General features: G+C 44.6%; 6 protein-coding genes and 1 non-coding gene across 9 annotated transcripts; 3 read left to right on the top strand and 4 right to left on the bottom strand.

Moving 5' to 3' along the window:
* The first annotated feature begins 4,677 nt into the window (after positions 1–4,677).
* On the top strand, positions 4,678–7,640 carry dbx1b (developing brain homeobox 1b). The gene is made up of 4 exons (XM_067233980.1): positions 4,678–5,014; positions 5,249–5,350; positions 6,611–6,813; positions 7,024–7,640. The coding sequence occupies exons 1-4, from the start codon at positions 4,678–4,680 to the stop codon at positions 7,339–7,341; spliced, it is 960 nt and encodes a 319-aa protein (XP_067090081.1). The 3' UTR covers positions 7,342–7,640.
* A 454-nt stretch (positions 7,641–8,094) lies between these two features.
* On the bottom strand, positions 8,095–70,497 carry LOC136941483 (neuron navigator 2-like). The gene is made up of 37 exons (XM_067233979.1): positions 70,228–70,497; positions 67,211–67,328; positions 66,894–66,946; positions 59,407–59,479; positions 58,907–59,189; positions 57,729–57,889; positions 52,839–53,979; positions 52,479–52,591; positions 49,612–49,720; positions 48,011–48,403; positions 43,699–43,794; positions 34,296–34,437; positions 32,768–33,068; positions 30,961–31,639; positions 28,978–29,457; positions 28,366–28,431; positions 27,877–28,031; positions 26,930–27,112; positions 25,072–25,124; positions 24,762–24,785; positions 24,548–24,622; positions 22,140–22,223; positions 21,759–21,888; positions 21,402–21,556; positions 17,232–17,404; positions 16,253–16,406; positions 15,504–15,648; positions 14,316–14,413; positions 14,112–14,207; positions 13,661–13,829; positions 13,220–13,455; positions 12,943–13,097; positions 12,752–12,823; positions 10,502–10,698; positions 10,266–10,384; positions 9,837–10,040; positions 8,095–9,632 (listed from the first exon to the last, which is right to left on the bottom strand). The coding sequence occupies exons 1-37, from the start codon at positions 70,495–70,497 to the stop codon at positions 9,507–9,509; spliced, it is 7,281 nt and encodes a 2,426-aa protein (XP_067090080.1). The 3' UTR covers positions 8,095–9,506.
* trnat-ugu (transfer RNA threonine (anticodon UGU)) lies at positions 27,507–27,579 on the top strand. Its single transcript has one exon. It is a non-coding gene; the product is annotated as a tRNA-Thr (tRNA).
* A 14,081-nt stretch (positions 70,498–84,578) lies between the features above and the next one.
* Positions 84,579–95,724, bottom strand: LOC136942555 (metallophosphoesterase MPPED2). 2 transcript variants are annotated; one of them, XR_010876608.1, is made up of 8 exons: positions 95,498–95,724; positions 94,238–94,544; positions 92,336–92,517; positions 91,744–91,969; positions 86,335–86,450; positions 86,101–86,214; positions 85,616–85,783; positions 84,579–85,187 (listed from the first exon to the last, which is right to left on the bottom strand). XR_010876608.1 is itself a non-coding variant. In XM_067235510.1 (7 exons), exons 2-7 carry the CDS (start codon positions 94,369–94,371, stop codon positions 85,674–85,676), a joined length of 882 nt encoding a protein of 293 aa, XP_067091611.1. In that variant the 5' UTR covers positions 94,372–94,544; positions 95,498–95,724; the 3' UTR covers positions 84,579–85,673. The 2 variants fall into 2 exon arrangements, 1 of the variants encoding a protein (XP_067091611.1); XM_067235510.1 differs by having other exon boundaries at positions 84,579–85,783.
* Positions 95,725–102,907: 7,183 nt separating this feature from the next.
* selenoo1 (selenoprotein O1) lies at positions 102,908–106,967 on the bottom strand. Of its 2 annotated transcripts, none has more exons than XM_067234810.1 (9): positions 106,324–106,967; positions 105,957–106,160; positions 105,688–105,865; positions 105,151–105,281; positions 104,592–104,869; positions 104,304–104,469; positions 103,879–104,064; positions 103,406–103,562; positions 102,908–103,254 (listed from the first exon to the last, which is right to left on the bottom strand). In XM_067234810.1, the coding sequence occupies exons 1-9, from the start codon at positions 106,872–106,874 to the stop codon at positions 103,006–103,008; spliced, it is 2,100 nt and encodes a 699-aa protein (XP_067090911.1). In that variant the 5' UTR covers positions 106,875–106,967; the 3' UTR covers positions 102,908–103,005. The 2 variants fall into 2 exon arrangements, with proteins under 2 accessions (XP_067090911.1, XP_067090912.1); XM_067234811.1 differs by having other exon boundaries at positions 103,015–103,254.
* Positions 106,968–109,650: 2,683 nt separating this feature from the next.
* Positions 109,651–119,249, bottom strand: trabd (TraB domain containing). Its single transcript, XM_067235460.1, has 10 exons — positions 119,188–119,249; positions 118,407–118,502; positions 117,835–117,901; positions 117,379–117,545; positions 117,095–117,235; positions 111,017–111,127; positions 110,711–110,850; positions 110,436–110,608; positions 110,093–110,189; positions 109,651–109,947 (listed from the first exon to the last, which is right to left on the bottom strand). Exons 2-10 carry the CDS (start codon positions 118,428–118,430, stop codon positions 109,776–109,778), a joined length of 1,092 nt encoding a protein of 363 aa, XP_067091561.1. The 5' UTR covers positions 118,431–118,502; positions 119,188–119,249; the 3' UTR covers positions 109,651–109,775.
* A 685-nt stretch (positions 119,250–119,934) lies between these two features.
* LOC136942117 (secretory carrier-associated membrane protein 2-like) lies at positions 119,935–125,924 on the top strand. Its single transcript, XM_067234902.1, has 9 exons — positions 119,935–120,084; positions 122,290–122,367; positions 122,866–122,952; positions 123,170–123,281; positions 123,477–123,605; positions 123,771–123,930; positions 124,233–124,334; positions 125,295–125,412; positions 125,644–125,924. The coding sequence occupies exons 1-9, from the start codon at positions 120,028–120,030 to the stop codon at positions 125,779–125,781; spliced, it is 981 nt and encodes a 326-aa protein (XP_067091003.1). The 5' UTR covers positions 119,935–120,027; the 3' UTR covers positions 125,782–125,924.
* The last annotated feature ends 18,255 nt before the right edge of the window (positions 125,925–144,179 follow it).

Consider the following 144,179-nt stretch of genomic DNA (forward strand, 5'->3'; position numbering starts at 1 on the left):
CGAAGGCCCGTTTCTACTAGCATTGATAGCTTGTTAGCAACCAACCCTTTATTCAAACTGGTCTTGACAACCACAAAGTTTCCCCCCTTTTCTTCACAGGTTTTGTGGCGACGCTTGGGTTTATTTCTCTCCTGGTCGAACCTACAATTTAACCAGAAAGGTTTACAAGACTTTGCTAAACAACCTGCCAGGTGCATCAGAGATCTCTAAAGACCTGCTGAAGCCATGGAACTTTATGAGGCTAAATAAGATTAGAATAAGAATGGAATAGCTACGTTATAGAACACTAATGTGTCCTGAGCAGCCGTGACCAATCTAGAACTAATGAGTGTTCTATGAGGGCTTTCTAAATGCTCAATGTTCTTTTCCCTGATAATTAGCCATCCTTCTCAATGGGAGAATAAAATAGGGGTTTGAATTGAATAGGTTGTTTGAGGTAAGGGGAGGGTACAAAGACAATATTGGGGCAAACGTTTCCCATACTTGTTAGCCTCACGGGGTTGCCTGGTGAAATTGCTTCAGTCAAGCACTGTGGCACTCTTGTGTATGAATATCAATCTCCACATGATTCTACAAGGTAGAGGCGGCATTACATATTTATAGGGATCTACATCTAACTCTCTGAAACATTTAGTATAACCACTACAGAATGTAGTAGTAGTATGGGGCAGGTTTTATAGGGGTGCTTTGTATACTTCTCTCTCCTGCTTTTGTTTTACAGTTATAATAACAGTTAACCGGACATCCTGTTGGTCCGAGAGACATCATGGGTTCCAAACCAACTCAACTGAACATAAAAACGAAAACTGTACACATCTTGGTCCTCACAACAATGTGTGCATAGGGAGATGGAACAAGAATGCTCTAAAAGGTCACAAAATACAGTATTTCAGGCAGCACACTGCATTTTCTGTAGGCCCTATGAACAATGTTTTGGCTGAACGATTACATGTGTCAAATTTGGTTGTTCAAAATAAAATAAAAATTAGTTAACTGAGCAAAACACCATTATGAATTCATGAGCAGACCTCAGTGTTTTTGTGGACACCGCTGTTGGTTTAAAAGAACAGCCGTCATAAACTAAGACTGTCTGCCAAGTAAATTGGGGTAACAGGTGCAAAAAGGGCAACACATACTGAAACGCTTTGTCCATGGACTTGTGCCGTTCTCCGTATGAAAACAGGGGGTTATGTTTAATGCAAAGTTAATATCGATTTAATGCTTGTCAGAGCTCCTCTGAATCTTGGGCCCTTTGCTAATCCCCTCAGTGTTCCGCCGTCCTCTGCGCCCAGCCCAAAGCAGATGCCGTGGCCCTGCGCAGTGCAGAGCAGAGAGGGAGGCAAGGGGTATGTCTGCTCCGAGGTGGCTTAGCGGTTGTGTTAAAAAACATCTGCACAACAACGTGTAAAACAAATGCCCTTGATTGAAAATATCCCAGATTAAATCGATGATTATAATCCTTATATAGGAAATGTAGATTTCCAATTGCTATCCAAAATAGTAGGCTATTTATTTTTTCGACGAGCTTAAAATGTGGTATAGCCTATAGCTATACTCAGGTGCTGTAGCCTAATCAAATCCCCGAATGCTAGCCTATTGCATTCACATCCTGATCAGAAATTCGCCTGATTTCGTTGGATAGGCCTACGTGTGTGCTATGATGTAGGCTACGTTCTTATCATAATTAGGTTTAATTGGTTTCAAATGGTGATGTTTTCATTTTTCTTGGATGTTGCGTAGGCCTATCAGCCGCAAATGGGATGTGGAGGGTTCATGTTCCACATGGATGTCACATCTTAAAATTTTGATTTAATACACCGGCCAGCTGTTTTTGGTCTGTTTGGTTAAGAGAAAACAATCGAACCAGACTTGAAGAGCTAGTAGAAATTAGTTTCGGTCACTGAGGCTAAGCTATATTTCCTGCAAACCATCTGCTTCGTTTTTACAATTGGGGGATTTTCTGAAATCGTAAAACCTGTAAGCTTAATTCTTTGAACTCAAAAAAAGAAAATCTCGGCAAGGTGCTGTGTAGGCCTAAGGTGTTTTAATACGGCGCTGCGTTTCGGCACATTAGCTCTAATGCAAATTTAATGAACAAGAATTTGTGTTCAATGTTGAATAATTTCACGGTTGTGCTCAAAATTAGATTTCATTTGAGCACAACCTGTTTAAGTATGTTCAACTTTAGTCAATCTTAACATAGTTCAATAAGCATAGTAGGCTATTGGTCTAGGCCTTATTTCATGTCTGAAAGAGTGCATGGCCAGAAGGGTGGAGGAAGATAGTGAAGTAGTTATTACAGTCAGGTGCACGTGAGCGTTTATGCTTACAAACATCAACACTCGAATGAAAAGGCTTCTCCTTTCCGTCAAGCGTGCAGTTTAACTAAATAGTAGGTTTACTCGTGAAGCTGCAAGGTAAATAATAATCCGAGAAAATACATCAGGCCTGGCTTTCATTTATTTTTTACATTAGCATAGGTACCAATGTATTGGGAAAAATAATTGTATAGGTGTTATATTTTCATATTTTCGCCCAACTCTGGTGAATGATTAACATTTAACAAAAGAAGGGTAGCCTTAAAAAAGCCGCATTGCTTTACCACCAGTAAAAAAGAGAATCGTTTTATGGGAGGCTGACCCATGCAGTGCCACACGCAGGTTCTACTTTATTGTTAAGTGTCAAAGCAAAAAAAAAAAAGTTTTTAGGATGGCTTGCAAACCACAGGAGGAAAATGATAAACGCCCATTGATGAAATAGATTATAGAACTGGGAGAAAACGAACAAAAGGGTCTCTTTGAGGAAGATTCTATTTAGAAGCTCCTTTCTGTCCGTTCGGCTCAGAGAGGTGAATCCTGAGGCCAGTTTGCTAAGACCTGTGACTAATGGCGTCTGACCGCTGCTCTTTTGGTTTTGTTCTCCTAAACCATTCATTTTAAAGTGGGTTACCTTGGCATTTTTCTCTCTGGAGAGTCAACTCTGATGATTTAAAAGTGAGGGAGAAGAGAGTCCGCGTGTGTCCTGTGATGGCACAGAAGGTAAAGCTCCATGAAATTACGCGCCTGCGCGCTTCCCAGGAGGACATAGGCATGTCGAACGACAAAATGAGTTGGAAATAATTATTACTTATATCTTTTACAAATTATTTCTCTCCAGTAGGCTACCTTAAGTCACGTCTGCTTCAACAGACTTACATGATGACCGTGAAAACTCGGGGATGATCCCATTCTGTACATCCTACATCAAATGCTCTTAGCCTACAATTAAGAAAAAAATATTATTTATTGTTATAGCCAATACAATATCTCTCAAATATTACAATTCATGTGAATTGTAATGTAAATTCATTAATTTATGAGAAGCCTAAACGACTGATTTTGACAAATATTATACCATGTTAACATGTGCGTTGCTGTCCCAGCATCAACCTATCGCTAGATACAGCAGCAGCATAAAGGGCAGGCTCTCCATTCAACTAATTCGCTCATAAAATTCAGCACCATTTCTTCTAAACAGGCTTGGAGATTAGATACTTTCACTGCAGAATGAGGCCAATAACGCCTATTGAAATTAATCTGAATAATACAAAAACTTTTTTAAAGATTTGTGTCAGGGTCAGAAAGAAGGAACCAGCCGAGTCTGACAGTTGCTTCATGGATAAGAGGATAAGAAGGCTAGCGCCGTGACCAGATTTTGAGCGGGACCAGAGAGATGAAACACAAGCTTTAAGATCCACAACTTCAAACCGTTAAAACTCGCTCTTTATGTCATGTTTCGTTTGTTTAAAACTTCGACAGATACGCATTTGTCGTTTCACTTCAACAAACAACAAAACATAATAATAGTAGGCCTAATGACACTATGAATGTTTGACTATTGAATATCAAACATTATGATGATTAATAATGGCAATAATAGCAGTGCAATGATAACCATGCTCTAGGCTTCTTCCAAATGAAAAAGAATGATTGAATTATGAATTTAATACAAATTGTAATTTAATATTTTGATGTGGCGCAGGGACTTCCTATTTGTCTACTGAAAGCCTACTGAAATTTTTCGATAGAGTTGTGTTAAAGATAAAGAAAAAAAAACGTTCCTTAAATGTGGCTAAAATGTACGGATTTAAAACGAGGCTGTGGCGAAGCTCTTCATTCTCAGCGGTCAACCATTCAAACTCTAATCTAACGACATTATCCTGTAAGGTGCTCAAATGAATTTAATAGATTCTTTTTACAGAAGTCCTCTATTCAGAGCAAACGTTGTTTGAATCTTTTAGAAATAGCCTTTTAATTAGCTCGAGTGTGTTGCCATCACTATCACTGTGAAAGCTACACCAAGGAGTGGTCAGTATGCAAAATTGATGACTACACTCTCTCTTTGTCGAGAGGACATTGTCCATCGCTTGCTTATGAAGTCTAATCCAATCATAAATTACTCCCCTAAACCAATCAGAGGGCTCAGAATTCCCCCTGAAAGAAACTCACGTCGAGAACTTTGTTGAACTTCATTGTTTGGCTGTCAGTTTCGAAAGGGCTTTGCTAACGGCCCCGCTATAAAAACCCTTATTCTAAAGTCGAGCACCAGTGAGTACTTTCCCCTTGGATCATAGGAGAAGAAAACTTTAGTGAGAGATAGAACTTTCATACTTTTCCCTCACCCACCCAAACCTGAGCAATGATGTTCCCCAGCGCACTCGCGCCACCTGCAATGTACCCAGGGACTCTGTCTCTACCCCAGTCACTGCAGTCAGCATTTGCCGCTCATTCGAGCTTTCTAATGGAAGACCTGCTGCGGATCAGCCGGCCTGTGAGCTACATGCACCGGACAGTTCCCTCTCACAGCGTGTCGCCTTCAGTGACAGGAATCACCACGCTCACGAGCGGCCGCACTGACATGGCTGTCATTTCTTCGCAGACAAGGGCGAGTTCTCCTCAGACCTCAGTTTCCATGCACAGCGACCCTAACTATCTAAAGTTTGGAGTTAACGCCATCCTAGCACCATCCAGACACGGTAAGAACATTCAAATGCCGAGTCATTTCTATTATTCACCATCTCTTAACTGAAAAACCGACTGAGTCACTGTCTGAAGCCTGTGTTAACGTATCACATTGACTGTGCGTAATTACGCAAACGATTTTCCATAACGTTGACATTTTACTAATAATTCTGAGAACACATGCATGTATGGACGGACATACGTCATAATACATATAATTTATGTTTACTTAAAACATTTATTCACAGCATCCTCCTCCCCATCCTTGCACGGCCTTCACTCCAAAGCTTTCCCTCTACCGTATTTTGACGGGTCGTTTCATCCATTCGTCAGAGCATCGTATTTTCCAGGTAAATGCACAAAACTGAAATCACCCTCGTGCATTTATGTAAAAGATCCGTGGTTAATGTCAGTCTTGAGGACGGTTTGAGTTTACTTCTGTGAATCCCAAAGGGTGGAACACAAGCATTGGTTCAGAGGTTGGAAGTGGTAGAACATCGTGGAATCAGTCTCGCCAATTTGATGCCCTATTTAGCAGAGCCAGTGACTGCTGACATTTTGCACCGGTTCCCCTAATCTACAAATTAGCCGGAATTGTCATGGTCCAAATTTGAGGCGGATCCCTTCTCACAAGGAAGCTGCTGGCGCCTCTTCATCGCCTCTTTTTCCCACCGAGCCAGTGCACTTAGCTACTGATAGCTAACAAAGCTTTCAGCACCGTGACCAATCGGTCGGCTCCCTTCGGGCAGCCACACACAGACCCAGCGTTGACTTAACCATGCTGCTGATAGGCATTTACTAGTCATGGACTAATTCCCCATTAGGGCCCTATTCACTATTTTGAATATTCTCACAAGACCTCATAGAGTGGTATGCATGTTTATGGATAGTTCTGTTGTGTGGAATCTATATGCGTACAATGGATAAAGTAGCCTGTAGTCAGGGGTTCAAATTATTCTAGACCCAATATGTATATTTACCAATAGGCCTACGCAATGCAAACCCAAAGTAAACTATTTGGTAATGAAAATAGACAACGTTGTAAGCTATGTAGGCCCTTTCACGTCCCCGGGACAGATAGGCCTGAAACTACCTCTTAAACATGTGAAAGCATCACAACAACTTTTAGGTCATCGAATAAAACTGGTGTGAGAGCGAGAAATGTCTTTACATCAGCATTCTCCGAATGATCTTGGCATGCAGTTGTGTTTAGTTTGAAATGGTATTTGTCCTTTGTTGCAGTAATATATGGTTTTAGCGGCCTGTCCTCAGCCTTTTCCAGTTAGTTCATTACTACACAATTACCGTTCACGCCGCATTAGCTCTTCTATCTTCCACCGGAGCTTTCGAAAGGAACACTATGCCTTCTTACCATACCAATGCTCGATGGGACCAAGAAATGTGCTAATTAGTTAACTCTTGCCAATTCACTTGAACGGACTGCTTTTAAGAACTTCAGAACAACAAAACAACTGTCAATATTGATACACTTCCTGATACTTTGCTTTCTACAACCTAGGAATGTTACAGTGCCTTTTTGTATGTTGGTTTCCACTTATGCGACTTGTATTTGCTATCGTGGAATGACGATGTATTTTATTTATTCACAGCATCATCTTCTGTTGTACCTATTCCTGGAACGTTCTCATGGCCGCTGGCTGCCAGGGGCAAGCCTAGAAGAGGAATGCTTCGACGAGCAGTGTTCTCTGACGTGCAGCGGAAAGCATTGGAGAAAATGTTTCAAAAACAGAAATATATCAGCAAACCTGACAGAAAGAAACTGGCCTCTAAATTAGGTCTCAAAGATTCACAGGTGAGAATACAATATGAGTTCACACGCTGGTCAATTTTGTAGGTTAGCTGAAGCGAAACTAGTCAGTAGAAATAGGTAGGCCCTAGGCTAAGTTAGCCTATATTTCATTATAAATTCGATAGCCACTTCAGAGTTTGTTCAATGTGCACAAGATTGATCAATGATTACATGAAATAAACCCGTTTGTTTTTTATCTTTATTTTTTTAAAGGTAAAAATATGGTTCCAAAACCGAAGAATGAAGTGGCGCAATTCCAAAGAGAGAGAATTGCTGTCAACCGGAGGGAGTCGGGAACAAACGCTGCCCACCAAACTGAACCCCCACCCGGACCTTAGTGACGTCGCCAAGAAGTCGTGTGAGGAAGAGGTGGAAGCTTACAGACGGGACAGTCTGCGCGCTTCTTTCTGCCACTCTCCGTCCGACCGCGACCACTTGAACAGCATAGAGTCGCATCTTTCCTCGCCTTCCATTTCTAGCAAGCACTCGGACTTTTCAGAATCGGAGGACGAAGAAATTACCGTGTCTTAGTTGTGAATAGATGACTTATGATACATTTTTTAAATAACAATGTGAACATAAATTACGCGATACACAAGTGTCACTTCTTATCCTTGTAACTTTAAGCACCATTTCAGTTTCATCTGTCTTGCAGATATACCCCGGTGGTTGTTTTAAGGGATTCACTCCTTGAAGTAAATTAGCTGTATTTTCTCAGCCCTTTGTAACTTGCTAAAATATTTTAAAGGAAATCTTTATACCAAGAGTATTATTATCACTGACTATACAAGTAGATTGAACACTTAAAAAAGACTATATAGATGCTAGATGTATATAAAAACACATATTTTATTCGTATGTCTTGTATGAATATTTGTACTCCCGAGTATATTTTTCTAAATAAACGTATCCAAATGTATAATAAATGTCAAGCTGATTATAAGTGAATAAATGAATGAAATAATATTTAAACGTTATTGACTCGCATTGAAGTGAGAAAGATCAATGACGACTGTTATTCATTATAAGGTCAGATTCATTCACAAAGTTTCTTCATTTAGGAAACCTATAAATTGACAAGGAATAACAACTTAAAAGAGATGGAAACTGTACATTGGTAACAAATACTAGTTCTGCTAGAAAATTTTATTGAAACATGGAAAATATCTAATCTTTACAAAATTAAAATGTACATGAGCAAAATTCACATATTAAAGACTAATCAAAAGATTATTAACAACTGGATGATGGAAATATCTCACCTTTCCCCTACACATTTCAATATACAAACTCTGTGGTAAAAACAAACAAAACATCAACACCCACACACAAACACACATTTCTATTTGTTCTTGCATCAACCACATACTCAAGCAATGAAAACACACCCACCTAATTATCCACAGATCAGTTCACAGGCTGACTGACAGGAAAACACATCTTGGCATCAATAACTGGAAAAAGTACCATAAACACTCCAGTCTTTTTTGGCATCAGTCTAAAGTTCTAGAATGCATGTTGCATAGAATTCTGTTCTAAGAACACTGAGTCTGGGTAGCAGGAACATAAGGATTGGGGGGCAAGCCCATGGGGGGTGGGGGGGGGTACCTCACATCTGCCTAAGCGTCTGAGAGAACCCTCCATGCTATGAGGAAAGAAAGCCTTGGTCACTCGACCTACAGCAACACACCAGATCTCTTTAGCACTTGATGCTAATGAATACAGCTGCTAACTCCCCTGAGTGACTCCCTGGACATGCAAGCTATCATCTGGGGTAGTTTAGGCCCAGGGTGGACCTCTCTCTCTGGCCCAGCGTGAAGTTCTCTATGGCCCGGAGGTGGACCTCTCTGATGGGCCTTATGGATTATCCTCAGCACCCTTGATCTGAAATTACACTGGAGCTGTGATATAGATGTCAGTTGCTGGAATACCAGCAAAACCAGAAAGAGAGATACTACGCACAACAATTCTGCGATCTCGGGGAAGACCATGAGGTACTATTGTAAACTCAGTTCTCTATTAGGTATGTGTTGCCAGCACAGTGCAGCAGGATTCTTCTCTCTCAGTCCTTGTGCTACACACAGTCAGAAGACATCTTCTCCCCTGCCCTGCTGGACAGTTGAAACACAAACTAATCAAACACAAACACTGAGAGGCAGAGATGTCGATGAGTCACTGACATTGGTCCGCCTAGACCCTTCCTCTTCTCTCACTCCCCGGGAGCACCATTGAAGCAACAAGGAACATCTCTGAGCTAGCCTGGGAACCTAATAACAACCAAAACTCACAGCTTCTGAAACTCTGCAGCTATCCCCTGGTGTTTGTGCAGGCAACCTCTGGTATATGAGCAAGGCCTCGTTGAGATGGACCCAGAGAGGGGTGTTTCTCCTGGGATGATCAGCACCTACTGGCGATCCCCCATGCAGATTTGATTGAATCCTCAGTATAGATTGCTACATTTACATAATATGTTATTGTTATGAGACAATATGTGCACCATTATCCAGTATTTCATGTCTCGGATTTAAATCTCAGTTTGATTTTTGTCTTTTAGACTTCTCATAAGGTGCACTCGATTAAGTTTATTCAGTTCAGGGATAGCAGTGGAAGTGTACAGATTGAGCCTAAACAAGAACACCTCTGTATTTAACCCTAAAATGCTGCTACTATGTCAGCAAGAGGGATTAATCCACCAATCACAACGAAGACTCCAGCGAAGGGTCCAGCTGGTCATCATGGTGATCGTTGCTATTGGAGTCGGAGTCATAGCTCTGTGGCCCAGAGCTGTGTGCCGCCTCCTTCAGCCTCATCAGCATGCTCATCTGGAGGGAGGAGTCAGGGGTCAGGGCATCCACAGTCACCTTCAACTTTATAGGACCTCTTGGTAGGATACCTGGGTTTACTGATCTGGACTGACTAGATCTTGACACAGGTTTACTGATCTGAACTGATTAGATCTAGATCTGGGTGTACTGATCTGGACAGACTAGATCTAGACCTGGGTGTACTGATCGGGACAGACTAACCAGGGGGTCTGTGTCCTTCTCTCCCTGGGGGTTCTGCATGCTGGGGCATCCGTCGCTAGAGAGGGCATATCCATCGAAGCCCACGTCCTGTGGCCGCAGCTGGAGCAGGGGGGGGCAGGCCTGCTGCTGGGGGCTGGAGCTCCAGGGGAATGTCTCCATCACCCACTGGGAAGGGTCCTCCCACCCCGCCCTTCGGCCAAACAGCTGGGGGAAGGTCAGACACACCTGCTTGGTTAGGAACCATTTACTCTAGACTGTATACATCTGGAAGTGAGACAGGTTGGGTTAGAAAACACCTACCCTAGACTGGATACATCTGGAGGTAAGACAGACCAACTAGTCAAATATGTACATTTTACAGAAGAGTTTTTAGCTTGGTTAGCATAGTTAGCATCTACATGCCCTTTGGAATGTGGAGTGTCTGGGTACCTGCAGTCCCTCCCTGACTGCCTCCAGCATGTAGGGGATGATGGAGTAGTTCCACAGGTCTGTGAACCACACTCTAGACCCTCCCACATCCATGGGACAGGACAGAAAGAGGCGGGGCCCTGGTGATGAAGACAAACCACATTGTATTATACTGTATAGAGAGGAGAGAAAGAGGAGGAGAGTGAAGGGGAGGTGAAGAGAAGAAAGGCGACGGAAGGAAGGAAAATGGTCCTCACCAATGGTGACATCAGAGGAACTGTGTGTCTCTAGGAAGTGGTTGAGGTGAAGCCACACTCTGGGGATCCACTCCATGATCTTCACCAGCTCGCCATTCCGCACACGATTGTTTATCTCCGTCTCCAGCAGCTTCCTGCGCAGGAATCGCCCCAGGAAACCCTTCACCGGTTCTGTGTGATTGGCACACAGCACCCACCTGACAGGAACAAACAAAAGAAGAGATTTTAATTTCCTGTCAAAGCACACCTGTTTAGGGTGTAAGTAGCTATTGCACTCTTGTGGAGGACATTTATGTAAGGGAATGTAAGGGAAATAGATAACTACCGTAATTTTCGGACTATAAGGCGCACCTGAATATAAGCCGCAGCAGCTAAATTGAATGATGTGTACATATATAAGCCGCACTGGACTATAAGCCGCAGGTGTTTTAATGTTTAATTACCATATGTAAGGGTTCGTGCACAGAGGGGATTGTCGGGAAAGAGATGGCTGCTTGAGGAAGCTCCCATTTATTAACATTTCAACAAACAAGTTGCATATTTGCATAACGTATTCAAGTGTTACCAGTGTGCGAAATACGGGGGGGTCCGGGGGGGCTCGACCACCCCGATTAACCCATGAGCCCCCCTGAAAGCCTCAAATGCAAAATTTGAAGGCGGTCTAAATTTTTTTCTAAATAAATAAATATTGTCACTAATGGTCACCAATTTTTTTTTAAGCTCACCATGTTCAGTATTCAGAAATAAAAACATTTATTCACCATTTTTTTGGCCAAGCGGAGCCAGCCAGTCCTGTGCGCCTAACAGAAACGTTGAGAGGTCAATGGCTAGCAAGCGAAAGCTAACCAGAGTGTATCATTCACACACTTTGGGTTGACATCCAAAAAGGTGGCACTCAGAGATGAAGAGGCACCGAATGACAATGCTGTTGCAGCTAGCACAGTGGGCCCACTCACTACCAGAACAGAGGATCATCTCCCACTCAGTGATTCCCCAGAAGAAACGATGCCGAGTGCTCCGAAGACGCAGCAGGTGCTGAGGTAACGTTAGCTGCTACTGCTGCTAGCACAAGTGACTTGCCGGCTGGTTGGTCAACGAAGCAGGTGGGCGCATGGAAAGACCGCAACTGTCTCCGATAGGCTATACCTGGCATTTATTCAGTTAATTGCTCTTGTAAATGCGCCAGATTGGTGCCAATCATTGTCACGTCTGCATTGTAATGCACAACTTTGCCTCCTTGTTATAAAACAACGTGCATCCAAACAACTTTAGCCAATGCAACCTCTTATGTCAGTGTTGCTTTACGAATACTAGCCTACCATATAGAATAATTGTAGAATACTAGAATAATACCATATCGGATTATCAAAAATGGTTAAGTGTGTGCGTGTGTGTGTTGTCATGTAGGCTATAGACTGATTGTCTTGGCTTGCATCCATAATTTAGTTACTGTAATGTTATACCTACTGCCAGTAGCGGACTGACCATCAGTAGCGCCATGTTTATTTTACATAAAGCTCCCCAAATTTTTTTTCGCTCAAATCAGCCAAAAAAATTGTGCTTGCACGCTCGCATTAACAGTAGAACTCCCTACTAGCATCACATCAAACCTAGAATGTGCATGCATTAGCAGGGCACTTTGGTGGCGTATACGGGGATGGTTCTGGTGGGCCGGTCTGGATCAAAGTCCAAGGCCTATTTTTACTATCAGTCCGTCCCTGCCTACTAAATATTGAGCAAATTTAGATCGGTATTGCGCAACAATCGAGAGATGGGGACCCCCCCCGAATATTGATGGGTATTACGCACACTGAGTTTTACCATTTAGTGCAATAGTAGCTACAGAACATATACTGTGCTGTGTAAACTGTACACTGTACTGGCAGTGATCTACAGCAGTGGTTTTCAACCAGTGGTCCTTGAGGGAGTGCTAGGGGTTCCCCAGCAAAATTAGTTAATAGCGTCACAATCATTTAACTACTTAACTTTGGCTATTTTTGAAAAACCTTGAAAAAGTGTGCACATCTTTGAATATTTATATTTTTTAAAGGCGAAAATTTACTGATATCTTAGTGGCCATTAGCTGTAAAAATCCATAGATTAGCCGCACCGTTATATAAGCCGCAGGGTCGAAAAATTGGAAAAAAGGCGCGGCTTATAGTCCGAAAATTACGGTATATAGTTGATATGTATCCATACCCAGTCAGGTACCCATACATATATCCATTAAACATTTAACCAGCTCTCTACCTGAAGTTGTGATGAAGCTGCAGGTTAGGAGTGGCAGAAGAAGTCTGGTTCATCGTTCCAATTATGAAAGGACTGTGAAAAAAGTTGGAATACTTTTTATTAATGTGTGTGATGGTGTTTGTGTGTATGTGAGTGATGTGTGTGTGTGTGTATATACGTGTATGTGAGACGGTGTGTGTCTTCATACTGACCAGGGCTGGTGTTTGCTGTTGAGGAGCCCTTTGAATAGCTCCCCCAGAGATGGGATGTGGTGAAGGTTGTCCAGGATGACCACCAGGGGCCTGTCCAGCTGCTGGCTCCTGCTGTTACAATGCTCTGCCAGGTTACACAGGTACTGGCGCAGGTCCTGCAAACACACAGGGATGACAAACACAAATACATACAAGGATGCACAAACACACAAATGGTCAGTCAGAATCCATATAATACAGGAGGTAATATAGGCTAGACATAGAACTGTTGCCAGACCTTGCTGGACTTGTGATCAACGTTGAACGTGGCGATGAGCCCATCCTTGACCTCTTGCCCCTCCCTCTGGATCATGTGCTCAGCCAATCGGATGGCCAGGAAGCTCTTGCCGGTACCGCTGGGCCCTGATAGGATGATCCTGCGGTGCTCCTGCAGCTGGGACACGTAGCGTTGCATGATGGGACGCGGGATCAGAGTCTCAAACACCAGGCTGTCCTCGCTGTGCACACACACACCTACAGGGGGCAGCACAGCACATACTGCCTCACATACACATCTCAAATCCAGAGAGAGAACGAGATAGGGAGAAAAGAGAACGAGAGAAAGAAAAGAGATATACATAGAGAAAGAATGAAAGAAAAAAAGAGAGAGAGAGGGATCAAGAAAGCGTGATAGGGATACAGAGAGTCTGAGAGATGGAGACCAGTTCCGCCTGTGTACCTTTGAGAGACACGGTGATGGTGTCACTCTCCCCCACCAGGTACCCACAAGGCAGCAGTTCTGGGGTGTCTGTGCCGCTGGTCCTCTGGACCTCTCCGATGTTGTAGCCCAGAACACTGTCTGAGCCCAGACCCAGCTGGCCCGCCGGGTCAACATTGATGATGTACTCCTGGGTTGACCAATATGGGGGAAATATGGGGGGAAAGGGAGGGTTTTAGAGACTGGTAGTTTGTCATGAGATAATCTGGACCAAATCAGAACTACTATCAGTTGCAGATTGAAACAATGATGTTTGGATTGTATTTGTGTACAGAGCTAAATTAGTTGGGCCAGTTGGTGTTGGTTAGGGTCAGTACCAATATAGAGTGAGTTGGACTAGCTGGTTTGTGTTTGGTTCAGTACCAGTATAGAGTGAGTTGGACTTGTTGGACTAGCTGGTTTGAAACAGTACCTTGAAGAGGCGTCGAACCACTCCATCTAGAACGTCCCATTTGGTCTTCCCACTGACGCCAATGCAACCAATCAGGAACTGGCGATGCCTGCCCTCCTGCCAATCAAATTGCAAGATTGACTGATTAGGGTGTCCCGTACTACACACCATATTACACATTAAAGGAAGTCAGAGAGGGGCAGGGCTGCTGTGTGGTCTGTATACCTCTCTCCACGTGGCATCCTGGTCCAAACTGACCACCACCTTGACGTGTCTCCCCTCCTTCCTGGAAGAGCCCTCCCCATTGTCCTCCAACAGCATGTCTTGGAGGGGGGACCAGGGGTGTGAATACACACACACTGATACACACACTTAGAAACACTAGGGCTGTCCCCGACTAAGATTTTCTTTGGTCGACCAAGACTCGACTAAAACGTCTGAAAATCGACACAAAAAATTCTGTACAAACATTTTCCCGATCTGACTCAATGGCTGCTGGACATTGCAGATTCAGCCGCTAATAGCCTACTAATAATACGACTCGTATCACCAGTCCTGTTGCAACCGAATGCCGATGGTATTTAGTATCTCTTACAATATACTACAAATTAAAAATATTGTTTGTTTAACATGCAAATCATCAGAGCGCGCTTCTCACTGCCTGAACTTGCAGCACGCGAACTTACGTAGAAGTTGAGTGGGGAACGGTGCAACAGAGAAATATGTTGTTGTCTTGGCCGGAGAAGATAATGTCATTCGATTTGGATGTGATTCTTATAATAGGCATATTCATTTTTCAACCCAGCGCGTTAGCATGAGCGAAGTAGGGCTAGGCCAACTTACGTTTTTCAGGTGGTAGGCTACATCATATTCGACGTCGAACTATGAAAAATAAACCGTTGTTCGCAGAGTTTGCATTCAACGTTTTTCGAGTCACCAGGTACTTTGTAAATGTACTTTGAATGAAATGCTGCCATACCACAGATTTATTTGCCATTTTGACTAATAACACCGACAAAGTAGGCTATGGCAGAGTTTGTAGTTCGGCAGCCAATTGTGCTCGTGCCGTGTGCAAAATACCAAACCAAAACAAAGCGCAGATTAACGAAAGGGACCTTAACACCTTTTCTTTTAAATTATATATTTTTTGAGTTGCTTTATTTGTCTTAAATAATATAATCTAAAATTTCTGTAGAACATTTCGTTAATTCAGCAATGATGACACAAGCGGGAATCAGATCTCACACTGCCATAAACCAGCTCGACTAAAAAAATCTTAAGTCGACCAAGAGCATATCGACCAGAAAATCGACTAGTCGACTGAGTGGGGACAGCCCTAAGAAACACACACAGTCACATTTACCTACAGGCATGCACACACCCACACACATCCTAACACACAGACATCCTCACCCAGGCTGGTGGACTCTGTGAGGCTGAGGCTGTGCTGTGATTGGTTGTTTAAGGGCGAGACTATGGCGGCCTGAGGGGGACCTGAGGAGCCCTGACTGTCTGTCTTCAAACGCTCATTCTCCTGCTGCAGCCTCTCCATCTCCAACTGGACACACACACGTGCATGTGTACACACATACACACAGACACCCACGCAGGAACAACACACACACATTACATTTAGCAGACATTTAGTCATTTAGCAGACGCTCTTATCCAGAGCGACTTACAGTAAGTACAGGGACATTCTCCCCGAGGCCAGTAGGGTGAAGTGCCTTGCCCAAGGACACACGTCATTTTGCACGGCCGGGAATCGAACTGGCAACCTTCTGATTATTAGCCCGATACCCTAACCGCTCAGCCACCTGACTCCCACAAGTACATAAGCAAGCACGCACACACAGACAATATCAGTCTCTCAAGATAACTTTTTAAGCGTCTTATCTACTACTTTATGTACGGTAGTCAAAGTGATTTCATTAAGGTCACTTTAATCTACAATTTATAGATGACACTGAGACACAGTGGTACTTTTTACTTTACATTGCTAATGCAAAGAAATGACATGCATCAAACCGATTCTGCATGGTTGGTGTGGTTATGTTGAGAACATGTTGTGGTCAGGGTGTGGTCATGGTGGTCATGTTATGGTTATGTCATGTACGGTCTGGTTATACAGGTGGTTGTGGTCATTCTCAGGCATGTGTTACCTGCATGCGGTTCATGGACTCCCGGAGCTGGTCCAGCTGGTGGGCAGAGCTGAGAGCTTCCAGACGGATGTCTGTTAGCTTCATCTCTTTCTCCCTCAGCTCACTACGCAGTTGCATTACCATCTCTGCCTCACTGTCCACACTCTCTGAGATCCTACACACACATTAACACACAAACACAGACACACACAGCCCCCCCCCACACACATACACAAACTCTTAATGTCTTGAATCAGCTGTATGTATGTCTGTATCAACACATTATTAGTGTGAATCAGAGAGGCACCAGGCTCAGCACCATGGTAGCCTGCAAAGTGAGTAAGGTGGATATAAGATCTCAGGTACTGGATCAGGGAGTGGAAAGGCTCAGTCAGTTATGGGTGATTAAACTGCAGTCACTGGGAGCTAAAAAAACATTTGTCATGCAATCATTAACATTTTCAAATTTCAAACATTGAGTTGTGGGTTAGTGGTATTTCCACATTAAGCAATTGCATAGTTTTTTTTGCATTGGGAATCCAGTGATTTTATATGTTGTTACTTTGACACATCATTGATCCAGTTAATCAGACGTCTAAGCTCTCCATTACCCTGCCAGAGAGCTCATCCTCAACAGGCCTGTGTTGCTGCCCCAGCCTCGCCCACTAGTGGGCAGCAAAAACAGATAGGGGCTGCACAGCACACGCATAGATTGACAAGAGAGGAAATATTTAGCAAAAACTGTCAGAACACTGTCTTTAAAGGGCATTTATTGAGTCTTTAACCACATAGTAAACTGGGCTTATGGTGTTGTGTTGCAATGTGGTGTGGCGTTTTGTGGTGTAGGATGCATAATGAGGCAGAGTGTTGTTGCTTGTGGTTGTGTGGTGTATTGTGAGGTGTTGCAATGTATTGTGAGGTAGTGTTTGCGGAGTAGTGTTTATGTGGTAGTGTGGTGTATTGGAAGGTAAAGCATTGCGTGATATGGAGTGATTCTTACAGAGAGTTGGAGAGTGAGGTCCTGAGGGCAGGGGTGGAGGAGGTGGAGGCATGGTAGGGCAACTTGGGGGAGGAGGGCAGGGAGGAGTCTAGCATCTCCTCCATGTCTGAGTGAGATGAGGCAGACTTAGGAGACTTCTTCTTCCCAAAAGCCTGCTTGAAGGAGCTACGGAGCTGCAGACACGGAGAGAGAGAGACAGAGAGAGAAAAATGAAGAAAAAAAGACCTAGAAAATCCTTACAAGACCTAATATGTCACTAAGAAACACAACAATTAAAATTGATCTAAAAACGCCAGCTGTCTAGAAGCACACAATGGCAAGGACGGGACCACACAGACATCAGGGTCCACAGACACCCGTCTGGGGATAGGTGCAGCCTTACCTTATAAACCTGCAAGAGCACAGGGAGAGGGAAACACGCTACACTGGTCACACAGAATATTTACTTCACACTCCTGAATAACCTGTTTCTGTAGACCTTAAGCACACTACCAGCTACATACTAGGACTAACACCACAATACCACAGATAGATGTATACAACTTCACAGAATTTGACCAACAAAGAAGTTGAACAACTATTCAACATACAAAAATTCTCTTTTGTTTGGGAAACCAACGATTAACCTACGCTGTCCTCTAGTGGACACACAGGGAGGTACTCTAGCAACAACAGGATTGAGAGATGAACTGGACAGTCTGCTGCTTACATAGTCATCTTTCACCTTTCCTCCTGCGCACGTAACAGCCTTATCAAAAGAAAAGATTGACAATTGACTTGATTTTACTTTAAATCCTACACAGGCAGAAAGACAACAAGGTAGACAGAAGGGAAGGTAGGTAGACAGGCAAGCAGGCAATATAAAGGAACAAAGTATGCCATTAGGAACGACAGAATTATTGATGGATGCTGGAAAGTTGGAAGGCATCCTGACAAATGGACAGAAATGCAGCAAGACAGGCAGCATATTGAGGGATTGATAGATGGATGGAGTTACAAACAGATGGAAGTCTGGTTAAATGGAGTGATAGAGGGATATCTGGATGGATGGAGTGATAAAAGGATGGAGTAATTGAGGGATATCTGGATGGAGTGATAGAAGGATGGATGGATGGAGTGATAAAAGGTGACACAGTCCAGTCAAAGGGGCTCTTGTCGGGTTTCCATATTGTCCACTATAAGCTCTTTTTTTTTTTTTTACAGTTTTCATTTTCTTCTATATTACAAAAGTTAAAGTGTTGAAGAAGACACAATACAATAAACAACAAGTTTATGATCACAACATGTTCATAATTTGTTCTTGTTTACCTAAGCTGCGCGTCATGCGTGATGTCTTTGATTTGCATCATGGTGTCTATCCCTAGGCTACTCATGGTACTAACTGTAATGTTTCACATGTAGGCTGTTTGTTTGAACAGTGTACGATCCCCCTCCTAATCAAGTAGTGAATCGGCAGATTTGATTTCGAGTCAAGTATAATGTTTCATAAGTAGGCTAGCTCTAGTTGTGTCAACTTTCAAGTAGGCCTATGCGTTCTCTGTGTTCGGCATACATTTTTGTCCACGGACTAAATAGAATAGGCTTATCTCGGGCATTGCATTGTGCACAGTCTTAGTATACATTTTTATTTGTTTGACCTGGTAAACCGTGATTACATTTTTCAGCCTGTTTTCGGAAGATGCAATTAGCGCCAACAATTTAACACATAACCATAATCGGGCCAGGTACAGCGCAATGTAGTCAGTACAAAAACTGCGTGTTAAAACATATCTAGGAGTCAATAAAGCAGGATCTGGAATTTGATTGAGTGCGAATATTGTTTTCTTTTTCTTTTCTTCACTGCGGTGAAATAACCGGCGCTCGACTTTCTAATGATTAACACAAAACAATCACACCTCTCTTAAAGATACTGTAAAGCAAATTCCATGATTTGATTCTCAGTATATAGGCCTACGTGTGAAATTAGTTGTTGAAAGCATGTGCAAAGCGCGAAAACTTTGTTGCACTGACATGTGGAGTTAGACCGTAGAACAGTTTCTCTTCCGTTTTCAGATCAGGTTTTAATGGGCGGAGCCAAAAGATTACCTATCTACGTCACTTTGACCTATCTACGTCAGAACACTGCATGGCTCCTCCTCTCACTTGGTGAAACGGTATAAAAAACTACTGCTGTATTGTTATTGTAACCTACATCAGCTAGCTAGCTAGCTTCAGGATATCTCCCTCCACCCGCAACTGCATCTTACCTGGATGCAAGAACTTCAGCTGCGCTGCAACACTATTTAATTTCCCTAGTGATGAGGAAAGGAAAAATAGGTGGATTGATTTTGTGAAGAGCCCCGCTGATGGAAAGCTTTGCATCATCCAACATCCGCCTCTGCAGTGACCATTTCACGGCGGATAGTTTTAACATGGACCAGAGACGGAAGGGATTCACAGACACACGGCTTCTCTTGCAGCGCGGAGCCATACCGAGCATCGCCCACCCGGCCGTTCCTCCTCCGGTCGCACCTGGACCTTCCACCGCAGTTCATCACTCAGTTCTGTGTGCTTGTTATAATTATACTAGTGTTGTCAGTTAAACGCGTTATTAAAGGCGTTAACGCAAACCCATTTTAACTGCTTTTTTTCACATGCTGTTGCAACAACTACTGACGTTAGAAAAACTACAACACCACACCGGATCTAGATATATCGGAAACAAAACAACAGGCACGCCGCATACACTTGTTTGGGCTTGCGAGCCGGCTAAAGAGTAGTAGCAGAGCCTGTTTAATCCCCCATATTATACATTCTCTGGTAGTAGGCTAACGTTACGTTTTGATTGGATGGCGAGTGCGAGATGGATGCCAATAAGATTCTGAATGGAAAGTTTACTTTTAAAAAGTTGCCAACCAAATGGTTCCATTGACAAGACCAAAGTGATCTGTGTGTTTTGTCGTTGTGAACTGAGCTATCATCGAGCACGTCCAGTCTGAAATACAACTTGATGGCCAAGCACACAGCTGATGCGAATTCTCTGCCCCCTCGTCAAAGCCAGGCAATTGCAATGTTGTTTTCAAATAAAAAAAAACCATTTGCACTAAGACTAAGCAATCCGATCCACTTTTCCATGTTGATAAGAGCATTAAAATGAGAAAAAAATAATGGGACAACAATAAATCAAGGGACATTTAGAATAAATAAAAATGTGCGATTAATTGCGATTAATCGCGAGTTAACTATGACATTAACGCGATTAATCACGATTAATTATTTTAATCGTTTGACAGCACTAAATTATACTAGATAACTTTTTCAGAGGTATCTCTGCTATGAGTTAGTGCAAACCGCTAACTTGATATTAGGCTACTCAGTGTAGAATGATGGTATTTTGGTGAAATGGTAGCTAATGTGCTAGAAGTAGTTGGAGAGCTCACTGTCTGCTGTCTCTGGTGTCCATTTTTACTCCTGTGTTACAGCTCAGGGAACAAGATTCATTTATATGCATCTGTATGTTTCAGTCATTGAACAAATAAATTCTAATTCTATACTGTTTTGTTCGGCTTGACGTAGCGTCCATTATCTGGGACGTAGGTACTTGAGAGAGGCGGCGCCTTCCAGCGAGGGGCCGAGCTTCAGTTCCTTCCGGCGACAGGCCCCCCCAGTCTCAAGCAGAGAAGACTGCTGATTTTCTCAAGATTTCAAAGCTAATTTAACATACTTGTCTGTGTTTTGTTTCATTCGAATTTGGATAGGTAGTTAATAACACATTCTTCTTTGGTGTGGTGAACTTAAAACTCGTTTTCAATTCCACTTTACAGGATTTTTAAAACTCATTTTCAGTTCTGCTTTACACCATCTTTAAGGCGTGAAAGTTATAAAATATTTGAAGCCGAATATCTGTACTAGAGCTATCCAGGTTTATCAACATTCAGATACGCGTATCTTCTTCAACTATTCGGATTTCAATGTATGACACAACATTTGAAAGCTAACAATCTGCACTTTCGCGATCTGCAAAAAAACGAGAATTGACGTTGGCCGACAACCACCCCTTTTCACCAGACCAGGCCATGGATGGAGGAGGGATATCTGGATGGATGGAGTGATATAAAGATGGATGGAGGAATATAAAGATGGATGGAGGGATATCAGGGCAGACTGAGGGCTCCTGGCTGGTGCTCTTACCCAGTTATTCTTCTTCTTCTTGTTCTTGGCATCCAGGTCCAGGCTGCTGCCCAGGCTAGACTGGCTGGTGGCGCTGGTGATGCTGGACACACTGTCTGAGGAGTGCTGTCTGTGGATACGCAGCTCAGACTGGGGGGACTGTGGGCTCATACCACCTGGGGGGGGGGGGGGGGGGGGGTGATAGGAGTTGGGTCAAGAACAAGGAGAAGGGGAAGAGAGGAGCAGACAAAAAAGGAGAGGTCAGGTGAAGAGATGATTTGAGAGGGGGCAGAGGAGAAGAGAGGCGAGGTTGAGCCTTGCCTACTGAACCATCAGCAAGTTGAGTAGAGTGGTCCAGCAGAGCAGTGTGAGTCTCACCTGGCGTGGGGGCGTTAGTGGTGCAGGTGAGCTCCGGGCTGTTGATGACTCCGTTAATGGCGGCCTGGGCCGCTGAGTTTTGCTTCTTCAGGTACTCAATGGTCTTCCTCAGCTCACCCAGCTCAGAGTCCTATTAGCCGTGAAGCACACAGGAAGTACAGGGCAATTAACCAATCAGAACACATCACTGTCATCACGACTACAGGAGCAGTCCTAGTGGGTTGTAAAACCAAAAGCTTGAACTTGTAGGTTTTAAGAACTTGGTTCCAAACGACTCGACAGACGATTATTATTATTATCAATGTAGGTACTAATAGCTGCTAGTGTAGTGAAAGAGGTGGATTCAGCAGTGGGTTTGAAAGATGTGTACGTGCTGTTGACCTTCTGCTCTGAGGAGGTGGTGAGACTCTGGAGCCTGATGGTCATGTTCCCCAGACTCTGCTCAAACGCTGCAACCAGATGGGCCTGGAGACGAGACAGCATCATCATCCTCATTAGCTCATTACCTCATCATGATCATCCTCATCATTAACAAGAACAGCCACATTCATCCTCATCAACATCAACAACATCAGCATGATTATGAGGAGTTCCATCATACATCTGAAACCAAAGACCTGGCACATGTTCAGATAAGAAATGTAGGTGAGCCCTTTTTTATTTGTTTTGTAATATGAAATACATCTATTTTCAGTTAGATACAAACCATGCAGAGCAGACATCTGTCTGTTTGTGACAGTTTTGTTATGTCTGTATCTGGCTGCCCTCTTCAATGCTCCAATCCTGCCTTAAAGGAGACATGACATGCTGTTTTTGGATGCTTTTATATAGGCCTTAGTGGTCCCCTAATACTGTATCAGAAGTCTCCTTTCCCGAAATTCAGCCTTGGTGCAGAATTACAGCCACTACTAGCAGTCCCACAAGGAGCTTTCCTCAGAACGCGCTGTTTTGGTGTCTGTAGCTTTAAATGCTAATGAGGAGCAGAGGGGTTACCCCGTTGCTGTAAGATGCCTCGAATTTTCCCATTCTCATCTGATAACCCTGGTTTGCAGAGGTACACACTCAGTCATTTCAATGAGGGGAAGGCGGATATCGCGCGCGCCATATACCAACAGCAGAACGGTTCTCCAAATAACAAAGAAGTGTACAACACTCACGTTACAGCATGTGTATTCACACACATACTTGATGCTATCTACCTTTCCATTAGCGACAGTAACTCAGCTGTTAGCTGCAGAGCTAATGTTACAGCCACATTCTAAGGGTAGCAAGCTAGGTAACCATATACAGTAAAGCTACAAAATGATATAGCGTTAGTTAACTTACTTGTCCGAGGTTAGTAGCTGGACGAAGAAGAGTTAGTACTGATCCAGAATTTAATTTCAGCAAGGCCAGTTTTGTATTAGCTCAAGTTGAGGAAACAGTCGTGGCTGAAGTGTTTGGCGCAGACATACAAAACAAATGCGCCTACAACAGAAGTTGTGTAGGCGCATTTCCAGAGAAAATAAAATTAAGATACTGGGTCTTCAGAGATTCCGCCAGATTCTCTGGGCGGGAAAAGCAGAGAGAGGGGAGGTAACCTTCCTCCTTGTGATGTCACAAAGAGGAGATTTTCAAACAGAGCAATTGAGCTTTCATTTTCTGAAAGGCGGAGAAGAACACCCAGGGCTTGGTTAACACCGATCGAAAATTCTAGCCACTGGGGGACCAAAGGCAGGGTAGGGGAACTCATATTAATGTTAAATAACTTCCTAAAGTGAAGTTTTCATGTCATGTCACACTCAAGACATCCTCTCTCAACCAGACAACAGCACACCTTTTTCCAACCTGACCCAGAATATCTAGATATACTATCAGGTATTCTGTAGAAATGGTAAAATGTCAAAAAAGGTTTTATATTCAATAGCAAGCCTGTCTTCCTGGTAAAAGATATGAGCCTTTCAGGCACAGCTGATGTGGAACATGCAGATAGCTATCAGACACTTGTCTCCTGATAAACCACTCCAACAGACGACAGTCTCATCCTTCCATCCAACAAAAGAAACCAGAACAGAACCAACCTCAGTCTAAAAGCACCCTTACCTATGCTCAGCCTGAAGCCCTACTACCCATCTCCACACTAGCCTCCTTTCCAACTTCACAGCCCACCTCCACACACCACTCTCTGGGGTCTTGTGTAAAACTATCCTTCAGGTGACCCATACTGGGGGCCTGGTCTTGGTTCTGGGTGTATTCCAGGGCCCATTCTTCAGTCCTCCCCCTGCTCCTCCTACTCCTCCCCAGGGATGGGTAGTGGTTCAGAGGGAACCAAGACAATGCACTGCCTGTCCTGGGGTGGACACGAGAGATCCTAGCTGACGAGTCCCTGCTCCAGTCCAATGCCAGCAGAGACAGACACAACCAGGTTGTAGAACACAGTCCACTCTGCAGGCTTGGTGTTTTTCTTTGTATGAACTCAGCTTTCTGGTTTTGTTTTGCGATATCCCTTAGCAGAAGGTGTGAGGCTTGTAGCTATAGAGACAATGATCCTCACTACAGGGCTACGAGCAAACACTCCCGATGCCTATAACTGCCCAACACTTAACGTGATGCGCTAACTTGGCAAGAGAGAGAAAGATGGAGTGTGAGAAATAGAGAGTGACAGAGAGAGAGAGGGGTGGGGGAATAGCTCAGTTGCAGATGAAAAGGTAACAGGTTTGAATCCCCCTGTACATCTCTATGGCTAAATGAATGCATAGAGAAAGAGAGAGTAAGATAGTGAGCAATAAAGAAAAGTATGTCCTACTCACATTAGCGCTGAGCTGTGTCGTCAGAGTCGATACCTTCTCCTGAGAAGCCTCCAGCTCCCTCCTCAGTTTACGAATCTGACAAGCACATAGCATACACACATTATAGATTTACAGTGAACCTTGGGGACACATGTTTATGTTGTTCTGACATGATTTATCGCAAAGATTGATTTTTAATAAACATGGTCTTAGGTGTCATGCGGTGTACTCTCACCTCTGACTGAGACTTCTCTTCAGGCTAGGGGAGGAGGGGAGGGAGGAGAGGAAGATGGAGAGGACAGAGGAAAGAATGAGGGAGGAGAGGTAAGAGCATTTTTAACTGTGCAGCGGTGGAGACAGCATGACAGATTATCTGATCTGACACACTTTCTACCTACAGCCTACAGAAACGTGAATAACCAAATTAACTATTGGAATGAGCCCCCCCACACACACACACACATGCACACACACACATTCTCATGTGCTATAGATGCTTTTATTGCAGCTAGAATGTGTGTGTGAGGAATAGAAGGTTGTCTCACCGTGGAGTAGACAGAAGAGGTGCTGGACACCAGGGACAGAGAGGATCCATGGACTGGAAAGACAAAACACACACACCCAATCTGGATATTAGTCATCTGGCTATGATTCACCTGATTTGATTCGATCTGTACTCTCTATAAATTCTGTGTATGTTGTTCATTTAGGCTAGGTGATTCATGTGACATTTGTAGTTGAAGGTCATGATTCATGAAGGTAGTGATTCATCTTCAGCTAAGCGCTCCGCAGGCAGGAGACATGAATGAACTAGCCCCTGCAGTCAAAGTTTGAACTTTTAAGTGAGTGTGTGTGGTGCCTGTACACGTGAGTGTGAGTGTGTGTGTGAGTGTGCATGCCTGTATGTGCGAGTTTTATGTTTTTCTTTCATTGGTTTACTTGGTTCTTGTTATAAATGTTAACCCTGTCTTGGATGAGCTTTTGCACACTAACACTGGCTCGGCTCTCTCCAGGCTATTCATCATCATTAGCTCTTACTGCGCCATGACAGCAATATCAACCTGCCTCTGTCTCTGCTAATCATCCTTCCTCATCCATCATCCTGTTACCATGATAACATCGCAGGCCAGGCTGGGATGAAGGTAGGGGAGAGGTGCCAAACTTAACAAATTGCTTTGCACAAACAGGCCCCTGTCAGCCCTCCTGCTGAGTGAATAAACTTTCTCCAGTCACAGAGCAGTGATTCATACTACATGTCACTGCCATCTCAGTCTACATTTCCAAACACATTTCCGCAGTTGCGCAAACTATCCCAGTGTGAGACACAATCTAAAGCTCTAGTGGCTCAGGTTGCTATGGTGAGAACACCGAACACCAAGAGGAGGGCATTCTAGCAACGCTAGGCTTGTATTTCCAGAGCTGGTGATCCTGTCGATGTTTGTCTGCTGCAGCCAGACTGGATGTCTGGGGAGCTACCACACACATCAGGCAGGCTGTGAAGCTTCAGAGATCAGAGATCCGACAGATGGTGGTGGAGGTCTGGATGTCGGAACTAGAGCCTGGGAGTTCCCCCTCACTCTTCAATCTTTAATCTGGTGCCTAATCTGTAATCTAATGTAGACACTGAGGTGCCATCAGACATCATGGACTAAGGCTGCTGGGTTGGGGGGGGGGGGGGGTGAGTGAGAGGGAGAGAGAGAAGTGGAGAAGTTCTTAGAAATAGTTAAACTTTTGTACTTTTACTTAATTCAAGATCTGTATATGTTTAGTGTTTTGCACCTCCCTGCCACAGTAAATTCCGTGTTTGTATAACATACATGGCGAATAAACCGAATTCTGATTCTGATTCTGAGAAGAAAAGAAGGCTTCTGAAGTTCACATTGAGACAAGGGGAGAGAGACAAAGAGAGAGACACACCTCTAACACCTGTACCTGAACACCTCTACCAGAATGACACACCTGTCACAACTCACACCTGTTCTGAACACCTCTACCAGAGTATGTCAGAGCACCTCATCCTACTTCCTCAATCTACTGAGGCACCTGGAAAATCACCACAGTCTCTGACAGACTGAGACAGACTGAGGCAGCTAATGAGTAATAGATTGTTGTTAAAACAAGTCTCGGCGATTGAGTAAACATGGCTTGCATAAGAACATTTTGTCCTACTTGAATGGCTCCCTGTTACTTTGGTTTGCTAGCAGTTTGGAAGAGGCCAAACTCTACCATACTGCAAGCAGTGCTGCACTACTGTGGGGCACCTCTATGACATCACCAAGACATTCACCATGTTCCCCAAAAACATCTTCAATGTGCGTCAAAGTGTTTTGAAAGTCAATGAATTTCCTTCTGGGTTAATACAGTCAAAAATAAATTGAATTTGATCAAAACAATGGCTCTCACCCTCCTCCAGCCCGTCTCGGAAGGAAGTGGAGCTGCTCATGGTCCTGCTCCTCTCCTCCAGGGACATGCAGGAGCTCCTGAGACCAGTATCGCTGGACGGCTCGTTGGCTCCCTCCTGATTGGCCAGCCCGTTGGTGCTGCGGAGGTTTCCCAGGGTCATGTGGGCCGCAGCGATAGGACTTCCTGCCGGGTCACAATGTACAGCACAGGGGGTCAAAGGTGAACACACAGACACATGAACACACACAAATTGATGTAAGATTATCTGCGTTCTGGGTTAACACAGTCCTTCCTGTCTGTCTGGTGACTTTTTCTGCAGCCGAGTTTTCTTCCTCAACCTTGAAAACTCAGTGTGAACTCTACTGTTTCTCTTTTCTGACAGTCAATATGGGAACGTCCCATTTAAAGCATGCCTCTATGTTGACCACAGAGCTTTAAGTTATCCCAACATAATCCTGACTATTGTCTTTGGTTCAACAAGGTAAGTCTGACACGTCATCAAACAAGGTGTGCCAACCTGTCTTTGAGCAAGGTGCGGTATTCATAACTTGCTGGGACTTCCATTAGTGCTAGGTGAGGCTCTATAGCTCAGTGGTTAGAGCACTGGTCTTGTAAACCAGGGGTCGCGAGTTCAATTCTCGCTGGAGCCTTGACCTCTCATGTTTTTCTCAGATTTGTGAACTATCACACATCGAGTAACAGTCAACATCACTGCTTATTCCAGTTTCTCTCCAGACGTAACCCTAACCACCACACAGCTGTTACTTCATCCACCCATTGAGAGTACTGGATTCTGAAACTACAAGCAGTAAACCTGGCCCTAGCACTTCTGAGAATTTTGAGTCTCCTGTCAGGAGTTTGATGAGCTTTTAACATTCAGGACTTTTTCTCTGTGGTGTTTTGTAGTGTTTCGTGATGTGTTCTGTGCTGAGCTGAGCTTAACCCACCGAGCTGAGCAAAGTTGAAGCGAGAGCCAGAGGGTGAGGAGAGGCTGGAGCCCTGGGAGAAGGAGGAGCTAGAGTCCTGGAGACCTCCTGCTGAGTGGGAGCGCAGCCAATCACGAGGCTCTTCATGGCCCCTCAGTGCCGGCAGGTGGGCATACCTGTACACATATAGGTGTAGAACATACGTACATAGGGGCACACACAAACACACAGACAGACAGTAGGACAGGCAGATAGTTAGCTCCACACATACAACAGCACTATGGTACATGAAATCACATCAAATTAATACTTTTATTATACTGAAGTACAGCTATCAAGGGACACAAACAATCATTTGAACGTCTGAACTTTATGAGACGAATAGCAGGTGACAGTTCACATGCAGGGGAAGGGATGAAGGAGAGATAATGGGGTCAGAAAAACACAGGACACAGACACAAGAGGGGGATGCTACCCCGCACACTGCTCTCAACACAATCAACTCCATACCTGTCCTGTTTCCTAGGTAACGTGTTGCGACTGAATTTGGGACTAGATGAAGGGGAGGACAGGGGGCTGGGGGGGGGGGGGGGGGGGTAGGGGTTAGGAAAAAGATGGTAGCAAGAGGAAGGAGGGTAGGGGTAGACAAAACAGTGAGGAGACAAGAAGACAGGAAAAGAGAGAAAGAGAGAGATGATCAGTCCAGATAGAAGTCAGGCTGTCATTGGAGCAACACATCCGGGAGTTTGGGCTCTACTTAACAGCAACAACACTACACACATACACGCCATTGCACACTATTAGACTCCACGCACACACACACCATTACACACCATTATACATTACACACCCACAAATCCCACAGTTCAAAAAGACTACACCTACACACTATTAGAAAGAACACCTACACACACACACAGTTAGAAGAGAGAGCCATCTGAAACAACACAAAACGATGGCTAAAATCACCACAGCAGGAACCAATCAAGGGACTGTCATCATTTGTAGTACCATTATGAAACTGCAAATACACACATTCAACATTCTGATTGTCTGGCAAAGCCTGCTAACCAGTCTACAGTCTCCTCCCAGCCCTCTCCCAGGCCTGTCTCCAGCCCCTACCTGTCTGAGTAGCCAGTCCTGATGCCATTGTTCCTCACACAGCCAGCTGTCCCCTCATCCCTGGCCCCTCCATGGTGCCCCCCCACCATGCCTCCTCCTGCACTGCCCAGGGACACGTCCATAGACTCAGTGCTGGTGGCCAGGCTGCCCAGGGAGGGGTATCCGCTTGGGTACCCAAGGCTGGGGCTGAGGGTGGCTGGACTCCAGGCCAGGCTGTGGGACTGGGAGGGCGTAGAGAGGGCCGACCCAGGGCTGGAGGCCAGGGGGGACAGAGTGGGCTCCAAACCACCCCGGCTTCCTGGCCCACCACCGACCCCGTAAAGAGGGCTGCTGCTGCTTGGCGAGGCAGAGGGGGACTCCAGAGCGCCGCCCTGCTGGACAGAGCTGGTGTGAGGGTTGGAGATGACTGTGGAGTTCTTCATGTTCTCAATGGTGGTGACTGGGGCTTGTTTCCCAGGCTTCACACCTCCACCAAACAGCCTGCCAGGGAAGAGAGGAGAGGAGTGAGAGGAGAGAGAGCAGAAAGAGCAGAAAAGAGAGGAGAGGGATAAGGTGGAAGCAGGGAGGGAGGAGAGATTATTAAACTGGGGCTGACGTTGGAGAATTAATCATGTAATGCAACATCAGATTCAAAAACTCCTAAAAAACAACCAGAAGTGAATATGACAGAAATCACAAAGTATAATGCATGAGAATTCTGAAACTAGTGTGCTCCACCCATGCTGTAATCACAAAACAAACAAACCCCTTTCGCATTCATAGCTCATGCTAGCTTGGCTGTGAGAGCTATCATACATCTTCCATGTCTGTTTCAATTCCTTTTTTTCAAATAAAAATGGCAGTTAAGTCCAGACAGGATGTTAGGACTGTACCACACAGATGCTAAGACAGTTTCCCGAGGACTCTGTCTCTGCTGGCCAATGAGCTGTGACAAGGTGAGATGAATGACAGAGAGCCTGAGGAGAACCAGCTGGCTCGTGTTCTCATTACCTCACCTCCAGATCAGCCTGATAAGTGGAAGCAGCAGCAGCAGTTAAAGGAACAATCCGTACTTTCACCAGATATTTCTGACACTGTGTTCGGGGAAACTGAGTGATGGGTTTGGTTAGATCTCGACTCTGAAACACCTGTAAGAACTAACCTGGCAATAAAAACACCATGTAAGTTTTTTGTTTCTTGTTTTCCTCTCTGATTCATTACAGTAACTTTAATGACGACAACAAAGTCGAAAAATAAAGTAAGTGGAATTCCTGTAAGCCAATGAGGCATTAATAGGGAACATCTAAAATGAAAAAATGAATTGCTTATACAAAGGCCTATAAGCGGAAGGCCTTAACTACACTGACTGTCTGTGGAACCAGATCAGAGCAGTGGTGTGGCCTGAGCTAGAGATAACACCGCTCTGGTCTTCTGCAGGCTCTGGCCTCTGTCTCTGCGTTCCAAACCAACACTGGAGCCTATCACAGGCCACAGGGGACGATTGGGCCTCTAATCTGCCTAGCGACAAGCCAGTCCTTTCAAAAGTACATAATTCCTTAGGCAGCAGACTTCACATAATATCATGGAGGGCTGATAAGAGAGGCCGGCTTTCTCTGAACTGTTCCTACAGTATGCTGATTAAACCATGAGGGGTGATTAAGCTGGTTTCAGCCCTGTGTAAACCGTCTGAATTCCAGGCCGTGCAGACAGGAAACAGGGAGGGCTTGGGAGCCTAGGACTGGAGTCTGAACTCCAGCAGGGTGGAGCAGCCACAAACCTCAGGAAGAGCAGCCTACCGTAGATCTTACATGCTGGTATCACCTGCTCATCTTACCTGCTGTCCATGATTAAAGGCCAAACACATCAAAGCATGTGCGATATAATGGTGGTTTGGGTTGGTCTAAACTCTAAATACATATTTTATCCAGATAATAAGTAAAAGCAGTTAGATGGATGAGTAAAAGATGGATCCGTTCTTAGTGTGGTTTTGGTAGAGGAGCTCACCTGCGCAGGGTGGGGGACGACACGTCTGCATACTTTCCCCCCATCTGCCTTCCTCCCTGGGGGGTCAGTACCCCCATGCCCTGGGGGGTCAACCCACCCTCCACAGACACGCCCTTCTCCCTGTCTGTCTGATTGGCCAACGTGCTGGTCTTGGCCATGCCTCCACGACCCCTCGACCCCTGAAGTGTGGCAGAGCGGCTGGGGTCCATGGAGCCGCTGGGGGAGCGGAGGGTGGCACTGCCGTGGCTCCCGTTAACGGCCCCAGTGCCGGAGGACCGGCTGGGCCTGGGCAGGCTTCGGTACTGGAGGGTGGAGTGCCGGCCGCTGGCAGAGAGGTAGCCGTCGTCCACGCTAGTTTGACGGCCCAGGGTCCGAACCCCATGACCCCCCTGCGGGAGGGAGGATTTGGGAGTCTTACCCAGGGTGGCCGAACCACTTGTTATGGTCACCCCGCTGGCCGTAACCATGGTGACTCCGCCGGCCGTAATCATGGTGAGCGCTCCCCCGTTCTTCTTGAAGCCAAAGGTGTTGGTGGCAGTGGGGGTGCGGGAGGAGGAGGGGGGCTTCTTGGCATCGTTGGCAAGGGCACCTCCGGGCGTGTCAGAGGGCGAACGCTGGAGGACGTTGGGACGTGGAGAAAGACAGCTTCGCTCCGACACCTTGGCATCGTCCGTCTTACCTGGAGGATAGAGAAACATCTCAATATGAACTTCATTTAATACACCAGCAAACACATTTGCTGTTTTGCTCCTTTTTTGGTACCTGCAATCATTACAGTTGACATTTTATTAATTTAGCAGATATTTATTTAGCAGACACACTTATCCAAAGTGACGTACAAATATAATAATATATATATATTCATATATATATAATATAATAATATATATATAATATATAATATAATATTTACTAGCCACATCATAAAGTCTTAGCTACCAAGCACAGTGAACAAACTTAATAGTATCTTAACAGTGAAACAACAACATCTCAATTGCAGTAGTGTATGGTGCAGTGCAGCCAAATCCATCATGAGATCATAAGACCTAATCACATCACCTTAACACAACATTGTCCCACATTCACTGGGCTCAACAGAACAATAGGACCATTACTGATTGATGCAAATTTGCCATGTTGATATGAGTGAATGCATGTGGATAACATGCTGCCAGCCTGTCCTTGTTTGACTGATAACAGAGGGGATTACCTGAGCGTCTGACTCTAGGATACAAGGCTGATAGAGGATAGATAAATACAGTAAAGGAAATAAATGAAGCCACTGAGCACAGTAACAACCCTGAACACAAGCTCTGGTCTGCCTCAACACGCATGAACCCAACAAGCTGAGGATGATTTGAGGTACTACAGAGATAAGTGATAAAGAGAGGGGAAGGGACGGAGAGAGAGAGAGGAGAAGGAAAGAAGGAAAGAGTGAAGTGAAGAGTGAGAGAGGAAGAGTGAGAGAGCAAAAGAGAGGAAGAGAAAGAGTAAAGGAGAGAGGGAGAGAGAGCCCCACTAGGCAGGTAACCTGAGCTCTGATCTTACCAGATAAAACTGTCTCTGAGGTTGACTGTTAGAAGACTCATCAACGCTACACGAACACGCTACATAAACACGCGACATGAACATGCTATCTAAAAGTTTCACCAGCGCTTTCTAGGGTGTGTTCTTCCATAATTGTGTGATTCAAAATGTTTAGGTCATTGGAATTCCCTTTCAGAAATGGACAGTGACCAATCTACTGTATTCTAATGGTTTCTATCCTACTTTACTTTACCCCGCTCAGTTCTACTCTACTACGTACCTGTCCCATGGCTCTTCAATGAGCCGTTGTTTGCCGTGACGATGGGCGCCGTGGCCCTGGCTGAGGTCACTCCCACCTGGGCGCTCATGCCCCGCCTCCAGGATGCGGTGTGGGATGGCGTCCGGCGGCCCGTCGAGCTGCGATCTGATTCGTCAGACAAGTCGGAAGGATGGCGGCCCCATCTGGAGCCTGGCTCCATCCTCACCCCGCTGTCTGACCCCCCGTCTGACCTCTTGACCTCTGGTACGGGCCACGCGGCGTTGCGGTCCACAGTGCTGTGCTTCTGAACGTCTGTTTGGAGCTGTGGGGGACAACGCAACTGTCAATCATCTTGAGGTTACTGAGAAACTATGTAAAACAATGTGTGTTATTCAGGCCTGTTGGTTACCTACTGTATGAATACTCTGCCCTTCAGTGTGTGTGTATGTGTGTGTGTGTGTGTGCGTGTGTGTGTATGAACGTGTGTGTGTCTCATGAACATAGCACACTTTCAACAGTGACTGATCTGAGACTGGACCAATGAAAGTAATACAAATCCATAACAAATCACCCAGTCAAAGATCAGATGATGTGTGGTTCAAGCAGAACTGAGCTTGTGTATTGGCTGTTTGTCACCATGAGGAGGGTTCAGAGTGTTTTCCCAAGCCCAGCCAAGCTTACATCAGCTCTCACCGGTCATTGTTCAACAGCTACTGAAAATACCCACAAAAATGCTTGGCCTGGGAGGAATCTGACGGGCTTCTGAAACACGGTTATCTCCACTAACCTGGCCGAATAAATCTACACCATATTCTGCTATGCAGAAGGGGGGGAAATGCCACACGAAGCAACTCTATAAAAGGAAACAGTCTGAGGGAGTCACTTTCTGGCAGGGTAGGATGCAGTGAAACATTTAACTGTAGAAAACATGAAGACTGTGCCAAAGCTGCAGACACTCCTCTCTCACCAGCCCGTCTTTACGACTGGAAACTATCCTGCCATAGAAACGCAGCACTCTGCCAGCGGACAACTTTAACACACATACAAACAGACACACTCACTATCCCTAGTCAATACATTCATGTACATATTCATATATGGAGCAGATGATGTGTATCTACAGAGGACTGTTTTCATATCTTGTTGACTAGTCCAATGGAAGACCTCATGACCTCTAACAGGCTGGGCTGGCAGCATAGAAAGACCTCTGAACTCTGGGCTCTGAACCTTGACTTCATTCCACATCAACTTGAAGCACACGTCAGCATACTGTAAGCCACAAGCAGGTGTGTGAGTCCTGGAGCGCTGCGCTAGGAGAGATACAGAGTCTCACATAGTTATGCTCAGGTAACAAACTATAACAGTCTACAGCTTGGACTGTAGGCCTGCTGTGTAAAAGGGATAAGGACACGGACATTGAAATCAGGATGGCCATGCGTCTGTAAATCAGGATACAAACACAGCAAATGCTCTTAGGTGGGATAATGAACGCAAGATTAATATTGGATGAAGAATGGACTCTTTATTTGAATCTGGGGACCTGGCCTACCTGCGTGTGTACTGGTGACACCTGGATGTCTTTGGAGATAACACACGGAGTGGTCACGTAGGAACTGACGGACGAGCTGGTGATGTCATCAGTGTCGAAGGTGTCACTGATTCCGCTGCTGACTGAACTGCTGTCGTCCCAACTAGTGGGGGAAAGAGAGAGATACAGTTGGTCATAAGAAACATAACAGATGATGTAGAGTAGGTGTGGACAGAAACCCCCTGGTCTACACACACACATATTGTAATCTACTGGCCAGAGACAGCATTCCCATCATGCCTGACACATTAGACATGTCATTGAAATTTCCTTCTCTCCCCACCTCCTTTCTTTTCTTTCTTTCTCTCTCCATCTCTCTCCTTCATTCCTTCTCTTTCTCTCCATCATTCTCTTTCTTCTTTATGTTGTATCTCCTCCTCCTTCTGTCCTTTTCCTTCTCATTCTCTTTCTTTCTCTTTCTTCTTCTTCTACTTATTTTCTTCTCATCTCTCTTTCACAACAGTATGTGTGTTCCAGTGGCGGCTGCTGGTCTTTCAAACAGGGGAAGCTCATTTTCGGCCTACATCATATACATTTTCAGTTCACTGGCTAGTTCACCCCTACGAGACTAGCCTAGCCTACTGTATGAATGAATGAACAAACGATCTAACCAAAAAATATTTAAACCCGAAGGAAATATGGGAATTAGGTTCAACTGAAACAAGGAATGTGATGCATAATTGTATGAAATGTATGATGAAAATTGGCTAGCAATTTCGCCAAGCAAATACCAAGAAATAGGTTGCAGCCGTTTGTCTTTCAACTACAGTTGCAAAATCCGTGATGGGACTGAGCTTGAATAGCTTCGGCGACTTTTTATAGTACAAAATCGCTGTCAATCAAAAGGAGGTGCAGTCTTTCGACAGACCCTCCAATCATCACGCGGAAGCCCAGGGTCCAGGCCAGCCTACTCCTCCATTCACCCCCAGAGACGCTGAGCGTCCAGGGCGGGACATAATCGCAGCATTTATCCAATGACCGTATAGTTTCGAAGCACTGAAAAAAACTGTTCAACGCAGCCCCATTGAAGTCCATGGAAGCTGAGCTTCAACAGGGAAATGCACTGTGACGCTACGGGAATGTATGAGAAGGAAATCAGTCAGTCGACCTGCTAATATATGTAGCTGATTCTGAACAAACTCGTCTTCGATATGAACGTGTTCTAACGCATTTAAAATGTTAACACAATAGTAAATATTTGACCATGAATTGTTTTAAATGTTAGGGCAAGCTGAGCTTCCCTTGCAGTCTTAAAGAAATCGCCACTGGTGTGTTCTACTGAGCAGGGGCCTTGGGGAACTGACTTTGACCTGTCCAACTCCTGTCTGTCGTGGAGCCTCACACACACATACACACACACACACACACACACACACAGACTGCTGCTTTTTTGGTGTGCAGTTGAGGCCTTGAGAGCAGACTGTTGAGGAGGAGTGTCTCTCATGCTAGCTGTGTTCTGGTGACAGAGGCAGCTCCCACTCTGGCCAGTCTCAAGACATGAAAGACACCTTTCATCACTTTTCATTACTTTTATCAGGGCCAAGGGCCTATCTGTATGAGAACAGAAATGCTTCACACTTCACAGTTTTTGTGTGTGTGAGAGGACATCACTCAGTATCGATGCTATCCAGGGTCCTGGGGTGTTTTGTGGGGACAGAAACTAGGATGGGAGAGAGAGGGAAAGAGAGGGTGCAAGAGAGAGACTCTCTCAAAAGAGAATCTCTCTTTTGTCTGGTTGTCTCTCTCTCTCTCTTTCTCTTTCTGTCCTTTCTATTTACCCCAAGCCCATGCATACTCATCAGACAGTCTTAGTCTGGGCCTAAACAAGGCCATTTGGCCACAGTCATGCAGCAGTAAAATAAATCTTAAACCAGGACTCCCTTGGTCACATCAAGGTTAGAGTACAGGTTAAATTAAAGTGACTGAAACACTGAGTGAGTCCGAGGCCAGAGAGGGTTACTGAGCTCACCCCAAGCATCACACATACACACAGATACAAGCAAACACACAGAAACACAAACACACACACACACTGACCATCCATCCAGTGTGTTTGGTCAGGGTGAAATCCATTCGTTCTACTAGACTTATCAACGCTTCAGCACCATTCAGAACTGTTGCCAGGCAATGAATGGAGGTAGCTTGCTCACTCCAAACTGCTCTCCAGTTAAACGAACGCAGAGCTGAGCTCACAAAAACAGAGATCTCTATGAATACATGAAAACAACATCCTAACAACAACATATTTATCACAGCACAACTAGGTTGGTCATTGTTATTGTTAACGTACACAAAGGCTGCTGTTAAAGTTGAGAGTGCTGAGGAGAAGGGGAGAGCTGGTGTGTGTTAGTGGTGTTCCCCTGGCCTAGTACTGGTCTGAGAGTCTGAGATAGTGACCATGCTCTCTATACAGTGTAAGCACTCAACACAAAGGCCCTTCCAAAAATCCATGATATGTCTAAAATATGGGCTTGGCTTAAGGATATTTAAAGATATCCAGTACACAAGCCCCGACAGGAAGAGACATTCGAGACTGAATGACATTCAGCATGACCTTTAAGACCATTTCAGTAAATGTTATGGTAAGAGTAAATAGACAGTTTGAATTCTCACGTGAAGAAAACCTACAGAAACACACCACACACACACAGTCAGAAGCCCTCCCCCCAACACACACACACAACCAGCCATGTGTAAAAGGAGGAGAATGAAGCCCAACAGACACATGGCTGTTCTCTGTCACACCACGCAGACCTCAGCCCTTAGAATACTACAGTACAAAGACACACACACACTCACACACAAACACACACAGAAGGACAGGATGTGGTTTCCTCTACCTGTGGGGGAGGGAGGCTCCAGACCAGGGGGGGCCGGGAGAAGGGGCCACAGCACTGGAGAAAGACTGGCTGACTGACAGCTTCATGTGGACGCCCCTACTCTGTAAGTCCCTCTGAGATCGGCCCTGCTCCACTCAGCTCTGGTGTATGCTCCTCTCTACTCCGCTCCACTCCGCACTGCCCCGCTTCTCCACTCAGCTCTGCACTCCCCATACGGCTCCAGCCGCAGCTCGCTAGCTAGCTCACACACGCTCTCTCTGAGCCTGAACTGGTGAATCTCCCCCCAGCCAGCCAGCCAGCCACACACACACACGGAGGGGAGTGGCTAAGCACACCAACTCTCTCTGCAGACACACACATACTGTACACACACATACACACTCACAGAGCATACACGCAATCAAACAAGCATGAACTCACTCACTCTCTCACACACACGTGCATACGCACACACACAGAAACACAGTATTAGTGTAATCAGAAGCCAGTGCTGAGTTATGCTGGGAGGAACTTCAAACAGTTACTCAGTCACTATTTTGTAGCAGACACAGTGGCATTCTACACATCAAGCCTTCCTCTGATCTCAGATCAGCCGTAGCTTTGAGGCTCCTCGGAACAGACACACCTTAGACTTGCTCCAAGAACAGCTTGTCTGAGAGTATCCAAAGCCCCCCATTTCCTACAAATAAACAGCTTAGTCTTATTTAGCCAGGTGGCTTGTGTGTGTATGTGTCTGAGGGTGTCTGCTAAGTCAACAATCCCAGGATGCTGTTGGTTGGTTGGCTGGCGGGGTCTCCTCCGGAGCCAATCTTATTTGTACATTCCAGACGGGCTCATTCTCTCTTCCTGGTTCCTCTGGTGAGGGCTGCTACGGGTCAACTCCTCCGGGGTCAAAGGTCAAACTTTAAAGCGTTGAGTCACAGGAGCTTTGCCAACAATCAACATCAACAGCAATAAATGAAACCATTCCTCTTTAGGAATGACCTCAGTGGTCCTGAGAGTGACAAGAATTTCTGGTGGAACACAGAACTGATCTGGATCCTTCCACAACTTGACAGGGACCGTCTCTAGGGAACACTTCAGACACTAACACTGACCCCATTCTGAAATCGCCTCATAAGCGAAACCAGAGAAACCGGTCACACATATAGCACCGCCATAGTAAGCGTCTGGCCACCAAAGCTGTTAAACGCAAACAGGCATAGAATATAAAAGCAGCTGGTGTATTTAGAAAGTTAGTGGTGTTTCTGACATCATAAAGAGAGGCAGCTACAGGCAGCAGAGGAGACCAGCATCAGTTAGATGTAGATTAATTGTTTGAATTTAAAAAATGTTGATGAATATAGTTAGGTCTTGCCTAAAAAAATTTCTTTTATTTTGTATGATGACCAAATCTGATTAAATCCGAATAATATACTTTGACAAGTTGTGTCAACTAGCCCCAGCCTCCCCTATTTAAAGTGTGAGAGGCAGCTATACATTTAGCTACACAGACAGTATGGAGGCAGTTTGATAGCCACATTCCTGAGCAGCACACCAAGCTTCCGCAGCCAACTGTGTGTGTGTGTGTGTGTTTGTGTGTGTACTGACATGACTTCTGCCTCAAAGCCAGAAGAGGGTCAGGAATTCAGAGCAACAAATCTCTCTACAGACAAACACACACACTTTCCACCTCTGTCTGTCTCGCACAACAGTCTCTGCTCACTGATGGAGGGGGATTTAAAGAGGTGACACCGTTTCCACTGCCTGCGTGTGTACTCAGCTGCTTGGATGAGGACATTCCACTACTCAATCAATTAGTTACGAATGAAAATCACATTAAGACAAATCAAAACCTAGTTGCAAAGTTGTCCCAAGTGATGTAGCTCAGAGGCTGTGCTAGCCAGGGGGACCATGACCTGGTGTAGCCTGGTAATTACTTAGTTATCTAGTTAATTATATACCAGACCTGTAGTAGCCTGGTAGTTATATATTTATCTCTCCAGACCTGTAGTTGTTAGTTATTTAGTTGGTTATATATATCTCCAGAGCTGTAGTAGTTAGTTGCCTAGTTAGTTATCTATCAATCCAGAAGCTTCCCCAGGCCCAGGTCAACCATATGTTGGGATCTGATGTCCCTGATGTGATCTCAGAGTGTGTGTGTGTGTGTGTGGGGGGGGGGGGGGATTAGCTGGCCACACACACACATACAATCGCATGCAAACACACACAAACAGGCTTGAACGCACATGCACACACAGTACAGTCCATCCACGTTGTCACACATTCCGCCAATTCAAAAGGCACTCATTCCCATGCCCATGTGAAGGCACTTACACACAACACACACAAGCACACACACACAACACACGATCCAATTTCAAAGGCGTCTCACAAACTCACACCCATGACAGGATATGCCTTTGTTGTCACAGATGTTGATCATTTCAAAATTTGCATTTAGTGCTTGCTCTATTGTCATCTCTCTCCCTAAGAGAGACAGGAAGAAAGAGTGAGAGAGGGAGAGAGAGAGCAGAGTGACAGAGCCATGAGGAATAATTAGATAATAGAACACTCATCCTTCCTTCCATTCATTCTAATCCCCTTCTCTCCAGCTCCTGTGGTTCAGTTAGGGTTTCAGTTTTAGAGGCTAGCGAGGTGACATGAATTCATTCTTCCTCCCTGCTTCCCTCCGTCACCTCCTTCCTCACACCCCCTCATTATCATACCAATGGCCAGAGGTTTGGGGTGTTAGTCCTCTTTGGGGGTAATTAAGGACTATTGTCTAAAGCTCTCAATTACCTTAGAGGAGGGTGAGAGGCAGCTGTGCTCAGACCAGCCTGAGGAGCTGGGAGACAAAGCTGCTTCTCACAAGCATGCTGGGAGGCCTGAAGAGGAGGTTGCTCTTCTTCTGAGCACGAGGTCCACGGGTCGAGAGCTGTTTTGTAGAGGCCTTCACATTTCCCTCAGTTTCTCTCCACAACACAGAACATATCTGACTGTAGCTTCTCACCCTGGGTGGACAACCATGCTTGAATAACATTCCTAATGAAGCTACAGTGTTTGTAAAATCTAGTCTCTTCAGTATATGTTTATAGTGTCTCTTTATAAGCTAATCTGAGTTTGTCTGGCCGAGGGTCATGCTACTTAGAGTTTCCCAGAGGATTCTGGGAGTTGTAGTGTTCCTAATAAGAATACACTTTTTTCTCTAGAGTAGTTTCTCTCCTTACTCTAGAGTAGAGCAGAAGAGAGTAGAGCTGAGCCAACAGTAGGCCTGGGGGCAGGCAAGCAGAGAGGAGGCTGACAGCACCACAGCACTAATTCACTTTATAAACACTCTCCCTGTTCTGGCTCTCTGAGTCCTCCTGCACAAAGGAACACTATTCTGCATGTTTTCTTTGACTGTAGTGTCTGTCTGACCAGACTGTTGTTCACTCCTGAGAAAACATTGACCTCTCTAGAGTTCATGAGATAGACTTTATACCACTGTTATATCCACCACACAGTCACAATCATGCCTGCCTGCCTGTCTGTCTAACAGACTGCCTCTAGTAGGAGGAGTTAGGGTCTGTGCTAGACACAATATCAACACACACATGCACCACTTGTGTTCAGAAACACTTTCTCACACAATGTATCCAGTACTGAAACACAAAACACTTACTTGACAGACTATAATAAAAGCTCCAGTTCTCAGTGGATGCCAGTCCTCATCTGGTTCTTCACCCGTGTGTGGTGTGTGTGTGTGTCCCTTGTCCTCCCTGAGGTAAACTCCTCCTCCCTGCCAGTCAGTCCCAGACTTGAGCTGCAGTCAACAGGTACCAGACAGTCTGGACACTGAACACCTCTATCAGCATCCTCATCTCTCCTCTCATATCTCCTATCCTCTTAAGTCTTTGTCTTAATCTCTTTTTCCTCTCTCTCTTTGTTTTCTCTCTCCCTCTCTCTCTGCCTCTGATTCTCTTTCCTTTTCTATATATATATCTCTTCATCTGTCTCTCCTCTATCTGTGTTCCACCTCTCCTGAGCCAGACTCAGACACAACAGGAGGACCGAAATCTACCAGCACACTGCCGCCCAAATTGAAGCCTCTCCTTATACACCTCAGACTGGGTGTGCTGTAGGGCTGTGTGTCTGTCTCTCTCTCTTTCTCTCTCAACATGTGCTCTGCATCCTCTGTCTCTTGCTCCTCTATAAATGCCTCTCACTGATCATCATCATCTGAATACTAATGTGTATTTGGCCAAGGGCCCACTCTCCTGGTCCTAATCACACCACCCCCCCAACCACCACCCACACAGACACACACACAAATATTGCTCCATACACTACAATAGGTACCAGTGTGTGAAGTGTAGGAGGATGTGTTACATGTGCTAAATACAGAAACAAAAGAACAGAGAGAGTGAAAGAGAGTGAAAGAGAATGATGGAAAAAGAGATACAAAGGGATACAGTAGAGAGATACAGTAGAGGGCAGTAATAAATAATAATGTCAGGACTATGTCCAGCCTAGACTCTATGACAGTGTATGTCTCTACCTCAGCACAGTCAGACAGAGATGACAGGACGGGGTCTTAAGACAACGTTAGCATGTGAAAGACTGGCTGGCTGTGTGACTGTAGTGTCTCCTGTGACTGGGAGATGGGAGCATAGCCTGTCTGTAGTGGCGAAGGGGATCAGGTTACCTGATTACCACATCCCTGTCCCTGTCTGGATCACTGCCCCAAGGCTGGGACCGGTCTGCATTCATACACACCACCACACATAATCTACACACTCTGATTACTCTGAACCAAGCCTGAAAGAGCCCCGTCATACACACTCACACACACATATTTAAACACACGCACACAAACACACATTCCCTTCCATTCTTCTTACCCTGGAAATTACCTCACTGTGTGTGTGTGTGAGCGTGTGAGTGTGTGTGTGTGTGCATATATTTGTAATGGTATTCTACATGCCTGAGGGTAGAGAGAGGCAGACTATGTCCAGACAGGTCGGACAGCATAGAGCTGCAGGGCAAAGCTGATGTCCTGAGAGGCAGAGCACCTACACACACACACACACACACACACACACACACACACACACACACACACACAGGAACCCCCCACCACACACACACATACAGATTTCTACACTCACACAGGCATCCACACATACACGTACACACCTGCTGAAAGATAAAGAGCAGTCTGTACCCAGGCTAATGTAAGTAGCACTCGAGGTAGCCTGAGGAAGCAGTTCCAGGTGGACCATATCTCCCACAGGTGAGCACATGCCACACACCACAGGTATGCTGTCCTGCTTATTCATGTCCATTTGACTAGTATCCTGCATGGAGGAGAAGGCAGGATTGTGCTTTCTGAAAATATGTTTTCGCTATATTTAGCAGTTTAATCCCCAAAAACACAGAATGACAATATCTCCCACCTCAGCGCCTGGAGCCTCCTTTTGATCTCTCTGCAGCACACACAGTCCAGCATGGTGCTTTCTGTGGGAGGCCACACCCTGTCAGGCTCTATCTGTCTGCAGTCTGTATCCTCCCCCATGACGCTAACAGAAGCAGACAGCCGCATTAATAAGTCAGGGCAGCCCCGTTGTTTTGTCAGTAAGCAGGAGACTGTCTGCCTTTTGTTTGGTGGAGCTTTGGCCTGTCCTCTCCATCAGACAGAAAAGCCCCACAGAGCGCTGGGAGGTAGAGCAACTCTGGAGTACCTCAGACAAGAGTCCCTCAGACTGCAGTACCTCAGAATGCTGTATCTCAAACTACAATACCTCAGACTGCAGTCCCTCAGACTGCACTTCACCTGAAACCCCACTAGGGGGATTCACTGCACTTCCCATCAAGGGAGATTAAAGTTTAAGTGGAGCAATGCTAGGAAATGTGTGTGTGTGACAAGATCTAACGCCTGTAGCACTGTATGCAGAGAAAAACAATCACTCTGTTTTCACTCAGTCACCCAACAATGACTGCTCTGTTTGCTGCCTGTCCCTGCTGTGATCCTATTGGTGGAATCAACATTCTCCTGGAGCACTTGGCAGGCCAGGGTTCTAATCCACAACAACACAAGGTCAGACTCACTGGTAATCTTTGTAATCTCTCAAAGGTCCAGAGCACTGGTGTGGACAGGCTAGACTGAATTCACTGTTGATCTGTCCAGTCTGAGATTTAGTATGAGTAGTTATGACAGGACCTTCAGCTGCCTTAAAGGGTGTGTGCTTGTGTGTAGCCTTGTTTAACTATTCTTGCGGGGACCGGAAGTCTCCTGAATGATAGTAAACAAGGATAATTCATTTTTTTGGGGACATCTTCTTTGTCCAAGAACTTGGACAAGTTCCAGTGTTATTTCTCTGAGGATTTAAAGGGTTCAAGGTTAGGGTTAGAATTAGTGCTATGATTAGAACCATAGTATGGGCTGGGGTTAGGAGTTAGGGATAGTTTTAGGGTTATGAGCTAGGGTTAGGTTTGGGGTTCAGGTTAGGTTAGGTTTTTGGGTTATGGTCATGGTTAGGGTTGAGTCAGGTCATGTGACCTACCTGTCTGTGTCTGCGTGGCTCGTAGTGGTGTGCTGGAGCACCTCTTTGTTGGCCGGACGCTGTGTGTATATACCCCCCCCGCCGTCCGTCATGTAGCTGAGAACACACGCACACATACAGACACGCACTCATACATACACATACAAAGCATACATCCCATGCACACACATGAATATGCAAACACGCACACACACACACACACACATACACTGCTGTCAGTCTATCGAACAACCTACACAACAACCCAAACAAGCCTCTAGGTTTGTCCCACTTCACAAAGGGTCACCCTCTGTTTCCCCAACAGAGCAGCAGTTAGAACCTGCATGAACCTGAATAAACCTGCGTGAACCCAACCAGAGCCTTCAGTTGAGCAGAATGAACCAGTTGAATGTTCCGGAAACTTCCCTGTTCTGAATACAGAAGGTGTAGGTGATCTCTTTCAAACCTCTCCAGTTACGTATCTGTCAACATGGACTCACCCACCACTGTTTACCCTCCTCAGTCACCTGCTTTGGTGTCCTGTTACCATGCCCCCAGATCAGGGATTACCAGGTTGGGATTAGAGTAAGATTAGGGCAGAGCCATTCATGTCTTGATTGGTGTAATCTGAAGCACGCTATACCAGGGTGACCCAGCTGGCATTGTCATGGAGTTGCACAGTGGTTCTAACCTGTGAAAACTCATTAAGATAGTCTGGTTCAGAGGTACTACCTGTATCTAACACACAACTGGACAGGAAACCAAAACTAAACATCCAAAGATGGACTATCTCCTCCAAACAGATAAATATAGAACCAGTCACAGTCAAATCATCATGCACATTATTGTATAATCTCATGTTACTAATCAGTCTGGTCATATTTCAATTCCATTGACCATATGACCATTTCTAAATACCTCTGTGTCTGTCTGAAGATCCTGAAACATGCAGACCAGGACAGGCTGTGGTGAAGCACTGACCACAAAACAAGATGGTCATCCAACTAGTTCTTTCTTTCCATCATTCTTTCTTTCTCTGCTTACTCTTTCTTCTCTTTTGCTGTCTATCTTTTTTTTCTCTGTCTTTGAATCTTTTCTCTGGCTCTCTCTCTATTAGTGTTTCTCTCTCTGTTTCTCACTCTGTCTCTCTGATGAGAGAGACAGAGTGAGAAGCCCTCCCCCACCTCCCCCCTCAGCCCTCCCCTTCATATCCCCCGTTATGGTGAAGGGGAGGGCTGATGGGAACTCCCCTGGGGTGTGTGTGTGGAGGGGGGGGGAAGCGGGGGTCAGTGTGTATGTGTTTGTGTGTGTGTGTTGGGGGGGGGGGGGGGGGGGGGGGGTAGAGGTTAGAATAGGCAGCACTAGCATGAAGTCAAGCCAGCTCTACTTCCTGTGATAAGAACAAGCCATCCCCCTTCCCTCCCTCCCTCCCCACTCCCCCCTCCATTGCTCCCCCGCCTCTCTATCTGCCTCTTTCCCCCTTCCTCCCTCCAACTTTCCCTTCCTCCCTCCCTACCTTCTTGCATGCTACCTCTTTCTTTCCCAACCTGCCTTCCTCACCCCCTCCCTCCCTCCTCCCTGCCAGCCTATATTTCTGTGTGCCTGTATATCTACCTCCCTCCCTGTTTGCTGAATCCTCCCCCAGTGCTGACTAACCTGCCCGGCAGGTAACAAACCATGATCTTTTAAGGGTGTGCTTGGCTCAGTGTGTGTGTGTGTGTGCTAGGTTTTCCCTGTAAACAAACCACAACCCTCCTGTGGGAAACACTAGTTAAGTATGATAATATGAGATCAACCTTCTTTCCCAATAGACACACCAGAGGTGACTCACAGCAGAGCTCATTTAGTTGAATGGCAAACTGTTGAATGTAGCTCAGTTGTAGAGTGTTTTACTTAGAGCAAGACGTAGTATAATGGAATTTCCCACTGTGTGTTGCATTGAATAAAAGTGTCTGCTAAATTAAAGATTTTTTTTTATGATAGTGGTAATAACCACATTCTCTTGCAGACATGTAGGTGACCAAACTGGACTTCATGTACGTTTCGGTGTGTATGTGTTCATGAGCGTTTCTGTGTTTGTGTTTGTTCAAGGCGTTTTGGTGTCTGTGTGTGTGTGTGTGTCTGTGGTCTGTGTGCGGGTGAGTTAGTGTGTTCAGGTTTACCCATTAACCCTAGTCACTAAACAGCAGGTTGGTTCGTGCAGCTTCAGCAGGCTGTTTACATTACAACCACAGACCCCTATGGGCCCTGACCTCTGAGGGCCATGGCTGAGCACACACGACCTGGCTCAGGTTAAAGGTTGCAGCTTGGCATCCTCTGTGGCGTCTATACTGTATCTGTCCTGTACTAATGAGTAGCTATGCTGGCAATTGACCCCTGGGTTGTGTCATACAAAATGTAGACCTATGGTATGTAGCTAGATACTGTAAGCAAACACAGGTATAAAAGCCTTGTCAACCACTAAAACATGACGTTGTTAGTCGCATGATCTTCACAGTTACACAGAACCTGGAGGGTTGTTGTCGAGCTAATAATGTGTTTATTTAGCAGACGCTTTTATCTGAAGCGTTATACAGGAGGGGATTCAAATCTGAACCCACTTGATCTACAGTCAAATGCTCTACCACTGAACTATACCCAGTGCAAGCAGGCAGGCAGGCAGAAAGGAAGGACAGTTACACAATTACACAAATGCTGGGGGGTTGTTATTGGGGTAAGCAGATACAGTCACACAAATGAGCTGCCTGTTTGAACATGACCACAGATGTGCAAGCAAATTATACCACTTATTGTGTCCCATCAGCATAGTGTGTGTCTTACTGCAGGTAAAATGTGTGTGTGTGTGATGACTATCTACAGACACATCCTAACCTGCTTTTAAATCTCCATTACATGATTCACCTCACTGTGGGGATTCATATGAACCTTTTAGACACCTGGGGATATGTAGACCTCTGTCTATCTTTCTCTTTCTCCCTATACTTCTATCCCTCTGTGCATGTCTATATCTTTCTCTTTCTCTCGTTGTCAGTCTCATATATACAGTATATACATAGTAGTTAAACAAAGAATGTATGTAAGTGTGTGCGTGTGTACAGCCTCCAGCTCCACTTCTGCTGGTGGCACAAAGGCAGAGGAAAGCAGGAACTTCTCTCTGTGTGTGAGTGTTGAGCCCTGGTTAACAAGGGGACTCAATACAGTATGTAAGTATCCCAGTACCCTGAGAGCTCGGACAGTCTCACACTCATCTCAGGCCACAGAACATATTTCCCATGACCCCCTTCTCTCCGCAGCACAAAGGCCAGATTATTTATAAATTCAATACCCTGTCTACTCTCCTTAGTGCACACATACACTTTTCTACCATATCTACACCCTCTATCTATACACTCTATCTACACCCTCTATCTACACACTCTATCTACAAACTGTTTCCCCAGAACTCCTCTCGTGACAAAGACAAAAATAGGTTGATAATCCATTTTGTATTGAGCACGCTCCACACCAGTGTAAACATGGCTTAACATGCCTACAGCGTCCTGAGAAACATTGACACGCCACAGAGAGAAGCTCCAGTTTGCCTTCGTGTCACCAGCAGAAGTGGAGCTGGAGGCTGTACACACATGTACACACACGCACATGCACACTCACATGCACACACTCCTGGGTCAGCCCCGGGCTCGTAGGTCACACAGAACCTGTACTTAACTAGCAGTCTGACATTGGTCTCAAACCTGTTCCAGTAAGGTCCACCATTAGACCAAGAAGACTTGTTAAGTAACATGTAAGTAAGCAAGTAAATTACTTTGATAGGAGGTTTTTGAGCTGAAGAACTAGGGGTTTGTGCAGCGGAAGAGGCACTTGGACATAGTGGACCGACGTGAACCTGTTTGTGCCAGTTCAAGCCACCGTTACTTGATGTCCCAGTTATATGTATACTGCATGCATCAGGGCATATTTGCAAGGGCAGTTACAGTTCTTACTATAAGTACAAAATATGCATGACCCAGCCATTGGGTATTGTACTATCAGGATGAACTGTGAATAACAGGGGAGAAACAAGTGAAAAGGAATCTGCAAGATGCATTAGGATGGAATATGTATAAACACTGCCACCTAGTGTACTGCTTATTACCAGAAAAGGACAACGCACTTGCCAGAGTATTTAATCAGTGGAGCTGAAGATACACTTAGTTATTTGTGCATATCACTGCTCCACTAACTAATAGAAACACAGATGATGGAATGCCTACTGATCCAACATTTATCACAATAGTGACAAAATGCATCGCCATAGTGACCAGGTGTGAGACCACAGCAGTGTCAGACTCACCCGCTAGTCATGTGATCCATCCTGGCGTTCTTCCCCAGAAGTTCCCCGTCGCTAACGTACCCCGTTGTCTGCACGGTGATACCTTCCAGCTCCTCCATCTTATCTGCCAAGAGGAGGGCGTGGCCGGGGGTGAGGTCATCTATGTCCCGCCCCGCTGGCCAGTGTCTCCGCAGGTACCCCCCCTTAGGGGTCAGAGCGCGACTAACTCCACCCCTCGCCGCCACCCCGTAGCCGCCTCCTGTTGAAGGGGCGTCGCCCGCCTGGAGACGGGGGCTGGACCCACCAAGTCGCCACGGTAACGTGGAGGCTGGGCGAGGGGGCATGTTGAGGATAGCCTTTCCCCCTCTGCTGATCTCCGTGGTTACGCTGTCGTCAAAAGTGGTCTCCAGAGTGCTGGGGGGACACAGGAGAGAAAGAGATGGGAGAGAGAGAAGTAGAGGGGGAAGGAGGAGAGGGAGAAATGTTAGAGGGAAAGAAGAAGAGGAAGAGATGAGATGAAGGGAGTGTGAGTTTCAAAGTCTTGCAACCATCTGACAGCTTTGGCAGTGAACCCAGCCAGCCAGCCAGCCTGCCAGACACACACCACCCCCTGCTGCTAGTCCTCCCAGCCCACAGAGAGGAGACATTTCTGTCACTGTAAAGAGAAGGCAGTTCTTTTCATAGCATCCCACCATAACAGCTTTCTATTCTTTATTTTTTATCATTTCTTTATTAAACCTTTTTTTCATCCTTCCATCATCGACATGGGGTGGGGACTCCTCCTGTAGCCCAGTGTCAGGTGACTCCAGGGGGCCGGCTCACGCAGGACCGTGAAAAGAGGTCCAGGATGTGGGCGTCCCAGAGACACTTCAGGGTCAGAAACAAAGCAGGACACCCGGCCCTTTCGTTCCTGCCTCCCTCCACCCCTTTAGACACACACACATACATGCACATCTGATCCCCCGGTCTAGCTGTCAATCACCCAGGAGACTTGTGGAGTCCCCCCCCCCCCCCCCCACCTGACTGGCTCATGTTAACTGTTCTAGAGCCAAAGGCTGACACCAACAACAAAACAAACGCGTTTTAAAATGCTCCCTTCCCACATCAGTCTGAATTAATGTAATGTTGAAACTTCCCCCTTCTGCTCCGCCACTGTCCTTATTGACTGGTGGGTCACTAGGTGAATTTGGGGCTGCGCTGGCTTTGTGTGACCTAAAGGGGGTGACATTCATTCTAAAAATAAAGAATGGGCAGAAGTAAAAACACTTCAGTGCGCTGAGAAGTCTCTCTTCAGGGTTAGATCATTTTAGATCCTTAAGTTGGACCTTTCCCACCATTAAAATCACTGTTATTCTAAAAGTGCAGGACACATACACACACAAAACTCATGGGTGCTGTGACAACCAGAGATTCAGATGGCTGAGCCCTCTCTCTGAGCCCTCTCCAATCTGACAGTAGAGACGGAAACTATTCGTTACAAATTGCCGCCCACGCCTGGGCTGTCAGGCAGCTTGGACTGCTGATCCTGGTCTGACCCTCTGAGGATGTCACAATGCACAGATGCACACACACACACACAAGCTAACACAGGCATACACAGACACACACACACAGGGGCCTACCTGTGGCTGATCTGCGTTCCTCTCAGACAGGACATGGTCTCCTCCAAGTTCTGTCTCAGGTCAGCGATGTTCTTCACAGTCCGCAAGCGACGGGCCTCCGGATCCTCACCTAGCAGTAGCAGGTAGAACCGCTTTTAGAACATACTAGAACACACGCCAAATCCATGGCTCTGTTCTGATGTTACAGCATCCTCCCAGCTCCTGTAGAAACTACAACTGCAGCACCATCACACACAGGACCGCTGTGAGAATGTGGAACAGCAGCGGCCGATGGATCAAACACCTGACAGGCTTGTCCAGACATTTAGTATGTGAGCTTCCTCTGAAAAGAAAACTATTAACACTCAAAGTAAAACACAAGCCTGTCCATGGCTTGGATAGAGCATAAACTACACAGTACTCCTTCAGGGCAACAAAATCAAAACTTCTTTACGACGCTGCAAAATTGCCACATTGCATATCTCTTCTGAAGAGCAACGCTGTTTATATAGGTCCATAAAATACCTTTGCAAACAAGTTCTTGTTCCCCGTGCTGTAGAATTAAGCCCTCAGGCTGAAAAAACGGTAGGGCTGCTAATCACCAGAGCTCCTAACACACATGAGGTGTAGGTGAGAGGAGGGCTTGGCTGGGGAGATTAATATGTACTTTCCTACAATGAGAGGGGAGGAGGGAGCTTCCAACTACATAAACACACACACACACACCACATACATTCATGGACCCCCCACACACAAATATTAAGCTGTACTGGCTTGGCTCCCATAGTGGCGTGGAAAAACTGTGTAGAGTGGTGTCCTGAGTGTGTGTGCTTAGTGTCGAGTGTCTGTGTGTGTACGTGTACATGTTTGCGTTTGTGTGAGTGTGTGTGTGTGCACTCCCTGTGCAGGCATTCCAGGAGGCTTGCGGAGCACAAACAGCTCCTTTCACAAGGCTTAACCTGCCTTTTGCAACACAACTAAACCCTGCTACCAGACAGGCAGCAGGCTGGGGGAAAACTGAGATGGAGAACCTCTCGCTCCTCTCTCTCTCTCTCCTGTCTCTCTCTTATCCCTCTGTTGCCTGTTTCTCTCACTCGGATCTTTCTCTGGATGGTGTCACTGTGGGAGTGGACAGATATAGAGAGATTCTTACTGTCGTGTTTCTCGTAAATATCCAGGACAGTGAGGAGGATGTCCTGGTTGATCCGAGCGATGCCGTCCCAAGCACACATGTGCTGTAACACACGCGTGTGCTGCAGGTGCACCTGGAACACACAGCTATGACTGGACCAGTCTTCCAGCTCCTCCTCCAAGGCCACCTGATTGGTCCTGGCCCTGACCCCTGACCTGGCAGTCTCTGACAGGGTCTCAAGGTCACCATGAATCCCTTCACCATGATTCCTCTCCACACCCCTCCTTCCCTGCCCCCCCAACAACTTCCTCCAGTCTCTCCCCAGACCAAGCTCAGGTGGTTCAATCCCAGTTGCTTCAGTATCCTGGGGAACACACTCCTCATAACCCTCCCCCCTCCCCACACACCCTCTTACTGAAGTCTTTTCAGACCAGCCTAGTCCTCTGACTCTGCTTCCTCCTACCCCTCCTCTTGCTTCATTTCCTCCTCTTCCTCCTTCTCTTCCTCCTCCAGGCTGGCTGGCCCATCCACTGGCACTGGCCCCTCTCCCCATCACCCCTCTTTCCGTCTCTCCCACACAGCAACTTTCAAAATCCAGATCCGATTCCCAAACTGGCCCACAGCACAGGTCTTGGCACTGGTCCTGGTTCTGGTCTTGGTCCTGATACAGACTGGACTGAGCCCAACTAACAGTTCCCAGAGCTAGGCTGCTTGTAGCACTAGTTTTGGTTATGTTGTGCCCTACCTCTTCTTCCCTGATTTGGCCATCTGAAGGGATCATCTTCCTTTCAGAAAGCATCTCTGGATGTAGGTCCCGGTTCTCCAAAGGACTAATATTTCCCAAACCCTGTCCTGGTGATAGATCCTGTAGAACTTGACCTGGGAACATTATGAGCATTGGTCTTCCTGGGAACCTGTCAGTCCTGTGTCTTATTGAGGAAGAGGAGGAGGCTGGTACAGCTTCCTCTGCTGCAGCTATGTTCTGCCTTCACAGCTATCTTACAGAGAAGAGAAAAACTTCCAGTCCAGTCACCCTCGAAATGAAATACATGAACACACACACAGTGACACACACACATACTCAAACACAGTCACACTAGGAGCCTTGGCAACTTGGTGACATCCATAGCCTTTAACATGTAGATGAGCTTTCTCGTTCCATTCAGTCAGACCCAGCCCCCATGCCCTCTCTCTTTTTCTCTTTCCTTCTTGCTCTGTCCATCTTGCTCACTCCCTTTCCCCAATAGTTCCTCTTTCCTCTTCACCCCTCTCTCTTGCTCTCTTTCTCTCTTTCTTGGTTTGAGGCACCTTGGCACAATGTTACCAGCTAACCGTCAACAGTCACTTCCACAGTCAAAACAAACCTCTCACCAAAGGCTGACCCTTCTCAGCACAGCCTGATTTCAACACTTATGGTTTGCTTCAACTAGTTTGCCATGCGCTACAGAACTAATGGGGTACTGCCAAGAGTGGCAACTGGTGTGTCTTTGTTCAATCAAACACACTTTCAGTCTGACGCACACAGTACACCACTCCATCGGAAAACAGGATTTCACATTTTTCTAAGAGCTCTTTTTCTCTGTCAATGCATGGCAGCCATCTTCAGTGTGCAGTGTTCAAAGCAAGGATACCTGCAGCACCATTCCACTGCTGCAGAGTCTTACTGGTTAGAGTCCCCTGAAGCTGGCCTGAGGTTTTTGAGTTGTTGTGTGAAAGGCTTGTGACATTTAAATACTAACAGGTGACTCTGCCTTACCTGTGAGGTCCTCTAGAGAGTTGTGTGCTGATTGGCTGAAAGCTACAGGCCTTCCATTCCCCTCCTGTGATCCTGCCTCCAAGAGTATCGCCTCGGTAACGTCTGGCTGAGACCTTAACACCAGAGACAAGAAGGAAGATTACTCATGCTGCTTAAAACATCTCTCTTTCTCTCTCTCTCATTCCTTTTGTCTCTGCCTCTCTCAATATCACTTTTTCTCTATGCCCTCTGAGTCTCACTTTCTCTCTGTCTCTTTTTCTCTGTATGCAAACTACAATGAGATAAATTGTGTCAATACTCCAGAATATACAACATAGAGTACATATATTGTTTACAGACACATCCCCTCAGCAGGTGTACCTGTACATGAAGGGAGCCACCGTGGCGGTGTTGGGGTGACTGTGGAGCTGCTGAGGACGAGGCAGCTGGATGCTGGAGGTCATCAGCGTAGCACCCTCACTGGCCACCAGGGGCACTGCAGCCCCACTGAGGTGGTGGGGACACCGGCTTTCTGAGGAGCCCAGGCTAGAACAAGGGCTGGAGCTCCTGCTCTCTACATGAGCCCTGTGGACAGACAGACCGCTGCTGGCTCTCACTCTCCCCCGCAGTTCCCCGTCTCTGCCACCAGAGGGAGCGCCGCAGCCAGAGGCCTTCCCTGCCTTGCCTCCAGGTTTGGGGATGCCAGTCCCGGCCATGGCTGAGCTGGGATTGGAGCTCTCTTTCGTAGTGCTGCCCATCTTACCACCCTTAGGGATGAGACTGGAGATCTTGGTGTTCTTCTTCTCTGCCTCAGAGCCCACCCCCTCCAGCCTGGCCCCCTCCCCAGGTCCCTCTTCCTCAGGCCCAGCCCCGGCCCTGGAGCTGCCCCCTCCGGCCCTGGAGCTCCCCCCTGCCTTGTCCCTCTCCTTGGGCCTGGCCTTGTCCTTCTCCCCAGGCTTCAGGGAGCTCCTTCTGGGGGTGAGGGCTCGGCTGAAGGTCCTCTGAGCAATGCCTTTCAGGGCCAGCTTGGGGCTGGAGGCGGTGGAGGAGGTAGAGGTGGGGGTGGTGGACCTCGCTATGGCGCTGGGGGTCCTTGAGTTGCCCTCCACCTCCAAGTGTAGCTCTAGGCCGGGGCAGCTTTGGCCCCTCTGCCCCCTCTCTGGGTCCAGGCCTGGTGGGGTTTCTGGCCTGGCACCCACACTGCTGCCTCCTCCCTTAGAGCCTGACTTACTGTTAAACAGCTTCAGTTTCTCCAGCATGGACTTCTGAGCAATGACCTTGGAGGGCACCTCCAGGGGGGCCTGATGGGGCGAGGCCTGTGGGGGCGGGGCTTGGCAGGGCGAAAGGTCCTGTTTGACGGAGAGCAGGACGGATGTGGAGCTGTGCTTGGCGCTGAGGGACTTGCTTCTCCAGGCCTTGCTGCTGATGCTTGCATTGGCCTGGGAGGAAGAGGAGGAGGAGGAAGAGGGAGCTGGAGATGGAGCCAGCTCTGTCATGATAGGAGAGGCGGTGGTGCTTCTCTCTGTGGAGATACACACACAAGTACGTGCACACACACACTTTAACATATCTACATACTACATACTGTACATATACATGCATGTCTGCATTTCTGTAACATGTCAGAAATAGTCAGACAAAAAAATTATAAAAATCTGCATCCGTTAAACATTTACATTTACATTTAATCATTTAGCAGACGCTCTTATCCAGAGCAACTGACAGTAAGTACAGGGACATTCCCCCTGAGGCAAGTAGGGTGAAGTGCCTTGCCCAAGGACACAACGTCAATTGACACGGCCGGGAATCGAACTGGCAACCTTCAGATTACTAGCCCGATTCCCTAACCGCTCAGCCACCTGACTCCCTGTAAACATCCATGGTTATTCAACTCAAAAACACATGCTAATGCCTCACAAGGTAACTTACAAATTATAATATACAGAATTTAAACTCCATTAGTATACAAATGTTTTAGTGTGTATAACCTCCATAACACCAAGCACAGTAAGTACGACAGACATAGTATTCCTCACTAAGCAGACCTCAGTGAAATGATCTCTCCCAGTCAGAGACCTGCCCTCCAGAGAGATGATCTCTCCCAGTCACAGACCTGCCCTCCAGAGAGATGATCTCTCCCAGTCACAGACCTGCCCTCCAGAGAAATGATCTCTCCCAGTCACAGACCTGCCCTCCAGAGAGATGATCTCTCCCAGTCACAGACCTGCCCTCCAGAGAGATGATCTCTCACAGTCACAGACCTGCCCTCCAGAGAGATGATCTCTCCCAGTCACAGACCTGCCCTCCAGAGAGATGATCTCTCCCAGTCACAGACCTGCCCTCCAGAGAGATGATCTTTCCCAGTCACAGACCTGCCCTCCAGAGAGATGGTCTCTCCACAACAAACCTGCCCTCTAGAAATATGGTCTCTCAAGAGACCTCCAAAAAAATCTCAAAAGATACAGACCTCACGGATGTAACACAAAAACTCAAGTGAGAAAACATGATCTGCTGCTGACAGCTGCACACCAGACAGATTCAGATCCTAACTGCCATCTGAGGGCCGGGAGTGTTTACAGTTGGAGTGCAGATAGATAGAGCCTTGCCTGTCACTCATACAAGATGGTCTTTTCAAACTACTGTAGTTAATCATCACTTACTACCCCCCCCCCCCCCCCCCACACACACACACACACACACAGACACACACAGAAGCACACGTATACAATTGTATACATGCACACACACACACACACACACACACAATATACACATGGAACACACTCACTCCCTCACACACATACACACCCACACACATACATAGACACACACACAAACCCACACCAACAGACACATACTCATATATACCTGCACAATACACACACACCCTGAACTAAGTATGTAGACGTTTGTGCAGACCAGTGTCAGCATTCCTATGATAAGTGACCATCTAGATTTTAAAATATTTAATAATTTATACCTTACCTTCCCAACACCCTAAGGCTAGGAAAGGAACTCAACCACCTCTCCTAAACAAACCTACACATTAACAGTAAGAGGTAAATCAACAACCACAACAAATAAACATAAGCGTTCACCTACCAGTTAGAGGTTTGTTTCTAATGACTCAGCAGTGCAGCTGTCTTGAAGAGTCTGAACCAGAGACTGTTAACACAGTCATCTACTTCATCTACAGCACTCTGGTAGTCATGAGACGTTCATCTGAGACTCACTCCCCTACAGCCTACTCCTCTCTCATTCCTTGTATCTCCTCTCTCCATTACCTTTTCTCTCTCTCTCACTCCCCCCTCTGTTTCTCTCTCTCTTTCTCTCTCTCTCTCCCTTACTCTCTCTCTCTTTCTATCTTACTCTTTGCTTCTCTTCCGGCATCTTGCTCTTCTTCTCTTTTTCTCACTCTTCCAACCTCAAATATCCCTCTCTTTCTCTCCCACTTCTATCTCTCTCTCCCTCTTCCTTACTCTCCTCTCCTCTCACTCTTTCCCTCTTTTAGAACAAGAGGGTTCTGTTTCTTCTAACACACTCAAAAGACATAAACAGTCATCATAACAGCATGTCAACAGAAGCACCCTGGGTGCTGAAGTCTCTCCTCTCCCTACTCAGAGGACTGTGGTCTCTCCTCTCCCTACCCAGGGGCTGTAGTCTTTCCCTGCCTGGGTGGATGATGGTGTGTGTGTGTATCCAGTTCTCTGAGACAGGCCGAGGGCACCAACACACTGCAGAACTTCTGTAAATATGGCAGACACCAGACGTTATGTTCTCAGACAGAGAAGTATTTTCCCCTCTTTATTATGGATCTGTATCAACATGAAATGATCCTGCTGACAGCATCCTCGTGATTTCTAGTGTTCCCTGGGTCTATACTGCTATGACATTATTGCCAGATAAGATAGCTGGTAATTACACACCTGTAAGACATTACTAACATATAAGAACCATTCTGTGTACTCACCTTCCAGACTGTCCGGTGATTGCAAGATTAAGAAATTCTCAGTAGTTCCAAAGGAAGTTACACAACCATTTAATGTGTGTGTTTGTGGCCAGAACCGGTGTAACCTGTCCTGAGACTGACTGGCTGGTTCTTCAGATCCACAGAAGTAAAAACCTTAATTCTTCTCTCCTTCCTTCCTTCATTTCTTCATACAATTGACCTAATTCCCTCTTCACCACATTATTCTCTCTGCTCCTTCCATCTCCCTCCCTGCCTCCCTGATCTCACTCCTTTTCTCTCTCTCTCTCTCTCTCTCTCTCTCTCTCTCTCTCTCTCTCTCTCTCTCTCTCTCTCTCTCTCTCTCTCTCACTCCCTCTCTCTCCATTCCTGTCTTTCTCTTTCTCTACCTATTTTTCTCCCCATCTCTCTCTCGCCCCTTTCTCACTCACCTCTCCTCTCACACCCCTCTCTACCCCCTTTCTCTCCTTCCCTCTACCACAAGCACACTAATTAGCGCTCTGTCAATGATCAGCTAGTTTAACCATAGCAGCCTCCACTGACAAACAACCTTTATGCTTCCAGGTTTCAGAATAAAGTGTCTGTATATGAGCAGCAATTTGTAAAGCAACATGTCCATAGAAGGGCCATCTGTCCACAAAGCTTTCCCTCACAGTATACAGTAACTGTGAAGCCATGCTGTCCACATCCCTGTAATGACCTAGCCTTTCTGCACCAAAACTGGTCTCAGAGAAGAAGTGATAAATTTGTTTGTGGGTCAAATGGAAGCAGCACTTTGTCAAAACAGATGTTATGAAAATTATAGGTGTTCAAAATGTGGAAACTCAAAAAGCACACGTACTTTGTGCTTAGTGTGTGAATGTATGGGGGGGGCAGTGTACTGTGAGTGTATGTGTGTTTCTGTTAGTGTGTGTACTTTGTCACTATGGTGTGTGTGTGTGTTTTTGTGTATGCATTGGTGTGTATTTCTGTGTGTGTGTGTGTGTGTGTGTTTGTGTGAGTGTCTACACTAAAGGCCCAGCTCATGTTGAGGTGAAGCAACTGTAATGGTGTAGCTGGTGACAGTAGAGTCATCAGGCTATAAACAAGTCGTTAGCAGTTAACAGCTGGTTCCCACCTTCCTCCCGAACCCCCCAAAACACACAGCTACACCACCACTATTTTTAACCTGACAAGTTTACAGTTACATAACCTAATACTGGTTACATAAATAATATAATGTTTAAGATCACCCTAAAAAGCAAGCCATGTTTTTTATTGATGTTTGAGGTACAGTAGATAGTAGACCAAGCGCTCTAACTGACCTCTGTCACAGCTGCTGCTGGCTGTGTGTGTGCCGGGTCGGGGCTTGTCGTAGATGTGGAAGCTTTGACTGCGACGGTTACTGGAGGCTGAGGAAGAGGGGGAACCCCTGGGTTGACCCTCACTGCCCGGGGCACACACACGCATGGTGGGGGCTGGCAGTCTGACACCACAAAATAAAAGTTATAGTTAGAGTAGAGACCACAGAAGAAGAGGCACAGTCAGAGTAGAAACCACAAAAGAAAAGAAAGAGTTCAGTACAGGCCCTCTTAACAGATCAGTCTTTAACATACAGGCAGTTGGTGACTACGGGAGGTGAAAGGTGGTGGGTATCATTATAATATTGTAGTAAAACAAAGCCTTTAAGGAACAAGTTATACATTCAGTACACTAGATGGTGCTATTGTTTTAATCCAGACTATAGTCAGAGGAATAAGAGCACTATGGAGAAACACCCAAAGCAGGTGTGAGAACAGGGGGGAGATAAGGTGGAGCTGGAGTCTGCAGGTCAGGATATGTGGAATGCATGCAGTCACTTTGATTGAGAGGGTGAAGGAGTGAGGAGGAGGAGAAGGATAGGGAGAAGGGAGGGTGACAGGATGAGGGTGACAGGGTCAGGGGTGAGGGTGAGGGGGGGTGAGGGAGAGGGGTAACATTTATAAGGTTGAGAGGGAAAGACATTGAAGCTGACCTAGACGTCTTTCTCTGAACCACAGAAAGCTTTAACCCTTTACTCTGGGATGACGTCTTGGATGAAGGACTGAAAGAGTAGAAGAGAGAAAGAGAGAGAGAGAGATGAGAAATATAAGGATAAATGGAAAGACGAAAGATATTGGGGGAAAAGAGAATGTTTGGAGCATATTAAATGAAGAGATGAGAAGTAGCTTGGATGTCCAGAACTAAAGACCAGCAGCTTCTAATCAGTGCTCCTGTATTTCAACCAGATTTGAACAAGCAACCTAACAATCTTTGTTAATGCAGTCTAACTCAAAGCCTAACCTCTGTTTCTCTATGTTACCCTAACCTCTGTAACTGTAAGTGACTCTAACTCTAACCTCTGCTACTCTAAATAACTCTAACCCCTGTTACTCTAGGTTACCCTAACCTCTGTTACTCTAGGTAACTCTAACCCTAACCTGTAACTCTTGAAAACTGTACCTGATAGAAGTAGGTGTCTTACCTGGACAGCATGTCTGCTGCTACACCCTGAGCTGGGACAGTGCAGCTGTTCAGATGGCCCTGGACCTGAGCTTGGGTCCGGATCTGGGTGCAGGCTGCTGTCCCATGGGGCCCAGTCTGGGTAGGGGTGGTGGTGCGGCGCACAGGGCTGGGACTGGGGCTGAGGTGATCCCGGGCTGTGGCTGGGTGAGAGTTCTGCTTCAGAACCTTCTGCTGCTGTTGCTTGTACCTCGACAGACTGAAGAACAATCCAAGAATGCTCGTCAGGTTCCCACAGCAGATCTCTGGAAGGGATGGGAAAGGAGAAGAGAGGAGTGGAGAAGAGAGGAGAATAGAAGAGAAGAGAAGAGGAGAGGAGGATGGGGAGATGTACAGAGAAGATTATTGATTTCAGTAAAGTTCTTAACTTGCTATATTATGAATTGTATCATCATTTGGAGAGTGTGATCGTGTTTTAGCATTCTGTGAGAGAGCAGCTCTATCCAGTCAAACATAACCCACCTTCAGCACTCAGACCCTGGATGTTAACCCCTCTACTGGCCAGGAAACACAGACACGTGTCCACATTCTCGATCTGGGGAGGAGGAGGGAGGGAGGAGGAATGGAGAAGAGAAGAGAGGGGGATGGAAATATAGATTAGACTTGACTTATGCTCTCATGCAGAACATTTTAAGTTTCAATTGGACCCTTCCTGAAAATAAAAAGCCAAGTCAAAAGAGGATTCAGTCCATTACATAATTCACCCCTGTATTGTTTCTGCCTGTGTTCTTTCTTTACCTTGATCTCATACTAGTTTCAAACTCAAAAACTAAAGTATTTCATGCAGTTTAACACGTTTGGCTTAGGTTAACAACCTTGGACCACCATCATGTCAACATGCTTCAGAAGAAATCTAGCCAGTTTCCCACCAATAACTGCAAATGTTACAGAGTTCATGTTGAGGCAACATGACTCTCAAAGAGCTCATTCATAAAGAAACTTATTATTTTAATAATGACCATATTTTCTTGATTTCAGGCCCACCACAAGACCAAGGCATGTACAAACACATGCTCTGTCATTAAAACTGTGGGTGGGAGTGGGAGGGAGAGAGGGAGGAAGAAAGAAAGATAGAGGATGAGTCAAGGGGAGAAAGCGGAAAGGAAAAAGAGGGAGGGAGGTTTTAACACACTTGTATTGGTCTCTTAAGGTTGACTTGGTATTACACAAGCCCACACCCCTCGCCCCTCGGCTTGAAGCAACGGCCCCGGTGGATGTAGGTGGTATTGCATTTCGTGTTTGACTTCCGACTCTTCCGGTCGTTTTTATTCTATTAACTCCAGTCAACATTTACAAAACTATCTCCCCCAATAATTTTTGTTCGATTCTCTAACCTGGCTCATACTACTAGCTTTCTCATAGAAGATTTTTTCCTGATTTTTGCTAAGTTTGAAACCAATTCGAAATGGGTAAACTAGCACCCCATTTATTTGCTTACGTCAATAAAAGTTGCCTGCAAATGTGCTCGCGGATACTAACAGGGCACGAGCACAAAAGTTCACATTGGCCGATAGCCGATTTACCTGGAGCTGAAAGAAATGGCTTGAGTTGCCTGCCCTGTTGTAGCAAGTTTAGGAAATGGTTGTCACACATACATGAAATGTTGTTAATATAGTTTATTCCCGTTATTTTAAAATAGATTTGATTTTTCGTAAAAACGTTCATGACATGATGGCAAATATTATATTATGTTAAGCGTGGGCATAGATTGTTGACATGTCTGGAGCAAAGACGAAGATTAATAGTACTTTAAGTGATAACCACAATAGGAAATGATATATATATCTTAAAATATATCATTATATATAAGTCGCTATGGATAAGAGCGTCTGCTAAATGACTAAATGTAAATATATATTTAAATAATATCAGTCTTGCCTTCAGAAGCTTTTGTTAAACACACTCATTATTCTTTTTTTGATCGTGTCAAAGCCAGACTGCTTTTGTGGGACCATGAAGGTCCTCAGTGACTATGTTTCACCCCCACTTATATCTGATGAAAACGTCTTGTATATAGTTCTGTTAATATGCCCCTTTCAAAGGCACGTTCAATAAAGTAGATTATATTTTAGACACACTTCTCAATTTATTACATTATTACCAAGTCTTGTTAGATCACGTTATATCCATTAATAGGCGTTTGGGTTGAACATATAAAACACAAGCCACATTTCTACACTGATGTTAAATTGAAGGCAGTGTGATTTTCGTGGCATTTCGTTTGAATATAAAGTTGACAGTAAGCTATGGTAAGTCTGCATTATGGAAGATTTCTGTTACAAAAATGACTAGAGAGGGTACCATTTCTGGGGAAATTGTAAGGTGTGCTTGCTTGCGTCGGTTGCACAGGGGTTTTTGAATGACATTTTTTTTGCTGCTCATTTACAACTGAAAATACGAGTGAAGTGTAGAATGAAATAGATGTCTTCTCATTTCCCCTGCAAGAGGCAGCCTCATCGTTGAATCAAAACGAATAAATTTGGCAGACCGGTGTAAAAATTGACCTAATCTCTATGACTTAAACGTCATTTTAAGTTTTTCCCTTCTCATGATATTTTCAGGCATTTAGCCTACTCATTGCATTCATTCATTAATAAAGAACCCCCTTTGAAGATTATTCTACGACGTTACCCGGCAGTAGACGATGGAATCGCGATTCAAACAGTACCATCTGCTTACTGAAAATATGCCCCCCAAAACGTAAATAAGCTTGACATTTATTTAGTGGAAAATCGCTCATTCATAAAAAGCTCACTGGTAGCGATCATTGTCAGTAACAACGCAAAATGCGATATAGCATGTGTGGAGAAGCTGCCCCGGTAAATTGTACTACTACGGTACAGTACTAGACTACTGCTGTGTTCGTCTTGGTAGCGATTGCGTTGGTTGAATTGGATTTAACGTTCCGTTGTACGGTTTAAACTGAAATTAATTATTTTCATGAACAGATTGACAACGTTTAGGCTGTGGCAATGAAGTTCAGGTTAGTAGTTACATAGACTTTTGATTTAAGTAAGGGGAGTGCCGAACATGTTCTGTGCCGTTTGACTTCCTAAACAGCTGTGTAGTGTAGATGTTTTTGTAGTGTGTCTCGCGTAAGCTACAGCGTTGCAGTGAGCTACACTGGTTTGAAACCACAGGTAATGGTAATTTCACCAACAAATCGTTTACTAATGTCATAATAAATCCTACAACGAAAATGTATATGTGAGGAATGTTTATTTTAACGATTGAAAATAGATAACGCTACATCATAGACTACTGTAGTATGTGTTGCCCGGGCAACACAGGCTAATGTCATGATGCTAATACTTCAGTGAAATAGTAGACTACTGTTTCCGAAAGTAGATGTACTTCCTTAATAATATCAGCTTATACTTTACATTACACATCACAATTGTGTGTCATATCACAAAGTAAAATGAGTAAATAGTTATCACCCTGGCCTCTTTGCTTGTGGCGTTTCTGCAGCTGCCTTGCAGTAAAGCTATAGTTAGCCAGCTATCCCCCAAGTTAACAGATGCGAAACGAATGTTCTGCCAAAGGTAGTCACGCGTGTTTTCGTGACGTTAGTGACGTAGTGACGTTAGTAACGTCAGTGACTGTGGCTAGCAAATTAGCCACCGTTAGCTTCACTTTTCGCCACAAAAACTTAACTTGAGCCTAAACCATGCAACGGAACATAAATTCCAATAGAAGCAACTCAATCGCTACCAAGACGAAACTTTTGACACCTACGTTGTCTTGTAGGCCAAATATTGACTGAGTTTTAGGGGGGCAAAAAAATAATAATAACTAGAGAGGGTACAATTTCTGGGGAAATTGTAGGGTGTGCTTGCTTGCGTCGGTTGCACAGGGGTCCGTTTTTTAATGACATTTTTACAACTGATTTCTGTATATTTTATATGAAAATGCATACTTATTATTTATAAAGATTAAATAGATTTAAAAGCATTTTTTTTGCTGCTCATTTACAACTGAAAATACGAGTGAAGTGTAGAATGAAATAGATGTCTTCTCATTTCCCCTGCAAGAGGCAGCCTCATCGTTGAATCAAAACGAATAAATTTGGCAGACCGGTGTAAAAATGGACCTAATCTCTATGACTTAAACGTCATTTTAAGTTTTTCCCTTCTCGTGATATTTTCAGGCATGTAGCCTACTCATTGCATTCATTCATTAATAAAGAACCCCCTTTGAAGATTATTCTACGACGTTACCCGGCAGTAGACGATGGAATCGCGATTCAAACAGTACCATCTGCTTACTGAAAATATGCCCCCCAAAACGTAAATAAGCTTGACATTTATTTAGTGGAAAATCGCTCATTCATAAAAAGCTCACTGGTAGCGATCATTGTCAGTAACAACGCAAAATGCGATATAGCATGTGTGGAGAAGCTGCCCCGGTAAATTGTACTACTACGGTACAGTACTAGACTACTGCTGTGTTCGTCTTGGTAGCGATTGCGTTGGTTGAATTGGATTTAACGTTCCGTTGTACGGTTTAAACTGAAATTAATTATTTTCATGAACAGATTGACAACGTTTAGGCTGTGGCAATGAAGTTCAGGTTAGTAGTTACATAGACTTTTGATTTAAGTAAGGGGAGTGCCGAACATGTTCTGTGCCGTTTGACTTCCTAAACAGCTGTGTAGTGTAGATGTTTTTGTAGTGTGTCTCGCGTAAGCTACAGCGTTGCAGTGAGCTACACTGGTTTGAAACCACAGGTAATGGTAATTTCACCAACAAATCGTTTACTAATGTCATAATAAATCCTACAACGAAAATGTATATGTGAGGAATGTTTATTTTAACGATTGAAAATAGATAACGCTACATCATAGACTACTGTAGTATGTGTTGCCCGGGCAACACAGGCTAATGTCATGATGCTAATACTTCAGTGAAATAGTAGACTACTGTTTCCGAAAGTAGATGTACTTCCTTAATAATATCAGCTTATACTTTACATTACACATCACAATTGTGTGTCATATCACAAAGTAAAATGAGTAAATAGTTATCACCCTGGCCTCTTTGCTTGTGGCGTTTCTGCAGCTGCCTTGCAGTAAAGCTATAGTTAGCCAGCTATCCCCCAAGTTAACAGATGCGAAACGAATGTTCTGCCAAAGGTAGTCACGCGTGTTTTCGTGACGTTAGTGACGTAGTGACGTTAGTAACGTCAGTGACTGTGGCTAGCAAATTAGCCACCGTTAGCTTCACTTTTCGCCACAAAAACTTAACTTGAGCCTAAACCATGCAACGGAACATAAATTCCAATAGAAGCAACTCAATCGCTACCAAGACGAAACTTTTGACACCTACGTTGTCTATGTAGGCCAAATATTGACTGAGTTTTAGGGGGGCAAAAAAATAATAATAACTAGAGAGGGTACAATTTCTGGGGAAATTGTAGGGTGTGCTTGCTTGCGTCGGTTGCACAGGGGTCCGTTTTTTAATGACATTTTTACAACTGATTTCTGTATATTTTATATGAAAATGCATACTTATTATTTATAAAGATTAAATAGATTTAAAAGCATTTTTTTTGCTGCTCATTTACAACTGAAAATACGAGTGAAGTGTAGAATGAAATAGATGTCTTCTCATTTCCCCTGCAAGAGGCAGCCTCATCGTTGAATCAAAACGAATAAATTTGGCAGACCGGTGTAAAAATGGACCTAATCTCTATGACTTAAACGTCATTTTAAGTTTTTCCCTTCTCGTGATATTTTCAGGCATGTAGCCTACTCATTGCATTCATTCATTAATAAAGAACCCCCTTTGAAGATTATTCTACGACGTTACCCGGCAGTAGAAGATGGAATCGCGATTCAGACAGTCCCATCTGCTAACTGAAAATATGCCCCCCAAAACGTAAATAAGCTTGACATTTATTTAGTGGAAAATCGCTCATTCATAAAAAGCTCACTGGTAGCGATCATTGTCAGTAACAACGCAAAATGCGATTTAGCCCTGTGTGGAGAAGCTGCCCCGGTACATTGTACTACTACGGTACAGTACTACTAGACTACTGCTGTGTTCGTCTTGGTAGCGATTGCGTTGGTTGAATTGGATTTAACGTTCGGTTGTACGGTTTAGGCTGAAATTAATTATTTTCATGAACAGATTGACAACGTTTAGGCTGTGGCAATGAAGTTCAGGTTAGTAGTTAGATAGACTTTTGATTTAAGTAAGGGGAGTGCCGAACATGTTCTGTCGCCGTTTGACTTCCTACAGCTGTGTAGATGTTTTTGTAGTGTCTCGTGTAGGCTACAGCATTGCAGTGAGCAACACTGGTTTGAAACCACAGGTAATGATAATTTCACCCACAAATCGTTTACTTGTAATGTAATGTCATAATAAATCCTACAACGAAAATGTATTTGTGAGGAATGTTTATTTTAAAGATTGAAAACAAATGCATCATAGACCACTGTAGTATGTGTTGCCCGGGCAACAGAGGCTAATGTCATGATGCTAATGCTTCAGTGAAATAGTAGACTACCGTTTCCAAAAGTAGATGTGGGCCTACTTCCTTAATAATATCAGCTAATATTGTACATTACATTTCATAATTGTGTTTCACATCACAAAGTAAAATGAGTAAATAGTTATCACCCTGGCCTCTTTGCTTGTGGCGTTCCTGCAGCTGCCTTGCAGTAAAGCTATAGTTAGCCTAGCTATCCCCCAAGTTAACAGATGTGAAACGAATGTTCTGCTACAGGTAGTCACACGTGTTTTTGTGACGTTAGTGACGTAGTGACGTTAGTAACGTCAGTGACTGTGGCTAGCAAATTAGCCACCGTTAGCTTCACTTTTCACCACAAAAACGCAATTTCTACTTAAACCATGCAACGGAAAGTAAATAAAAATACAACCAACGCAATCGCTACCAAGACAAACCTTTTGACACCGCCGTTGTGTATGTAGTCCAAATATTGACTGATCCTTAGGGGGGCGAAAATAAATAATAATAATAAATAAATATATATGTGAGAGAACAAAGGTTGTGCTCTCGCCGAAGGCTTGAGCACACCCAATAAAAATATATATGTGAGAGAACAAAGGTTGTGCCCTTTCCGAAGGCAAAGCACACCCAACTATTAAGATTTCTTTGCCTGGCGAGAACAACGACGGAGCTAAGTGTTCATGTTAACAGTTTATTTAATCCGATACAATGCGTTGGAAATCATACTCAAATCACAAAGAAAAAAAACAACATATTTGATGAGTTCCATCTAGAATAGCCCTATATTTAGCCCTATAGCCTATTTCTAAAAAACAAGTGAAGGGAATACTATACAGTGACAGCATACATTTCAGTAAAGTTTGCATCATGTCTCTGATTCTTATCAGCTAGTTGCAAGCGTGCACGAGGTCTCGGAGCTAGGGGAAAAAAATAGCCACTGTTTAAAGCTAGACCGGAAGAGTAGGAAGTGGAAAGATGGCGCGGTCCAGTTTCGTACTCTCGCTTGCCTCACTGCGCCACTGAGCACTTTTCATAGAAATGAATGGGGACGCCATCTTGGAAGACAAGTTGCTTACTCTAGTTATATTAACTCTATGGTATTACACTATGCTCCAAAAAATGGGGGGGGGGGGGGGAGGGGGGGGGGGCTGGAGGGCAGGTGGGACTCAGTGGGGGGACAGCCTCTCTAATGCCTCCTCTCCATCCTGCTGATGTAGCAAGGAATCCCAACAGAGGCCAGGGGATTGTCTTCAGCCAGGGCAGCATCTCAATAGCCTTCACTTTCTCCTCAACCTCCAGTATTGTCACCTCCTATCTCCTCAACCTCCAGTCAAAGAGAAGGACCTCAGGTCCCCTGAGGTTTGGAGAAGAGGAAAAGAGAGAGGAGTTGTGTAGAAAGGGGCCGAGGAGAGGATGTTGACACACAGGGCTGGAGAAGAGAGCAGGCGATAACTTGTTGCTTCACACACACTCACCATCTGAGTTTGGCTCTTGGGGAATCCATTAATGGCAGCTATCTTCTCATTGGCTGGAGTGGACAAGAAGGAAGTGCATGTCAGTTCAATCCAACACACATCATATTGTCATCACCCATGTCATCACACAACAAATGGCTGTAGTCATACTTTAGTTTGAGAACATTGTACATATGAATATATAATTTACTTGGCAACAGTAGCCTAGACATCAAGCCAGAAATTATTAAAAACCAACACCCTGTAGTTGCCCAAAAGTAAACACGAAAAGCAAAAATATTGCCAACGGTCTCTAGAAATCAGGGGCTTGTCCTTACCGACCACCTGTATGATCTCAGCCAACAGTACTCCATCAGTGACATCATGTTGCAGGTCCCTCACCAAGCGCTTATGACCAGACCTGGACAGGTAGTGATTGGCCCAATCTGTGTAGATCTGCCCGGCAACAGAACACACAAGTTCAGGATCTGTCCTATGATAACACAGCTAGCAGAGAGTGTACATCAAAAGTCAGAGACGTTTTAGTCTAGTCACTCCTTGACTCCCTGAGAGAAAGAGACAGAGGGACAACAAGTAAACATTTTAAAGACATGAAAGTCATCACAGATTAAGAATCTCAACAGAATGCTTAAAATAATTTAAGTGTGTGTAATCTATGTTTGTTGTCAAATGAATGTTTAGGCCTCCAACATCAAGTGCTTCAATGTAGCCTCCCCTTCTGTGCATGAGCCTGTCTGATCAGACAGCATGGTAGGGGTGGTTCGGGTCACCGGGGGTCAACCCCAGACCCCCCACCAACAACTCCAAGAGGACAATCTTTCTATTTCCATTTGTTTCTCTCTTACACACAATCTCTCTTTCCCTCTCTCTCTTTCTCTCCCCCCCCCCGCCCCCTCTTTCGGTTTCTGGTCCTGACAACCCAATCTGTCTGGTCTCTCTCCATCCTCCACTCTTGTTCTATAGCAGAATAAATCTTAACTGAAGAATCCAGTTGAATGTTGAAAAATGACGTTTTTAACATCTCACAAATCAAGCAAAGGGAAGAGTAGTGATCTTCTGTATGAGGAGTGGCAGTGCCACCACTAGGGGGCAGTGGAGTAAAGTGATACAACAGGCAGTGTCCCACCAGTGTGTCAGTGGGCCACAGGTCAGGTGACACAGCATCTCACTACATTCCTCCTAGGACACATCTTCATCTATACCCACCACCGCTCATTTACTATTTTTCCTATTCCCGTTTCCTTGCTATCCTTCTCATCTCTCTTCCTACCATCCTCCTCTCTCTTACCAGTCTCCTTCCTATCCCTTCCTCATCACCCCTGGACCCAGTCCCAGCACTGGCCCTAGACCCAGCTCTAGCCTTAGCCCTAGCCCTAGCCCAGCCTTAGCCCAGCCTCAGCCCAGCCTCAGCCTCAGCCTTAGCCTTAGCCCAGCCCAGCCCCAGTCCCAGCCTTAGCTCAGCCTTAGCCCTAGCCCAGCCCAGCCCAGTTAAGCTTTGAATGGTTCTGCCATTCCAAACAGAGTTGGAGAAAGTAAGCTCCAGACCACTGCTCTCTCTAATGCGGTAATGAAAGAGCCTCACTGGCCTGCCTTTTATACTCTTCACCACATCAAGCTACCCTGCCCTGCTCTGCTCTGCTCTACTTCACACATCATAGCACACACTTACAGTATACACACACACACAACCAGGACAGAAATACATATGGTTATGTTATGTTTACCATCTAATACTTTTTTCCATGCAGAAAAATATACATTCAAACATGAACCTTCTACAAGCCCATTTTCTCAAGACCTGTCAGCCCGCATACACGCATGCACACACACACACATACACACACACACACACACACATACATGTATTCACACAACCATGTTACATTTACATATGTGGCAGCTGGTGTGTCCATCCTTATCACACCTCACAGAGATCAGCCACCAGTTATAGACCAGAGCAGGTGAGAAGATCTCTTAAGCTCATCTGTATACCTGTCTATCTCTGTCTCTGCCTCTCTCTGGCTTGCTGTCTAACAATTCAGAATAGTTTATTTACTGTCCCTCAAGTTGTGACAATATAAGACATATCTGGCCGCAATACTCGCTGTATGTCCCTCACCCAGAAATGTCCTTAGCTTCTCACTTTCATAAACCTTTGTGTAGTTTGTAAATAATTGGTAAAATTCGAAATACTACTTTATTATATTTTTATATTTGCAACATTTAAGGATAAAGGGTATCTCTGTTTCAACTTCACCTGACAAAGTGACCACATATTCTGTATTCTTTTGATAACTATGATTTTTCTGTCTGTCTATCTCTACTTCTCTCTGCCTCTTTCTGTCTGTCCACTGTATCTCTGTCCAACTCTTTCTCTCTAAATGATTTTCTCTGTCTATCTCAACCCCCCCCCCCCCCCCCCCCCCCTGCCCCGTCTCTCTCTCACACACACCCAATCAGACTTTCTCTCTTCCCCCTACTGAGTCAGGTGAATGAGCGGTTGGGGAATCGGGCTAGTCATCAGAAGGTTGCTGGTTCGATTCCCGGCCGTGCAAAATGACGTTGTGTCCTTGGGCAAGGCACTTCACCCTACTTGCCTCGGGGGAATGTCCCTGTACTTACTGTAAGTCGCTCTGGATAAGAGTGTCTGCTAAATTACTAAATGTAAATGTAAATGTACTGAGCTCTGAACCACTGAGCTACCCACTTCATCAACTACCATATGGTCCCAACTGCTGTGGACAGCTATTTTCGCTGGCATTTTCACTGCCAGCCATCTCTCATCACACACACACTTAAGAGGTAAGTATTAGTTGTATAAGGTATAACAGACTCCAGAAAGTCCTATTTTGTATTGTTTACCAATGGTTTGCCAGTGACTGGTCATGTTTCCTGTAAGTGTCACAGATCACACTTCTGATGAACTGAACTCCTGTGCTCTCTGAGCCTGAGGTGACATCTGACTAAAGACTTTAACCTGCACCATATGTTTGTAACTCTGCCTGACACACACATTCACATCATTCATCCTTCAGGCTAACTCTCTGTCTTAAACACACACTCCTCCTTTTGGAACACCTGTTCTCCCTTCACTCATCACCAATAGTGGTAACACTTCTCACACGCCATCCCTGGTTACCGTCACGGCAAACACACACTTGAAATCACCAGCTCCAGTCACAGAAAACACACACACACACTCGCCTTTGCTAACTCACGTTAAACAAACACCATTCTGCTAGACCACTCATAAACAACTGAAACTCTAAAAGTTGCTAATATCTTCACAGAAGCCTCTAGAACAAAATGTCTGCCCAACGTCAGTCAAACCAACCTGAGGGTCTTCTCCGTTCCTGGTTGTCTTTTTAGACTGTGGCCCCTCGCCCTGCCCCTGCCTATGCCCATGCCCAGGTCTGAGGGGGGCTTTAAGGGGGGGTTTAGTAATAGGGGCTTTGAGGGGGATGAGGCTGGGCTGGCTGGGTCTGTGGGACCTGTCTGTGCAGGTAACAGCAGCGTTCTTCTGAGGGGTGGGCAGGGTGCTGTGGACGGGTCTGGGCTTGGGAAGTCCCGACTTCATCTTGGAGACCCCCAGAATGGCTGGCATCTTCTGCTCTCAGTCTCCCGCCCCGTTTAAGAAACGACTCCACACAAGCTCACATACACTGTCACACACAGGCAGTGTTGTTCTCTCTCTCCCTCTATTCCCCCGTTTCTTTAAGGTTGGCAAAAAACTAGGGAACACCCATACACAGACGTTCCACAGCTGGCGTACACACACACACACACATGTGAATACACAGAGCAAGAAAAACACTTTTCTCTCTCTCTCCCTCACATACTCACACACACACACACAGGATCCAGGAAGTCCCCAAGTAGTTCCAGGGATGAAAGCGGTGTTGTGTGTCTGGCTGCCAGTTCACCCCCCTAAGCATTCTAACAAGACTGCCAGTTCCCCTGGAATCCTCCTGCCAGGTGTTCCTGCTTCAGACAGGTAGAACGGTGGAACCAGAGTAGTTTAGAAGAATGTAGGGATGTTCCCTTAGCGGTAAGCTTCAGAGATCCTCTGCACACAGTGGAAGTCCAGGTAGAACGAGCGTATGAAATGATTGGATGGATGAAGAAAATATCAGGAAAGGAAAAAACCTGCTCTCCATGCTCCTGAGAAGCTGTGCATGTCTGCTCTGCTCTGCCACTCACTCAGCTCTGCTCCGTCCCCCCCAAAAGATTAGCAGAGTGACAAGCAGACAGGAAGGCGGAAAGGCAGGCAGGCAGGAAGGCAGACAGACAGACAGGTAGGCTGACATACAGGTAATAGCTGTGTCTCTCTTTGACTTCTGGTGAACTCCAATTCCAGTGCTGTGGCATCACCTCCTCTCTCTGACAGAGGACTGCTCATTGTGGCCAGCAGCCTGCTTAAACTGTGCAGTCAGCACAGCGCACATTTTCACACAAAGACACACATACACACAAACCACACTGCACACTACACACAAAACACCCATAGTGGTGCAGTGGGACCGGTCAGTGGCACAGAGTGAATCTATTTCAAATACTGTAAGGTCTTAGTTAAAACATGTTAACAAGTTAAATGTAGAATGTATTTAGTGAATGGAGAGTGTATGTGTATGTGGGATTTTAATGAAAGGTGACGTCAAAGAAAATGTAAATTCTGACAATAAAGTTTAATATTCTTTATTTTATTTCTCTCTTTCCCTGCCTTTTTCCCTATCTACCCTTTCCTCTCTTTCCCCGTCTCTCTCCAAACCTCTCTTTCTCTCTCCCCCTCCCTCTCTCTGACCCCTGCCTGTATAAGGAGAGAGTAGCAGGGAGATAACACTAAGAGGCAGAACAGCCCTGTCTCTATTAGACAGTAGAGAGGATATGTTCTAGTTGGCACTGTGCCATGTCTGTCCTGTCTGGGGTTACTGAGTGGATTTTGCTGACCTTTGCAGTGTAAGTGTGTGCAAGTGTGTATGCGTATGCCTGTGTGTGTGTGTGTGTGTGTGTGTGTGTGTGTGTGTGTGTGTGTGTATGTGTGTGTGCGTGTGCACGTGTGTGGGTTGTGTGTGTATGTGTATAACAGAGACAGACAGAAAGAGACAGAATGCATGTGTGTGTGTGTGTGTTACAAAGCCTTGACCTTGCTGATCCCAGTTGACTCAGTGACCTGCTGTGTGTTCAACTTTACAGCAGGGCTCTAGGGTTGCAGACAGGTCATTGAGGGGGTGGGTATGTGTCTGTGCCCCCCCCATACACACACGAGTGTACTCACACACACACACAGAGCAGGGAGCCATCAGATCAGCATCAAGATCTCAGCTCCGATAATGTCAGCCCATTTGTGAAAATCGGATGCAATCTAATAGTGTGTGTGTGCACGCGTGTGTGCGTGCATGTGGGTGTGTTTCTGTGTGTCCTCCCTCTGCAATGTAAGCTCTGTTGACCCCTGTGTGTTACAAGCCCTGCAGTGATAGCACTATCTCCCTTGCTATATCCTGTTCTTCAGGACTTCAAGTACTTCAGAGCTTTCTCCCTCTCTCACATACATACACAGTTCTGAAATAGTCTGTGGAATTCTTTATCTCTCTCTAACACACACACACACATACACATACCCAACCCTAACGCCTAGTGTATGCTAGGTACTGTAGTTTTAAAGAAGCTGTAACGGAAGGCAGAAGGCTGTCTGATCCAGCAGCAGTGTTTACCTCTCTCTCTGGGTAAATCCCATCACTAGATTACCAGCAGAATGCCCAGTCAGCAAACAATCTCCTTATAGACTTAACAAAGCAGGATGGCAGGCTGGTACTGACAGCATGGTGGAACACTAGGTAACTACACCTGTCTGCGTGCCTGCTTGCTTGCCTTTCGGCCAGTCTGCCTGTTTGTCTGTCTGCTTGCCTGTCTGCCTGCCTGCCTCACTGTCTGTTTGTGTATCAGTCAGCCTGCCTGCTTGCCTAGATTTAAATGAAAAGTGACCAAAAGGAAAAAGCTTCTTCATTTACACATTAATCTATGGAGATTTGCAGTGCATCATTCATCACATTCCTCTACAGCCTGGTTCTGGTCCAGCTCACAGCACCAGCCAGGAAGCCGTCATCAGTGAGGAGGGCTGTCGATAAAGTTGGTATAAATATAGGACTGGCACGGAAAAGAGGGCATTAAGGTGGCATGCCAAGGTAACAGAATGAAAGGAAGCAGACCTGTATTGTACTAGCCGGTACTAGCCCACTTAGACCCTGTACTAACCTTCACCCTATGTTGACCTTAACCCTGTACTAACCCTCTCATACCCTGTACTAACAATGTCCCTCTTACAGCATGGGCTGTACAGCCCATGCTGTGGCTGTAAGACGTACATGGGCTGTATGTTGTGCAGCCCACAGCATGGGCTGCGTAAATAAGATAAATAACATAAGGCCATTTAGTTTGTTTAATAAAAGAGCAAGCTATAGACCAGTTTTATAGGAAAGGTAACCTTAAATGACTTATTTTGTGATCTGGCGCTATATAATAAAAAATAAAAAAAGTTGCAAAAAACATATATTTTTTTACATGACCTTCCAGGGGGGGCGGGGGGTGCCGTTGGGGGTCGGGGCGCCCCTCTAATATAATGATAGGGGAAACACTGGTGTATAAAAATATTTGAAAAATCTACGGAGCTCAAAGAGAAATGCAGCTACAACTGTTGAAGGATGCCCAACACAACCCAGCATGTGAGAACCACTCTTGTTGGCCAGAATGGCCATATTACAGTCCACACACTCACTCACTGACACTCACACACTTCCTTGCACGCATGCACACACGCACACACACACATACACACTGTCTGAATTAAACTCATACCCTCAGCTATGTCACTTCCTTTTCCCACTGAGACCTCCTCTCACAGACCATTCAGAGTCATTCTATTAAAGTAATGACAGGAAACACAGTATCCTTTAAAGGTCACATGACATGAAAACTTCACTTTAGGAGGTTATTTGACATTAATATGAGTTCCCCTAGCCTGCCTTTGGTCCCCCAGTGGCTAGAAATTTCAATAGGTGTAAACCAAGCCCTGGGTATTCTTCTCTGCCTTTGAGAAAATGAGAGCTCAAACGCTCGGTTTTGAAAATACCCTATTGTGACGTCACAATAGGGAACGTTACCTCCCCTTTCTCTGCTTTACCCGCACAGAGAATTTGGCCCACCAATGAAAAAACGAGCTACGACCTTGCGAGCGCGACATTATTTTTTCCTTGAGACATCATGGCTTGCAAAGACCGAAGCATGGCAGTTAGCCCCGCCTCTTTCTTCCTCACAGCATTTAAAGCTACAGAAACAGTGCGTCCTGAGGAAAGCTCGTTGTCGGACTGCTCATTGTCGGACTGCTCGTAGTGCCTGTAATTCTGCATCAAGGCTGAATTTTGGGAAAAAGACTTCAGATACAGTATTAGGGGACCACTAAGGCCTATATAAAAGCATCCAAAAACAGCATGTCATGGGATCTTTAAAACTTCATTGATGGACTGTTCCTATATAAACTAATAAGCTTGTTTATAGTATCATTGGGTACAGAACCAATTACTTTTAGCAAAGGCGGACGTGTGTGTGGTGTGTGATTGTGTTTGTGTGAGTGTGTGATATGAGTGTGTACGTATGTGTGTGTCTGTGTGTGTGTGTGAGTGTATGTGTGATTGTGTGTGTGAGTGTGACACCCAGGTGACCAGGTTGGGTAGAGAACTTTAGGGCTGAGTCTGCTGTTCAGCCAGGCCTCCCAGGAACCACAGCTGTGCTTTATAAAACACACACTACTCAACATGAGAAATGACAGAATTAAGCTTGGATGTTTGACATAAAAACATTCTGGTACCACTATGGCGTGTGTATTGCCAGACTTGTGGCCACAAGTGCTGGGCAAGCTAGGGCCCCTTATAATAATGACAGCTATCCAGAGGTCCTGTCCACAAACTAAACTATATCCACTGGGAGTTGTACAGTAACTTAATTTATATTTGTACAAAAATGTACTATTTGCAAACACACTGGATTTGAGCATGTCAATATCACTATTGACCAAGTGGGGGCAGCACTTATTCTTCCCTCATTGAGCTGACAGCTATGACTAAAACTTTATCTTACATTTACATTTATTCATTTAGCAGACGCTGTTATCCAAAGCGACTTCCAAGAGAGAGCTTTACAAAGTGCATAGGTCACTGATAATAACAACAAGATAGCCCCAAAAACATTGCGAGTAGCCAAAACATGAAGCACATATTGTGAACAACCAAAATAAGTGACAAAGGGAAGAACCATAAGAGCATGTAGTTAAACAAGTTACAATTAAACAATATGAATCGCTATAAGTGCAAGTGTACCTGTAGAAAAACAAGCAACAATAATAAAAACAATATATCACAGCAAGTACAACAATTTAAATCAGTTACCACTAACCAAAAGAGCAACAAGTCTCTAAGCAAGAGTCATTGTGATCCTTGAGGAAACTAACATCGGGTCAAGCAAACCATTCCTAAGTACCGTTGTACTCCCAGAACAAGTGCGTCTTGAGCCTTTTCTTGAAGGTGGAGAGACAGTCAGTGTCTCTGATGGAGGTGGGGAGTTGATTCCACCACTGGGGGGCCAGACAGGAGAAGAGCTTGTGTTGGGACCGGGCGGTCTTGAGTGGTGGGACCACCAGGCGGTTGTCTGAAGAAGACCGTAGGTGACGGGTGGGGGTGTAAGGCTGCAGGAGAGACTTGATGTAGTCGGGTGCAGTCCCGTTAACTGCTCGGAAGGTCAGTACCAGGGGCTTGCATCTGATACAGGCCGTGATAGGTAGCCAGTGGAGAGAGATGAGGAGCGGGGTAACATGGGAGCGTTTGGGTAGATTGTAGACCAGGCGGGCCCCTGCGTTCTGAATCCTCTGAAGAGGGCGGGTTGCACATGCTGGGAGACCAGCGAGCAGCGAGTTGCAGTAGTCCAACTTGGAGAGGACGAGTGCTTGGACTAGCAGCTGGGTGGAGTGCTCAGACAGGTATCTCCTGATCTTCCGGATGTTGTAGAGGGTGAATCTACATGACCGGGAGACCGCAGCAATGTGGGCTGTGAGAGAGAGCTCGTCATCCATGATAACCCCAAGGTTCCTGGCAGAGGATGAAGGGGTCACCGTCGCAGATCCCAGGGTGATTGAGAGATCGTGGGAGATGGAGGGTTTCTTATTAGCCAACTCAGAAACTTGAAAAATGCAGTTAATAGTGAGCTTTCTCTACAATCCAGAAGTGCTGCATGGTAGGACCATATGTTAATCTAAACAATACAGTAGCCTAAATCACTAAATTGCAAACTGTCAGTTTTCATAACAACAATCAATGCAATAATTACATTTCATCCACAAACACTGACTGAACACATCCCCATCCCCATGCAGCTGCAAGTCTCGTGTAACCTCACTCCCACATGAATGTATTCACTAAACAAACAAAGAGCACATACATTAGCCCTGGTATGAATCATGCATCATCTTGTGTCTGAGCCTCTGCAGCCTGTAGTCCGTCCTGTCACCTCGTCTGCCTCAGGACTCATCTATTATTAACCTCTGCAAACCCTTAGAAAGGGGGGGGGTGAGGAGGGAAGAAGGGGAGAAGGTATGGGGAAGGGTAGGACAGGACAGGAAATGGGAAGGAGGGGTGAGCAACATGGGGGGGTTGCCCTTTGAAAACGCATCTCCATGAGGTGGTCTCCCTCCCCTCAGCCTTCTCTCCTTTATTCACACACTCCCTCATTTATTTATTAACAGGGCAGCACTCATTCTACCACCCTGAGTGATGACAAAGTAAGAGAGAGAAAGAGTATAGAGAGAGAATACAAAAAAATAGCAAGAGAGATAACAAGGAGCGAGAGATAGAGAAAGAGAGTGAGCATGAGAGATACCCTTCATGACTTTTCTTGCTTCTGTATCACTGAATAACGGAGAATTCTCACACCTTCCTCTCTCCTGTCCACCCTCTCTCACTCCCTCCCTCCATTTCACCCCCCCATAACTTCCTTTCACCATGCTACATCCGTCCATCTCTATTCCTCTTCCCTCTCTTCCTGTCTCCTTCTCTCTCCATCCTTCCTTTCCTGTCAGGGATCGATATTGTGTCTCCAGAGCAGTTTACACATTTGGAGAGATGAGTTTGAGTAGAGCCTCTCACCAACCCAGTCCCTGGGATCTGATGGTAACCCAGAACTGCCAACATCGTTGTGTGTGTTTATGTTTAGGCACCACATTATTGATGTTGTCTGCTGCAGCAAAATGGAATTAGTGCCAACCAACAATTGTTGACAGGGAATTAGGAACACCTTGATCAGAACCATCACTATAATGACAACATCAACATGCAGCTCTAAGGTTAAACTGTGATAGTAATTACAGTTTTTCTCAATTGCTAAGACACATTTCTTGAATGTGTACTGTGTTTTCTCCAAACTCTAAACACACATCTTCATACTTACACTGTTTTGGCCAAACCCTTGACTTTTGAACCAAAATCAAACACTGTAGTCAAAACCATATTATCTGTCGTATAAACCTAACTTTGCATTCAAAATACACACAAAGCCCTCAAATAAATTCAACCTTCTGAATACCCTTTAGACACTGATGGGCGGATTTGAAAACACTATTATAAAAAGGTTTTCAAGAACCATTGACTATAACGTGTCCCTGAATTTTAGATACAGTTTTTCTCAATTGCTAAGACACATTTCTTGAATGTGTACTGTGTTTTCTCCAAACTCTAAACACACATCTTCATACTTACACTGTTTTGGCCAAACCCTTGACTTTTGACCCAAAATCAAACACTGTAGTCAAAACCATATTATCTGTCGTATAAACCTAACTTTGCATTCAAAATACACACAAAGCCCTCAAATAAATTCAACCTTCTGAATACCCTTTAGACACTGCTGGGAGGAATTGAAAACACTATTATAAAAAGGTGTTCAAGAACCATTGACTATAACGTGTCCCTGAATTTTAGATATGTTCCACCTCATGAGTTTGACATGATGTAAATCATAAAACTCACAATTACTGCAATTGTCCTTCTTACAGGCTGTTTATTTTCTATTATACAGCAATTGCATTTTGAGCTCTTGTTATTGTAGCAGTCACAGTATACAAATAGTAGTACTGTTAGTCAATAACACAAATGTATTGCTGTAAATTGTAATTTGGGGAACAAAGGCTAAGAAAACAAGGAAATAAACAAATCATCATAGGGATTTCTGTCATAGTGTGGCATGGATCTCATTTGAGATTGTTGTTCTTCTTACTCTTCCTCTCCCTTGTCCACCTCCTCTCATTTGGACAATTCTTCCTTTTCTTCTGATATTTTCATCCATGATTTCAAAGTACAGATGAGCTTACCTTTGTATTCATTCCAAACCCCTGATTGCTTGTTGAGTATATTTGCTTGTTAGTGCTTACACATGGATAATTGGTTGGTAAGGGTGTTTGAATTGCGCTGTTTTGGGTTTACTTATCAAATGGCAGTGTTTTCTGAATGACATAATGGTGATAATTGTGTCTTAAAGTAAGAGGTGTGTTTAGACTTTTGCAAAGAAGTGTGAATGAACCTGAGAAATGTGTCAAAAAGGGTAAATTGTGTTTAAAGATTGGGGTACATGGTCTTTCTGCTGGGATTTGGCAAAATGGTTTTGTGGGGATGGCTTACACATACCATTTTTGTGTGTTAGCAATCGAGAAAAACTGTAACGTGTGCTGGTGGAGAAGCTGTGATAACAGTTTAACATATGGTCCTACCATGCAGCACTTCTGCAGTGTACTGGTGTCTCCAGGCTCTGGACAGAGCTCTAAATACCAGGTCAGCACTGACAAACCAGATTACACACAACACACTAGCCAATATAACAGATTACTGTGCTAATCCAGTGTCTCCTGGCACTCCACAGTTCTGAGGGTGATCCTCTGATAGGCTAATCTCAGTGACAGCTTCACTGATACTCCTGGGTATTAGTTCACATGAACGATAAAGATATGCTATATACCAATAATCCATTCATAACGCACTACAACTAAAATTTTTACACAAACACAACATTTATCAAAACACACATACATCAAACAGTTTCTCTCTCAAACACATACACAGTGAACAGCTTGTCTGTCGGCCATAACCCCTGGTATTAATCCCTGAAAAAAGACGGTGGATTTGCATATCAATAAGAAGAGAGAGAATATGGCGGTGGAGGGAAAGACAGAGTGAAAGAGGAATACAAAGAGGGAAGGGAGGGAGAGAGAGAGTGAGGGAGAAGAGAGAGTGTGGTGAGGTGGGGAGAGAGAGAGAGAGAGAAAGAGAGAGAGAGAGAGAGAGAGAGAGAGAGAGAAAAAAAGAGAGAGAGGTAGAGGGAGGACAGACATGAGTGAGAGAACGAGTGAGGAAGAAAGTAAGTCCTTGAGTCTCTGAGGACAATTGATTAACCATCTCTCTATCCCTGTCAGTCTCTCCATGTCTTTCCATAACTCTCAGACTCCATCTCTCTCACTTTGTCTCCAACTTCGTCAATTTCTTTACATCTCTCTCGGTCTCTCTCCATCATTCTAAGTCTCTCTTCATCCATGCCTGTCTCGATCTCTCTCCATCTCTCTCTCTGTTTCTCTCCTGCCTGCAGTAAACCACAGCCCTCTGGGACCCAGGCCTGCATAGCAGAGCAGAGCTACCCACAGCCTCCCTACTACTCTCACTGCAATATTGATAAGGAGATGATGTCAGGCACCCCCTGCTGTATTGTACTGTGCCGTTCTGTGGTTCAGGGCAGAAAGGGTTCCCACTCTGGAGAGGCCTGATCCAGGTCACTGCTGAGGACAGGAGAGCAGAGGAGCAGCCCTCTGAACAGACACATGTGCTTGTTAGCGTTCTAGGCTGTTAGCATGCTATCTTATTCAGTCTGCTAGCCTATTAGCCCTTTCACGCCCACTGACGTGCCCCAGGCTTAGTTTGTCTGCCCTAGTGTTTTCCCTGTGTTCTGTGTTTATTAGTTCCAACTGTGTCTTGTTGAGTGTCTTTCAGTGGTGTCGTTAGTGTTGTTGCGTTCACCTTGTTCCTGGTTTGGTTCGGTGTATTTAAGTCCCCCTTCATTTGTCTTGGTCAGTTGTTGTTTCATGTAGCTCATCCCTATTGTTTCTACGCTCCCCATTAAAGCCTTGTTATTTTGTGAATCCTAGAGGCAGCAGCAGGGTGATAAAGGAGCAGGCCCTATACCTGTGGGGGAGAGGGGATTAGAGTTGCCCCCCCCAGGTTCATCAGATCAGTCCTTCCACCTGGCCTTCTGCTGCTCTTGGCTCAGCTCACTAACACAGAGGGGTTGAGAGAGAGAGGGAGAGTGGGACAGAGACAGGGAGAAGGAGGGAGACAGGATGAGGCAAAGAAGAAAAGGTGGGAGTGGAGAGAGACAGAGAGAGATGGAGGGAGGGAGGGAGCAAGAAAGTGTGGAGGAGAAAGAGAGAAAAGAGGGAGGGGGTATAGAGGAAGAGGGAGAAATAGAGAGGGTAGGAGACATCTCAAGACCTCACAGATAAACTAAGATTGACAACCATCAAAATGGAGAATGCGTGACCTAAGTCATAAAACAACTAGCTCTTTAGGAATGTTGTAACATATGTCAACATCTTTACATAATACCGCTGCTGCTTTAGGTAACAGAGATCAGTCTATCAACTTATCTGCTAGATGCCCAGCAGTTCTTCTGACTGGCCAGAAGCCTTATCCGTTTATCCCCTTCCTAAACAGAGAACTGACCCAGGTCTTAGAGGACACCAATGGTTTTTCAATCAGGAGAGAAAATGTAAATTGAACTGTCATTAATCACCCAGTCAAGCCAAGCGTTTGATGTGTACATTATCTTTGATCACCGGAGAGAGAAAGAGAGAGAGAAGTGTGTAGAAAAGAAAAAGTGTGTGTGTGTAATGGAGATAGCTGCTGTGTCTAGTAACTTTATTCGGAATGAAAACAACTCTTGACGATGATGAATGAGGATATGTGCACTTTCATGTCACAGGTGTACAAATACACTCTGCCTCTGCCATCTTCCACTTTCTGCATCCATCCATATCTGCCAGGCCCTACACACTGGTAATAAAGAGACAGGGTAACACAGCCACAGGGCAACTCACTGGTAACACAGCTACAGTGTAACTCACTGGTAACACAGCTACAGTGTAACTCACACTGGTAACACAGCTACAGTGTAACTATCACTGGTAACAGCTACATGGTAACTCTCACTTGTAACACAGCTACAGTGTAACTCACACTGGTAACACAGCTACATGGTAACTCTCACTTCTAACACAGCTACAGATATGCTTCAACTAAACACATCAAAGTAACCCTTCAACGGTTCAAATGGTTACAAGTTCAGCTCCTGGAAAAGTTCACAGATTCAGGACTGAATCTCATCTCTGGGCTGTCGGGGTGTGGAGTCTAACTGTGTCTGACAGCATCAGTCCACAGACCTCAATCCAGCCCTGGACTACAAGCCACCATCCACCCTAGCTCTGGACCACGAGCCTCACTCCCCACACCCTGCTCACTAGTTAAGTTCACTGTCACAGCCTGGCTGATGGAGCTGACAGCAGCCCAACTCACTGAGGTCCCTCACTGCAGACCCACTCAACCAGAGAGGAAAGAGCAGGGAAGGGGAGGGGAGGGAATAGAAAGAGCAGCATAAGCACAAGACTTCCTTTCCACTGCAAAAATCCCAGTTTCCACTGGCCCAGAGTCTTGTGTTAAATACAGCAAACACATTAAGCCACACCAGTCAATCGCTCTGTATGAAGGAGACAGTCAAGGAAAGGGGGATAGAGAAGATACCAGTCATCTATATGCCACCACATGGCCAGTCGGGCTTCCTTCTGGAAGAGCTACAGTAGTACACAATCACTCACAGCAGATTGAGCATCATGAACATCATCTGAAGACTGGGTAGTCCCCGGCCTTTAAAAGGCAGTGCCCAACCTCTATAAGGCCATCCATGGGCTCTACATGGCCGATGTGGGCCGAGGTTATTAATTAAAGATGCTACCGTCACAATCAGAGATGAAAAGCACAGTGCCCTGGGACATGTATTATTCAACAGTGGGGGCAAAGCTGACGTTTGGTCAGAGTCTCAGGTCTCCAATGTTATTATATTTGTTCGTACTTAACGAGTATGAGTACTGAAGTCTCCTTTAACATGCAGTTCACATGCACCCTTGGTAGAGAGCAGTGAGCAAGCTACTCTGGGATGATAATCAAGTATTGAGCTGAGTTCTCATCCAGCCATTAAGCCTAGTCAAACAGAAGGAGACCGTGGTAATGGAGAAAGCCCTCTGAGGTTCACCCCACACAAGAATGAGTCTCATAGAGTCCAGGAAATCTTCTTGTTAAGTAACACTGTGTAACACTGAGTAACACTGAGTAGTACATGTGAATGAAATAGAGGGTAGGTCAGAGTGAGATGGAATTAGGCTGACAGAAGGCACTGGAGAGTGAGAGAACGAAAGAGCAAAAGAGACCGAGAGAAAGAGAGGAGAGAGTGAGAAAGACACCTAGAGAGAGAGGAGAAGGGAGAAAGTGTGTGAGAGACAGAGAGAGAAAGAGAGTTAAAAGAGTGTTAAATAGAGAAAGACAGAGAGGGTAAAAGTAAGAGAGAGAAAGAGTAATAGGACTACTCTAACACTAGGTTCAGAGGGACTTTCTCCCGCTGTGTCATTAGAACCAATCACACGAAGTCGTCTGGGTAAACGACCTAATCTCCCTGACAGCCCCTCTGCCAAGCAACCGTGCTTCACTATAGCGTGACCAATAGGTTAAAGGGTCCTAACGATGGGGACAGGGGCAGCAGGGTCTTCTGAAGTGCACCCCCCCCCCCCAACACTACATCATAGTAACAAGCTGGAGCAGATGGAGAGGGATACCCAACAACAATACCACTCATAAAATATACATCAGCATCTCTGCATACAGTGTTTATGCATGGATGTGTGAGTACCCACTAACTACAGGTCATGCATCACTCACTAATACTCACTGTGATCCTCCAGACCAAACCACTCAACCATCAGTAGTGAAACATTTAATAAAACTGCACATTTTCCATAGAATACCGTGTAGTGTAGTACATTGTGATTAAACGCAGTCTGTAAATTCCAGTGTAACTAGTAGTCAAAGAAATTCAACACAGTGAAAATATATAGTAAATTAGCTTTCCTTCTTCTTGGTCACCTGGTGGTCACCTGGCCAGTAAGTGACTTACTAAACCTACCTGTTTCTGTTCAGTCAGACCATGGCTCACCGTCTTCTTCCTGTGGGAGTGATGACGGTGATGGTGATGATGGTTCCCCTCTTCCATCTCAGGGTGAATGCCAGATATATCCCCTCTTTCTTTATCTCTACCCCTCCTCTCTCTCTCTACCTCTGTGTCTCTTTTTCTCTCTATCACTTTCACACTTTAACCCACGAGTCGAATACCAGTGAGGGAGAGAGAGAGATGCCTGATTGATCCCTTCCCACGCGCCTCTCAGTCCATCACATCTGATCTCTCCCGTAGGATTTGGGGTCTGTGATGAGGTCACTTGTGTATTCAACCAGAGTGGCGGTGAGTCCTCGTTTAAGCCCGGAGGTGGAGCGTCGATGGATGGGTAGAAGGAGAGGCTGGTTCCCTGAGGCTGCTGGAAGTCTCGGATTCATGGTTACAATGGGCACGAATCTTCTCCAACAGTCACTAAAACGGCTTATTTCGAAGTTTCAGGATGAACTTATTCCAATGGGTACACCTTTCTTTCAGAAAACAACATCCTCAACCTTAACCACGGGCAATCAGCTGAGTCTTCAAGTAGTTTTATTGCCATCACAGACATGATCAACTCATAGCGGACTCACTATACAATTGCGATTTAGAAAGTGTCTGATCAAATGTACTTGCACGCATCGTCCATTCATTGACCGAGTACAGGCCATCCATCCTCCATCAGAAACCGGAGAAAAGCTCTCCGTTTTGATGAAAATGATCACGTCAGCTGATTTATTGTACCAAGTGCTTGCAGTAGATCTTTAAACAAGTACCGCTTTCTGTCCCCTGACGAGTAGTTCTCGAGGAAACTTTTCGGAACGAATCGCCTGCCATCTACTGTCAAGAAAATACACCACAGGCTATTTTAGTAATAGGACACAACTGGAGAGGATTTCCGCCTGTGGCCATAAGATGGCGTTATTGTCAATAGTTCATTAGAGAGCTACAGTCCCCATAGATCTTGGAACATCCAGGTACCCTGTCTGTCTCTTTGCCTTTTTCCACAATCCACATCGTGATGGATGTAGTGTGACCCCAAGACTAAGAGCAGACACCAGGATGACATTGAAGAGAAGGAGTAGACAAAAGAAGCTAAGATGAGTAGAGAAGAGGTTGAAGGATGAGGTATCTGGTAGTCAGAGGAACATAGGAGCATAGGAACTATCATCCAACCATCTTCAGACATCTAACTACATTCATCCTAACCTGTGGGTTTTCTCACAAATGTTTAGAACATGTAGAATCTAGTGATTAGTGAGGTCTGAATCAAACAGTTCTTCCCATTCTGAATCACAAACGGGACAGAAGCACACCAATTCAATCAGTAAAAATCTTGCAATTTTATTTGCATATAAAGTCAACTAAATTCATCACAATAAAAAAAGATGTTTCAAAAACCAGGAAACTAAACAGGCATTTACAATGACAGAGAGGACGACCAATGGCAACTTCTTTTTTTGTGCTAGCAAGATTGCTTTTTCACACAGTGCAATAACGTGGGAGGAAACAAATCAATGAAAGAAAATTTAGAGTTTTCCAACCTTGCTTGGACAAGTATTCAACATACAAGTCAGCTGGTGTTAGTTGAACACAGATATAAAATCTGAAAAAAGAAGATAAATGCTATAATCTGATTTAGTATTAGCGTTGAGAGACAACCCTTCAAGCATGGCTTCGCTGACTTCTAGATCTGAGAAGATGCAACAGGTGCAACATTACAAAATTATAACTCAATAACTTAGAAGTTAATGGCCAGATGCATGTTCTATTATCGACATACAGGCTTGTATGAGGTTAGGCATGTCTGATGAGAGTACCTTTCCCAGGCAGAGCAGCTGCCTACCAGTCTAACTAACAGCTTATACTGCAAGTACCACGTCTTTATAAGACAGCTTAATAATGGTGTGAGCTGGAGGCACCACGCCAGAACAGCGTCCCTGCTGGTAGACCAAGCTATAGCACCTGGCAGAAGGGAAACATGATGATCATGATGATTATAAGGGTACATCAAATGGACCTGGCAATGCTAACAAAGTGGAAATATAGTTAACCCCTTGTTTGGCAGCCTGATTTCAGCTGGCACTTACCAAGTATTTACTCAGTCATTTGGTTTTTACATTGGTCAATTCAAATACTAGGTAAAACATTTTTTACAAATTGCAAAGAAACCAAAATTGTATCTGTGCCATCATCTGAAAAATTACCATTCCTCGATATCATTCCTGAGTAAATACATGGTTGGAGAAGACTGTAAAACCAAGCATTACTGAAACAGCTGTAATATTCACAAAGCTCCGATCGTCAATCAGCATTACCTCCACAGACCAGAATTATCATGCATTTATCTTACAAGCAGGTTTACAAAAAAGACAAATATCTTGTAGATTTACCATAGAGTACAAGTCTTCATCTGATATAAAAATGCTGGTTTGGTGCGCTGTGTTGAGGCTAGGGGTTGGGCAGGTCGAACACAATGGGGGGGTTGGTAGGCTGGTAGCTGACTGTACAGGTTGAGGAGTTGATGAAGGTCGTGCATCCGTCCGTCATAATGCCATACCCTGGGAGGAAGAAAGACAGCAGAATCTGGCCTCAACTGATAGTACGGGGTGTGCAGCTTTATTTACAGTCATTCCAGAAAAAGGGAATAAAAAGATGGGTGTGGCACAGACACACAGACAGGTGGGCCCACACAAACCCACACGGACACAGATACACACAGGCCCGATGGACACACACAGGCATGCCAACACATAAAGACAGACACACACAAACAAATGCTCACACAGACACAGGCATGCACACACAGCTCCAGATCCCTACAGCCTGTTCAGATGTTCATCATGCTGCTCTGTAGTTGTGTGGGACCAGTGCTAACCTTCATGTATCCCTCCGAAGGCGTGGAGTTTGGGCTGGACTCTGTGCTGCACCGTGTTCAGCAGCTCCACACAGCCCACCCTCTGCAGCTCCTTAGGGACCCAGTCCCTGAACCCTGCAACACACACATACTGTAACCCCAACCTGAACTGAACACTGTGTGTGAGTGCTTCTATGTGCATGTGTGTGTCTGAGAGTGTGTGCTTCTATGTGCAGATGCGTGTGTGTGCCTTACCAAGAGGAGGCCCATGGGTCATAAGGATGTCGATGTCCTCTGGAACCTGGTTCCACTTGTCCAGCAGAGACTGGCCTCGAGATAGGTTGAAGCCCCAGCCGTTGAACCACGGCGTCCTGAACACACACGTTTTATTTGGGAAGAAAAAACACATGATTCCAATCCAAAGTCTGTCACACAAAAAAGATTGACACTGTTAAAATGAGCAAAGAGAGAGAGAAAAGAGTCAGATGTATTGTCATGTGCACAGTATAACACAGGGTCTTTCTGAACAATTACATTCTTGTGACATGACAAACGACATAGTGGCATAAAAAGGAAAATATATACGAGAGACAGAGAAATAAATTAAAATATCAAGAAAGAGAGAGAGAGAGCACGCTTGGGAGAAATTATGGATGTCCCATGTGCTTATGTTAATCACAATCAATAGATCAGCTACTTGTTAAAATATTATATTTTACAACACCTTTAAATACATGTGTTCTTATTTAACCAATACTGTGCAGCTATGACTGTCATGTTGTTACCGGTGGTCAGGCCTAAAATACATTCTGCGGGATGAGGGACAGCCTTCTATGGGCCGGATGGAGACTGGTATTGGGGTCCAGGAAACCAATACACTTGAACTTAGGGTCTAGATTTTAAGAGTCTTGATATGGTAATCTGTCCTGAAGTACTGTGGCTGCCGTATCCGTGATGATGATCCCTGATTGAATAACGACGGCTGTTTGTTATCTTTGTTTTCTGTAGTCACTATACATTCCGTCCTCTGACCTTAATGCCTAAGAGAGACATGTTTGAACGCTGTGTCTGAACTGGTTATATTTGTTGTTGAGGTGTTAGTTAACTCTCTCCAATTAGCTGGTTGTGTACTACTTAAACACCCTGAAACTTGAAACTAAAGGTACATTGTATTGTGGAGACAGGCAACAATTTGTCCCTTAAAAGAGAAAGAGAGACAGTAAGAAAGAAATAAAGACAGAGGAAGTTAGTCGGTTGGATGACATGGACAGTGATTGTGTCTCTGCCCAGACTGAGGGGGACTGGCAGAGGTCGAAGGTCAGCCTAGCTGGGGGCAAACTGATGAAGCTGTCAACATCAATGAGAAGGAGAATTTTAGTAAGAGTTGGACATCCCCCCCAGAACTGAGTTGCTGACACACACACACACACCACCATAGTCTATAATGGGGGAGGGACAGTCAGGGGAGAAGGACAACCCCTCTCCCTCCCCCCTTTCTCTCTACCACTCCTCCCTCCCCCCTCTGACAGGCAGACAAGAGTCATTACAGACCTTCAGCCACCCCCGTCTGTCTGGATCTGATCAGCTGTCACACACACACCTGATTTTGCCATCAGCGTGGTAGGTGTGTGTCATTGTCCTTGTCTGCTGAACCTGACTGTGAACACAGACAGACACGGAGCAGACGGCCTGACCTCTCCCAGCCTCCACACCGGAGTGCAGCCTCCTACAGAGGCCAGCCAGCTCTCACACCCTGCCAGACTAATGGACCGCCTGGCTCACAGCGAGGCCAACCACTCCCTCTGGTCGGCTTTAACAGGACTAGAGAACTCCTCAAATATTTATCTGGTATAGGACTGAGGAGAGAAGAGGAGAAGAAAAAAAAGAGGAGAGGAAGACCGAGGGATGTCCTGGCCAGTGTGTTCTCAGTGCCTCTATAGGACGCTTTAACATTACTACAGCAGATGAGGAACAAACATTCAGCCACAACTACAGCCCCCCTTCCCCCTACACCTCTGGACCCTGCCCTGGCCTACACATGGGACCCCACCACCACCGTTTTCAGAAGGACACAGTTATCCGAACCCTCTATTCATTCACAACCTGCATATTCAAGCTTACACATGTGTGGATTTGCATGTGTGTGCACATTATAATTAGTGGGCTGTACACAGCATCCGTGGCCTTAGACGACCCTGCTTGGTAAATAAGGAGTCATTAGTATTCATGGTGCTGGAGACCAGGGAGATGATTTCACAGGTCGTTAGGTGGAGGTGATGGACCACCACATCACAACCACCTCATTAGAACACTTATGATCTGTAATGTCTAGAAGTCTCTGCAATACAAACACTTCCCATAAACCATGCAGGGAATGCTGGGTAATGTAGTTATAAGTGCTGTTGGCAGGCTGAGTATGGTTTGGCTGGGTGTGGTTTTGGCAACATCAGAACTGTGGGTTTATTTCCCACAGAGAAGGTGGAGGGGCATAGCCCCAAAACACTTCCTCCTGTGGGTGTAAACATACTAAAGGGAACACTGAAATACTGTTACAGCTATGCACGTCATATCCTTGGTTTACTGCTGTTTTTGCTATGTGCACTATTTGTATGTGGCTTAGGATAACGGATAAAAACAGATAAAAGCATCTCCAAAATAAATAAAACCCCTTCCCTTCCCCAACATAGACACGTTTGATGTTTGGGACTGAGCTAGCTACAGTACACAGCAGGAGGCAGTCACCGTTATGCAGCTGTTTCCATGACAACAAGGACCAGGCCTTGCAGACTTTCTCCTGATATGACCCAAGGGCATCACATGACCTAGGTGTGCTGGGGTCACATGACCCATGTGTGGCGGCTGCTGTAAGGGGATTAGTGGAAGTCTTTGATTCTCCACAGCCAGACGACTTCTGTCTACCCACTACACACTACCACTAGTACACTCCTCACCCTACCCACACTGCTAACCACTAGTACACTCCTTACCCTACATACTAACACTAGCTACTCTACTACAGTGCTCAAGTCAGAGCCAGAAACACATTAAGCCTTACACAGTCAGGCCCAGACACAGATCAAGACCCAGGTCCAGACCCAGACCCCCAGCCTGCTGTCCATCTACGGTCTTCTTACTAGTTCCAGGTGGTTCACTCTAACAGTCAGGACATGCTGCTCTGTTGCTGGTTAAGGACTGTGGAAAAACGTTTTCAGGGTGTGTTTGTGGTGTTAAGATGTGGACTCCATGAATTAAGGAGTATCACACCAGAGGGAGAGCTGGGATACTGAAGCATGAATGATTTGGTCATAGGTACGAGGCCACAGTCAGAGTGCCCAAAATCATGTTTTATGCAACAGTTCTACAAGTTCCATTTATTAGTTAACAGTTGTAAGCGACAACAGATTTTGATTTGTTTATTTAAATCATTTGGCTACGCTAACATAGTTCCACAACTAGACAGGGAACACTGTTGCCAAGCAACACAAAATGTTTCTGCATAATAGCTTACTACTTTTTGTTTAGGTCTACATGTTACCGCAGGTCAGATCATTTGCATCATGTATAATTCTCAAATGTTTATTTGTATAAACTAAAACTATGTTCATCTTTGCGTTGCAAAGTTTGTTACTTTCTAAGATAACAAATAATTGTTAATGTAATTAATGGTTGTTAGAGCACCTGTAAAGCGGAGGGATATTTGTTCAGTTAAAAGTTCCAGTGCTGTTATACTGTATATCAGCTCATGGAATGCCTCTTGTCACATCAAATTACTTTGTTGGAACTAACTGTTGTATAAATTATGTTATAAAGCGCTAACCATGCCGCTTTTAATAGTGAGGCCAAGTCTGAGAGCTGTGTGGAGGGGTCTGGTGCAGGAACGTGCTGGCAGGCAGTCCTTACAGCAGGTCAAGGTCAGAGCCTTTGAAGGAGCCAGACTCAGGGACAGACCACTGGCAGGGCAGCAGGGCCCAGGGTCAGGCCTGAATGACCTCTTTGTGGGGGTTGGAGGAGGTTGTTCTGCAGGATCACTGGGCCTGTGGGAGTCTCTGTGTGTGTGTGTGTGTGTGTGTGTGTGTGTGTGTGTGTGTGCGTGTGTGTGTGATGAAAGGCTGTATGTGTGATGTAGGGCTGTGTGTGTGATGTCGTAGTGTATGTGTGTGATGTAGGGCTGTGTGTGTGTGTGATACAGGGCTGTGTGTGTGTGTGATGTAGGGCTGTGTGTGTGATGCAGGGCTGTGTGTGTGTCGGTGGGGGGGGGGGCATGTTCACACGGGTGTTCTGGGACTAGTCTCTCCCTGGGGAGGGCAGAGGTCAGGGTCTCAGGTTTGATCCTCACACCAGACAAAAGGACCAGGATGTGTCGGAACAAAGGCCACTTCCTGTAGGAGGGAGGGCGGCTGGGAACATCGCCACGGCAACGGTGGACAACCCAAGATCTCTGACAGACCTCCCATCATGCCTCACTCACGCACACACACCTACCTCTCCAGCACCCCAGCCAAAAATAATCTTTTTATTCAGTCCTGAGTGAGTGAAAAGCCTGTGATTCTGGATCTTATTGTTGCTTTTTTCTCCCAGTCTGCATTGTAAGACATTCCAGCAGCACCAGGAGGATCTTGGTGTGTCTTTGAAGCGGAAAATACATGATTAAACATGGTTAGAAGGAGCTGCTGCTACAAAGCAGGGTTTACCACTGGAGTCGAGGGTAGTCGGGTTCTGAAGAGGACTACCCAGGGACAGGGACTACAGATAACTACAAGGGATGGGTTCTGTACAGAACTAACCAGGGTTGGGTTCTGCAGAGAACTACCATTGCTGCAGAGAACCTAGGCATGGGAAGCACAGAATTCCACCATCACAAAAAGAGAACAACAGACAGGCATGGTAAAGGCAGACAAATAGGCAAGCGGTCAGGGAGGCAGCAAGGTAGAGAGGCAGGGACAATGGAGTAGTGGTTCACAGAGCATCATGTGCTAAGAGGACTGAGCAGACCTCTGAAAAGAGGTCAGACAGAAATGGAAAAGTGTTTGTGTGTGAGTGAGTGTGTGTAAGAGAGAGAAAACAAGAGACAGTCATACAGCCAGGAAAGAGGCCAGGCAGAGGTCAGACAGAAACACAATGTTGGGATTCCCTGGGCTTTCAACAGAGCCCTGCTGTGCTCTACTCTAGTCTTCAGCCACCTATACATGAAGCACTGAACCAGGACCAGGATTGGAGGATGAGGGATCCTGTAGAGGTAGACCCCCAGCACCCCACGCTGTGCCACTGTTGACATACTGTAACTATCTGCAGCAGAGCACTGTGATTCCATGCCTCATGTCTCTATATCACAGCCTGCTGTCTGGGTCTGGAGAGGAAGACCTGACTGAACCTGAACTTCTATAAAAAGATAGGTGACACCTGTCAGGAGAAATCCCCTCCTACCTCCACAAGTCCATCAGAGCAGTCATGGTTGAGGAAAGAGACTTAGTCACCACTATGAAGCCTTATCACGTAGCAGCTAGATATCTAAAACACCCAACTCCATAGCAGACGAGACCTACACACCCCAGATCCTCCAACACATACCACCAGAGTGTAACATAACACCCACCACCACCTGTTTGCTCAACCCCCTGACCCAAAACCCCATGCTCCAAAACCCTGAGGTCGCCGTCTCGTTACCATGGCGAGCCATAGATCCGGAACCCCTTGACGGTGATCTCTGAGTCCTGGAGGTAGATGCAGTTGGTGAGGAGCGCCTGGACGTCATCAAAGTCCTCCGGACGCAGCTTGGACACAGAGGGGAACCGGTAGTAATCCTGCTTCACCAGCTCCGACATGAAATCCTTATCAAACGTCAGCTCGTGGTTCCCTGCTATCACCACCTTGAACTCATACGGCAGACTTCCTGTGGAGGGAAGGAGAGGTGAGGAGGGGGGGGGAGAGATGGGGAAAGTTGGACAGTGGGGGTGAAAAGTAGAGAGAGTAGAGAGAGTAAAGAGAGGAGAGAGAGAGAGAGAGAGAGAGAGAGAGAGAGAGAGAGAGAGAGAGAGAGAGAGAGAGAGAGAGAGAGAGAGAGAGAGAGAGAGAGAGAGAGAGAGAGGGAGGATGATAACATTAGCTGTTACGTATGCAATAAAACTGAAGTTGTGTATCCATGCAATAAAAAGAGGCACGATGCGGGAAGCAATAACAAAAGGTAAGGCGCTTATGTAATGCAACAACATACGCGTGTCGTAAAACAGGGCACAGTAACGTGATGAGTCGTGTTTACCTAGCCAGTCGTTGAACTTCTTCACCTCCGAGGGCAGTCCCAGCTCGGTGAAGTCTCCAGTGTGCAAGAGAACGTCTCCATAGGGCATCTGCATGCCATCCGTCCGCGAGTGGGTGTCCGACACACACACGAAGCGAGTGTGACCAGAGGGCTTGGGGGAGTCGTAGGGAATGGGCTCCACCCTAGCAACAAGACAGGTATAATATAACACATTGAACAGTACACATATACAGTTTATGTAAATATACAGTACCAGTCAAAATGTATATATGAAAATATATAGTCTTTATCTGTGTAGATGGGAGCATGGGAGGACAGAAAGGAGACGTTGAAAATGAGAGAGATGCAGATGACGGTAGAGAAAGAACTAGATCACTCCAGAGATAGAAATAAAAGCCCTGACAACTTGCTGACACATTTCCATCAATCAGGGCTGCACAATTCACCTCAAAGCTAATCTGAACCGTCAGCCCTCTGGCCATCACAGATCTGGTGATTACAGAGCTTAATGCACACCCGCTGCAGGGCTTCTTATGCATGAAGTGTGAATGCAAAGAAGCGCTGTATATTTAATCAGCTATGCTAAAAGCAATGGAAGGAATGCTTTATACAAAACTTAGGTGACTACACTAATACATAGCACAACCCTACATGACAGTACACAGCCTAGACAACACAGTCTACACAACACAGTACTCAACCTACACAACACAGTCTACACAACACAGCCCTTCAAAACACAACACCAACCTAGACAGCACAACCCTTTAGAACACAGGCCAGGCCTACTTGTGGCCAAGCTTGTGTCGTTGCTAAGGAGAAATCTGTCCTGTGTAGACAGACTCAGACTGTCTGAGCAGGTGGGGCAGCATGGTTAATGTTGGACTGGTTAACCACACTAGAGGGGTGGCCAGGCCAAGCTTCTTAAAAGAGACCAGTATGACATCTGGCCAATACCTTTGTCTGCTACAGTGTGCGTGTGGCGGCAGTTAGGTCAATAGTTTTGTAAGTCAGTCAAAACCCATGTCAGACTCAAAAAGGGCACCTGCTTTCTCTCTATCACTCTCACACTCACACTCACTCTCACTCTCACTTTCTGTCTATCTCTATGCAACCCCTCATTGCAGACTAATGATCAGGAGTCAATAAGCCTGTAACAGACAGATGACTGACCTCTGACTCAGCTGCTGTTAAAGACCTCATAAAGCCAGATGACCTGTGACCCCTCTTTAACAACGTGGAACGTACCCTCATACAGGGAACCCCAAACAAACCCCTCTATAAAGGTCCAAACTAACCCCTCTTTAAGGTCCAAACTATTCACTATGTAGGATTCAAACTAAGGTCCATGAAGATGTGTCGGGGGAAAGACTACAGTCTTCACTGTTTGTTTGTCTTTGTATAGACCAGAGAAGCTACCAGCAACAGATTGGGACTCTTGAAATAATTGGGCGGACAGATGTCCAATCACTTGCTTTTGTTTTGAGTCTGCCAATCCGTCAATTAATTGCATCAATAGTTCTATTCTAGGCATTGTTGCTTTATCAGGTCAGTGGAAGCTTCAGGCTGCCAGTCTGGGGTGAGTGTGTGTGTGTGTGTAGGCTGCCAGTATGGGGTATATGTGTGTTTGTGCAGGCTGCCAGAATGGTTTGCCCTCAGCTCTGCCCCCACACCCCCGGTCTAACATCTACCACCGGGACGTGGATGTACTTGAGAGAGGTAGAAAGAAAAGGAATGAGAGCAAGAGTATACAATAGTATGACCTAGCACTCTAGATCTGAAGATAATTGTTTTCTAAAAGGTTTGATGATAACTAGATAGGGTTCACCTAAACCAAGTACAGCAGGTTGCTTTGAATAGAAGAATCTGCTGAATGACTGCAGATGAAAGCAGTGTACTCACATGTGGACGTGCGGGGGCTGAAACCTGCTCTGGTTGATGTTGTAGTGAGTGAATGCCTGCGTGGGGTTGGAGCTGTACTCATCCACTGCTACAGTCACCTTGCCTCCCTGCGAGGGGGGGTTCCTGTGTGCCATGGCTGCTTTGGCCGCTCTGGCATGGGACACGAACACCTCAGCTCCTCACCAGGTTAGACAGGACCCTTCCAGCACCCTGGCATGCTTCAGAGCTCACACACACACTCTCAAAACACACAGCCTGCCTTTGTCTCTCTTATGCACACACACGTACTGGGACTCCTGATAACCCACTACAAACAAAAAACGGAGAGATGAAATAAGAGGTCAAATTCAGTTCGTTTGTTTTTATATTTTGGTAAAAACAAATGTCAGAGGTTAGGCCACGTTTATAATATCTGCAAATCACTACATTCATAATAAAACTTCCCTAAATAATCAAAAAGATGCACAAAGGATGTCCATAGCACAATGTGTTGCAGTACAAATGCTCTATATTGCTACAAAACCCATTCAAAGACAACATCTTACATTTCGACATATATTTGCTGCCATTGGATGAACAGCCGCTAAGAAAGTGCTTGTAAAATGTACGTAAAAAAATTACTATATTAGTTAACCAACAGCAATCACTTACGATTGGGTCACAAATCTGTAAACTGCAAAACATTCCTGATATATTTTACACTGGTAACAAATGCTGATTGACTGAATGTTACAATGTAACGAAGTGTAGGTTACGTAGTTCCGCTGTTACAGCATGGAATTCCTGACCTTTGACCACAATAGTTTGCGAAGAACTTGAGACAATATCTAGATATGTTGAAAATATCTAAGATCAACGAGACAAATAACATTTGCAAGTTATTCTCAAACAAGACCTAGACTACCTTAATCAGTCTGCTTGGCGGTAAAATATAAATAAACTACGAATATGTTTCAGGCAGCATGCTCATTCAAAAATGTGCAGGGTTACAAAGACCTTTCTCCACAGTAAATGGAGAATTCAACATCTGACATCGACATTTCAAGACGGCGTTCTTCCTAGTAGGCTACAGTAATGGCAATGTCGAACAATTTACACAGAGGTCCAATACAACGTTTCCGTATTAACTTAAGATAAACGCTCTCTCATCCCTTTAAGTAAAATATCAGAATGAAATATATTGCTTCATTAACCTACACTCTGCATAATCGTATGTATCTTTACGTCTCGTAAATGACAAGACAGCCACCTCTAACCCACCGCTTTGTGCCTCGCAATTTTTTCCCAGCGATTTTCTTGCCAAACGGGAGGCGAATATCTTGTCCTCCGGCCGATATGTGCTCCTGGTTAGCGGTATGTTTAGTCAGAAATGTTTGTTCGTAGATATTGTTGAAAATCTGAAGGGGCTTCGAAGGTTGAGGTCGTGGCTTTCAGGGCAGAACCTTCGACCCTTCGAGACCCCGTCGTCTGGCTCTTGAGGAAATGCGACAGACAGACAAGAGCGGCGAGATAGGCAGGCAGCCTCGATGTGGTAGCAAGAGGAGGGGGGAACCCGGGAGAGCAGTGCAGTGTGCGAGGACTGCCACCGGGGTCAGGGAGCATGCTCTACAGGAGCACGAGGTGTGTGACTACTGGTCGGAATTTCTCAGTATTTCGTCTCGAATTAAACACATTTTTACTTAATGTTTATGTGACTGAGTGTCACTGAGACAAAGCTCCACTCTAGCAATGTCGTTTTGTGTGTGTGTGCGCGCGCGCGCGCGTGCGTGCGTGCGTGGGTGTGTTCTCTCCGTATTCCAGTATTGGTCAGACTGAGGGAGCTCCATGGCAACCATTAGGCTGTGCCAAGTAACTTTACAGGTTTGTTTGTGCACATAAATCCGTGCTCTCTCACAAAGCTGAGTTGTGTTCAAGGTGGAGACAGTTGTGCCAATCTAACAACTAGAGATTGCACCCAGAACCTTTCATCAGTCACAACCACCTACAATTACGCCGAAAGGATATCATCATGGTCAATATCATCACTATGGCAGGTTCCAGACCACCTCTGCAGGAGTCTAACCAATTCGTTTTCACGACAGAATAGTGAACTCCAGCCCTGTTTCTAGACTGCTTTGTCCAGAGGGCTCATAGCCTGTTTGGATTTGCAACACCAAAAACAGACCTACTGTTCTATGACAATCAATTGTTTCATAATGTTCTCTGACCATCGATTATTTCATAAATACTAGAGGGTTGGAAGTGTATGGATCTGGAGGTATAAAAACTAAACATTTTGGAGTGAACAGGTTGACTTTCTAAACCTGATGTCTCAAACGTAGCTCTGTCATACACAGTGGTGTCATGAAGTAGAGGTAAAACTGAGTAAATCTACGAAGCACCTCCTCCTTCCAAGAATCACTGCTTATTTTGGACATAAAGGTGATCATTGATCATTGTGGGTATGCAGCGTATGCATGAGAATCAAGAAGACCATACCATGGGTTGAGTCAGGTGGCTGAGCGGTTAGGGAATCGGGATCGTAATCTAAAGGTTGCCAGTTCGATTCCCGTCCGTGTCAAATGACGTTGTGTCCTTGGGCAAGGCACTTCACCCTACTTGCCTCGGGGGAATGTCCCTGTACTTACTGTAAGTCGCTCTGGATAAGGGTGTCTTCTAAATGACTAAATGTAAATATAAACGCTTCTACAGATGCCAGCCCCAGTGACTGGACTGGCCTGGCTGAACAGCTCTTAGCTTCGCGACCCTCTCCTAACTAATGATGTGAACAGATCCATAAGGAGAGTGATCAATAGGCCTTCTGCTGGCGGAGTGGAGTAAAGAGAGACTTCACTGGTGGAGGAGAGAGGGAGGAGAAGAGAGGAAAGGAGAGGAGGTGTAGGAGAGGAGGGAGGAAGAGAGGAGAAAAGTGTTCTTAGGAAGGTTTCTTAAAAGACAGAGGAGGAAGATGAAGTGGGAGGTGGAAGAGAGGAGACGAGATTGGCAGTTGAGGAGAAAGCAGAGGAGCAGAAAGGATTAAGAGGCTGGCAAGGTTAGAGGAGGCGTGGCTTGATAGTAAATACATCTCACGTCCCTAGCAACAGTTATCTAGTTTGGGAATAAGGTCACAAGGACCCAGCCCTGCTATTTTCATAACCTCACTGACCTATCTTTCACCTTTGACCCCCCCCCCCCCCCGCCCCCCTCCTCGATACAGGATTTACTGGCAATTGATATCTAAGCTATTATTTGTCTTATTGTATCTAGGACTTTTTCACCCCAACAACCTCTGATATCACTGTTTCTGCATGAATGGTTGAGATATCCCTGCTGTTCAGTGTCAGTGCTAAACAGATGGAATCAATATTCTTATAGCAGCACATTTGTGGGTCATAACACGTTTTCAAACCAGAACAAAGGCTTTGCTGTCTGAAGTGGGAACCTCTTGTTACAGATCCATGCCTATCTGGTTTAATTGTCTGTTAAGAGTTTACATTAAAAACCAGAACTATCTGTTTAAGCATTCAAATAATGGAAGTATCACTCGCAAAATACAAATGTTGTACGTTGTATATCATAACACGTACCCATGTAGGTGTTTGGAAAACTATGTGATAGAGATGGAGTCTACCTTGAATGTTCTAAGAAAATACAGGACTAAGGCTTTTTTTTCTTTCTTTAGAAAGATATTTCTTTTTGTGGTGACGCAGCTGGCGACGAGTGTGGTGTGCTGAAGGGAGAGTGAAGCTCAGTGGGTAAATGTAGTATTGATCTTGTAAAGATCACCCACCATGTCATCTCCTTATCCCCCAAGCCAACTTGCACTGGGCACACAATCTTTTCACAGTGTGTGTGTGTGCATGTGTGTTGGGGATTAAGTGAGCGATTACCCGGTAGTTAGACTGCACTAGAGAGCTATAGGTCATTTATTTTTGTGAAGATGTCATTTAAGACAACCTCCGGCCAGCTTGCCTGTCACACCTCTTCTTCTCCCTTGTCTGTCTCAACAACCTCCTGTACATCTCCTTTGTCTCCTCTCCCACCCCTCCACCCACCTCTCCGCCACCTCTTCCAACACCCACCTTTCTTTCTAGTCCTCTTTCACCACCCACCCCCTTCCTTGCCCACACACATCCCCTCCACCCATCTCTCTTTCACTCCTCCACCCATATCTGCTCCTGATCCTACTTTGCACCTCTAACCATCTCTCCTCCTCCTCCACCCACCTCTCCTCCTCATCCACCCCTCCACCTACCTCTTCTCCTCCACCCCTATACCCACCTGTCCTTTCCTTCTCCTCCAGTTGGGTGAGATGGAGTTCGATGGAGTGAAGCGGGTCAAGTTGGAGCAGGGGAGTAGGGAGGCAGGTAGTTCAGAGGGTGGCGACAGGGGTGAGGGATGGGGTATAGTCTGTAAGGTGGACTAGCCGTCTGCTGAGACTAGAGGCTGGAGGTGCCACATATGCACAGGTTCTTTGGTGAAGACAGGTATGTCTTCTAAGAGAGCAGAACCAGGCTTGGGCTTGATTAAAAGACAATACAATGCATTTTGATGGACTGTAAGTGTGTGTGTGTGTTTGTGTGTGTGACAGAGGCCTATTGACCTAACCAAGGTGTAAAGTGTGGTACTACAGTATACAGTACAATATATTGGCTTTTTTTTGGTTGATATTTGACTTTTTTGTCTCAAAATAACATGGCAGTTCCACTCTAAAACCTAGGGTTGCTTTGACCTGCCTTTTACATTTTCCACGCAGTCATTTAACATATCACTTCCGTGGCTGTGTCTTGATTAATTAATTAAATAATAAATGATGAAAATAAATGTATTCCACTCCTCCCTGTCCTCAATCACCCTTCCCAGAGGGCTCTGCTCTACAACCCACCTGGTGTGATGTAGAGCAGAGGAAGAGGAAGGAACCCTGGCCTCCATGAGTACTAATTAGTCCCGAAGACTCGTTAATGGAATCAATTCTAATTAGACTGAATTATAATAGGGGCTGGGTGGGGGGCGCACAGGAGAGATCTGTCAGCGGGGGCAGCAGCTGTTCCCCAGCACGTGTGTGTGAGCTTGGCCATGAGTGTGTTTGTGTGTGTGACAGAATGTGCTTGTTAGCATGTGTGTGCCGTTAGGCCTCTAGAACACCTCAACTTCTTCAGACAGATCTACCTGACTACCGCCTGGCCGTTAAGACTAGCTCTGCTGTGGTAACATGACCCTCCACAGACAAACAAGCTGGGCCAGCGTGAATTAGTCTTTTGGTGTCCCAAGCCAGCCTCCCTCACACAGTTGGCCTGTCAGATGTCTTTGCTGTTATAGAAATGGCCACTCTTTCTTGTGAGTGGCCATTGGCAAGCCTTTTGTCTGGATTATATCCATTCTCATTTGTCTGGCCTGGTGTGGTGTCTTTTTTGTTTTTAGATGCAGAGAGCAATTACGAAATGTAGTACAAGTGATTTAAAACAGGGCCTGTTGGGGACGACTTCCCCTCATGCCAGCATAAATGTCTCACATGGTCCATTAAAGAGTTATCTTTCTCGCAAGTCTTGCGGTAGTGTTTTGGATTTGAATGTAGGCTATTCCTCGTTATCATCCATGTCACACCACCTCTTTATAATTCAGTCAGTTCACAGCACATCTTGCATCCATATTTATAGACCGGCTCTGAACTACGGCCATGAAAGGAAAAGAAGCGTGAAACTCATCTGGTTATCAGGGATTTTACGATCCCTCGCTGCTTATGTGAAATTGAATACCAGTGATGGCGCTCAATGAAGGCCCTTGTTTCGACCGCAGCAGTACTGTGGCAAGGTAGTGCAGCAGTCTTTCTCTCCACCGATCCAATAGCCTACTTTAATAGCTTTCAAACCGTTGTCATCCCCGCGCTCTATAATTCACACCACGAGCTTGAACGTCCGTGGTTCAAAGAGATGCATATCGCTGCAGTAAGCCTAAACAAGTCTGGCTACACGGGACGCATCTTTGAAATACATATTAGAGAACGTGCCGCCATTAAAATTCATGGGAGAGATTTGGCTGTTTTAATTCATGCAATGTGCAGCGCGGGAACAGCATAATAGGCAGTATATTTACATGCACGGGCGTTTATACCGCGTGCCAGTGTGAGCTGTGATGCGGAGAAATGACACATAATGAGGATTTAACTCCACGGGCTTCAGAGAGATTGATTCCTTAGAGAGCAGTCAGGGATGCATGACTGTCTGTTAGGATTGATGTAGCCGTCCTAGCCGCACCAGACCATGTCTGTCTGACAGCCAGCAGCACCGTCTCATCTCACCTCCTCTGAGATATTATCCTGATCTTGAGAAAAAGGGGGAGAAAGGGAGCAAACCAAATCACAGCAAATATTCAGGATGGAGCATAGAAACAAACAAAACTAGATTGCAACAGTGTCATAAACAAGACTTGTTTGATTTGTCTTCTTAAATCAGCGAGCGACCCGCCCCATTGCAATTCATAGGCTATACCGTACATATACTTTGAATATAGCCTATAGGCTACGTTATGCAGATAATATGTCTGGAATATGGGGACTGGGTACGACAAGGAAGCAGAAAGAAAAGAAGACTAAAAACAATAATGAATGGGCTACGGCAGAGGATCAATCTTCTAGGCCGTGCAGTAAACTCAGGTACAGTTTCTCTTACACTCAACCCTACATTAACACCTGTAGGCCTACACCCACCACAAACAAGTAGGACAAAACCTGACCTGATGGAATTTATTAGTGAATATATACATAATTAAATCATGGCTGTCAGGTAGGTTAATGGACGATTTTGCTGCAGTTCAGAAGTCAAGGTGCAGTATACCGAGGGATTTTTGAATCAACATTGCCATCTGTTGGCCTTGTCTCTAACTGCCTTATGTCCAGATGCCTGAAACTCTTATTTAACAAGGGGAACATACACTTCCACAAACATGTTACGGGCAGAGGCTTTTCAATTATTTTTGTTGAATATTCCTTTCGAAAACAGGGATGTAAAAAAAAGTTTGACAGGTGTGGTAACATCTGTCAAATACTGTATACAACTGTTGACGCAATAACTTTGCTCTGACTAAACTCAGATGAAGAGTCCGTCTGACAAACATCCTCTAAATGACAGGAAGAAAAAAAAAGTACTGTAGGCTACATTCACACATGCAGGTTTTGTGTGTTTGAACACATCAAATAAGAAAGGCAAAAAACGCTATAGTATCTTTATTACCTGCTTGATTTATGTACAGAGGACGCTCTCCAAAGATTTTTTTAATCACAATATGTCCAGAAGAAAACTATCTGTACATCCCAGGTCCTGGATTCAAGTTCAAATGGATCGATTATAGACAGAAATATTAATCTTTAATGGGACATTGATTTGGTAGTGAGAAGAACTGCTGTGATTAAGCGGACAATCAGATACTTTTCTTCATCATGACTCAACATGATGCAAAGACAGTAATTAGTTCACAGGCCTTATTTGATGCATCCTATACTTTTAGTTGGACACCAAATGGGAAGACTGATTGATTGTATCTTTTTCCTGGATAAATGTCTGTTTTACACACAGAAGAGAAACAGAATAAAAAGTCCACTAAGACATTTAAATTAGTATCATTCTTTGCTAAAAATCAGTTTTTAAATCAGATTCTAGGCAAACAGTAAACATAGTAATCATAGAAATAATAAACCAATTAATGTTTTATACTGGCATAGATTAGATTACAGGGATTACAGAAGGATAGTTTCAAAACTTCCCAAATGTTCCTACTTTTTCCTATGACTGCATGACCGACATAGGTGGTTCCGGCCTGTGGTCAAGTTGTCATGAGGCTGAGGGGTCAATGTCCGCTTATGTTGATTGGATGCTATGATTATCTACTCTTCCTTAAAGCTCTTTTTGCAACTCTGGATGAGTCTACCGTATCAGTTCTGTGGCTACATTTTCAAATGTGAATGTAATGTAAATAAATGCTGCTAGGACACCTCTAAAACAACATGTATATTGGTTATGGTTATTTTGTACTCTAGTAGCGATGTGCGTATTAAGTTAGATGCAGCTCATTCACATTCCATTGCTGATACACACACACACCCACACATGCATTCACAATGTTTTGAAAATAAATTGTCTGATTTGGCATTCAGACAAACCATTCAGACACACACATTGGCTCATGTTAAGGCTCCTCTCTAGTCTGTCTGCCTCAGACGGGTCACAGTAGGACTGGGCATCTGAGTCGTCATTATTAACCAGTCAGACATGCTGTACAGAGGATACTACGTTCAGGGTTAAAGCTCTACACACACATTGTAACATCACGTAATAGCACTAATGTCATACAGTTTGCCCTTGGCTTCTGGTAGTGTCTCAATTAAAATGAATACATTAAATGTGGAACATTAGCATATTCTGATATGTGCAGGGCTTTACCTCTGAATACATTTCCGCCCAGTCAGCACCGTAGACTGGTTGACATAGGAGTACCTTACACATGTTGCCTTCTCTGACTATGCCCACCGACACGAGAGAGAGAGAGAGAGAGAGAGAGAGAGAGAGAGAGAGAGAGAGAGAGAGAGAGAGAGAGAGAGAGAGAGAGAGAGAGAGAGAGAGAGAGAGAGAGAGAGAGAGAGAGAGAGAGAGAGAGAGAGAGAGAGAGAGAGAGAGAGAGAGAGAGAGAGAGAGAGAGAGAGAGAGAGAGAGAGAGAGAGAGAGAGAGAGAGGAGTTGGGGGAGGAGGAAAGGAATCTCTCCTTCACCATCAGGTGAGCAAACATTCAGGAAAGCATTATGAAGATCAGGTGACACAGATTTCACTGGCCCAAACAGGGGGCTTGCTATCATAGGGAACAGGCAATCTAGCTTCTGCTGATGACCCTGCTCTGTGCTCCCCTTCCTCTTCTCCTCCTCCTTCTCCCTCTCTCCCTTCATCCCTCTCTCCCTGCTCCTCCGCTCCCCCTCGGCCCACCCAGTTAGGCTGTAACAGTCCCGGCAGGGAACAGAACGGCTTCTCCAGAACCTTCAGTACCCGCTGGACCTAGAGAGAGGGAGAAATAGAGAGATGCAGCAGAAGACAGGAAGGAAGGGACATACACAGATAAATATGGAAAGAGGAAACATTTATGGGTGACACAATGGCCGCAGTTTAAATCCATGGTTAGACAAAACATAGCAGGCAGGAGGCTGACCTCTGAAAAGTCTCCATTCTCTGCTGCCTCTATTGCATTCTGGGCAATGTAGTTTCGGAGTACCACACGGGGGTTGGTGCTGTCCATCACCCTCACTCTCTCCTCGTGCAGGGCTGGTACATCGCTATGGCCCTCACACTCTCTGGCCAGCCGCTTCCTGAGAACAAGGAAAGAGAGAGAGACAACAGTGAGGTACTGAGGGAGGCAGAGAGACAGGTGGCAGTGAGGTACTGAGGGAGGCAGATTGTTCTGACATCAAGACCAGGGAGAATGCCTGATCGCTAATACTAGTCTCTCCTAGGCTTTTGTAATTTGCTTTGCCATTTCTTTCAGATTCACTTCATGAATACACGAGGCTGCTCTCTAACCCCCAATCTATATCTTCTACTTAATCTCCTTTTTTGCACCATCGCTTTTTACCTTCCTCGCACATCTCTATCCCATTTTCCCCTCTATAACTTCTGTACCTCTACCTGTAGCTAGTGATCCAACGACCCCAGTCTTCAGCCTGCTGGGCCCTCAGCTCCTCCTGGCTGGTCCCCATCAGATCCTTCAGCCTGCTTAGCTTCTCCAGCTGCCGAGATACAGTCCTTCTGTCTGAGATCATCTGGAACAGAGACGGGTTGCTCTGAGCCATAGACAGCAGCATGGCCAGTTCACTAGGAGAAGAATGGGTTGGAGAGGAGAATGGGTCAGTAAATACTTGTCAAGTATTTTCCAACTTCAAAATGAAAAGTCACAACTTTTCATAGACGTGTTCACATATGATAAAGGGACTTTACCTCAGGGTATTTTATGGTAAAATGTTTATATGAATGTCCACCGACCAAGCACTCAAATGTACATGCTACTATTGGTTCTAGCAAACCAGCTCATATCAGTGGTGCCTGATTCTCACCGTGGGTCCATGCTGGGTTTATTGGCAGCCTTGAGCTCCTCCAGGGAGGTGCACTGCTGGAGTAGGAGCTCTGTGGCCTGTCTGACTAGACCCTCCTCCCCATCTTCTCCTTCCGCAGGGCAGGAGATCTGACTTAGGCTGCGGAAGGTGTTAGTGAAATCTGCACCTACAGAGGAAGACGCATGTACATAATCACACCAACGGCACAGCTCAAAAGCTTCAGGGCAAACAGAACACAAATACTTTCGAGTTTGCCACCTATGGATGTGACCCAGGTGGTTCGCCTACCGGTGTTCTGCATGGTCTGCAGCAGATCTGTGACCAGCATCTCATCCTCCGGCTCCTCCTTCCTCAGCAGGCCCAGCTTCCTCTTCATGATCTCCATGTAGAAGTTGTTGTAGAGGGGCAGGTACTCCTCCAGGACGGCCACAGCCCGCTCCGGAGGCAGCTCAGGGGCCAGGGCCTCAGCCAGGCGGGCCAGGTTCCATCTGCATATGGCCGGCTGGGCTTGATAGGAGTAGCGGCCAGAGTTATCCGAAGCGTTGCAGATGAAGTCTGGATCAAACCTGGGGCACAGGTAACAGACAATAAACGGACAGCCTGGCCATATAATTTTTTTTATGGAACTGCTAAAGGATGCACAAACCAAGGATAACTAGAAACACAGGTTGGCTGATGACCTGGAAGGCTATTCCATGTTTATGAGGTAGATATATGTAGGCCGGTTTTTCAAACGCCACATGAAAATGTGACGGAACGCTCAATGTGACTCCACTGGTCAAATAAAGGAGCAAATTTAGGACATTTTCCCATTTAGTAGAAATGTAACCATAACGGTTTGTCTGACCTGTCCATGAAGCCATAGGGTCCGTAATCCAGGGTGAGGCCCAGGATGCTCATGTTGTCTGTGTTGAGGACTCCATGACAGAAGCCCACACTCTGCCACTGAGCAACAAGCCTAGCTGTGCGCAGCATTACCTGCACCACACCAACACGCACAGTCACACACAAGAACAGAGCAAAAAACACAAATATGTTGAACATATCCTTGAATGGATTTTTTTCAATTTCTGTGAAAAAGGACTGTGAATGAACACAAAGCAACTGCAAATCCTAAAAACTTTGGCCAGCTAATGAGGACATAGCAAGTCACTGTAGTCAGACTTTTGCAGTATCAGATATGACTTGGCAGAGGATTAAGAGGATAATAATATAATTATTTCCTGGTCAATGTGAGAGTGCTCCAGCCTTCATTAAGATGAATAATTCCTGTGTGTTAGGAGAGTTAGTTGAGAACTACCATCTACATACACAGATAATTAATATATACAATACTTATTTCAAATTATTGTATTTGCTCCCATAATCATCCACAGCAGTATACCTCTCTGAAGAATGCCACATTCCTATCTAGTCTGTCTGGGTGGTTCTGCTGTATCTCTGGGTAGAAGGTCTGGATGACATAGTCCAGCATCTGGCCACGGATCTCCTCGTGACCGTAGCTGGGTCCCTGTCGGCCCGTATTCTCATCAGCCCGCTTGAAGATCTCAAAGGAACCAAACCTTACACCGAAACAGAGAGTTAGGAAGACAGACAGACTGATACGTAAACAGACGGACATCCAGGCAGGCCGACAGACAGAGGTTGACTGACCTGATGAAGGTGGGAGCGATGCGGAGCACCACAGAGCACTTCTCCTGGCGAGCATTCCCACTGTAGTAGACATCCCTGATGACACGGCTGTCCGAGGTGACCAGCGATCCTGCTCGTGTGGTGGGAATTCCTAGGAAAAACACTGCCTCGCTGCACAGGAACTCTCTGATGCTGGAGCGCAGCACTTTGCGACCATCCGCTTGCCTTTGAAGAAAAGTGTGGTGGAGAGGGGAAATTGTTTGTACAAACTATGGAAATAAATAACATATGGAAATAACCCAGTGGGCATGGATACAACTTTTCCAAAATAGGGCATCTAGTTGACAAGCGAAATCTGTAATTAAATGTGTCTGAGAGGTTGTGTAACCTGGAAAAAGGCGTCAATCCAGCTCCCTTGACCTGGATCTCCCAGCGCCCACTGGGGTTCTCTTTCTGCAGCTCTGGGTCCTGATCTGCTGGAGCTTTCACCTCACCCAAGTAGCAGGCCGCTCCGTCACCCAGCTGTCCGGCAAACTGTCCAAACTGGTGCCCGCAGTAGCAGTGCGCTGCAGGCTCGGATCCAGGCATTATCTTGGAACCGCTCAGGTATTCTGGGCCGAGCGGATCATTCATAACTTCCTCGCCATTGAGTCCGACCAAAGCTAAAGCATCGTTGGATACGGCCACAAATGTGGGCTTAACCAGAGGCTGGGGCTGTACTCTGGAGAAACATGCACCCTTTACCTGTTTTACACCAGGTTCTTCAGACGGATCCAGAGGAAGTTTTTTGAGAGCGACATTGTCAAACTCAAGGCGTTCCAGGGATGAACGACAGATCGCCATACCCATATTGTCCATCCCGACAGTTGACAAGTATTTGATCACAACTCCGCAGCGAATACTATTTGGCCTTGGCAGACGAAGACCTAAAGCAGCCATTCAATAAAGGCCATGCATAATTTAGTCTTAAATCTTCAGGAATCCAACCACGCGTATTATTTCATAACTCCAAACTATGTGCAGCAGCGGATGTTTCCGTCAATAGATTGTGCAACTTTATTATTGGCCCTACCGGAAACGAAGAATAAACCGGAACTTAACTCGTACAATAGCAGGGATAGCAGAGCCAAAACTGAACGAAACAACGAGGCATAGATGGTAAGGTTCATAAAAACCAGGAATTGAGCTACATTAGACTAAAGCATATTATGTAGTATATCTTTAATTCAAAAGTTGTATATTTCAATACAGAATTCGGGGTTCAACATTTGGCTTTTTAACAATGACAATACAGGGGTGGGATAGACAGTATAGACATTCATACAGTTCTCCATCAACATTAAAACTTTAACACTTGGGGTATGAGAAACAGGTGTCTGATCTGGTAGGGTGTAAACCAAGGGTATGAGACATGATTGGGTACTTTTGAGTTCTTGGAATGTTTGTCTCCAGAATATTGAGAATAAACTGTTGAGAGGTTTAATGATTTTGTTAATTAACCAACCATCAAATGGTGTTCATCAAATTAGTTAAAATTGTGTCAAACCCATGCCACAAGTAAACATTCAAAGGTGTCCCACTACTCTGGTTTCATTAACCATGCTCCCAATATATTTATCCAGTTTATGAATGAAAAGCACGCACTGAGACAGGGGGAATTACTCAGTAATAGTAATACTGTATTATTTGGGGTCTACAAGCCAATTTCATTGACAAGCAATAGCGACATTTTATCTGATTAAAATACACTTCATAAGTGAAACCCTCTTATAACAAGTGTTTTGCAAGAGTAACACTTTCTCAAGTCATGCTGGACACCAGGAGGATGGAACTGGTCCTAACCAGAACATGGACACATCCAGATCGGTTTTGAGATCTTCAAGAAACAACCTACATAAATGTTATTCTAGAGACCAGTCATCAAACATACAGGCCTATCAGAGGTATTGGGTAAATCTGGACTACTGCAACACAGTAGACAACAAACCCAAGAATAGTCCAGGAAGTACAGGGAAGACACAGAGCAGAAGTGGACATAGATGAACATGAAAGCTAAAGCAGCAGAGGCCAGATCCCTCCCAGATCCAGCCCTCTCCACCAGAGCCCTATGCACACGGAAACTCCTGAGGTAACAGCCAGGATGCATGATAATTGCACCAGCCTACCCTTGGACAGGCTTATTGGTGGGTATCGCTGTCTTATTGCCAGCCCGTCAAACAGATCTAGGTCTCCTATCATAGGATGTAGGGTTTAGGGGCTAGTTTAAGATAGGACCTGCACATCCAAGGCTGAAGTGATAACACAATAAGGCATTTATCGCTCATCCCTGGCCAACAGACCATCTCAATTCCATGTAATCTCCTCGTTAAACTCCATGCTACGCTACTGACACAGTAAAATCAGATTAGACATGGATCAAAGCAGGGAAGGAGATGAGGATTGAGAATCTGGGCTCTACCAAGAACATGTATAATATAAAAGCATGTGGTCTGAATGTCAGATGCTTCCATAGATGGCTTTTCTTTACAAAGTGCATATTTTATTTACCTGGCCAGTATGAAATGTCACACAGCAGGAGTAACATTAATGTTTACAGCATGTCTAAAGATTTATGACTCAGAATACAGTCAAATAGGTTACACATGCTATCAAGTCTAATATGACCAGTCATGAGGCACATGAGACTACACACCAGGTCTTTGTCATCAAAAACACAGACCTGGCTGCTGTCAGTTTGGTTCAGGTGGAAGCTTACCATGTAGGGGTTACCGTACCTGGTAACCTTGCAACCATACTGTACATGAACTGTTCCACTTTCAGATTTCAGAGCAAACACACCCCCATTAATGCACTGTGCATCCAGTAAAGGAAGTCAAACATGTCTGAATCCACTAGGTTGGAGATCATATGAATGTTTTTCATCAGTACCATCAATCTGAAACTGTGGGGAGATGAACTGCGTGTTACAGTAAACTTCCCTGGGTCTTCTGCTACCCTTCTCTTCTGGAGCCCTTCCAACAGTGAGAGGAGGCACTTTATTTTTTACCAGGGCAGGAGAAATACTAGACTAACCTACATTTCACAGGGTTAGGGAAAGGACCACTCCATTACAGTGTCCTATACAAATAATTATGTTGGCCTATGCTCTAATGCATGTTTAGGTGTCACTTACGTTAATTTAAGTTAACTCAAATTTGGACTTAACTATGAATGATTAAAGTGCTGGGTTTGAGCATGCTCTTTTAAAAAGCCATGGGTGGCGAGGGGGAGGTAGAGAGAAAGAGGGGATCACGCTCATCTTCAGAGTTAAACATCGCTATCTAGCTCCAGCACATGAAGGTACTGGCACTGATGTTTTAACTACTGGGGACTTTGAGCTACATTCGTGCATGGGGTAATTACATAAAACAACTAAAACACTTTGATGGAGAAAACAAAAGACTTAAAAGACTTTTAAAAATAATTAAAAAAATAAACAAGTTCCAATTTCAATTGTGAAGTGTGTGTGTGTGTGTGGGGGGGGGGGTTAATATCCTTAAAACAAGAAACTTAACATTTGGTGTTTGTAAAATGTACAAAATCCTGTTTTCACTCAAGTTGAAAAATAAACAAAGGTACCGTCAAGGTTTCTTTGGCAGTACAAAAGTCCAGTTTCCACGGCAACATAACTCCAGCCCTCAAAGTCCTGTAAGTCCTTGCTATTTCCTTCGTCGACTCCTCTCTCTAGCCTCTCCCCTTTTCTTTAAGGCCATTGGTGGTGTATGCATTGGGTTTTTTTCATATTGGGAGGATCATGTCATTGGTGCAAAAGGTTTGATGGGGTCATGGGGAGAGTCCATATCAAGCAGCAGGCGGCCGAAGGTTCTCCAGTAGTGATTGGACAGCAGGTAAGGACAACAGGGCCCTCCCCACGCCACCTCCAGCACGGTAGCATGCATATCCCAGCATTCCTAGCATCGCCCCCTTTAGCACGGTGCGTAAGACCCAGCCAAAACGAGACGGGGGTGCCACACTGGTGAGTGGTAGAAAGAGGGAAAGAGAAGAGGTTATATTTAAATTCTCTTTCATCGAAAGCAACAAACAGCAACATAAGTTCAGCCCGAACCAGTTATTTCTATGTTGCCGTCATTCAGGTTGTAAGTATTGCACAAACTGACCTCATGATCTCGTGAATGTTAAGCTCCTTATCCCAGTTCCTCTCAATGCCAGGGACGTGGCCCATCCCCACCACTCCAACCACCACAGCAGGCACTTCTGTAGCCCAGAGACAGAGGGAGAAAGAGAGGAAGTGAGACAGAAAGGAAAAGACAGGGAGACAGAGGGAGAGAGAGATCAGTTCAGGTGACAGCATTGCAATGTCAAAGAGGGATTCTTTTAGACGTAACTTTCCTTAACAAAGAAAAGGGATCCAACCTATATCAAAAAGCACGAACCATGATCAACTGAAGTGAGGTTGATATAGCTAGCGGGTTGGGCAGACATGGCAGCTGTAGTACTCACTCTGGGCATTAGGGGGCGCCTCCACACAGCGTGCAGCCTGGCGGAGGGTGTGCGTGAGGTAGATGTCGCGCTCGGCCACAATGGTGCGGTGCAGGGCAGGGAACTCCCCTATCATTTCTGACATGGTTTGCTCCAATAGGTCCTTCTGTTTGCACTTCTCAACGTCCTCCTTACTGCGAGACACACACACAGTGAGAGGACAGTAATGGGTTAAACAGGTCGGTGGGTGACACGCAGTCCAGATAGGAGGTTCTGTTTCTGAGGCCAGTTCATACCTGATGGGGTCGGACAGAAAGCATAGCCCCCATGCCAGCCGGGCCTTCTGCCACAGGCTCAGAGCAGCGATGGCCCGCTTGAACGTGACCGGGATGGGCCTGTCCCCCAGGTGGAACTTACAGAAAGGTACTCGGCCCGCCTAGGAGAGGACACAAGTGAGGCAGGCTGGAATGACTTCTGCTGGATACTGTCTCTTGAGTATTAGGTTTCTATGTTTTGTGGATTATTAGGTTTCTATGTTTTGGTAAGTATTAGATTTCTATGTTTTGGTAAGTGTACCAATGTACCAGTGTGGTCTCTCTCACCTCTTTGAAGGCCTCCCTGAACTCTCCTCCTGGAGCCATGCCTAGCTGCTCTGTGATGTGGGCCGACACCTTCAGCAGCAGGATCTGCATCAGGCCTGACATGACACCATTCTGATGGAGCCCAAGCACAAGACAGACCAAGACAACAGAATTAATAGCGATTAGTAGAGATCAGAGTTGCTCGGACCGGCAACCAACCTGATGTTCGCTGGAAGTAATACAATATGAAACTAGAGAGGGTACAATTTCTGGGGAAATTGTAGGGTGTGCTTGCTTGCGTCGGTTGCACAGGGGTCCGTTTTTGAATGACATTTTTACAACTGATATTTCTGTATATTTTATATAAAAATGCATACTTATTATTTATAAAGATTACATAGATTTTTTTGCTGCTCATTTACAACTGAAAATACGAGTGAAGTGTAGAATGAAATAGATGTCTTCTCATTTCCCCTGCAAGAGGCAGCCTCATCGTTGAATCAAAACGAATACATTTGGCAGACCGGTGTAAAAATTGACCTAATCTCTATGACTTAAACGTCATTTTAAGTTTTTCCCTTCTCATGATATTTTCAGGCATTTAGCCTACTCATATTGCATTCATTCATGAATAAACAACCCCTTTGAAGATTATTTTACGACGTTACCCGGCAGTAGAAGATGGAATCGCGATTCAAACAGTACCATCTGCTAACTGAAAATATGCCCCCCAAAACGTAAATAAGCTTGACATTTACTTAGTGGAAAATCGCTCATTCATAAAAAGCTCACTGGTAGCGATCATTGTCAGTAATAACGCAAAATGCGATATAGCCCTGTGTGGAGAAGCTGCCCCGGTAAATTGTACTACTACGGTACAGTACAAGACTACTGCTGTGTTCGTCTTGGTAGCGATTGCGTTGGTTGAATTGGATTTAACGTTCCGTTGTACGGTTTAGGCTGAAATTAATTATTTTCATGAACAGATTGACAACGTTTAGGCTGTGGCAATGAAGTTCAGGTTAGTAGTTAGATAGACTTTTGATTTAAGTAAGGGGAGTGCCGAACATTTTCTGTCGCCGTTTGACTTCCTAAACGGCTGTGTACTGTAGCTAGATGTTTTTGTAGTGTCTCGCGTAAGCTACAGCGTTGCAGTGAGCTACACTGGTTTGAAACCACAGGTAATGGTAATTTCACCAACAAATCGTTTACTAATGTCAGAATAAATCCTACAACGAAAATGTATATGTGAGGAATGTTTATTTTAACGATTGAAAACAGATACATCATAGACCACTGTAGTATGTGTTGCCCGGGCAACACAGGCTAATGTCATGATGCTAATATTTCAGTGAAATAGTAGACTACTGTTTCCGAAAGTAGATGTACTTCCTTAATAATATCAGCTTATATCGTACATTACACATCACAATTGTGTGTCATATCACAAAGTAAAATGAGTAAATATTTATCACCCTGGCCTCTTTGCTTGTGGCGTTTCTGCAGCTGCCTTGCAGTAAAGCTATAGTTAGCCTAGCTATCCCCCAAGTTAACAGATGCGAAACGAATGTTCTGCGTAGGTAGTCACGCGTGTTTTCGTGACGTAGTGACGTTAGTAACGTCAGTGACTGTGGCTAGCAAATTAGCCACCGTTAGCTTCACTTTTCGCCACAAAAACTTAACTAAAGCCCAAACCATGCAATGGAACATAAATTCCAATAGAAGCAACTCAATCGCTACCAAGACGAAACTTTTGACACCTACGTTGTCTATGTAGGCCAAATATTTACTGAGTTTTAGGGGGGCAAAAAGAATAAAAATAATAATAATAATAATAATATATATGTGAGAGAACAAAGGTTGTGCCCTTGCCGAAGGCAAAGCACACCCAATAAAACTATGGAATTTAATGGTGTAATCACATAATATGTATTTTGGTGTGCATAGCAATGCATACATTGTTTTGGTCGGATCCCATTCCTGTAAGCAATAATGTATGGTGTACAGCTAAAGCAGGCTTAAAAGTATTAGATTAAGAAGCTGTTGGAATGAGACCGATTACAGTCTGCACTGTGACTGCACTCTCATCAGAACGCCCCAACAGTGTTACTCATTCAGGATTAAAGGCCTGACCTCTCCCAGAGATGCACCATCACCACTTCACAGCTAAAACCTGTCGCTTTCCCTCTTCAATTACCTAGCACCCCATCACCTTCATCTCTCCCTTTACAATCCCTGACTCTTTCTACCACTCACTCCATTCCCTGTCTTAATTTTTCTCTCTTTCCCTTATTTCATTCCACCCCCCTTCACACACACCAGGGCTCTAGAGTGCGACCAATTTGGTTGCACATGCGACCAAAACTCGTAAGGGTGAGACTAAAAATGTTCCAAGGTCGCACCGGTGCACTTAACGTCCTTGCATCGCTGCCTCTCCACGAACAAAGCGTCTGCTTTGACGGAACTCACACTCATGATTGGATCATATTGTGGTCTAAACCAATCAGACAGAGATGGGGCGGGTTTTTGCCTCTGATTGGCTGTGGTCCAGATATTCCTGTAGGCCTACACCGCTCCGTGCCGTTTGATTGAAACTGCGACCTGAGCACCAGATAATAAGTTATGGCAATCAGCATAAGCAAAATAAACGCAAGAAAAAACAGACGACGAACAATGAAAAGAAATAGACCCATAAAGAGTTTTTTCTAGCCAGGCCTGTCCCCCCCAACACTTTCCCCGGTCAATGCGCCGACAACAGCCCAGACATGGAGCTACTTCAGCCACCAGTCTCCCCAGTCCCTGGTAAGATGCCAAGCCCCGGTCCTTCATCGGAGATGGCATCCGACTCAGAAACGGAGGTAGAACATACCGAGTCTGAGCTAGAGACTCAAATAAAAAATTGACAAACATTTCGTAAAGACTGGTTAGACCAGTTTCCCTGGTTATGGTTTTGATCGAAAATTATTCTGATGAAGAAAAATGGATTAGACGGGAACACAACGTACAGCTATGACGTTGCATGTGCCCAATTTATTGGGGTAATAGCCCAATAAATTTTTATTTAGCTTAAATGTTTTGTTTGGCAGCTCAGTAAAGCACTTTGGGTTCACGGATAGTGTATTGAACTGGATGAAATCATTCACAGAGGAAGGAAGTTTTATATTAGTTTAGGAGACAATAGGTCTAAGAAACATGAGAACTGCTACGGGGTTGCTCAAGGAAGCTGCTTAGGTCCATTACTTTTTTCTCTTTATATGTTACCACTCGGTGACATAATCAGAGAACATAACATAGATTTCCATAGCTATGCGGATGACACACAACTATATAAACTCCTCAAAAAGTTTGGTATTGTATTTTCTATCGTTGGAAAGCCTGATTAGTCACCTTTACAATGAGGTACAACTTGTAAGGATTGTGCATTCGTGGAATGAGCAACACTCGTATTACTGTGGGAGAGTGCAATCATCCAATCCATCAAGCAACTCAAAACGAGAATGAATACCAACAGAAGAATATTGCAGGGGATTTTGGCAAAATCTTTTGGGCCGCTACCCACACGGTTAGCTGTGTTGCTCATTCCATGAATGCATGATCCTTACAAGTTGTACCTCTTTGTATAGGTGACTAATCAATCTTTCCAACGATATAAAATATAATACCAATTGGTATTATTGAAGGGGAGGAATAATCGACCGAAATAAAGTTTCGGTTAATAAAGATTACACCGAAAACAAGTCTCGGTGTAATCCTGGACTCATATTTGAATTTCAACTCTCACATTAATAAAGTGACCAAAACAGCTTTCTTTCACCTGAGGAATATAGCGAAGGTACGACCATTGATAAACCAAAATGATGCAGAGAAGTTAATTCATGGTTTTATATCCAGCCGGCTGGACTACTGTAACACACTTTTCCCTGGTCTTCCCAAAAAAGCCACTGAAAGACTACAGCTCATTCAAAATTCTGCAGCTAGATTATTAACCAAAACTAAAAGGAGAGAACACATTAGTCCGGTCCTAGCTACTTTACACTGGCTCCCTGTTACCTTCAGAATTGACTTTAAGGTCATTTTCCTCACATACAAAGCTCTAAACGGACATGGACCTAGCTACATTGTTAACTCTCGTATAAACTACACACCAGCTAGAACACTGCGATCATCAAATGCAGGCCTATTAGAGGTCAGCAGAAGCAGTCATAAGAAGATTGGTGATGCAGCCTTTGTCAATTACGCCTCAAAACTTACCCATAAATATTAGGGAAGCAAACACGCTAGACATTTTCAAAAAGCTTAAAACCTATCTTTTTACCAAAGCATTTAACACATTTTATCTCAGAAGGGTTTTACTACTTTTATTAGTTTTATTATTGCGTTTTATTATTGCGGCTAGTCTGGGTTGTTATATGTTTTGGAAACTGCAAAGGCAGCTCGAGTCTAAGATGGATTTGAGCAAAGACTGCGGCTAATGTGTTTTGATTCCCGCAAAGACTGCGGCTTGTATTTTGTTAAGTTACATTTTTATTTTTATTCTTATTTTTTATTTATTTGTATTACTTTTATCACTTGTATTAGTTATTGATTTTATCTAAAGCACATTGAGCTGCAATTCTTGTATGAAATGTGCTATATAAATAAAGTCTTTATTATTATTTAAACATTTATTTATTTATTTTCTTTAGATAAGATTTTTGTGGTTCAAATTAAAAAAAGTATTTACCTACAACTTATTCTTGTTTAAAATAATTTACATAATATATATGAATGTATATGGAGCGTGATAAAAACTTGAAATTGTGCAACGCAAGGAAAAATTTGGGTGCACCTAAATTTTGTGCTGGTGCACCTAAATAAAAAGGTTAGGTGCACCAGTGCAACCAAGGCAAAAAGTTACAGAATTTTACGGAAAATAAGCCACACCGGCATACAAGCCGCACTTTATAAGCCAACAACGTTGCCGTTGCACAGACCAATGCTCACAAATAATTACTTGCACATTCATGATGTAGTTGCGGAAAGCTTGGATAGCGATCTAACTAGACAACATTCCCAATCAGGGTGAACACTCAAATTATCTAAACTATAGACCATAGCATTACACATATCAAAACAGAACGAACACAACAATAGAACTCCAAACAATGCTTATTTAACTAAGCTAATGCCCTTAATTTAGTAGCTTTTCAGCTTGCTGCAGGGCATTCTGGGTACCAAGAGCAATGCACGAGTATAGGCGATCTTACAGCATTGTGTAACTGTTACACACTTCGGTTGTGGATACTATGTCCAGAAATAAAGCCAAATCACTCATTTAGTGGCAGAATCCATTGTTATGTCTACAAAATTATTTTAGATATATTATAAGTTTAGCTAGCTTGCAAATCCTGAGGATAGCCTACTGTAGCAGACCTTTCTATGTGACAACGGACAAGGGTGTTTTGTCCCTCGGGAGTTGCTGTAGGCTTGATGCTGAAAGCATTACGTGAAATCAATGAGGGCTGTTCGAATGGCGATGTCAAGAAGAGCAGTGGTAAAATACAAGTTATGAAAAGAGACCGCGTCCGTGTCTTATTGTCCACACGATCATATAAAATTTTATCTAAAACCAACTTACAAAGAGCTCGGTTAAGTTTAATTATTAATGTTGTTAGCGATGCTAGCGTTATTTTGCTAGCTAGCCTAGCCTATAACATTTCACTGGGTCTTGCAGCTGTTTGATTAACTGAAATTATTATGAAACGTTATGTTCTACTAGCCATTTGCCTACTTTAGCAAGTCACTGTATTTCCAAGCCCTGATAGTGTAACTGAGACAACACAGTAAATAATTCCTCTTTCAAGTAATAAGCCCCCGTTCAAGTGTTGAGCATAAAATTAGCTGCATGGTCTGTAGAGATCTTGAGATGAAGACACTTTTTTGTTCTAAAACCGGACTATAAGCTGCTTCGAAATATAAGACGCACAAGCACAAGAAAACTGTAAAATCGGAGTACAAGCCGAGGGTTATTTTCTGTAAAATACGGTAGTCTGGAGTGCTGCACACTCTCTCTCTGCTTGCTTCCCACCCTCCTCTCAACTCTCCCCCTTCCTGTCTGACCTGTTTGATGGCCTGCTGGACTTTGTCCAGGTTGATGTCTTTGGCTTCCTTTAGCAGGGTCTTCTCATCAATCTTCAGCATGGACACCCTGTACTGGCACAGCTCCACCACCACTACATCTGGCTGCACCGCACGGATGGTCTGGGGAGAGACAAGGAGGAGGGTCAGTATGAAGACCAGGGAGGAGGATCAGTATGAAGATCAGGGAGGAGGAGATGTGTAAAAGTAAAGGACGAAGGGGAGCATTCTGAAGGTAGCAGCAAGTGTGTGTGTCTGCGTCTTACCATGGCCACGTCATTTTTACTGCTATCGCTGAAGTGGGCAGTGCCCACCAGGTAAAGCAGACTGCCATCTGGGGCGGTCAGACGGGTCACTGTCTCTGGAAGGTCAGGGGATGCTTGGCGTTTCTGGGCACGCACCTGCCACAACAGCTCCACAGCCTCAGTGTCCGCTAGGGAGGCAAAAACATTTTGTGGCAAAATAAATCAACATCAGATTGATTAAAAGCGATTGCCTTGTGTAAATAAAGGCCATGGATGACTGAAACTCCTCCCTGTGTCATAGCACAGGACAAGTCAAAGATTTGACACAGACGGGCACAGACTGAGAAGAAATGAACTACTGAAAACTAAGAGCCAATCGCCCAATTTAGGGTATCCAAGTTTCATACTAGTCTGATCGAACATACCATATTGATAGGTTGAACGCCACACAGACTGTGTTGTGGTTCAGGTACTTACATAGCCCAGGGGGAAGACTAGGCAGGTCATCTTCAGAAGCATCTTCAGATGGACCTATTGACTCATCCTGATAGACCAGGCAGAGGGAACAGACAATCAGAATGGGATTTATTCGCCATGAAAGTTTGCACAGACAAGGAATTTGCTTTGGCAGGAAGGTGCATACAATAAACATATAGGGACCTAAAATTTTTATATGTGGACTATCTATACTAAGGGTACATAAACTAGCAGTAAAAAGAGCGCACCTAACGACCGAGGCAGCCTTCATCGGCGCCATCTTGAATGTATTGACAAGTACTCAATAGTCATGTCACCTTCTTTCTTCAAATGGTGTAGATGTTATATCAATATGTTTATATATATATATATATATAAAGAAAGCAGATTCATTAGAATTTAATATGTGAAAGAATGAGTCTGCCTTTGATTGCTGATATCCCTACCCCCTCTGAACAGCACACAGCTTTTTTTTTAACTCAAATCAGTCTGCAAAACTCATTGCTGTAAGACCAGCTGTCATTGCATTTTAGTATAACCACTAAGGACACACACAGACCACCAATACTTACTTCTGAATTGTTGTCCTGGTCCATGTCTCAAGGCAGCAAACTAATGTTGCAGAGAGATGCTTTCACTTCACAAAATATTTCAGAGGAGATTCAAGCCTTGAAGGAAAAATGCATGCACTTTAGGAATCCATCCATTTACGGGCTGACAACGACCACTAACATTTACAATAATGTAACAGGTATACAATCAGTTATTATATCATAAATGTGCAAATAATCTAGTCCAGCAAGCACAGTCCCGGTACAATAGGATAGTTTGACAACTGATGACGTTGCCTTCATGTGTGTCAACTTTAGTAATCTAGCTAACCGGGTTAGACATATAACGTTAAACGTGTTAATGTTGACACGGGTAGAATGCAGCAAACCTGTTATCCATTACAAGCAACAAAGCCAACTGGAAAACACGACACCATTAAACCTGACACTGTGACAAACAGTAACGTGTCGGTAGCTAGCTACAGTACCTGCTCTCCTGCATCCCTTGCGAAAATCTCTAGCTGTTAGCTAAGCGTGGCCTGGTTCCGTGTTAGAGAGTTAACTAATACTGTAGTATGAGCTACGTTGCTAATAATGGTAGACTAGCTTAGCTTAGCAAACTCGCTGACCAGATGTCAAGTGTGGCAACCAGTTCTAGCTAGCTAGCTACGGTACGCGTTGTACGACAATCACCATACTGAGCGTACATCGTATTACTCTTCACAATGCTCCTTTATTTCTTCCAAGTTGGACGTTACTTCAGTATAAATATAATGGACGCTAGATACAAAAGCAAACCAACCTGTTAGTTCAGTTCGCAGCTTGTTGACTTGGTACATGTAGTCCGTTCGTAGCCAAAGGGGAACCATGGGAGCTGTAGTTATTTAGATCCTTGTTTTTTTTTTAACTTGGTTTGTTTGCTAGTCGTTGCCAGCTGATGGTGCATACTGCAACCTACTGGTGAGTGAGTTTTGAACGAGCAGCCGGTGTTAGACTGTCATGGCAGATATTAATTTCAAGCCGAGAAAAAAATAGTTTAAAAACACATTACTGTACATCCAGAGCCATGTAAAGACAGCTTGAAATTAAGCAGGCCCAACCCCTATGCCTTGGGGTAGTGATGTTAGGTGCGTTCGACTTCATGCAGCGCCGGCGTTGCCTGCAGCTGCCTGCAGCCCGGCTGACTTGAAGCAGCCAATGGCATTCTCAGCTTCAAGGCATCCGGCTGCAGCCGGCTGTCGGCGCCGCCGGCGCTGCATGAAGTCGAAAGCACCTCTTATCATGTGAACGGCCAGGTGCATTTAAAATATGGGCCCCCCTGGTGTCGACCATGCGCAATTATAATATAATAATAGGTGTATTCGATTTCAAGCTGAGCATGCCATTGCTTGCTTCAAGTCAGCCGGGCTGCAGGCGGCTGCAAGCGATGCCCGCTCTGCATGAAGTCGAACTCACCTATTGTTTGCAGTCATGACTCATGTCTTCAGCGCATCTTGAACTGTCACGTGACGCGTGCAACAGCGCACGAGTACGCATGCGCGCTGAACTTCATACGAGGAAGTACTGAGAGTGAAAAATATCAGGCGATACAAGTAAATTGTTTTTAGTTCGAAGGAAATAGTTGGCCTACAGCTGAATCAAAATGTCAGAAGTTGACAATAACCCGTTTGCGGATACGTCAATTGTCAACCCTTTCCAAGTGAGTCATTCTACCTTTACTATCCTCAAAATTACATTTAAAAGTTGCTTCGCTTGCTTAAGCTAACGAACATAGTGCTACAGTGTAGCCAGGAAACCTGTTGTATAGATCAGGGACAGGGGTTTGGTTCGTTTTAAAATGTTCGGACAACGTGGCATGATTGACAAGAATTGACCAACTCATGATAATCGTTGTCTTATATTGAAGGAGGGAGTTCTCCCATCCTATCAGGAAAAGTTCACCATCATTACGTAGAAGAAAGAAACTGTAGTCGAGTGGTGGTAAATTCATCAGGAAACCAAACATGCGTGAAGTTGTCAGCCTATAACGTCAGTGAACGGGGTTGTCAAAACATCTACAAAATGTTCGACCATGTCGTCAGTGTTGTATTGCAGTTGCTTCGAAGACTTGATGGCCAAATAATAGCCTACCAGTTCAATGAACTTCAGCTGGCTTTGTGTGCGTGTAGTAAATTACGGTTAAAATGAAACCAACTCTTTCATGTGACATTTTGAACATCTGTGATGATGATGAACTTGCTCCTGTTAAGCTACTTATAAATACTGTACAGTAAGGCTTTTTATGTGGCCTACTTCTGGTTATGGAGGAAGTAAGAGGTAATTGATTGACATTAAGTTAGTCAATTACGCAACCACAGATAACTCAATTCAAAATGTCACCCTCAGCTCAGAGAAGCAGAATCTTTCATTTAATCAGCAGTTAAACGAATATGTTATCATTTGAGAGTGGGCTACACTTCAGGAATGTTTGCTCCGTGCATAACTGTGGAACTATCTCTGCAGAGTTATTTTGGTGTGATCCACAGCTGGTGACATTAAACAGAAATATGATTAAGATGCTTTGCCCATTTCATAGTGAATCAATACATGCATTTTGTAGTGTTCACATTCACTGTGTGATTTAGTATTTAGTTTAGCAGAGAAGTAGGCCTAGTAATTAGTGTAATTGTTGTCATTACAGAGTTTAGGCCCAGGTAAGACAGTCTTTTAATTCATTGCCCCACTGGCTAGTTGTAATTTATAGAAATTGATCAAATTAAGGTTCAGAGCACACGACTTATACAATTTATTTTTGAACCCTCTACAAAGCTGTACACATTTTTACATTTAGTCATTTAGCAGACGCTCTTATCCAGAGTGACTTACAGTAAGTACAGGGACATTCCCCCGAGGCAAGTAGGGTGAAGTGCCTTGCCCAAGGACACAATGTCATTTGGCACGTCCGGGAATCGAACCAGCAACCTTCTGATTAATAACCCGACTCCCTAACCGGCTAATAAACAGCAAAATATTGCACAAGGAACAACAGTATACGTAGGCAGACCTAGCCTACTTGTAATATAATTTGTTGCAAAGCTATTGTTCATACTGCAACTCACGGACGTCACTTTGACTGTTTGCTTGCTGGGTGTGGGAGAGCCTGGATAAATATCCTCAAGCTTTAGCGGGAATATGTTTAGTAATACGCCCGGGCTATACTGCAATTAAATTCCCTTCATATGTTGATTACACAATCATGTTAAGTTAAGTTAATGTAGGCTCAAGTCAAGACACACCTTGGCTACCCATACACTGTCTTGTCTACAGTGACTAATAAACCTGGCAGAGGTTGGGTCAAATGACGTCCTCAGGAGCGACACACTTATCATGTGCCCCAAGGGCTAGTCAGCCACGATCAAACTCATTTCCACATGCAAAGTGTTTCTTTATCAAACAATTAGACCTACCAATCCTCTGGTCAAGTATTTTTCAGTACAATTGCCACATTCATAACTGCAAAAAGGAAGTATTTGTCATTGTTTACAACTTCAAGTAAACATTTGTTTCTTATACATGGGACTACACTGTTTTAGTCGTGAAGAACACTGGAGTTGCCCTTTTCCACAACACTGGATTTGATAATGAAGTCAATTCACTTTTAGCAGAGTCCTCCCCATTCAGACGTTAATAAGTGATTTCATGTTTTTCTACTGTGTATCAGAAACAATAGAGTGCAGGCTTGATCTGCAGTTCATTAATCTTTACTTTATATATCTATACATCAATACATATAAAATTATTAGTAGGTGGTTTATTTATACAATATTTCACTGTTCACACTATTCTACCATGGCAGAGCTGTTTAACCTCAGTGGATGAATGGCTATGTGTATAGTTGAGGTATAGTGATGTTGTTCGGTTTCAGGATCCTTCTGTCACACAGTTGACCAACACTGGCATAGACCCTGTGAATCTATACAACCCCTTCCCAGATCACTCCACCGTAAGTTCATCCGTTTTTCTATTCAAAAGTACACATTTAAAAAAATGTCTGCTGTACTACTGTAGTATACTAGGGGTGTAACAATATATTGTGGAACAATATATCGCAATACAATATTTTTTACGATACTATGTATCGTAGAGTTATGGCAATATTTTTACAATACAACGTCCGTTTGATCCTATTGGTTGAGCTACCAGCACGCGACCTACTCTGCACCTGCGTCAAGCGTGCATTCATTGCATTCACAGAAATCGCTTGAACAGAGTTAACTAAATTGTATGTAAAACAAAGAAAATTATTGAAAATGTTATGTTTTGGAAATAAATCTGTTAAGTGAATTTCAGTATAATTTAAAATGTTATTCAAAATATCGTGATACGTATTGTATTGTACACTCAGTATCGTGATACGTATTGAATCGTGAGTGTATCGTTACACCCCTATAGTATACTAGTGAAACAGTGAAGGTGTGTAACTCAGTGAGTCTCATCTCAGGAGAGCCTAGCAGGGCCCACCATTCCTGCCTCCAGGGCTCCCTCCCAGCCGGCAGTGCTCCAGCCATCAACAGAGCCCAGTCCACAGGTGAGTTTCTGTTTGGATCCAGCTGCCATGGCAGGATACCTTCAGTCAGCTGGGTTGTGTTGACATATTATACATTGGGGCCTATTTTGCTGGTGCGGAACAATGACCCCCCTCCCCTGATCATCCTCTTTTTCATCCCATCTCCCCCCCCCCCCCCCCATTCTCCTTCTTTCCTCTCATTTTCCCGACCCCCCCCCCCCCCCCCCTACCCCCGCAGGCCACGGCAGCTGCAGCCCAGGCCAACCTGCTGAGGCAGCAGGAGGAGCTGGAGAGGAAGGCTGCAGAACTGGAGCGCAGGGAGCAGGAGCTCCAGAGCCGAGGCCCTACAGGTCAGAATCCTGCCCTTTCAACAACCACACACACACAACCTCCAATCAATGTCTCTCTTAAAGCAATAGTCCATCCAAATTAAGTTTTTGCTAAAGATTAATAATAATTGTTTCGATATCACACTAATGGCTTTGAGTTCCTAAGGAAAAGCACGTGGTCATCTGTATTTATCAATGTACTCTTTGTTTTGACAGGGAAAGAAAACAATTGGCCACCTCTGCCAACATTTTTCCCCATCAAGCCTTGTTTCTACCAGGACTTTTCTGAGGATATTCCTGTAGAGCACAGGAGAGTCTGCAAAATGATTTACTACCTTTGGATGTGTAAGTATTCAATGTGTATTTGTGTATTTTGCTAAATTTAGGACATAGCTTTACGCATAGCAAAATACATTGATGTCTATACAGTTGCTGTGAAAGCATAAGTCAATGAAAAATGCTGAATCAGGTGAATCCTCTCCTTCTCCTGTCCTCATCCACTCCCCTCAGTCAGCGGTGTTACCCTTTTCCTCAACCTGCTGGCATGCCTGGCTTACTTCACCACCAACTCAAATCATGGTGTGGACTTTGGACTCTCGATCCTATGGCTCATCCTGTTCACCCCCTGCTCCTTCCTCTGCTGGTATAGACCCATCTACAAGGCCTTTAAGTGAGTACCTGCACTTTCAGCCTCCCCCACCCCCACCTACAATTCAATACAAAGCAGAACAAAGTGTAAATACTGTAGGGAGTGTACATTAGACTTCCCTGTTCTATCCTTCTTCCTCCCGTGCCACACTGGTACTTACATGAGATAATCTGTGTATTATAGCTTTTAGTCAGTACAGTACCATCTGAATACTATACCATTTTGATTAAATTGATTTGCTCATCACGCCAAAGTTCTCATCACACTAAATAATTGAACTGATTAAGCCATGAGTGAATGACGTCTATGCTTTCTCCTTCCAGGGCAGACAGTTCCTTCAGCTTCTTCTCCTTCTTTTTTGTGTTTTTCTGCCAAGTGGTGATTTTCATCATCCAAGCAGTGGGCATTCCCGGGTGGGGGAACAGGTGGGTGTGACCACGTATGAAAAAGCATGTCAGCATTAAAGTGTGTGTGTGTCCACAAAGTGACCTATTCCTGTATGTGTGTGCATGTGTGTGTTACTGTATGTATGCTGTTCACACTTGTTTGTTGACTGACTGACGGATTGTGTGTGTGTGTGCACATGCACGTTTTGAGTGCACAAGCAAGTCTGTTTGCACGAGTCTACAAGCTTCCCTCTCCATTTCCTGTCTCTTGCCATCTCTTTGACAGATACCTTGCCTAAGTCTAGCCTGCTGGCTGTCTCTCTCTTCTGATGACTCCTTTGTAAGTCAGGTTCTGGCTCTCTACACTTCCTTTCACTAACCCTTCTGTCCTCGTTCCAATACGGATTCTGCAGCTTGAAGCACCCGCTTGTCCCCGCTGCTTCAGTGTTCAGCTAGATGATGAGGACAGAGACTCGCAGCTACAGCCATTCTATATGGCTGGTTATTCTCAGACCTGCTAACACTGAGGTGTCAGGGCCAAGTCTGCAGTTGTGTCCTCTAATAAGATGCACCATTCCCCTCTCCCTTCTTTGAGGTAAACACCCATAGGAGTGGATGGATAACAGAAAGGTTTCTTCCGCATCCATGACTAAGGACCACCTCAAGAAAGTGATTAAGGGAGGGTTTTTCTCCCAGTATTCAACATTTTTCATTCTGCTTCCATCATCTGCTTATTTCCTTTCGCTTTATTTGGTCATTTCTGTTGCTTATTGTAAATCAAGCTACCTTGTAGGTAGTTATCACAGTGGTGTCTGTACAGGGCTCACAGGTGCATCTCTTTTAGCATTCTGCAAAAGCACATGTAGCATGTATGAATAGCATTCTGTGTTGTTTTACGTATTTGAAGATAATATTCATGGAATGTACATGGTCATGGGGAATGGGAAAAGTGCGTACATAGAAGTGGATGAAGTAGTAACCTTTGACCCCTGGTTCCAGTGGCTGGATCAGCTCTATCTCTGCGATTTCCACTGACAAGGCCGTGGGAGCCATCATGATCCTGGTGGCCTGCTTCTTCACCGTCTGTGCTGTGCTGTCAATCATCTTATTAAAGATGGTGAGTCTTCTTGGGTTGCATGTTACAGCCTTTGAGTAGACACACACTTTGTATTTGACATTAGGAGGTTAATTTAGATTTGTTTTGTCACACTGTATTATTGTTGTCTTTATTGCCAACTCTCAAGGCACTTAATTATATCACAATGTGGAGATGTTGGCTTAATTTCAAAGATAATAACTGACTAAAAAACATGATCTGATCCAGTTCCATGTTTAATAACTTTTCCAGGTTCACGGCCAGTATCGTCATACAGGGGCTAGTTTCCAGAAGGCCCAGCAAGAGTTCTCCCAGGGTGTTGTCTCCAACAAGAACTTCCAGTCTGCCGCCAGCTCTGCTGCCCAGGGAGTCTTCCAGGCAAACAACTAAGACTAGCTCCACTCCCCTGATACCACTCTCTGTCCCCTCCACCACTGCAAAAGCAACTAAGCTGGGTTAGGCTTTCTCACCATCATCACCACCTGTGGAATGCCTCTTACACTTTTGCTTCACATTCAATTAAGGTCCCTTTGAGCCTAAATTAAAGTTTGCAGGGTTCACATAGCTATGGCTGTGTCTAAGACCGTGGGACACTGGGGGGATAAATAAACCCACATGTCTGCTTTTGGAATGGAAAACATGAAGTTGAATGGTTGCAATGCATCCCCATCCGTAACTGTTTTCGCGTGCACTTTTGCAATGTTCTTCAGTAAATATTTGGATGTGCACTTTTTGCAATGCTTGTGTGTGTTTGTACCCATGTGAAAGTTGTATGTGTGTGTGTGTGTATGCCTGTTTTTCTGTGGCCTTGATTATACGATGTCAAGAAGATTTTTTTGTGTTTGTTATTTTTGTCTTTTAGTGTGTTCTCTTTACATGTATTATTGTTGTAACCACATCTACAGGCCCCAAGTTTTCTCTGGTGGCATTCTTAAATGTTACCATGCCAATGAAGAGAATGAGAATAAGAAAGCTGTCACTTGAGTGGACAGTATCCTGTATGAAGTTTATGCTCACTGTAATATGATTATGAAAGTCACCCTGGGTATTAGAAACAAGTTTAGGTGTGAATGTTAAATCTTACAGATTGTTGTACTCACCAGTCTTTTCAAAGTAACGTGCCTTCATATTCACAATATTTCAGTCTTTTACAGTCTGATGGCTCTTGTCTCAAGCAATGTGAGGTATTTTGGTTTCTTTTTGTAGAAAGTGTGCCTTTAGGTTTAAGTAATTAAATGAATTCAGCTTGCCATTTGCAGCGCAACTACACTTAATGGTAAATTAGGGTTAAGGCACGACACCTTTCTTTCACAGTAAACCTGGTTAATAATGAAGGAGATTTGACCAAAGCTTTGAGTGCCTCTCAGATGTATCTTGTTAGCACTTTTGGTTCCTACGGCAACAGTTTGCTCTTGATAGGAAGAAAATTTAGACTTTTACTTACATTTAGCACCGAACATGACAATAATAACAAACATTCCCAAGTCAAACTGTTTTTGCTTTAATGGATGCAATGCTGACACAAATATGTATACCATGGATTTGCCACTAACAAAATGAGCATGTAAAGAAGCAGAAATAACTGCTTGATCTTCAATATTTTTGCCTTAAGAGATGTTTGCTTATCAGCAAGAACATAGTGTTCAAATCTGAGCGGTGGTTTTAATTGATGGGTGGTGATTTTAATTGATTTCACAATTACTAGCAAGTAGACTTAGAACCAGACCCTAAATTATTTGTGGATTGTTGTACATTTTTCATTCAATTTATTTTTATATCCACATTTGTTGTGTGTAAGTTAAAAAAAAGTATTGTAAGACTAATTTACCTACTTAAGTCAAATCAATTGTAGGAGATATCTTGGTAATTCAATATAATCATGAGGAATATAATATCCAGGATATTAAAGGTTTTGTGTTAATTTTTTTCATCATATTTAGTTTAAATAAAGATATCTGTTAAATGTGTGTTGACATTCCTGTTAGAATGACCATTGGCCAGCATTAGATTTGGAGATTAAAATGTAGCCTTTTGTCATGGTAAATGTAGCAGATATCTAATTATAAAAAATATTGTATTTTCTTTATAACAAAGCATGTATTAGGAAGAAATGTGATGTTGGTGGGGTTTGCTATTGGTCTAGGTAAGTGACAAGCAGCAGTATGGTGGAATCCATAGGAAAGGTAGCTGACATAGTATTAAGACACACCCCATCCTGGAGCTCCTTTCTCTTACCTTCTCCTTGACCTGGAGTCTGAGGCTGCATTGACTTTGCAGTCAGGACCAACAGCAGCTCATGCTGTCATCTCTCCAGGGAAGTCTGGCCACTGCCTAGAATAACTTGGCCTCCTTTTCTCTACCCTGTCATCAATAACTGGGCCAGACAGCATCCCAACTGCCTGAAATCACAGACACACACAGAATACAAGACAAAGACCCTAGAGAGTTCAAGGATGCTTTACACAGGGAATGGTTTATTTATACTAACCTGAAAAAAAAAGTCAGAAGTGCTAACTTCTGGTACCACCACCAGACTTAAAATGCAGAAGGGAAAGTACAAGGATGGACAGTGTTAAAATATGGGAACATTTGAAAAAGTGTATTTTTGAACCCAATGACCTCATTGAAGCATCAATTGGTCACTAGGGGGCAGCATAGTGTGTGTGCTTTGAAAATGCAGAGGTGAAGTGCTGACTCACCGTTAAGAGCTGTGTTATCTGAAGTGAGAGATTTCTGCATCTCATCATGTATCTTTGCTGCCAAGCCAAAATCACTGTACATAGTTTTACATCTTTCTTCAACTGTAATGTGCACACCAGCCCAATTGTATATCTCTGGGCTCTCTCCCCTTCACACACACACAACCAATTTCCTGTTACAGTCCAAAAACAATTTTCAGTTTATTAGAAAAATGTATAATATCAATACTTCCATTACCAAGACCCTAAATTATTTGTGGATTGTTGTACATTTTTCATTCAATTTATTTTTATATCCACATTTGTTGTGTGTAAGTTAAAAAAAAGTATTGTAAGACTAATTTACCTACTTAAGTCAAATCAATTGTAGGAGATATCTTGGTAATTCAATATAATCATGAGGAATATAATATCCAGGATATTAAAGGTTTTGTGTTAATTTTTTTCATCATATTTAGTTTAAATAAAGATATCTGTTAAATGTGTGTTGACATTCCTGTTAGAATGACCATTGGCCAGCATTAGATTGGGAGATTAAAATGTAGCCTTTTGTATTAAAATATTCATGGTAAATGAATATTGTAAGTGTGTTGGTGAAGGTTCTGGAGCACCTTACGTTATACAAGAGTGTTACAGTAACTGCAGCCATGAAGCTAATAAAGGGAAACACTGGATAAGACAAGAGAATGATGAGTTACAAAACACAGCCTACTCTCAATGTGGAATACACTGGGGAACCCTGAACTTTGGTGAAATGTTGACATGAATCATATTAATAGCTCCCTCATGCCTGTTGAGCAAAATGGTTTGGGATAATAGTAGTGCAGCTGTGAATATGTAACATAACCAAGTGGTGTACAGTACAGTACAATTAAAACTACCACCTCTTGATCTGTAGTCAATACTTTAACCACTGAGCTATACATTGCCATTTAGTTTGATCAATCACATGGTTAAAAGTTACTAGTTTTAGACATAATAAATACAGTTGGCTATTCGTTCTCATTTTCAGCAAAAGTGGGAATAAACCCAGGATATCTGAGGCAGCAAGTTATCTGTAGTTACTGTTTCATATGACATCTGCCATTCATCCGAGAATTGTCCAAATTTCAGGAAAGCAGTCAGCAGTTTGCCATGGCTTTGGAGCAGGGGCGTAGCCACGGGTAGGCCTGGGTAGGCACAGGCCTACCCAATTTGTTCTAAGGCCTACCCAAAAACAAAAATGTCTCCGAAAAATTATGCACCGGGTGCACATCGCAAAGTAAATAAGCAAAAAATAAATAAAAGATGCCTATCCATATTTTTCTAGGCCTACACAAAAATATTATTCTGGCTACGCCCCTGCTTTGGAGTAATAGCCTACTGCTTCTAACTACCTAATCTTCTATCATATCCAGTAAAAAACAGGCAAACTACTGACAGGGTAGGCCTTTATCTCTGAGTGTTTGTGTGTCCAGTTGTCTACAGTTGGCAGCTGCTTATATAGGCTTAAGAGACATTTTGGGGGCTCACCATTTCCATTTGCTCCGTTAGACTTGTACAGATGTGACATCACCCTGCTGCAAGGATTCACGGACCAATCGAATCTAGAAGAAAATAGCTCCAAGAGTGAGTGATCGATTACCCCCACGAGCCCTCCCCTAACTTTGCCTCTGCACACATACCAGTACAGTAGTTGTCATGGCGATGAAAACAGCCCCAGCGTCCGCTCGTGGGGTTGTTGCCATGGAAATTCCGGTTCGAGGTGCGCTTGCGGCAGTGCAGGAGGAAGAGGGCAACGTGCGGACAAGGTCCGAGGAGATCGTTCAACACCTTGTAGAGCGACGGCGGCGAGGACCCCCATTCAGCAAGGGGAACTACTACATACTAATAGTGATCGGAGAGATAGCGACCGAGCATCAACTGCACAGCGCCAGGCAGCACATAGAGAGAGGTAAGTGGGCATCTCTGCGTCTCATTTATTTTCTTAGGATCATAAGATTATAATTTTGCATTCGCAACATTCACGATATTTGTTAGCAATTCAGTGGAGATAATAGTTTATTTATTCTGGATTCCTCAAAGGCAAAGTGATACCGCATTGAGTAAACATTAAAAAAGCTTGACTCAGCTGTATTGCGGCATAGAGTGACAGTGAAAATAAGTTACATAATTTTAACGTACGCAGCCCCCCATTAGCAAGGGGAAGTACTATGCTTTGTGTTCAAACGTTCACTATTTTTGTTTAATTATTGATTACTTCATTGTGTGCGTTGAGGGGTTTGCGTCCGTGAGTCTGCGTATGATATAGCTAGGGGTAGCCTATAGATGACAATAATAAAAAATGATTGTGATGTAATTAATGCATTAACTGTTTCCGCTTTTTTTGCCACAGCAGTTTGAATTGTTTTATAACTGAATTGTTTTATATCTAAATTATTTTGGATAATTTACTGTAGGACTGTGATTTTCATGTCTCCCATGTACAAAGGCATATTTGACTAGGCATTTGGCCTGCTGCATTACTTCTGGAATGAAGTATGATACATTTTGAAGAGTTAAAAGGAAGTGTACTCCTCTTGATAAGTCTTCTGAAGAGCCAAGATAATGGATTTGTCTGTAACAATAACAGGAGTTTGCAACTATAACAGGAGCTGTTTGACACATGTGAAAGAAGTTTGGAGTTTTCAAGGATTGGTCAGTCAGCAATCCCATCGTGCCAGCTCTCCTTAACCAGACTCACCCATTGATGAATCACCCTATTACGTTCTAGGCAGGCACCATGGCAACACTCTCATAACTACCGTTGCCAAGGACCGCTTGCCCTAATACCTACTGTGCTATCTCAATCTGGATGATGACCAAGCCAAAACAGTGTCATAGTGTCATCCAGTCATAGTGAGCTTACCAACATTAAGATACCCTGTAGTTGTGACTTTAAATTCCAGTGAGCCTTAATCCAGAAAGGGACAACAAAACAACATTAACCTCTCACCTATTTAATCTATATCTGATGTCAAACCTGGCAACCTAGGTAGAGATGAGAGACTATTTACGGTTTGGTCAGGGTCTAATCTGACTGTAGGGTCTCTGTGGAGTTCAGCCCTTCTAGTGATACCTGGATAACGATGTTGGTCATACCCCTGCAGGGTGACTTCCAAGGGACAGCCATGTTTTCCATTGTGTTGTTTAACCCCCTAATATCACTACATCTGCACACTGTCTGAACATTATTGGTTTTCAGGAAAATCTTCAAACAAGTGCTAGACCCCAATGTTATGATCCTTAAGTGCAAGTCATGTTGATCTTATATGGCCTTGAGGCTTCTTAAATAAAAATATTCACAATTTGCAAGACAGCAATATCCCCTGAAAGTGTGAAGGGAAGATGCAATGTCTGATTCCCCAACACCAGCTAAGCAAGAGGAACAAGAAGAACAAAGCCAGTAGCATAGAAAATCACCCTTGAGACTGTTACAGAGAACATGGGGTTTCTCTGCCTCCCTCACCCTTCCTATCCGAGACACACAGAGGGAGAGTGGTACTCGTACTTCTGGTTCATACCTCTATCCTTCAACCTTACAGGAACAGTCTCTTAACACAGCGTGTTGCACTCAGGCTAGCTGAATGTTTTTTATTTAAATTTAGTGTCAATTAGAAGAAAGGAGGGCCTGGTAAATTGCTCTGCACACATATGCTAATAATGTGCCATTAAAGTATCTTACAGTATTTCTAAATGATAAAAATTTAGCTCATATAAAAATTATAGGTAATAGGTACTTTGGGTTTGATGATTGAGCGAATTAGAGTACAGTTAGTTAAACTGCGATGCCATTGGTGGTGATGCCACGTGTTGGTTTAATTTCATGTGTGTCCAATAGTCCCCTTCACCTTCTATTTGAACCCCACCCCCTACACAAATGTACTTACCCAAAAGAGTCAGGTAAGTGTAAGCCGTATGGCACATTATTCCCTCTGGACCTATCAATGATCAAGATGGAACTACTACCATATTGTTTATATCTCTGTTCCCTTCTCAAATCTGAACAAGTGTCTGTTTAGTATGGCCTCTAGAATATTTTTATAGTGAGCATATGGAAAACTTTCAAAGATGGAAGACTGCTATTCTATCTCTCTGTAGCACCTTCCCTTTAATTAAACATTGTGTCAAGTGGCCTGTCAAGTCAACTGTCATAATTATAGATATCAGCCTTGGAGAACAACGTGTTCTGTATGGGTTTTTGTGTGCTGTTTTTAAACACAAAGCTTTATTTTCAGGGCAGTGAGCATCTAGCATCTAGCCATAATTAGCATCAGTGACACAGCATTTCTTGCAAAACACTGCAGTGTGCTGAGTGGGGCTACATTTCTTTGTCCTCAGCGTGGCGATAGATTATCTAAACAGCCCAACATACCCTTTCTTAGTATAAACTGAGGGAGTTGAGGTCAGTGAAATCCAGATAGTGTGGAATAAGGAAATTAGAATAATCTTATATCCTTATTCTCAGTAGTGTGCCCATGTAGCCAGCAGTGAATATCATCAGAGTGGGATTTTGCATTAGTTTCTGCCATAGTTAATGAGATCTGACGCAGGGCCTTCTCTCTGAAGTTCAGAGATTCTTCACTTCAAACCATCTGTCAGAAACGGAGGATGAATGTAGATCAGAACATAACAGAAGGGTGCAAATCACCCAGTAGCACCTAGGTGACCCTTGTTACATGAAGAGAATTTTGGTCCATTTTGTTCAGAAAGATGAACATTACCACACGATTAGTCAGTATTAGTTTGATTAAATCCAATAAATTTGTATGATATCAGTCAGGGTAAAATTTGGTCTTGGGAAAAATGATTAGACTTTAAATTATGGAAGCAAATCAGTGACATTCAGATTGCAACATCCGGGATACCAAGGATAGGTAGAGCAATCTACCTATCCTAATTTTTCGGCTCGATTTTGATAGGCTCGAATTTGATAGACTCGTTTTTTTAGGCTTTCATTTTTTTAAATCACATTTTTTTGAATTTGAGCAACCTGAATTGAATTTTACATTGAAATATATTCATGAGAATTCGGTGTTGTTTAAATTTCAATATTAAGTATTCAATGCTTTTTAAAATTCAAAACATGTCACTGATTTGCTTCCATACTAAATGTACTAATGAAAAGGACAGGTAATTGAAGGTTGTTGATGGTCAGAGAATAATGTATTTGTTGTTCTCTTGTTCTGTGTTACTCTAACAGGGATTCGATCTTGGAACATCAGCCTTGCATCATGTGACCTGGACCAGCAGCTGCTGTTGTTTATCACACGTCACTCTGCCCAGTTCTCTTCTGAGGTCAAAGGTCAGTGGAACCCGGGCTAGAATGGGATTAGAATACATTTTTATCACATAATGAGGAATAGGGATGACATCAGATGTAAAATGACATCAGAAGAAATAGGGATTACTTCATGAGGAACAGGGATGACATCATACAGTTATGTATCCATCTACAGAAAAGTTTTCAAACGTGACAATTTGGTTATCAGTACAGCCTAACTGGCTTGAAACACATTTATTAAGACTTTACAGTAATTCAGCATGGCAGCATCATTTCATATTTGTCTTACTATGAAGCATTACTGTAGATCAAATAGAAACTGCCACACAGTGCATTCAATGGATCAGAAAACGTCAAACAGAAACTTTGCTGCTGAAGTCAAAATAAATGCTTTTTAAGAGACAAAGGGCCTCATGTACGTACATTCGCAAATAGCGTTATTAGCGCCATGGCCAACCCGCAGATTGCACACTCTGTGACACTTCAGTTTACGTCGTATTTACGAAACCTGCAGGTCATCAGGTAATCAGCGCCTTTCTCCGCCCACTATACCGTACATTGCGTGCATTTAAACGTGCATTTGAATGGGCCTCCTTCTTTCTCTCTATCATGGATCAGCCACCAAAGTCAAAACAGCAATGACTGTTTGAAGTGATCCTGATGCCAATATTTGTAATGTAGCGAAGAGTTCAGACAACCAACTTTACCACGGTCAACAACTGCTGGAATGGAATGTGAACGCTGAGTCGGAGATTCGATGTAATCTTTGATTTCTTTCAGTAACTGTAATATTGCATGGCTGCTTAATCTGTAACGCGTAATGATTTTGTGTTCACTCAACTCAAAGAGTGTGATCCTTGTGGCAAAAATAATTTTGCCTATGTCTTCGTCTTGCTCGGGTTAGGGCTGCCATTTCACTAGGAGGCATATGCGCATCCTGGTTTAGGCCTGCTTTTAACAGGCGGAGAATTTTCACCGCAAAATAGAGTTGCGCTTTCACAAGTGGGTTTTGTACATACCGCGGAATACATAATTAGGCGCACTTTACGCATCCCCTCCCATCTCTTTATGGGAAACTCCCAATTTCGCGCGAAAGCAAAAGCGTTAGTACATGAGGCCCAGAGTGTCGAACAATATAAAAGATTCAGTGCTGCTGTCAGGATAGAGCTTGATAATGTGTTACAGAATTGGACTAAAGAAGAAATAAGACAGACTTTGCTTTAGTAGACAAATAATAAGCAAGTAACTTTCAGTATTAATTTGATTGACACATCTGCATTAGGAGGGACTGTCATCCAGTCCCCTCTGCAACGCCTCAGTCTAGTACCTGTAATTGTCAATATGATTATCAAGGAGCTGTGTCAGGAGCTGGGGCATGCAGTCAAGCTTTATCCTTTTCTGTCTGTGTGTGTGTGTATGTGAGACATAGAAAGAGAGGGAGAGAGAGTGTACATCTTATCTGTTTAGAGTTTGCGAGCTAAAGTCACACTCACACACACATGTGAAATGCATAACTATGGACCAGCTAACATCACATGGTACCCTGACAGTGAGTGGTAATATTCATCAATATCAGCAGAAATTACACAGCATTTCTAAACACAAAATACTGAAAATGTATTTTTCATTCAGCTCCCACACATGATGAACACATGATATTTCTGCATTCATTCTTTTCCATAAGTGACCTTTAGACCTGCTTGGACAGCAACTGAGACAAAGTCAATATTCTTTGAAGCATTGAAATTCCCATGGACTGCTCTATCTTTAATGAATTCAGACATCCACATGTGCAGACCTCAATACTAAAAGCCATAAAGAAGCAATTACTCACTTGAAGCTTGGTACTGTGTGAAGAGAAAATTCACGCTGACAAGGCGGTAATGACGATGAGCTAATTGTCCATACTACTCTGTCTCTACTTTTATTGCTTAATTCAAACGACAGGTTTTTTCCAACCCCTTGAATTATACATTTCAGGTACACTCAGTCATTGGCTTTACAGCCTTTGGGAATCCAAGTCATCAGAAACCCAGTCATGTGATTATATTTCTACCTTCCAAGCAATTAATTCTTAATACCAAAAGCCCTCTCTTCCATCAGAAAAACACCCTTTTAAATGTATAATTGACAGCTGAAGGGTGCAGCTGACAGCCTTCCAAGGAGATGAGAGAGTTCACCATACCCAAAGAACGTCACATAGCAGTGGGCTCAGTGGCGGTCCTAGCACCTTTTCCACCCCGGGAAAGGGTCGCAGTTGGCGTCCTCTGTTGGTAGTGCGTTTGAAACTCAAGGATAGCGGTAGGGTTGATTTAATTTGATGCACTTGGGAAATTTGCCCGTGCCCAAACCGCTACTGGATGCTACGCTCGCATCCAGTTAGGACACTGTAACCCCCTATTCACACCAATAGGTGTAACACCTATTCACACGGTGTCCTAAATGGATGCGAGCGTACGACTGTCGCGTAGCATCGGACGCTCTCTGTTTACACCGAATCCGTCAAATTCCCATAGCTCACGTCCCGTCCCGTCGGTCGCGTTACATCCAGAAAGGACACGGTGTTACGGCTGTGACGCGACCAGGTTTAGTTGTACAGGTTTAGTTGTACAGCATTTCAGTAGAGAAGCTGCGAGGCAGCTGTATTGGCGAGTTCGCAAGATACAAATTTGTGTGGGCTTTTGTGGATTTGTTGTGTCATAGTTGCTCAACTTCTAGGATGAAGTTGAAAATCTTAAATTAAAATCCTTTCGACTTCTGTCCTCCTTTAACCGATGTAGTGAAGTGAATTACGATCGTGAACATGCACACCGTGTCTGACCCCCTTCCCCTGATTCATAATATCGCCGCCCTGAGACACGAGCTGTTGGCTAATGCGTATGCTGGTTTAGCATCGTTAAAGTTTAGCATCGCTAAAATGGAGAAACAACCACCAAAGCGAAAGGGGGGCGCAGAAAAGTTAAGGGAGATAAATATAAAAATTCTTCAGGCGAATGCCACAAAATGTGCAAAAAATTCGAACATGTTTGGGGGGGGGGGGGGGGGGGGGGGGAGAAGGGGAGTGACCATGACAGGGCCATGGGAGCGAGTGAGGAAAAGATGGAAGAAATAGTAGTTAACGACGTGGTAAGGAGTGGGCAAATTAACAGGGACTCAGGAAGGGAGGGAGGCTGTGTGTGTTTCTGTATTGTATTTAGCAGACACTTTTGTCCAAAGCGACAAAATATTAATCTTACAATAATTAAAATGAACAGTAAACAGTTTTAAAAGTTGCTAAGCCAATATTAAGCAAAATAGTAATAATAACTATATCAAATATCAATATGTATATATTTTTTCATACCATAAATATACAAATCATAACTCTAAGAATTCATTAATTATTTAAGTTTTTTGTCCCAGTCCAGCCCTGGAACAGGCGATCATTTTCTGACTATCATTTTGTATTTTTCCTTATGACTTTCATTTTGTATTTTTCCTTACGACTTGGATGCGACTTCTGTGAAAAATAGAAAAACTATCTCTCGCGAAGCTGCGCGGAGGGTCGCGTCTGGGATGCTTCAACGCGCCGCGGCGCGTCTGGTGTGAACTGTAGCCTACCATTGAGAGTGGCCGCAATCAGCCGTGACCAGCTCCGACAGTAGCGTCGTGGCCTACACCTTGTCCTAACTGGATGCGACACGCAGTCGCGCCCCCAGACATTTTTCATAGGGGTGGCCAGATGGGGCAAGGGAAAATCTTGGGGTGGCACACCAAAATCAAAACACATACCCTAACAATAATTTTGAAAAGCGTCTGCCTCAAAAATGCATATGGTATTTAACAAAGCTGTACTGACATACCATAGCAAACAATGGGGTTTTAAGTGCAATGTTTTAAAAATACGTTCTCGGTGTGATCGGCCCGAATTGCCTAACGCCTGGGACACACTGGCTGCGAAGCGCCTGGACGCGCCGCGCAGCGCCACGATCGGCTACGATCGGCTACGACTGAGCAAAAGCTGTTCACACCTGACGCGCATTTCTCTGCGCCGGTCACCAAGCCTTTCAGCTACTCTGAGCTTTCCTTTACGCTGACATGGTACATAAACATGGCATTGGCTATATCCCAGCATTGATCCTTATCTACGTTGTCCTTGTAAAATTGTTGCTGACACAACAACTCCCTGTGCTTTTCAACTTCGAGAATTCATTTGATACTGATTTTAGAAATCGACTTGGGGGTTCTCTCTCGGTAGGCTGTCCGCGTGTGTGTTGTGTGCAACGCGTGACAACCCGTTTCTCTCAAACAAACAAAACAACTACGGCCATGCTAACTCAACGGATCAATCTGTTTATTTTCATTCGTTTTCATCAGGGTAATGACATGTAAAGGACGTTCGTTACCAATGTGTAATTATAAAGTGTACAACTTTACAAATGTTCACCGTAGTCTACAATTAATGGAGTAAAATCTTAATAACATGTTTTTTATTCAAATATATCAACTAATATGGTGTATTTCATCATCCTGCAGCCGATTTCGCAAGCGTCTCGCGAATAAATTCGACCAGCTGCCGAAACGATCGCTGCAGATCGCAGGCGCTTCGCAGCCAGTGTGGTCGGTCCCATTTGATAACATGGGCGCCGAAAGAAAAAAGGCGGCGCTTCCAGGCGCGTCGCAGCAGATCGCATCAGATCGCAGCCGATCGCAGGCAGTGTGTCCCAGGCGTAACACTGACCCAACGGGAAAACAACGATTTACCACGGACACAGGGCTGCCAACCTTTCCAAAAACCTTGGAGTGAGATTTGGTATTTTCACCAACAAATCGTTTACTTGTAATCTAATGTCATAATAAATCCTACAACCAAAATGGAGGGAGTCAGGTGGCTGAGTGGTTAGGGAATCGGGCTAGTAATCTGAAGGTTGCCAGTTCGATTCCCGGCCATGTCAGATGACGTTGTGTCCTTGGGCAAGGCACTTCACCCTACTTGCCTCTGGGGAATTATCCCTTTACTTACTGTAAGTCGCTGTGGATAAGAGCGTCTGCTAAATGAAAATGTATACTACTTTTTGCGGATGATGTGGTCCTGATGTCTTCATCGGGCCGTGACCTTCAGCTCTCACTGGAGCGGTTTGCAACCGAATGCGAAGCGGCTGGTATGGGAATCAGCACCTCCAAATCTGAGGCCATGGTTATCGACCGGAAAAGGGTGGAGTGCAATCTCCGGGTCGGGGAAAAGATCTTGACCCAAGCAGAGGAGTTCAAGTATCCCGGGGTCTTGTTCACGAGTGAGGGAAGAATGGAGCGCGAGATCGACAGGCGGATTGGTGCGGCGTCCGCAGTCATGCGGGCTCTGCATCGGTCCATCGTGGTGAAGAAGGAGCTGAGTCAAAAAGCGAAGCTCTCTATTTACCAGTCGATGTACGTTCCTACCCTCACCTATGGTCACGAACTGTGGGTAGTGACCGAAAGAACGAGATCGCGAATACAAGCGGCCAAAATGAGTTTTCTCCGCAGGGTGTCCGGGCTCTCCCTTAGACATAGGGTGAGAAGCTCGGTCACCCGGGAGGGGCTCAGAGTAGAACCGCTGCTCCTCCGCATCGAGAGGAGCCAGTTGAGGTGACTCGGGCTGATCAGGATGCCTCCTGGATGCCTCCCTGGTGAGGTGTTCGGGGCATGTCCCACTGGGAAGAGGCCCCGGGGAAGCCTTATAGCCTGTTCTAAAATGGCCTCTGGGCAGTTACACGACAGTAAACAAAAGCTGCAAGACACCCAATGCAACTGCCACTGAGACACTTGCGTACCATTATCAACAGAACAGTAACTGTCATGTGCCAATAGAGGCACTGGCACGTACCACTAGCCACTGTCACGTGCCAGTAGAGGCACTGGCACGTACCACTAGCCACTGTCACGTGCCAGTGGAGGCACTGGCACGTACCACTAGCCACTGTCACATACCAGTGGAGGCACTGGCATGTACCACTAGCTAATATCACGTAACAGTGGAGGCGCTGGCACGTACCACGTACTATTGGAAGAGCTGGTGGAAGTGGCCAGGGAGAGGGAAATCTGGGCCTCCCTGCTTAGGTCGCTGCCCCCGCGACCCGACCCCCGGACAAGCTGCAGATGACGACGACGATGAAAATGTATTTGTGAGGAATCTTTATTTGACGATTGAAAACAGATGCATCATAGACCGCTGTAGTATGTGTTGCCCGGGGCAACAGAGGCTAATGTCATGATGCTAACACTTCCGGAAGTAGATGTAGGCCTACTTCCTTCATAATATCAGCTCATATTGTATCGTGTTTCATATCACAAAGTAAATGAGTAAATAGTTATCGCCCTGGCCTCTTTGCTTGTGGCGTTTCTGCAGTAAATCTATAGTTAGCCTAGCTATCTCCCAGAAGTTAACAAGCTGCTAAACTAATGTCAGAGAATGTCTAATATATCCTTAAACTAGCCTGGTCCTAACCAGACCCTAGTACTTTTAATTTGTACAGAGGGTCTGGGATTGCTCCATCGACAAGCGTTAACTTCCTTGAAGGTGGGTACTCTGTTGAAGTTTAAAACTATTGGATCTGCCCAGAGCCACTCTGATCTGCCCCAACCAATCGCTAGCGTTCGCCTTAGCCAACTCCTTCACCACTACTGTAACGGAGCTAGCTGCCGTAGCTGGAAAATCAAACTTTTCCCGAACCCCGTGGGGAGGAGGGCCACAACATCATGGCCACCAACAAAACTTAGCAAAGATTGTTCTTGCTCCGGCTTTAACTTTTGGATATTCGGCAGCGTTGCCACAACGGACCGAATGAATGGCTTCGCTTGCATCTTTCCCCGCTGCCATTACTGAAGTACAACGCAAACTAGCACACAACATCAACGTCATCGTTCTCAGCCACTCCCTCTGTTCGCTGATTGGCCCTACAAAAACATTATTTGAGAAAACCGACTTATGTGCCGAATTCCCAGACCTAGTACAGGAGCAAAATCAAAATTGAGCGGAGCCAGGCTATACACAGCCGGCAGTTCTCGAATCGATCTCACGGTACTTTGATGGCTACGTCACAGTGACCTAGCCTCTGCGCCGTCTCAAGTCGGACAAAAAGTCTAACCAGAATTCACTGTTTCAAGTCAGCCACCTGCAGCCGGCTGCGGCGCTGCATGAAGTCAGTCTATGTCGAACGCACCTATTCACTGCCACCACTACGTCTCTACGTCTGCAATCACTGCCACCACTACGCCCGATATGTCTGCCAGTATGTGGTATGTTAGCTATAACCGGCCTCAAGTTGGCAACTGTAGGCTAAGTGGCTGGCTAGCTATCAATGGGGAAAATAATGAAAGTACATCAGTGTGGCTATTTCAGCTAGCTAGTGTTGGGCTGTAGGCTATTGTCAGAGACCTGAACAGCCAAACTTGTTTTGTCACTGACTGGTCATTGAAACGAGTCGGGAGTGGTTAGTAGTTGGGTTTAAAATTGAAGAATTAAATAAATTATAATATTTGGGTTTGGGTATTGTGTACCCTGTTTAATGCGTCTTGAAACTTCTTGGTTAGTTGAAACTTTTAATTGACAATAACACGTTAAGAAACATGACTTTAATCGAAGGATCGCCTCACTTTTCAATTTGAAGCAGTAAATCTAACGCTCTGGGTAGTCTAATCTCTTGAATGGTCTCACTAGATGACAATACCGGCATGGCATAATGATGAGCTAGCTGCCTTATCTACCTATAGCATTATGGATACATAATGGCAGACATATGGCATAGCGGTGGCAGTGATTGCAGACGTAGCAACGTAGCGGTGGCAGTGAAAGTTTGCTTTGTTAGGCGTAACGACGGTTGCTATCTTTGTTAACGTTACCTGTTTTCTGTTGGAATTACCTAACTGGACGCAAGCGACGCGATGCCCCCCCCCCCCCAATTGCCAAACTAATCGCCCTCCCATCCGATTCATTCTGGAGCGGGTCTGAGGCGACGCAATAGTCGGACGTTCGCATCTAGTAAGGACACGGTGTAAGGCAGCTCAGGTTTTGTGAGGCATCAAAGGGGAGCTTGCAGCACCTGGGATTGTGGGGGCAGGGGATGGGTCTGGGAGTATTGATAACTGCCCGCTTTTCAATATGTCATAGAGCGCAGATCAATAGCACTCAAGTGGAAGGGAATTCAATGCCTGCAGTGCAGAAATAGACAGGGTCAAATTCCATGAGGTAGGCCTATGATTATTTCAGTTCTATTATCTGAGGATTCAGATACAGATAATAAATGTAACAAAGTGAACATAACATGAGCAGCAGTTTGCCAGCTTGCCTCCTCTGGTGAGGAATGCCTGTGGTATAATTGTGTGCCCTGCTAGTTAGTTTTCCCCCCCAGTTGTCTGAATAGCTGCTTGCTACTTTACTGTAAAGCTGTGTACACCCCTCTCATACACACTCACCCCTCCTCTTCACCACAGACAAACATCTCCACATACACACACAGCCTCATCTACATGCCGCCTTCCTCGCTATCCTGTTGGCAGACCCAACATCACTTTGACTCTAATAAGGTGCTTTATTCCAGTCTGGTGGGCTTTCTGTCTCAGAACCCATCCCCTCCCCTGCCTCGTCTGTCCCTCTTCTGCCCCCTCTAATACCTAATAGGGAGCGGGTAGGGGCCGTGGCTTACTGTCAGCGATTTACTCTGGATGACTCTCCAATCCCCCCCAGGCTTATAATATGTCACGCAGACACAGCCGTTTGAGTGGAGGACTCTGCATTGACAGTATCAATAGTTCTCACTGTGTCCCATTACTAGAAATGGACCACGGGTATTCTCTTCTGTGCCTCTTTGTATGTCATTTGCTACCAGGTATTCAGCTCAGGTTAAAGCAGGGGTGGGTTAATCTTCCAAGAATCTAGTCATCAAAATGTTAATTGAGGCTAGTCAGCAGTGGGTTATAGGAAATGAGGATGGGCGTGGGCTTCAATGCCCAAAAGGCCCAGGTGAACTTTGAAGGGGAAACGTGGGAGGAAAGTGAAGTAAAAGATGAGAAACTAAACTAAGGAGAGGTGGGAAGTAATGTGCTGGGAACCAACATAAGCAGCTGTAATCCTTATATGGATCTCCCTCTCCCACGCACTCCATAGGCTGAGAGGAAAAGATAGATAGGATGGCGTGTCCGATAGGTGCGCCTTGAGGGCGATAAATTCATAAGAGGTATTTATGCCCGAATCCTTGTTAATGAGATAAGTAGGTTCCAGAATGCTAACACACACGTAGAATAAATTAGTATGATGGCATAAGATGTATTGTGATATGTTGTAATGCCTTGGATGTCCATTCATAAGGATAGACACCTAGACTATGTTAGCTAGGCCTGCCTATTCATAATTGACTATCCTTTCCAACAGGTTTAGCAGCATCGTGCACCACATGGTCCCCAGTTTAGGCTACCATTTAGAAACTTTTAAACTTTTACTGTACTTCAGAAATAAAATAAGGTTTCAGGAAGACCTGAACAGAGAAACAAGAGAAGGACTCCTGACAGTGTGCAAGGTGGGATCTTATTCACATTCAGTCGATGGGCAAGCTGTGTCAGTGGATGGATGGATGAAAGGCATCAATATGATTACTCAAAATATATGTTGCCATGGTTATCCCAGCATAGTCGGGATGATACCTTACTGACCCATGGAGGATATAGCTAAAATACTAAGGATTAGCCTCTGTGCTTACTGGAATATAGGTATTTAGTATGTATTGGTGGGGGGTATTCCAAGCTGGAAGGGAGTATTCCAAGTTCATATATACTGTGTATTGTATGTTACACAGTATACAGGTACTGTTTTATATTTGACGCATTGGCTTGCTGAAGGGATTTGAAGCTTTGCATCTGGAGGTCTCTGATGGTACCACACACAACTGTAATGATGAGGAATTAGTGAGAGGTTAACAGCTGAACGCCAGCCATAGCAGCAGACATTGTACCATATTCCAGAAACATAACACAGAGGTGAATGCATATTCCATATCCCTTATGGGATTCATATATCATGCTTAATGATTTCCTCCAATCATCATTTCTGATTTACCTATCCTGTCTCCGCATCAGCTTCTCACTTCACAGCTTCAATCCTCCTGGATCCTGTATTGGACAAATGAGAGGAGACATTTTTATTGTTAAGTTGTTGGCTAGATGGCAGTAAAGGAATCAATTGTGGACAGGCAGCCAGTAAATGTAATGGTCAGGAGCTGAGCACCGTTTGGTTCACCATCAACTGCTCTTTCCTTTGCTCTCCTCTCCACATTTCTCTGAGTGTCCCCACATCTCCCCTCTTTCTCTGAGGTTTTGCAATGGTGGTACAAATGTAGCCTGGCTCCGCCCTCCTACGTACTTCCGCTCAATTTTCATTCATTTTCCTTCAGTAAGTCAATCTGGGTTTGCGGTATATTCGCTCGTTTTCTACGGACAATTTTTACCTGTCCAATCAGCGAACAGAGGGAGTGGGATTTTCCAGCTCGCTCCGTTAGCGGTGAAGGAGTTGGCTAAGGCGAACATTAGCGATTGGTTATGGCAGATCCAGAGTGGCTCTGGGAAGATCCAATAGTTTTAAACTTCAACAGAGTACCCGCCTTCAAGGATGCTTGTCAATGGGGAGTGCCCAGACTCTCTGTACAAATGAAATGTACAAGAGTCTGGTATGACCAGGCTAGTGAAAATGTGCCTCAGAAACCAAAATTGCTATCACAGTCTAACGAGTCAGAATCAAAAAAGTTGAAAAACAAAAGTACAATAGTATACCGTTTTTTACT

The sequence above is a fragment of the Osmerus mordax genome, chromosome 4 (assembly GCF_038355195.1).
Source record: "Osmerus mordax isolate fOsmMor3 chromosome 4, fOsmMor3.pri, whole genome shotgun sequence".
Taxonomy (NCBI): Eukaryota; Metazoa; Chordata; class Actinopteri; order Osmeriformes; family Osmeridae; genus Osmerus; species Osmerus mordax.

Coding starts and splice junctions, on each gene's coding strand:
- dbx1b (XM_067233980.1), top strand. CDS start 4,678: ATGATGTTCCCCAGCGCACTCGCGCCACCTGCAATGTACCCAGGGACT. Junction 5,351..6,610: donor CAGAGCATCGTATTTTCCAG/GTAAATGCACAA, acceptor ATTTATTCACAG/CATCATCTTCTGTTGTACCT. Junction 6,814..7,023: donor TAGGTCTCAAAGATTCACAG/GTGAGAATACAA, acceptor ATTTTTTTAAAG/GTAAAAATATGGTTCCAAAA.
- LOC136941483 (XM_067233979.1), bottom strand. CDS start 70,497: ATGCCAGCCATTCTGGGGGTCTCCAAGATGAAGTCGGGACTTCCCAAG. Junction 12,824..12,942: donor AACAGCAAACACCAGCCCTG/GTCAGTATGAAG, acceptor CTTTTTTCACAG/TCCTTTCATAATTGGAACGA. Junction 10,041..10,265: donor CAGTCAGGGAGGGACTGCAG/GTACCCAGACAC, acceptor ACCTTCCCCCAG/CTGTTTGGCCGAAGGGCGGG.
- LOC136942555 (XM_067235510.1), bottom strand. CDS start 94,371: ATGGCACACAGGAACCCCCCCTCGCAGGGAGGCAAGGTGACTGTAGCA. Junction 92,518..94,237: donor CAGCCCCCGCACGTCCACAT/GTGAGTACACTG, acceptor TCTTGTTGCTAG/GGTGGAGCCCATTCCCTACG. Junction 86,215..86,334: donor GACCCATGGGCCTCCTCTTG/GTAAGGCACACA, acceptor TGTGTGTTGCAG/GGTTCAGGGACTGGGTCCCT.
- selenoo1 (XM_067234811.1), bottom strand. CDS start 106,874: ATGGCTGCTTTAGGTCTTCGTCTGCCAAGGCCAAATAGTATTCGCTGC. Junction 104,870..105,150: donor CCCTATGGCTTCATGGACAG/GTCAGACAAACC, acceptor CCTGTGCCCCAG/GTTTGATCCAGACTTCATCT. Junction 104,065..104,303: donor AAACCCAGCATGGACCCACG/GTGAGAATCAGG, acceptor TTCTTCTCCTAG/TGAACTGGCCATGCTGCTGT.
- trabd (XM_067235460.1), bottom strand. CDS start 118,430: ATGGACCAGGACAACAATTCAGAA. Junction 117,902..118,406: donor ACCAGGACAACAATTCAGAA/GTAAGTATTGGT, acceptor CTGGTCTATCAG/GATGAGTCAATAGGTCCATC. Junction 110,190..110,435: donor GGCGCCCCCTAATGCCCAGA/GTGAGTACTACA, acceptor TCTGGGCTACAG/AAGTGCCTGCTGTGGTGGTT.
- LOC136942117 (XM_067234902.1), top strand. CDS start 120,028: ATGTCAGAAGTTGACAATAACCCGTTTGCGGATACGTCAATTGTCAAC. Junction 120,085..122,289: donor CAATTGTCAACCCTTTCCAA/GTGAGTCATTCT, acceptor GTTCGGTTTCAG/GATCCTTCTGTCACACAGTT. Junction 123,606..123,770: donor GATTTACTACCTTTGGATGT/GTAAGTATTCAA, acceptor CACTCCCCTCAG/TCAGCGGTGTTACCCTTTTC.